Source organism: Plecotus auritus (genome assembly GCF_963455305.1).
Source record: "Plecotus auritus genome assembly, chromosome: 3".
Classification (NCBI taxonomy): Eukaryota; Metazoa; Chordata; class Mammalia; order Chiroptera; family Vespertilionidae; genus Plecotus; species Plecotus auritus.
In genome coordinates, this window is record NC_137772.1 from 42350183 (window position 1) to 42470678 (window position 120496).

Sequence of the window (120496 nt, forward strand, 5' to 3'; positions counted from 1 at the left end):
AGTTTTGGAGGCTATATGTCTAAAATCAAGGGTCCACGGGCCCTGCTTCCTCTGAAACCTGTAGGGGAGGTCCTTCCTTGCCTCTCCCTAGCTTCTCACAGTTTTCTGCCCATCCTTGACATTCCTGGCTTACAGCTGCACCACTCCAATCTCTGCTTTATTCATCACATGCCTGTCTCCATCTTCATATGCTGTTCACTTCTTCTTATAAGACACCAGCCATTGAACTAGGGGCCACTCTACACTCATCTTAACTTATTACATCTGCAACAATCCTATTTTCAAATAAGGTCACATTCTACAGGTGCTGGGGGTAAGGACTTCAATGTACCTTTTGTGGGGAGCACACAATTAACCCATAATATCTACTCAGGACTCTATCCCTCTCTCTTTCCTAATCAAACCCAGATTTGTCCAAAAGCATATTTATTTTTTTCAAGTTTTTAATGAAAGTTGTATATAAGGTCACTTTATTCCTGCTTCTTCTCAATTGTTACTTCCTTGTATTTACCTTTTTCCTTTCCTACTTGGTGAGATTTGGCTTTATATTCAAGGAACTTTTTGCGGTCTTTGTCCCCCTCTAATCTAGTGATAACCACCTTGCTGGGGTGAATGCCCACATAAACAGTTGCACCATTAGCTTTCTCCTGTTATACTTGTTCAATGGAGATGACCTATTTCTTCCTGTAAACCTGGATTACATTGACAGTTTGATGCCCTTTGTAATGTCCTTGCACAACCTGAACTTCATCATCCTTTCGAATGGGCATGGGTCGAACACTGTACTTCTGTCTCAGCTCTTTGGAAAAAGAAGACATACTCTTCCTGCGAATGTGGGAAGGTGCATTGAAATGCTTTTTATGGTTCTTGCTCCAGTCAGAAGTCACAAAGGGATTGAACTTCACTTTGACCACTGGCACTTCTATACTGGCCGAAAAAGGGAAGAGCCAAAAGCATATTAACTAATACATCTATGGGAAAAAATATCCAAGCTGAGATTTGGAAAACCCTGCCTATGTGGCAATGGCTTGTCCCAATAAGTCATCTTTTGTGCACAACAAGAGGTATTTGGGGTAACTTAAAGGATATGCTCTTCAAGAGCTATGGGGAATCCAGGCAAAACATGAAGCCTTTAACAGATGGGGACATCAACCCTGGCAGGGTCGATTGGAGCATCGTCTGGTACGCCAAAAGGCTGTGGATTCAATTCCTGGTTCAGGACACATACCTAGGTTGTGGGTTCAAACCCTAGTTATTGGGACACGTAAGCGAGACAACCGATCGATGTCTGTGTCTCTCCCTCTCCCTCTCCCTCTCTCTCTTTCTCTCTCAGAAATCAATAGCAAAACATATCCTTGAGTAAGGATTAAAAAAGATAAAGATGGGGACATCAGAAGGCCATGTATAGTAATGACACTCCTCAGATCATTAGTTTGGTAATTATCTGCTTTCCTGGCTATTATTCCCATTAGATTGTGAAGACTGGCTTTTAAAAAAAAATCTATCTTAGCTCTTACCATAAAGCATAACATATAATCAGGACTCAAATTGAATAAATGTTTTAAATATTGTTAAAAATGTTTATTTTGCTAAATCCTTTTTTTATGCCTCATTGTGAGCTGTAATCTGCCTATTCCATAGAATGATCACTAAAATAAGGAGGGGTGAGGAAGGACTGTACTAAAGGAGCAGATTTTTGGCTTCCCAACTTGGAATCAAGAAAGTAGATGCAGACCTTAAGGAGTAGCTTTGGGTGGTCAAGCTGGGACTATGCTCAGAATTTTGGCCACAGTAGATTAAATAAGACAAAGTGGCAAAATGCTGGACTATAGGTATAGGGTCTGTTCTCTCTTAAGGCACCAAATAATAAAGGGTCCCAGGGATGTAGATGCAGATCAAGTGGGGCCCACATGGCCTTGGAAGGAGGCTAGCTAATAAGATGACTTCAGCTCAGCCCAGGAAAGACAGACTGGACCAGACCCACAAGGGTTTGAGTTCAGGTAGTTATGGATTAGTGACAGGTTCCTTTCCATTCATTCCTGGCCCGCAAAGTTGTATGTCTAGGAGTACAGGATCTTATAAGGGGGCGTGCACCTTTGATTGTTTGATTGGACTAGTTTAGATAGAAGTAAAGATAGAAGTAAACTTGTAGAAAATGGACAGTCATGCAAACATTTTCTTTCTCTAGCAACATCAATGAGTCCTGTTCATAACAATGCAAAAGGATTTAGTCAAGAATATAAACCTAAGTCTAAATCTCATTTGACCTGGTTTGAACATCTTACTGGTTCTTTCATTAATTTATGAGTTAAATAAAATCTTTCACATGTAAGCACTTTATATTTGTCTGAGGGTCATGATTTTCCCTTTCAGAATATTCTACTATAACAGGCAAAGAGGGAGTCATTGGTGCCTGAAGTCTCAAAGGTTAAACAGACATAGGTGACTATGGGGAAAACCACTGTCAGCTCAGGATGAGAAAGCAGCCTGTTGGGGAAAGAAATTCAGGAGAGGTGAAATCTGTCATTGGACCTTTCCTATTCTCTTATACATCTCCTCTTTTAGAGGCCCCACCAGGATCTGAACTCTCTCCCTTCCCCAACATCCAAAATCCCTTCTTCCTTTCCCCCAGGACTGCTGCGTGCCCACAGACTGAGAGTTCCCTCCTACCACACCCTTGGGCACCCCGCCCACTTGGATATCTCACCCTCAGTGCTTGTGGGGTGCTCACAGACTCCTGCAGCTTTGGCTTCCTGCCCTGCCCAGTGCACACACGGAAATAAAAGGCATGAACCAAGGGCGACACTTTGAGCATCACTTCAGTCAAGAGGCCACTTCACTTTTTCAGAGCAAGTAGCACAGCAGAGTGGCGGCGAGTCAGGCTTCATAGACAGAGACCAAGTCAGTGTCCTCCCTTTACCTCTCCACATTCTGTCTCAATGACAGTTGCCATTCAACTGCCACATCCTCTCCTATATTTGATTCATATTTTCTGTTCATCAGGAAACCAGTAGATCTGGGCTCCTCAACCATTAGGTTCCAGTCAATGAACATTGGTCAACCTCCAATTGATTTCCACAGTCATCCCTTGCGTTGACTGGAAGGAACTTGGCTTGCCTCCTACCACACAACCAGCATCTCAAACCCTCAAAATGAACCACAGGTCAGCTCCTTGCCCGTGAGCAAGATTAAGGTATGGCACTCTCTATGCTCTTAACAATGCTCACATCCTCTCCTTCCCATAGTGGTCACAATATGGTTTTAAGAAAATAAAGACTAATATATTACTCTTTAAAATGCATATATAGAACATCTGGTAAAATCAGGATAAGTAATGCAAATGTCAAACCATAATACAGGGTAGAGAAAAGTATGTTGACAGTTGTGAGTACATGAAACAGTTTTATTCTTATTTTATTATTTATTATTGTACTAGAGGCCCAATGCACGAAGATTCGTGCAAAAATAGGCCTTCCTTCCCCTGGCTGCCAGAGCCACCTTTCTGCCTTCCCATGCTGCCCAGAGGCCCAGAGCGGCTGGGGGGGTGCGGAACGCCTGCATCGTTGCCACGGCTAGGACGCAAGCGTCCCGCCCCCAGCCACTTGGCCTCTGTGTATGCAAATTAACCCACCATCTTTGTTGGGCTAATTTGCATACTCACTCCTGATTGGCTGGTGGGCATCACGAAGGTACGGTCAATTTACATCTTTCTTTTTTATTAGTGTCAATTATCTTCCATATGAACAACTGTAAACCTACTTTTGCCCCACCCTGTTTTTATGTAACTAGAACATTGGTAGGATGAGATAACTGTGGCTTAATATAAAATTACATCTTTACCCAATTCCCATTTAGCCTTTTGTCATGCTAAAAGAATTTTACATATATCTACTCACATGTAACTATAGCAACCTAGAGATCAAATATTTGAATGTAAATGTAAGTCAGAAAGGATAAAGTTACAGCTATTTCAGTTTTGAAAATAGGCCACACCTTCCAATGGTAGAGGGCAACTCATAAGTACTGTGAGGCCTGCTGTTCTTCCTTCCTCAGGGGAACCTTTAACCAGTACCACCTTGGGGTTAAGTTGTTGGGGAGCAACTCAGCCTTCTGGGACTACCCTGGGTGACAGGGCAGAGCAGGATGTGTTTGGGGAATTGCTAGAACCTGGAGCCTGAGTTGGGAGTGTGCTCTGAGGTACTGGATCACCTGGGCTTCTGGCCACAGCCCTGAGGACAGGTGAGAGCAAACAAAGGGGGCATTCCCTTCAAACCAGCCACGTGGTTGCTCCAGAGACATGAAGTTAAGTGACCTCAGTGGAGCAAGGTCAAGGGTGCTGAGAAGGAAGTGTACCCTCCTAATCTGATAACACATTTTAAGCCCCTCTCCCCCCCATACAAAGCTCACTCCATGGTTACTCACATGGCTAAAAAATGCAACCACCCTGACAGAGACGATAAAACAAAATTCACACCCGAGGTAGACATAAACGACAGCGTGACTTCTGGGAAGTCAAGCTTTGATAAGACTGGCGGGTGGTGGTGGGGTATGGAGAGGAAGCTGGGAGACTATGTCTTGGGCTCCTGAGGCAAACTGGGAGGTTCTAGGATCCAAACTGCCAAGTGCACATTTTAGCCAGGCATCAAGTTGTTTTAAGTTGTTTTTCAAAGATGAGTAATCGGGGCCACATTTCTGTACATGTGATGCACCATTAGCTGGGGTCTGGCAATGCTTTGTCATCATGTACTGACTGCGGGTAGTTGAGCTTTGGAGCAATAGTTTCTCCTTCAAATTTCCTTCCCCAAACAGGTCCTAAGAGGTGGCTTATACCATTTTACATGTTAAATACCAATGAGGTGTCACATAAGTATTGCTTTGTGCTAATACGCTGAACACGCTGTACACTAAAACACAACCTCCAAAGTTGCTTTCATAAAACAAAACCTCACGCCCATTTTGAAACCAAATACTATTAACATTGTCAAATAGGTATCCACACACAGGTTTCAATAAGTAGTTAAAAATAAAGGTGGAATTTCTGGAATGATTCACAGGAAACCATTAACAGTGATGTCTGCAGGGGTGAGAACTCAAGTCCTGAAGGATGAGGGAGATTTGCTTTTCTCTATATCCTTTTGTACATTTTGAATTGTTTACCATGTGCATGGATTACCTATTTCAAAGGAAAACATGAATTAAAGTGAAAATTAAAATAGGTATTCTGAATCTAAGTTGAAACTGTAAATACTGAATGTGCCCATTAAAGTGCTTTTTTCTTAAACCTTCACAATAAAGGGAAACAAGCTCTGCTGTTTAAAAAAAGCCCACCTCCTCCACCCGGGCATTTCAATAGCTGGGTGTCATTCCTTTAAGGAGCAGGAAGCATGTGTGGGAGTTAAACATGCATTTAATCATCCCTCCCCCCAGGTCCGACAGAAGTGTGGCGAGGAGGGCCATCTGTTTTGTTTGAATGAGAAATGACCCAGCATTCTGATTTCAATTAGCCTCTTTGTAGCTTTATGTTTGAGCTGCTTCCATGGGTAACAGTTCAAACTAAGTGTAGAGACGAGCTGGCCAAGTTCTGCCAGTGTGGATTTGTTTAACACTGTCAGCGAACATAGAACTAGTGTACAAGACAATGTGGCTGGATGCACACTAAGATGTGCAATTTTATGGACTCAAAATAGCATGTTCCGGAACCTGCGAGATAAAGAAAACATTGAAAAGGTATCTTGAAAAGGTAACTCTAACCCTACCACCCTAGTTTATTGCTGTACACAAGATAGTCCCAGTCAACATGCTACAACATAAATGTCTGACTGTAGCTTTAGCCAGAACAGCCTTGTTTACTCTGACCCACCCACCTATGGTTTTCTTTGCTGATAACCAAAAAGCTTTAGCTTATATTTAGGAAGGAAATTAAACTTGAATTCTATGTAAACAATGTCACTGATTGCAAGGTATCAATAAAAACTAGCTTTTAAAAGTGAATGCAATCTGTCATTCTTGACTTATATCTATCGTATTTGTAATTCTTTTCAGAGAAATGAATGACCAGTTTATTTATCATGGTCAATACCGTTCATGTGGCCCCGACTGCTTTTTTGCTAAAAATATCCAAAGGAAATAATAGAACCTTTTGGAGCTTGTGTTTTCTCCTTTACAAAATACATAATTCTTTATTAATGATAATGTCAAATTTAGCTATAGGTCAACGAATGAAAAGGAAAGATAATTAAATGGGAAAATGAAGAGATGAAGTTCAGATGAGCAGGCTGAAGAAATCCAATAGAACTTCTAAAGCTAGAGGAAATGTGCAGATTTTTAAATATCAATGGTTTTTAGTGTTACAACTTCAAGTCACATTGAAGGAGAAAACAAATCAGTAGAAGGAAACAGGTTTGGTTCTATCAAAGTAAATATACCCGAGAAAGCAAAGTATTATTTTCTACATACAGATCTCATTGTAGGCATGATACGGGCACCATCTATTCTGGCGGTAGGAGAAAAATACAGATATGGAATTATATTTCTTCATGACACAAATTTACATGTTGATGACACACCTGAATGTCCATCCATTGGCAGAAGCTGAGGAATGCATTCTATTAACAGTTATTTATTTTGTTCATTAAAAAACAGGACTTGATAAAGCCTAAAGTTAACAATTTAAAAAATCTTTAAGACCTGTAATGCTTCATAATTTTTAAAGTTTTTTTGTGACTTGTGGCATTACATAATCTTAGCTAGTATATATAAAACTATAAGGAATTGGTAGCACAGATTTCAGGTATTTTCAAGTTAGAATAAAGGTACAAGATGCCCATTTATGACCATAGAACAACTTCTGGGCTGTACTATGCACAAGCCATGTGCCCCTATATGGTATGATAGGCACAGAAAGGTCTACATTCACCTACTTCCCCCAAACTGTCTCATTACCTAAATAGCACTTTCCAGTCGCTCCTTCCAATTAAAGTACTGATTATATGCCACAAAACTTAAAGTGCAAATGTTAAATAGCATTATTAAGATTACTTTGGCCCTGGCTGGGCGGCTCAGTTGGTTGGAATGTTGACCTGATGTGCCAAGGTTGCGGGTTCAATCCCCAGTCAGGGCACATGCAGAAATCAACCAATGAATGCAAAATAGATGGAACAATGAGTCAATATTTCTCACTCTCTCCTTCCATCTCTCTCTGAAATCAATACATACAAAAATTTTTTTTAAAAATTATGTGATGACATTGTTTAAGATTATCAAATTAGTCAAGAGTTGGGACACTCAAAAAAAAAAAAAAAAAAAAGACACAAATTCTGAAGTGACAAGAGGAAAAAAACCCCAGAAGCACATGACTGCCTTTCGTGTTCATGGCACCATGACAACCAAGATAAGCTGGAGACCATATTCCAGTAAGCTTACTTATAATCTTAGTGGACGGTAGACAGACATCTGATAAATAATTACATTATAAACTATGAAGAAAGTCTTTATTAATGAGGGTTTTACAAAAACCTTTCAAAGCAGCTGAGGTTCACTGGTTATCTGAGCAATTCTGGTCCTATCAGAAGCAGGATAAAGGTCCAGGCCAGAAGCCCTTCCTCCTCTCAGGAGGTTAGGGGGCGGTCATTCTCCACAATCGCCTCGAGAAGCCCAGTTGCTGTGCTCAGAGCACAATGCAACCCAACTATTCTCTTCCCGGGGTACACTCAAGCTAAGGACAACGCTCCTGAGATTCTACCAACCACCTCACATGCCTAACCAGTGTGCTTTTATCCCAGAGAACTTCCTAAACAAAACACAGCAGCTGACTTAAGAAGTCAGGATAAAAGTCATGGAGAAGAGGCCTTTTCTTCCACTACCTTCCTCACCACTGGTCTTGCCTTTTCATAGTCTCCTTCCTCATCTAAGTCTTTTCCTTTAATACAGTACTTTTATTTTCCAATTGCCTCTTCATTGCTTAAGTGTGAAATATGGCTACTTCAAAGTGTAAAGAAAAAGAAAAAAGTTACATTAAAACGGTAAGTTGACTATTTTAATCACGAAGCTAATTGTTCACTGAAGGAAAAATAACACTGAAGAAACTTAACTTTGATCAACAAAACTAGCCTAGGGTCTGAATCTGAAGATTTTATAAAACCTTTATTTAGTCAACCAACCTACTGCAATGGTACCTTAACAGTATTATGTATAAAAAAACCTAAATATTCTGCAAGAGATATATAAATTTGAAACTTATTTAAATTTAACCTATTTCAGAGGTTAAAAATAACTAAAGCTCCTTTGCTCTTTAAAACCAATAGGCCAGTTTTTAAAAAGGATATCAATATAAAATTATTGAGCAGGAACCTACCAATATCATATGAACAAAAGAGAGTAATTTTAGTTGTAAGTTTAATGACAGTATCTGGTTTGCTTTCATAAGCAGCAAGCCCTGAGCCCCTAAAATGCAAGATGAATATTCTCTTAGATATACGCAGACTAATGTTTCTGAAATCCCAAACTTCTATATTCCACATAAGTGAACTGCAATTAATCAGATGTATGTGAAAGAGAAATAGTTATTTCTTAACTCTAAGAAATGAAACTGTGAAACCCAAATTAAGACAAAGTAAAGAGGAAGATTTCCCAGTCATTGCTAATCATAAAAATCGACTTTTAAAACATAAAAAATGCAGCCTTGGCTGGTGTGGCTTAGTTGGTTGGAACATCATCCCATATACGGTAAGGTTTTGGGTTCGATTCCCATTCAGGGCACATACCTAGGTTATGGGTTCAATCCGCGGTTGGGGCGCAGATGGAAGGCAATCAATCAATGTTCTCTTTCACTTGATGTCTCTCTCTCTCTCCCTCATTTCCCCTCTCTCTGAAAATCAATGGGCATATCCTTAGGCGAGGATTAAAAAAAACAACATAAAAATGCTGTATTTTGAAAAAATTGGTCAGAAACTTAAAGTCCTTAATGACAATGTAGTAAGGCCCATAGCAACTACTAGACTTACCAGTACATCAATTACCTGGCTAGATATACATGATTAAAATTTCCATTACTGCCTAGTGGTAAAAATTTTAGATTTGTCACAAAGCCCAGGACACTGGAATTTCATTTAAAGCAAAACTCAGAAAGTGTTACATTAACAAAAACAGTAAAATCTGATAAAATCGTATAACTCATTTTAAAACACCAATATTTACAGATTCCCTTTGAATATATAACAGGTAATGATGCAAGGAAGACGTTTTTACAATATTTATTAAGATAACAAGTTTATAAATTGAAGGACTCAGAGGCACATAGTTTAAAAGGCCAATACCATGGGAATAATGAAGTCAACACAGAAAAGAAAGTATGAACAATTACAACCAATACAGAATTTTTTTAAAAAAGCCACATCCCCCCAATAAACACATCATACGAATCATCCTTCAAAATTACCATGATAAAAAGTTATTTCCTTCAAAGAAAAATAATTCTTTCCACCTACCGAGCCTAGAAAATTCTATTTACAATGAACTGTCCGGCATTTCATCGGTATTGTTTAATGCAGCCTCCTCTATTACTGTCATTAGAAGTACTGAAAATTTTATAGCTATTGTATTTACAAATGCACATAATATTTAAATTTGTTCTTCATTGAGAACAACTGAATATATACTTGATCAAATCACAATATAAATGTTTTAGTGTTGAAAACACATTTTGTGGGGAAAAGTGTATGGGAAGAGGTGTATTTAGAATTATACTCTTTCTGAAGGATTACTAGGCCAATAAGTCTGATAAAACTCAAGGTAGTCACAAAACAGATCTTTGTTGATGAAGAATTTAATTTATTTCTGTTTTAACTGGACACACTGGGCTTCTTCAGTCAACTTTCACCACACTGTAAATTTTGGTAACAAACCAAAAACATGCAAAGAAGCCAATTGTTCCTATAAGAGAAAAAAGAAAAATAAATGCTTTTTCAAAGAAAGCCTAATAATTTACACATAAATACTGATTTAAAATGACTGTTTCCTTAAAAAAAAAAAAAAAAAAGCCACAAAACTAGAAACTGTTACCTTCAAGGAATATACCATGGATCCATGAGCTTTTGTGAAAAATATACAACTACCTGAAATCAAATTTCCTACAGAAATTGACAGAAAGAACTTTTTATACTATAAGATTACCTGAGCTTTTTATAATACATTTTTCTTATTACATGCAAAAGACTGAAATTAAGATGAGAAGGATGAAAATTTTCCCTTCCTTTTAAAGAATGTTTTATCATAAAATGGAAAGGTGCTATTAAAATTAATTCAAGGTCTGATATGACTAGCTTAGACAATGCATCAGATTCACAGAATAATTAAATGGGGATATTTTCCAAGTATAGTTATTGGGGATTATCAGTTTTCAAAGAACTATAATAAAATAACGCAGAAAGTTTTTACAAAGTGTTTAAAGCAATATAATTAGGATAATAATAAAGATGCATTCCCATTGAGAATGAGAGGTGGTATGGTACCAGAGGACAGAGCAGCTTTGTCATGAGGTGTGTATAACATCTTTGGAGTAGATCACTGAATTTACAAGCCCATTTCTTTTTTTTTTTTTTTTTAATTGTTTGAAGTATTACAAATAGTAGTACATATGCAAGCCCATTTCTTTAGCTTGTTTTAAACAGAGATAATTTTATATGCCCTTAGCTGCCTCCATAGACTGTCAGGCAGAGTACATGAGATGATTCATAAAAAAACATATGCCTTGATTTATGGGTATCTTCATCAATCTGGATTCCAAAAAACTGAATGCTAGACAGGTGACAAAAAATGAGTCTCCAAGGGATTAATTGTCTAATGGCCCCGTGGCTGATAAATAGGACCAGAACTCAAATCCGCTTTTTCTGACTTCAAGTGTAGTACTTTTAAAAACTATACCATGCTTAGATTTATTAAACATAAATTTTGAGACTCTGTTTTGCAAAAGGATGTATACTAAATTATGAAACGGGCCTAACATATTTTTAAAAACTGAGAGGCATACCATTTTTTCCAGGATTACCCCTGAGAAACAGCCAACAGGTGGGGGTGCAGAAGAATACAGAAAGGGGACATACATACTCCTTGTGTATGTCTGGTTTTCAATATTGTTTTAAATGTAATATGAAGAAAAAAGTATTAAAGGAGATTTTCTAAGTCAAGTGGGACATTACTATGGAAAGCTATAAATGTTATTATACTCATTCTCACAGCATACATGTACCGAGTACCTACTCTGCACAAGTCACTGTTTGGGAGGATATACAGTACCTTTTGATTATTCAAAGGGTCATTAGTAAGCTTAGCTTTCAGAAAAGTAATGATGAAAACATAAATCTATTTAAACAACCTATGTTTAAGAGAAGGTATGTTAAGACGAGAAAAAAATATTTTATCACCATACTGATAACCCTAAGAATGTTTACTTTATTCTTAACAAAATACTTTTAGTATTTTATCTTTTTATTAATATGGAATAGATACAATATACATACTTAAAGCATCTTTCTTTAAATGACCGAATATTATTTTGTTTTGTAAAATAGACTGACTTAGATAAGGGTCTGGAGTCCTGAAGTAACTATGGGTATACCCCACTTTAGAAAAAACCAACCTCATTATGTCTGACCAATGACCTGGAATACAGAATTGATGTAAGTGCCTGAAGCTTGTCATATACCGATATAGCAACAGGAGCACTTAAACCCACTTAGTTCTCTTAAATGTTAACAGATGAGTAAAAAGTAGAACATTTCTAATTTAAATATTTTTTTCTTTTGGGCTCCTATATTTCCTCATAGCATGCAACACAACCTTAGATAAAATTTTAGATATATATTTTTTTGTGACAAAGAAAGGTCCCTGAATTTTATTTTTTTAGTTCAGTTATTCCACACATGCTTACAAGCACCCATAGGGCTCTAAGATATAGGAAACTTACCTTAGAGAAAAAATACATACATAAATACCACTATAATATACACTGTACACCATTAGGTACTTGAATTTTAAACTTGTAGTTTAAAACTTATAGAATAAGGGAAGTACTATGATTATCTTTCTTGATATCATTTATTCTCAATCTCATCTTGACTTCACCTCTCCAATTTCTACATTACTCCTAAACTTAAGTAGCTAGAGACTTTTAATCTATTTTTTTGAAATAGGCAAAATAAACTAATGAACAAAATAGATCCAGAGACATAGAAGCATGAAACAGACTGTTGAATATCAGAGGGAAGGTAGGGATGGGTAGGTAGGTGGGAAGAGATCAACCAGGGAACTTGTGTGCATACAGGCAGTCCTCGGGTTATGTCGGACTCAGCGTACGTTGTTTCGTGGTTACGTCGCCATCTCCCATTTATTTATTAAAAAAAAAAGTTCCATCATTTCGACGTATGTACGTATGTGCTTTATGTTTTTTATTATTTATTTACCACAAATAAAGGTCAGGAAGTGTTATCTTTCTTTTAAATTTTTTTTACTGTTTCACTTCATTACTGCTGTGTATGTGCTCCATGTGAATGAAGTAGGTGATTATGTAGGTGGGTTCTGACTTACGGTGAAAATTGTGTTACGTGCGCTATAGGAACGGATCCCCAACATAACCCAAGGACCTACTGTATATGCATAATCCAAGGACACGAACGGTAGTGTGGTGAGGGACAGGGGCAGGGGTCAGGAGCAGGCTAAGAAGGGGTCAATGGGAAAAGGAAGGGGACATATGCAATAATTTCAACAATAAAGATTACAAAAAAAAGAAGAGCTTAACAGGGGAAAACCTTGAGATGTACTGGTCCAGGTAATCCAGTACTTTTAGCACAACAACGACCCTGTTAAGACTTCTTCCCTTAGCTTCTGCTTCCTCACCTTGGTTTAGTGATATTCACCACACAGGGGCAGACCAGACTATACTGAGTTGCACTGAGGACTAAATATTGGAGTGCTGAGTAGCAGAAACCTTCTGGGTTTTATAGGGAAAATATTCATAAATAATTTGAATAACTGGCCTAAAAATTTATTAGTTAAAAATAATCATTTAAATTCTTACCTGTAAAAAGAAAAAAGATCAAAACCATTATCATGGTATAACCAAAGTACAGAATTGTACTTGCTGTTCCTGTGATCTGAAGTTTTGAAAAGAAGTAGTGTATGGCATATATTAAGAAATAAACTGCAGTAAAGCCACTAGTAAGGAACGAACGCCACTGCCAATGATAATCCTAGGTAGAAAAGAAAAATAATCAAAGAACAAGAATTAATTTCCAATTAATAGATAACATGTAGCAGAATAAAGTTACAAATCAAAGACAGCTAAGTGAAATAGCCCATAGACCTAATTTTTTATATTGGTTCCAGTCTTTTTCTTCTACTGAACTTTGTCAATTTCCCTCCTCACTAACGGGACTAAAAAGCACTCCCTACCTTTGGTGGAGCTACTTAGTCCTGGCTAAAAACATGTGGAAAATCTTAAACAGTTTATGAATAATGAAGCGTTAAACTATATTTTAAAATGTATGCTTTCCAAAGAAAAGCAATATACCTTTTACTTAGATAATTCATTTACTTACAAGGCTTATTTACATTTACATAGTTAAAAATTAACATTACTTATCTTATAGTCTGGTTAACTATATTAGGAAGAAGATTAGTCTATTAAGGGGGGTTGAAATCCATTTTCAGTTATTACTAACACTAGAGGCCCAGTGCATGGATTTGTGCACCGGTGGGGTCCCTCAGCCTGGCCTGCGGGGATCGGGCCAAAACCGGCTCTCTGACATCCCCCAAGGGGTCCTGGTTTTCGGGTGACACACCCCGGAATCTGGCTCCCTCCTCTCTTCTCCCAATATTATGTCACTTTCTCTCTGTATCTGTCTCACTTCTTTCATCTCACTGTACCCTAAGTTTGGCAGTAATTGACAGCTTGTGGGCATTTAGCTGCAAAATGCCAATTATTTTGCAAACAGGATTTACTTAGCCTGGAATCTAGTCGGCCTAGGGCAGGACCCTGCTCAGTGTCAGGCTCTCCCCCAGGCCCTTCTGCCCAGGTGGAGTCCTGTGGCGGCGGAAACCTCCTTCTTCCCACCTGAGCTGCTCCTTCACCTCCTTCCCTCTCTGGAGGTTGCCCGCTGGTGCTAGTCTGCCCAGAAGGAGGGAAGCCTTTGCCGGTTTACCAACCGAGAGCGGTAGCAGGAAAATTCGCTGCCTCCACTGGAAATCAATATTAACACACTGCGGGCTGGTAATTTTATTGCTAGCTTTACCCAGTAGCCAGATAAATTTCTACTGAACGAGTACAAAAAAAAGTCTTACATAAATGTTAAAGGCACGCTTTAAAATTAAATAACCATTGCATTTTGAAGTTATTTATTACATATTCTTACAAGCTAATATCTTTTTTAAAGAATTCTCGTGATTGGCCACAAGCCTTGGAACAGAAAACATGAGAATTCTTGTAATCCGTCTGCAATATGTTAAGCGCAGGTGCCCAACGTCGGGGACGCAGCCAGTAGGTACTACACGTCTCATCACTTAGCTAATCGAGTCAAAAAGTTTCTGTAAGGGCCAGACCCACGACCTCTGCAATGGGTTAGAGGCCTGGTGGGGAGCCAATGGGCTAGAGGCCCGGTGCATGGATTCGTGCACTGGTGGGGTCCCTTGGCCGGCCCTGTGGGGTCAGGCGGAAAACGGCTCTCCGACATCCCCCGAGGGGTCCTGGATTGTAAGAGGGTGGTTCTCAGGTGATGCACTCCAGAATTGGGCTCCCTCCTCTCTGGTTCCAGATGCGTCACCCGAGAACCGCAACTGCCACGTCACCACAGCTCGGCAGTTCCTGCATTGAGTGTCTGCCCCCTGGTGATCAGTGTGCATCATAGCTACCGGTCGGCCAGTCGACGGTGAGCCGGTCGCTTAGGCTTTTATGTATATAGATAATTTAAACAAGGTGAGTTTAAACAGTTCTTTTAAACAGTTAAAAACAGTTCTTTCATTTATTTATTTAGTTTTTTTTTAGATTCTCATGTAAGGATATGTTTATTGATTTTTTTTAGAGAGAGGAAGGGACAGAGAGAGAAACATTGATCAGTTGCCCCACAACATACGTATGTGTGCCCTGAATGGGAATCGAACCTTTTGGTGTACAGGACAATGCTCCAACCAACTGAGCCAACTGAGCCAGGGCTAAAGCAGTTCTTACTTTTACATAAAGTGGCTTATATCTTAGCAGGAGATCTGTGAAAGAAATACTTCACTATCTCTTCTACCCTTTTGAGTATGTGAAAAATAAATATATTTGAAAAGCATACCAAGATTAGAAAATCCAAAAGAATCCACACAAAAACTAACAAAGCTAATAAACAAATTCAGCAATGTTACAGGATACAAAATCAATATGAAAATCATTTGTGTTTCTCACCCCAGCAATGAACAATCCAAAAAACAAATATTTTTCAAAAACCATTTACAACAGCATCCAAAAGAATAAAATACTTAGGAATAAATTTAACTAAGGAGGAGAAAGACTTGTACACTGAAAATTACAAAACATTGATAACAGAAATTAAAGAAGACTTAAATGGAGAGACAGCCCGTGTTTATGGATTAGAGGACTTAATATTGTTAAGATGGCCATTCTCTCCGATGTGATCTACAGATTCAATGCAATCCCTATCAAAATTCTAATGCCCCCCCGCCCCCTTTTTTTCCAGAAATGGAAAAGCCGATCCTCAAATTCATATGAAATTGCAAGGGGCCCTAAATAGCCAAAATAATCTTAAAAAACAAGGACAAAGTTGAAGGACTTACCCTTCCCAATTTCAAACTTACTACAAAGCTATGCTAACCAAAACAGTGTGGTACTGGCACAAGGATAGCATATATACCATTGGAATAAAATTAAGAATCCAGAAATAAACCTATACATCTATGGCCAATGGCCAACAAGGTTGCCAAGATTATTCAATGAGGAAAGAATAGTCTCTTCAACAAATGGTGCTGGGAAAACTGGATATTCAAATACAAAAGAATGAAGTCAGACCCCTAACTAACACCATATACAAAAATTAACTAAAAATGGATCAATGACCTAAATATATGAGCTAAAATTGTACATTAGAAGAAAACATAAAGGTAACCTTAGATTTAGGAATAAATTCTTATATTTGGCAACAAAAGAAAAAATAGATAAAAATCAGACTCATCAAAATTAAAAACTTTCATGTAAAGGATATTATCCAGAAAGTGAAAAGACAACTTACAGAATGGGAAAAATATTTGAAAATCATAGATCTAATAAAGATCTAGTATTCAGAATATAGAAAGAACTCTTACAACTCAACAAAAAGATAACCCAATTTATAAATGAGCAAACAAACGGAATAGACATTTCTGCAAATAAGATATAGGGATGATCAACAAACACAAGAAGAGACACTGAACATCATTAGTCACTGGAGAAATGAAAAACCACAATGAGACACTACTTCACACATACTAGGATGGCTATTATTTAAAAAAAAACAAAATAAAAAAATGACAGTGTTGGTAAGGATGTGGAGACATTGGAACCCTTTGTACAACTGTTGGTAGGAATGTAAAATGGTGCAACCACTGTGGAAACACTTTGGTGGTTCCTCAACAAGTTAAAGAATTACCACATGACTCAGTAATTCCACTTCCACATATATACCTCTCATAATAGAAAACAGATACTCAAATATTTGTACATCAAAGTTCATAGCAGTAATATTCACATAGCCAAAAGGTGGAAACAAACCTAATGTGCACCAATAGGTGAACAAATTGGGGTGTATCTATACAATGGAATATTATTCAGCTATAAAATGAAATGAAGTACTAATACGTTACAATATGCTGAACCTTGAAAACAGTCTGCTAAGTGAAAGAAGCCAGACCCAAAAGGCTACACATATTATATGAAATATCTAGAATAGGTAAATCTGTAGAGACAGAAGCAGATTGGGGAGAGGATGCGAAGTAACTATTAATGGGTATGGGATTTTATCTAGGGGGGATGATGAAAATATTTTGAAATAAGATGGAAATGGTGATTATACAATACTGTAAATGTAGTAAGTGCCAACGAAATGTTCACTTGAAAACGACTGATTTTATGTTATATGAATTTAACCTTGATTTTTTTTCTTCTGGGAAATTACTTTGTAATATTATTGACTATATTCCTTATGCTGTACTTTACATCCCTATGACTGTTCTGTTAACCTTAATTTTTTTTAAAAAGCAACTCAATTTTAACGATGTTAGATTTATCTCCTGTAAAGAAAACAACTATAAAAAAATGATTTAACACAACCTAAATCTTTAGACATCAACTCTAACCTATTATATAGGATACCATCATTTTGCCACGAATATCACTCATTACAATGTAATGTTTTAATAATTTTTTTCACTAAAATCTGTTCGTGTGTTCTAAATTTTCAGTCTAGAAATACCTGTTACAAAAAGAATATTAATTAAGTCAGACATTTAAAAAAATAAAAATTTAGCATGACGTGCTATTCTTAGGAAATTAACATTTTAAAGTTAAGCTCAAAGTAAATACTATTACTGAACTTGGATACAATCTTAATTCAATCCTAAAAAGGACTACATTTAATTTAGGAATACAGGTCAATTTCTACTTTAATGACACATATCTGCAAAAATTACTTCAATTAATAGTTTCAGTCTTATGCCAAAATTACAAATACCGTGTACAAATTAACATTAGTGAATACTGCTAATACATACCTCAGCACATAGGTGGAAATAGCAAAGAAGTATAGTTGCTTCAGAACATGTAATAACCAAAATGATAAACACCAGAAACAGGAAGCCAAACATGTAGTACATCTGGTGCGACCTAAAATCAAACATGTCAAAATGAAACTATATTTTCTCTTTGACATAGTAAATAACACAATCTTTTCATTTTTTTTAAACTGAAAATGTTTGCTGTTTCTCCCAACTAATCAAGATATACCTTTTTTTGGGTAAAATATATTTTTAAAAATATGTTTTTACTGATTTTAGAGAGAGGAAGAGAGAGAAACATTGATGTGAGAGTGTAACATTGATAGGCTGCCTCCCGCATGCACCCTGATCTGGGATCCAACCTGCAATCTGGGCATGTGCCCTGACTGGGAACTGAACCAGGGACCTTTTGGTGCACTGGACAATGCTCAACCAACTGAAGCACACCAACCAGGACTACCTTTCTTTTTGTTTCAAATTTATTGATTTGAGAGAGAGCAGAAGGGAGAGAGAAAGAGAGGGAGAGAGAAACATCAATTTGTTGTTCCACTTACTTATGCATTCATTGGTTGATTCTTGTATGTGCCCTAACCAGGGATCAAACCTGCAACCTTGGCATTTTGGGCTGATGCTCTAAACAACTGAGCTACCCTGCCATGGTCTTCCAACTAATCAAAGAAGACAAATTTTTATAGATTTAGACAATGATAGGGTAGGAGTGGGGCAGGGGAGGAAAGATATGGCAATGTCATGGACTTTGCCTTACTGCTCAGGTAGAATCTAAAATTCTTATTTATTCAAATGTGCCTAGTCTGTCTACTGGTGAGTCTCACAAATTTGATAAAAAATTAATGGAAAGGCATAGCCAAACTAAGGAATGGTCACATTTAGTATCTATCCTATCTAATAAAGAGGAAATATGCTAACTGACCTTCACACTATCACAAAGATGGTGGTGCCCACAGCCAATAAGAAGGGAATATGCTAATTGACTGCCCTGACCTCAAAGATGGCGGCACCCACAGCCAATAAGGAGGGAATATAGCCCTAACCGGTTTGGCTTAGTGGATAGAGCATCGGCCTGCGGACTCAAGGGTCCCAGGTTCGATTCTGGTCGAGGGCATGTACCTTGGTTGCGGGCACATCCCTAATCGGGGGTGTGCACGAGGCAGCTGATTGATGTTTCTCACTCATCAATGTTTCTAACTCTCTCTCCCTCTCCCTTCCTCTCTGTAAAAAATCAATAAAATACATTTTTTTAAAAAAGAGGGAATAAGCTGACTGTCCCGCCCTCAAAGATGGCGGCACCCACAGCCAATAAGAAGGGAATATGTTAATTGCCTGCCCTGCCCTCAAAGATGGCGGCACCCACAGCCAATAAGGAGGGAATATGCTAAATGACTGCCACACCCTCGAAGATGGCGACGCCCACAGCCACAAGATGACAGCACTCAGTCCCCTCAGCCCCGTCAGGGCGGCAGGCACGCGGCAGGCTGGCCCAGCCACTCCACGCGCCTGCTTCCAGAGTCCCCCAGTCCCTCAGCCCCCCAGCCGTGCAGGGCCAGCCCGAGGTGCAGTTAAGCCTTGGATGGCGGCTGCCCAGCTGCCCAGGGCTGCCCAAGTCTCAGGTAACCAGAGCCGGCCGAGGCTTGTGCTGCTGGCAGTGGCAGCAGCAGAGATGTGATGGGGCGTCGCCTTCCCCTGATCGCCAGGTCGCCTCCCACCCCTGAGGGCTCCCGGACTGTGAGAGGGGGACTGGCCGGGATGAGGAACCCCGCCCCGCTCCAGTGCATGAATTCACCCTCAAAGATGGCGATGCCCACAGCCACAAGATGACAGCACCCAGTCCCCTCAGCCCCGTCAGGGCGGCAGGCACACGGCAGGCGGGCCCAGCCACTCCGCGCTCCTGCCTCCAGAGTCCCCCAGTCCCTCAGCCCCCCAGCCGTGCAGGGCCAGCCCGAGGCGCAGTCAAGCCTTGGATGGCGGCTGCCTGAGGCTCAGGTAACCAGGGCCGGCCGAGGCTTGTGCTGCTGTCAGTGGCAGCAGCAGAGGTGTGATGGGGCGCCGCCTTCCCCTGATCGCCAGGTCGCCTCCCACCCCTGAGGGCTCCCGGACTGTGAGAGGGGGACTGGCCGGGCTGAGGTCTCCGGAATACCTTAAGGCATCACAACCGGCTCAGGAGGAGGCTGCATCACAACTGGCTCAGGAGGAGCTATGTGCGCAGATGGGCGGGAGGGGACTGCGTGCTGCCCCCAGCCCAGCGGCCGTGGGTAGGCTGGGGCTGGAGGCGGGCCAGAGCGGCACACACACCAGGGGTGAGGGCATGCTCCGAGCGACCGTGGTGTGGCTCGGAGCACACCCCCACCCCAGAGGACACATACCAGGGGTGGGGGTGTGCTCCGAGCAGCTGCGGCATGGCTCGGAGCATGCCCCCACCGCAGCGGACACACACCAGGGGGGCCTCTGCACGTGAGCTGCAGAGGAAACACCTTTTTTGACCACTCATTGGCTAAGCTCCCTGTATGCCGCCACTTGCAGTGTTCTTGGTAACTTGGGTAATAAGAATCCAAAAAGGTGATCTAGGGTTTTTCCACCTCACTCCTGGAGGAAAAAATGAAAGTCTGCTGCTGGAGGGGCTAAGAAATGTCATATCCTGTCCTAGCTGGTTTGGCTCAGTGGATAGAGCCTCATCTTGTGGACCACAGGGTCCGGGTTCGATTCTGATCAAGGGCATGTACCAAGGTTGCAGGCTCCTCCCTGGCCGGGGCCCAGGTCAGGGCTCATGCAGGAGGCAACCAATCGAAGTGTCCCTCTCACATTGCTATTTCTCTCTGTCTTTCCCTCTCTCTTCCCAGCTCTCTAAAAATCAATGGAAACATATTCTCAGGTGAGGATAAAAAAAAAAAAAAAAAAAGAAAGAAATGTCATAGCCTATGAAAGATACATCTTGAAAAACGCCTAAAAAAAGTTGTCATTTTTTCATGGTGAAGGGACTGAAGTCCGTGTTGAAGAAAACACCTTGGCGGCTGCGGTGGCCGGCAGTGGCAGCAGCAGCGGGGTGATGGGGGTGGTGCCTTCCCCTGATCAGCCCGGTCACCTCCGGCAGAGGGAGGCCAGACTGCAGCTTAGGCCCACTCCCCACCTAAGCTGTCAGTTAACAGTGGTTCTCAACCTTTCTAATGCCGCGACCCTTTAATACAGTTCCTCATGTTGTGGTGACCCCCAACCATAAAATTATTTTCGTTGCTACTTCATAACTAATTTTGCGACTGTTATGAATCGTAATGTAAATATCTGTGTTTTCCGATGGTCTTAGGCTCTACAGCAGCGGTTCTCAACCTGTGGGTCGTGAACCACAGGTTGAGAACCGCTGCTGTAGAGCCTAAGACCAATTTTATGGTTGGAGGTCACCACAACATGAGGAACTGTATTAAAGGGTCACGGCATTAGAAAGGTTGAGAACCACTGTGTCAGTAGGACATCCCCTGAGGGCTCCTGGACTGTGAGAGGGGGCAGGCTGGACTGAAGGACCCCCTCACCCCAATGCATGAATTTCATGCACTGGGCCTCTAGTATATATTATAAAAGCAGTTGAATTTGGAAAATATTATAATAACCTGAAAGAAAGAGGTTCTAATCACTAAAAAGCTCAAATTTAGTTCTCACTTGATGCTACCCCAAACCTCGATACTTTCTGTAACATATGTCAATGTGATGAAATAACTATCATAATATACTGCAATGTATACATCCTAATGGAGTGGCTTAAAATTACCTCTATGAGTTTTTCAATGAAAATAAGAAGTCAGAGAATGAAGGACTCCTGGGAAAATAAAGGACTTTGAAAGGTTAGCTAGCTCAACCCTTCCTCCCAAGCCTGCTCGAAACCTCTTGATCAGGAGCTCAGAGTATCTTCTCTGAAGCAGTACAGATGACTTATTTAAGAACATAGGTTTGAAGACTTGGATTAATTTTTTTGTCACATAGTAACTCTGTGACACAGGCAAATTAAATTAACTTCTAAAGCCTCATTTTCATCTCTGTAAAATGTGGATAATAAATACCTTATAGAGATCTGAGAATTAAGTTAGAGTAAGAATTAATAAGCCTCAATTAATAATAGCTGTTATCACTATTATCTTTTTCCTACATGAAAAAAATAAAATTACTTTTTTACTCTTAAGATTTCTGATTATTAGAGAACAGCTTACATTTGTAAGATATAAACAGTAATCCATATAAGCAAAAAGAAAAAGCTAGTAATACATATAATGGTAATGGCAATAAGAGGACTTTGTCCTTAGCTTACCAAATACTATTCAGAATGAAGAAAAGCTGTATAAAGATGCACCCAAAGGGCAAAATTCCTCCCATGATAATACCAGGCAATGGCTTTGTGTAGAAAGACTGATCAGGAATCTGACGTGGAATCTGATTGGTTCGAACTGGATGTTCAATGGCCTTCAGTAAAGAAAGAATGAAAGGATTCGTAATTATATATATACTTTTAAAATTCTTCTCTGTACTAGATTATTTGCCTTTTTTTTCCCTCAGCTTTCATGCTGACACTGATAAGACAAGTCTACTTAAGTCATCAAACAGAAATCTGTATTTAGAAGCCACAAACCAGACACTATCCGGTGTGACAGTCTGTCTTCTGGAACAAGCCACCACTGTTTCCAGCAGTTACCCACTGACTAATAGCTTTACCCAAAGTATGAAATACACAGGACATAATATGATACTTGGAAAATAATAGTTAATAAAAAGTTTTTTTCCCTTTTAAATATATACCCATGTAAGAAATCACCTGATTCTTAAACTATTGTTAATGTATTTTTATTTGGAGATGAGTGATGTCATCTTTATTACAATAGCTCAATTTTACTAAGACTTAAGAACATGAAGAAGATAATGAATGGCTATATGAAGCTTTATGACTATAAGGTATGAGAGATGTTCTCAATTATTCTCTCTTTCATAACATCTATACTAATAAAAGGGTAATATGCTAATTAGGGAGGATGTCTTCCAGATGTCCATCAGACAAAGCCACAGCGGCTGCGAGGCCCAGGGTTCAGGCAGCTGTGGGCTCAGGTAGCCTTGAGCTCCAGTGGCTGCGAGGCCTGAGGCTCAGGCCTTGCAGCCGCCGCGGCCGACAGTGGCAGCAGCAGCGGGGTGATGGAGGCGGCGCCTTGCCCTGATCAGCCCAGTTGTCTCCCCCAGAGGGAGGCCAGACTGCGGCTTAGGCCCGCTCCTCTGGGGGAGCGGGCCTAAGCTGTCAGTATGACTTCCCCTGAGGGCTCCCAGACTGTGAGAGGGGGCAGGCCAAGCTGAGGGACCTCCCCCCATGCACGTATTTTCGTGCACTGGGCCTCTAGTATTACATGATAGTATAAAAACACTAAAAACTAAAGTACCTAAACATAGTTACATGAGAGGGGAAAAGGGCAGGTATGTAGTTCATTTTCTTTCAAGAAAGTTCAAAGCATACTTCTACAGTTTTTGTGATGATACATAAAAATTTAAAACTTGTCAGTCTCATTGAGATTATACTTTCATGTACCAGATTATTTTACATGTAGATATATGTATATATATGAATAGAATCATTACATATCTGTCTTCAATTTTTATATTTTATAATTTCCAGTAATTATTTAATCTGTAATTTAAAAAATTTCAAATAGTCAGTTTGCTATTTATGCTATTTAGATTTTAAACCATAAATTAAACAAAATGCCAAAAAACTGTAAAATCTTTTAGTAGACTGGCATGGTAGATGCGCTGGAGATTATGAAGCACTGATAGTTTCTTCCAAAGGTTCCAGGTTGCCTCACAAAGTATACTGTGATACATTATTTCTTTAAACCTTGTGGACTGAGTATTTTCAGAGAAGATCAAGGATAGTGAAGTTAGAGAATGACACTGAAGAAAAAATTCTAATTTTCTTCTTAGCCTGAGGGTAAAAAGAGGTAGAGAAAGATAGGGAGGAGGAAGGGAAGGGCTGAACTTGATTATAATCTTCCTTAAAATCAAGTATTAGCAGGTAAGCATATGAAATTTATTCCTAAGCTACATATTTTAAAAACTGCTAGTCTTATTTTATGGTCACTTTTTTACTTCACTTCCTAACCTATACTCTTAGTTTACTTAGTTAAGTAATGCAAACTAGAAACACTTATTGTGAAGGAGAAAATGCACATATTTTTTAGGTTAAAAAAAAAAAAAGTAAAATAATTTATTTTAATGTCAAAAATTCAGAGTTTTAATTAGTTTCAATTAGCTTTTCATTTCCTATCAATTTGTATTAGTTTCCATTTACTTACAAAACTTTGAAATCTAAGTTTATATCTACAATCTCTCTACCACACTCCTAAGTATGTACGACTTTTTTTTAAATGATTGCAATCAAACTTTGAAGTCATCAATTTTCTGTGAAATCCAGATCCCACAGGACAAGTCTATATTTTTTAGACACATATCTTTTAAGGTGGCATAAAGTAGTTCCCACAGTTGAAATTCATTTGAATAAGTTAACACCTATAAACTTACATTTTTCTTAAAGCCAAAGTATGCACCAATAAACGTTAGAGGCACAGATATGCAGAACCAAAGGGCCAATATGGCAACCAGTGTTCCAAAAGGAATAGCTGCTGAAGATCCTTCTCCCCAGAGAATCAGATTCATTATAAAGAAGTCAGCAAATACAATCCTGAAAGACAAAAGAGGCTTTTAGGTAAAATTTGAGTTAGAAACAAAATGAAATAGTAGCTATCATCTTACCTAGTAACAGACAAACATGTAAATTGACTGTACCTCCGCTACGCCCACAGCCAATCAGGAGTGAGTATGCAAATTAACCCGACCAAGATGGAAGTTTAATTTGCATATGCAGGCAAGGGGTGGCTGGGCAGGGTGGGACACCTGCTATGACGGGGAGGGGCGGGGTGGAGAGAGCTACAGGAGCAGTGCTCCGGCCGGGAGCGGGGACTTGGCGGCTCCTGGGTGGCCTGGGAGCGGGGATTTGCAGGCTCCTGGGCGGCCGGGAGTGAAGCCAGGGGAAGGAAGGCCTATTCTTGCATGAATATTGTGCAACAGGCCTCTTGTATGTAATAATATCACAATTTCTGTTATATACAAAGAAAAATTGCTGAGTCATAGACTATGTGAATTTAAAACTTTGTAGAAAATGTCAAATTGCTCTTTAGATTGGTTTTGCCTAATTTAAATTTCCATCAGCAGCTTCTGAAAGTTACCTCTTTACATATTTTCATTATATTTGGGATTGTCTGATTTGTTGTTAATTTGCATTTCCTATTGACAATTGTAGCTGATCATCCTGTGTTTGTTGGCTTCTGAGGCCTTGTTGGGCTTTTTTGACTTGCTGGTTACATCTACTATTCATTTTTCATTAGGGTTGCATGGCTTTTGCAAAGTCACATATGTCGGCTCTTTATATACTCCAGCAACGAACTCCTTGTTAAATATCTTGTTCTCCCCGTTTGGCTTTTGATAAACTCAAACATTTAAATATGTGTACTTAATTTCCTTTCAGTCTTTTTTCTATGTGTACATTTTAGAAAACACGACTATAATCATACTACAATCACTTCTATATAACCCACAGAGTTTTTCATTCATCAAAGTCATCACTTATTTCCTTTATCCTTTGGGTAACTTGTTTAAGAAAAGAAAGCTTTCCCTAAACTTCTATATTTTCATCTAATTGTTATGCCTGTTACATTTCGATTTTAATCCACCTAGAACTGATTTCATGTGTGAGGTAAAAACAGAATTTTTTTCCCTTCATAAAGACAATCAATTGTTCCAGCATCATTTTACGGTTCCTCTGGTTTTTGATGCCACATCTAGCATAATTCCATGTATACTAGTACATGGACTATTTTTGTGTTCTCTGTCTTGCTAGCCATGGGACATCTCCAAACTCTTTCAGAATACTTACGTCTTCTCATCAAGAAACATGGTGAATTTGTATCTTTTACTAGTTAATAAGCATTGCAGACTTGTCATATGGATCGTGCCTATTCTCAGAAGTTACTTTAGGTATTGTAAATGTTTTCTGTTCCTAATAATCCTGTAAATAGATTTCTCTTCCCACAAAAATACCACTAGGATTAAAATGTTTAATTTGTTAATGGTGGTATTCATGATCTTGGAATATTAGCTGATATCTAGACATTTTGCCAAACTCTTATTAATTCTATAAGTTTTATATATCTGAAATTTGTTAATGTTCTTTGTATACAAACTGTCACCAATAAATAATATGATCTTCACTTTTCTGAAATGTATTCCTTGTTTCATGCTGTGAATAGAACTTAAATAACTGAAGGCACAAAAGTGATTTAATAAAAACATGTCTAGTGTTTCATCATTAAATGATGGTGGTTTTGAATTAGAGATGAGATTTTTATTAATATAAGAAAGCATTTCTCTATTAAATTCTTTTTAAATCTGGAAATAATGCTTAATATTATAAAATGACATTTTGTTGTGTCTACTGTAATATTATATGCAGGTGTTTATTTATATAAAATTATATGAATTAATTTAATACTATTAAATGATCCTTCCTTTCCTAGGTGAACACCAATTTCTCTTGCTCCAGGCGGGAACTTGGGTTCTTGGGCTGTGTCTCTATCTCTATCTTTCTCTGTTTACCTCACCATCCTACTGGTGAGCATCTACTTTTAAAAGTGGGATGAAAAAGTTAAGAGAAGCGTTTTTCAGAGACATAAAGAAACAGGGAAAGGATAATTTCTATAAAGCCAAAAAAGGAAGGAGTTTTAAAGAGAAGGTATCTCAATGTTAGACAATGTAGAGAGGTAAAGACAGAGAAAAACATTTCTAGATTTGAAAATGACATCACTGGTAACCTTAGAGAGAAGTTCACTAAAATGACAGGAGAAAAAAACAAAACAGATGGCCTGGCTTTATCTTGTAAATGTATGTTGAGAAAATGAGAGAAAGGAAGTGTAGACTATTTTTTTCAAGGTATTTTGTTGGGAATGGAAATTAAATAAGATAGTAGACAGAAGGTGCATATCGAAGCTCTTTTTAGGATTTGGGACACCTAAGCATATTTGTAGGAGTAAGATATGAAACACACGAACAGAACATAGAGAAAGGGAGAAATGGAAGCTGTTAGAAATCAGGAAGGACGTTTGAAAGGCAAGATTCTGAAGGAAATTATGGCTGAGTCCTGGTAAGGAGGGACACTTCTTAAGTTGACAGCAGAAAAAAAGATGAAAGATACAGCTTGAGAAAAGCATAAAAATTTGAATAGAACATGAATGGCTGAAAGGCATGGGAATCTTCTATAGAGATGAAAACCTGAGAATATTTATCCCAAATGTTTATTAAAATTCTGGCTATTGTTACTCCTTCACTTCTGGCCTGCAAGTGAAACAGTCCTGGCTTCTAGAGTTAACCTTTGGCTTGCTTTATTGCTGCAGACTGTTCAGAGGCTAGTTCTTGTCCACCAGATGGGGAGAGTTTGGGGAGTTGGGAAGAAATGGGTTCTATTTCTAGGATTACATGTACATCAGATACTTGCTATTGGAAGCTATCCCCAAAGGGATATTTTTGTTTTGTTTTTATATGTGGTGGTTTCTAAAATTTTTCAAAAAAATTTTGGTATATGTTACTCTATATAATGGAATTAACTCTACAAAGCAGCAAAGCTTTCGATAAAAACCTGAAAACGTATCCCTGCCTGAATTATCTCAGGCGAGGACTCCTTTCTATGATCATGCCTAAAGCTTTAAAACACAGCATACAAGACATGCCATACTAACTTCCACAGGCTAAGACAAAGACTTAGTCATTCTGCAAATGTTTATTAAATATTCATTTTACCCCTTTTGAAAAATTCAATTCATTATCTTGAGTACATAGTTTAGAGACAGAAAGATTAAAGATTTAATGGATTAAAAATTTGAGAACTACAATATGACTATGTTAAGAAAGTTATTGTGGGAAAAGTCACTTACCCAGGACAAAGAAATGATGTCAATAAAACATTTGTTTTCCACTTCTCACCTCCAAAGGCTGTAGAAGAAAACAAATGTCATAACATAAAGACTTTTCTTGAAAGTTATACTCAAGTCTGGTATTAAACAAACTGTCAGAGAGTCCTGTGTGCCTTTCCATAGACAATGGCACTAAGAAATTATTTGCTATTCCTTACCCAAGTGAGTCAAATCAGAGATGCACATCACAAGACTACCCTATGTAAGTCCTGCTCTAATGATTTTTGCTTCAGGATAAAATAAATCTAGTATCAAAGGAAAGTGATCTGTACCAGTTTTTCTTTTTCATTCTTTTTTTCTACTTCATAATAAAACAAACCTATCTTCTAGGCCAGTTTCAATAATGGGACTGAGTAGAAAAAGGGCATGTTAGAGATTCTTGTTTATATTGAGGTCAGTTTCAGAATCTATATATGTAAAAGCCTAAAAAACTGAACGACGAGTTGACCAATCGCTATGATGTGCACTGACCACCAGGGGACAGATGCTCAATGCACAGGATTGGGCTCCCTACTGTCTAGATCAGGCCTGCAGGGATCGGGCCTGCGGGGATCAGGCCAAAACCAATCCTCCTGTCTGGATTGGGCCTGTGGGGATTAGGGCCAAAACCGGCTACCCAACATCCCCAAAGGGGTCCCGGATTGCGAGAGGGTGCAGGGCAGGCCAAGGGACCCCATGTGCACTGGGCCTCTAGTATGTTATAAAACCAAGAACCCTAAAGCCTGACATGCAACACATTTAAACTTCCATAGTAAGTCTGAATCGTAAAGATTCCTCTAGCATTGCAGTTTCTGTTAGGAGAAGGGTGGAGGTGGGAGATCAGTGTCAGATCAGGTGATTATGAGTAGAAGGATTATGACCACTTGACAGAACAGATTTGCTTATGAACATTTTACTCTCCTTTGCTCCTTCCCTCTTCAATTTTTTTCCTCACTTAAAAAAAAAACAAAAACTCAAGTACATAGAATAAAAAGTGAAAGTACTCCTCTGCTCCCATTTTAAAAGTTGGAGATGAAACTGGCTGAGATCTGAGAACAACTTTGTTTAAAAGCGTTAACACAATTTATAAGCAAGTACTACTTGCCTAAAAGAAAATGACAATTATATATATGATTTGAAGTCAGAGCACTATTCTCAAGAGATATTGTGAAATTATTGATTTTGGGTGTAATACAATTCCAATCAAAATTCAAATTAGTATTTTTTGAAACATAGGAAATGATTCTACATAATGAAGTACTTTGTGACTGAGGCCATGGAACAGCACCTCTCAGAACATTCTGCCTGATTAATATGCTACTTAATCTGTAACTGGGAGATCTTAAGAATGAAGAGGAGTTAAAGAGGGATTTGTCTGGGATGAGGAAGTATGGACTGAAACTTCAAGCAGAGGAAGTTTCTATATGACAGGAGAAGGTCCTGCATGTGGGAAGGTCCTTAGGCAGGTGTAAGGGTCCACTACCTGATTGAAGAACTGAAAGTAAGTCAGCATAGCTGAAACAGTAAGAATGGGGGCCCAGCTGGCGTGGCTCAGTGGTTGAGCATCAACCTATGAACCAGAGTTTCTGATTCAATTCCAGGTCAGGGCACATGCTTGGGTTGCTGGCTCAATCCCCAGTGAAGGGTGTACAGGAGGCAGCCAATCAATGATTCTCTCTCATCATTGATGTTTTTATCTCTCTTCTGCTCCCTTCCTCTCTGAAATTAATAAAAATATATCAGTAAAAAGGGTGTGGGGAGCTTATGTACAAGCAGTGGTCCAACTATTATCTGACATGTATTAAAATATACATGACCACCTTAATTCTGTGTCCTTTTTAAGGATGCAAGAAAAAACTTGAAAAAATAACAGAAGTTAAACACACTTATATAAACATACATACAGACTTCACATACTCCAGAGAAAATTTTATCTGGCAAAGTCTAACTAATACTTTTACTTAGGTTTGAGTCTAGCCAACCACACGTTAAGGCCAGCTATGTAACCCTACTGTTTTAGCTCAAGCCTTAATCATTATTAACCCTAGCTCAGTCCCATCTCCCTGGCACTTTAATTCACAGATTACCTATGAAACCATCTTAGTGGATTTCAGGATTCCTAAATCAGGCAAACTCTGGCAATCTCTGCCCCTGGCGAAGCAGCTTTCTAAGCCATCTAATTCCAACCCATCTTTACTCTGTGGCCCTGATCCTTTTATCCGCTAAACTTTATTTTTGGAAAGCAAGAATATAAGAGATTGCAACCAACTATATTACAAAAGTAACTTACTCCAAGGCTCTTTAAAATAGTGAGATCTTAGTTTACTTTAAATACAGTTTATTTTTATAAATATTACATTAATTATAAGTATGATTTTTCTCATGTAAGAAAAGGCATACCTGTATATATTACTTTAGTGATTAAATTGGTGGTAACTATTTGTAGACTTTCTTCATTAATCCACGTTTCCATAAATGTAGCAAAATAAATTGTTCAGCTGAACTTGTTAAGTCAAAATTAAAAGAAAAGAAAAAGATGGGATGGTGGATAAGCAGCCTAAATTTGCCTATTTCACTGTATAAGCATCTTTGAACAAATAAATCTAGGGATAGTCATCCACTTCACAAGCTTCTTTTAAATAAGAATGCACACTTGTAACACATATTGTTTAAAACAGTGGTCGCCAACCGATAGTCTGCAGATGACTGGTGGTCCATGAAGTCCGAAAGTTGGCGACTGCTGGTTTAAAGCATCAAGAAGCAGACATCAAGGCTCAGACACAATGATATAGCATATTGGATTCCTGATCTGATACCCAGTCAGGATGGCTTTTACTTACACTTATAGAATCTGGCAGCGACATAGCCTGCAGGAGTGCCTAACAGCACCCATAGGACCACAGCACAAGTCATCAGTGCTCCTCTGTTGGCAGGTGACAAAAATCCCAGGCAAGCAAAAACTAAAAAACAAGTAATTTAAAGTTACACAATTTAGTAATGTTTTCTTTGTTGTGAAGTGATATAAGGCCCTACTTTTTTAGCCTGGCCGGGTAGCTCAGTTGGTTAGAGCGTAATCCCAATACACCAAGGTTGGAAGTTTGATCCCCAGTTAAGGCACATATGAGAATCAACCAATGAATACATAAATAAGTGGAACAACAAATCAATGTTTGTCTCTTTTCCTCTCTCTCTTTCAAACCGATTAATAAATTTTAAAAAAAACACACACACACTTTAAAAATAATAAACTAGACACAACTTCATGAAAGTACACTATCTTACCATGCAGCCACACTAAATCTTAGTAATATTTAAGGGACTGCATCAATAGATCATACATAAGGCAAGTTCCACTTTGGTAGAATCTGTAAGACCCCATCTCTCCTGTTATCAGAGGAGGCTGACCGAATGCTCATTAGTACTTTCAGCTCTTCTAAAATTCAAATATAGCTTTAAAAAATAACATCAATACATTACATTAGAAAGATCATACACCATGACCAAGTGGGATTTATTCTGGGGATGCAAGGCTGGTACAATATATGTAAATCAATAAACGTGATACATCACATAAACAAATTGAGAGACAAAAATCACATAACCATATCAATTGATGCAGAAAAAGCATTTGACAAAATCCAACATCCTTTCTTTTTTTATTTATTTTATTTTTCTTTATTGATTAAGGTATTACATATGTGTCCTTATCACCCCACCCCCCACTCATGCCCTCCCAACACCCTTTCTTCATAAAAACACTCAGCAAAGTGGGAATAGCGGGATCATACCTCAACATAATAAAAGCCTTATATGACAAACCTACAGCAAAAACTAAAACCATTTCCCCTAAGAACAGAAATAAAACAGGGATGCCCATTTTCACCACTCCTGTTTGACATAGTACTGGAATGCTAGCCATAGCGATCAGACAAGAAGAAGAAATAAAAGGCATCCAAATTGGAAAAAAAGTAGTAAAACTGTCATTATTCTCAGATGACATGATATTGTACATAGAAAACCCTGAAGACTCCATAAAAAAACTACTGGACTTAATAAATGAATTCAGCAATGTAACAGGATACAGAATTAACACCCAGAAATCTATGGCTTTTTTATATACCAACTAGAGGCCCGGTGCACGAAATTCATGCACTCGGGGTGGGGGGGGCCTTCAGCCTGGCCTGCGGCCTCTCGCAGTCCAGGAGCCCCGTGATTGATCACCCCACAGAGGGACGTCCTGCCCACCGCTGCCAGCCGGGTAGCCTGGACCTGCCTCGTTGGGGCGATCGCGGAGCCCCCTGGCCGGTGGCCTGGGCCTCCCTCTGTGGGGTGATGGCGGGGCCCCCCGATCAATCGCATCGCACCCACCTTGGTGGTGGCAGTCAGTGCTGGGTCGCCGCAGCACTCGCAGTGGCAGCAGTCAGTGCTGGGTCGCTGTGGCACCCGCGGCAGTCAGTGTTGGGTTGTCGCAGCACCCGCGACCCAGGAGGGACAGAGAGATCAGCAGTTCAGCCCACTTGCCAGTCCCTGCCCACTCGAGCCTGCTGTGTGCAGCCTTGCGTTGGGTCATCCGTTCAGTCGTTTTGGATGTTATGGACCCTGGCTCTTTACATATTAGGATAATGAATTCACAGAAAGAGGAACTAAAAAAACAATCCCATTTACCATTGCACCAAAAAAGTTAAGATACCTAGGAATAAACTTAACCAAGGAGGTAAAAGACCTGTACTCGGAAAACTACAGGACATTGAAAAAGAGATAGAGGAAGATATAAACAAATGGAAGAATATACCGTGTTCATAGATTGGTAGAATCAATATCATTAAAATGTCCATATTACCCAAAGCAATTTATAGATTCAACGCAACCCCCACTAAAATACCCAGGGCATATTTCACAAACCTAGAACAAACTCTTCAAAAATTCATATGGAATAAAAAAAGACCCCGAATAGCCACAGCAATCCTGAGAAAGAAGAACAAATTAGGAGGGATCACAATACCAGGTATCAAGCCATATTACAAAGCCACTGTTCTCATAACTGCCTGGTACTGGCACAAGAACAGGCATATAGACCAATGGAACAGAACAGAGAACCCAGAAATCAACCCAAGCCATTAATGCTCAATATTTGACAAAGGAGGCAAGAGCATACAATGGAGTCAAGACAGTCTCTTCAATAAATGGTGCTGGGAAAATTGGTCAGCTACATGCAAAAAAATGAAACTAGACCACCAACTTACACCATACACAGAAATAAACTCAAAATGGATAAAAGACTTAAACATAAGATAGGAAACCATAAAAATCTTAGAAGAATTGACAGGCAGAAAAATATCAGACACATGTTGTAGCAATATCTTTACTGATATAGCTCCTAGGGAAATGGAAAATAAACAAATGGGACTACATGAAAATAAAAAGATTCTGCAAGCTTTTGAAGAAACCATCAACAAAACAACAAGAAAGCCCACTGTATAGGAGAACATATTTGCCAATGTTATCTCCGATAAGGGTTTAATCTCTAAAATTTACAGGGAACTTAACAAAAGAAGATAAACAATCCAATCAAAAAATGGGCAAAGGACCTAAATAGACACTTTTTGAAAGAAGTCATAAGGAAGGCCAAGAGACATATGAAAACATGCTCAAAGTCACTAATCATCTGAGATGCAAATCAAAACAACAATGAGGTACCGGTCATTCTCACACCTGTCAGAATGGCTATTATCAACAAATCAACAAACAAGTGCTGGCGAGTATGTGGAGAAAAAGGAACCCTCATGCACTGCTGGTGGGAATGCAGACTGGTACAGACACTGTGGAAAACAGTACGGAGTTTTCTCAAAAAAAAATTAAAAATGGAACTGCCATTTGACCCAGTAATACCACTTCTAGGAATATATCCTAAGAAAACAGAAACACCAATCAGAAAGAATAGATGCACCCCTATGTTCATAGCAGCACAATTTACAATAGCTAAAATTTGGAAACAGCCTAAATGCTCATCAGTAGATGAGCAGATTAGAAAACTGTGATACATCTACACAATGGCATACTATGCTGCTATAAAAAAGAAGGAATCCTTACCATTTGCAACAGCATGGATGGAACTGGAGAGCATTACGATAAGTGAAATAAGCCAGTCAGTGAAAGAAAAATACCACATGACCTCACTCATCCTATATAATAATACGCAAATAGACTGAATGGCGAAACCATCGAACAACCGGTAGCTATGACATGCGCTGACCACCAGGGGGGCGTGTGCGAAACATGGTGGGCGTTGGCTGCGGTGGGATGGTGGAGCAGGTGAGCGGGGGTGCCAGACCAAGGTGGGATGCCGGTCACTGTCATCAGGGTGAGCCTCTGGTGGTTACTGAAAATTCTTTGCTCCTGTGTGCCACGGTCCCACCTGGCAATTGCATCTGCTGCCGGCGCCGGCCCTGCTCACACCCACTGATGGCACCGGAGCTGCCACTTGCACCCACTGCCAGGGCCGGTCCCGCTCGCACCCATAGCCGGCACCACTGCTCACACCCACTGCTGGTGCCCATTGCCGATCCCCATCACTCAGCGCCATCAGTGGGTGCGAGCAGCAGCTGCCAGCCCCGATCACCCCTGAGGGCTTCTCCACACCCCCCTGCTCCTTAGGGGCGATCGGGGCAGCAACCACCACTTGCACCTGCTGCTGGTGCCAGCCCCAATTGCTTTGTGCCATCAGTGGGTTCGAGTGGGGCTGGTGCCATTAGTGCGTGGGGGCGGTGGCAGCGGGAGCAGGGCTGCCAGCAGACAGGGGACCAGGGGCTGCAGTAGGAGGGGCCAGGCGGGGGTGCAGAGGATGAGCTGAGACCCGCCCCTGTGCCTACCACAGCCTCGCGGCCCCCAGTTCCTTTCAAGGTGCATAAATTTGTGCACCTAGTTTATGATAATAAAGAACATTATAAACTGATGAACAAAAATAGATACAGAGGCGGAGAAGCATCGAAGAAACTGTCAAACTACAGCAGGAAGGCTAGGGAGGGTTGGGGGGGAGTTAAGAGATCAACCAAAGAACTTGTATGTATGCATATAAGCATAACCAATGGACGCAAGACACTAGGTGGGGAGGGGGACGATGTGAGGGCATGTGCCGGGGAGTAGGGGATGCTGGGGAAGGTCAATGGGGAAAAAAGGGAGACATATGTACTACTATTTGTAATACTTTAAACAATAAAATAAAATTAAAACAAACAAACAAACAGTGGCATATCTACACAACGGAATACTACGCTGCTGTAAAAAAGAAGGAACTTTTACCATTTGTAACAGCATGGATAGACCTGGAGAGCATTATGTTAAATGAAATAAGCTAGTTGGAGAAAGATAAGTATCACATGATCTCACTCATTTGTGGAATATAATGAACAACATAAACTGATGAACAAAAGTAGATCTAGAGACAGAGAAACACCAAACAGACCACCAAACCTCAGAGGGAAGGTAGGGGAGGGTTGTGGGGAAGGTGCAAGAGATCAACCAAAGGACTTGTATGCATATTGCATAACCAATAGACACAAACACTGGGGCGGTGGGGGCTTTTCCTGGGAGGTGGGAGTGGCCATGGAGGGATCGATGGGGAAAAAAGGAGACATATGTAATACTTTAAACAGTAACAAAAAAATAATAACATCAATAAAAATATTCCCACTATGAAATATTCTTTTTGTTGGTTTTTAAAGGTCCTCTGGGGTGAAAAAACCTTGTAACATTCAAACATAAGATACAAGACAGAATCTAATCAGAGAATAAAATAGGGAAAAAAAGATTTCATAGTAATATTAACTTTTTGAATACAAGTTGCTGAAAGACCTGATCAGTGACTTCGGGAAATTCTGGCTCCTACCCTCATTCAGTTGGTTAGTTTTATTTGTTCTTCTCTTAAAACCCTCTCTACTAATAAAAAACTTCTAACTTTAAGCTGGAACTCAAAAGTTATGACTTGTACAGAAAGTCAAGTAGTTTTCTAATCCCAGGAACAAGAAAGTTCCTGGTATTTCCCCTGAGATGCACATAACCAAGTACATGTCCATGCACACCTTCTGATCAGCACGGATGGGGCAAGAGGAGAAATTCATAATCAGCAGGAAAATAGTTAGGATAACGTCAGATCTACAAGAATTTCAGCTAATATGCACTCCGCCCCCCGGGGCTGAGAAATGGACTGTTCTGAAGCTGAAAAATTCATATTCAAGCTTTTAAGGGAAATGATCCCTATCATTTCCTATCCTAGGCTCTCTGAAACTTTCCTTCCTCACAAGTTCATTTCCTAGCTAAGTCAAACAAAGACCAGACAGTGGTAGAAGGCAGCTCCAAATAAAATTTTAAAGAAGAATTTTACCCTCAAGCATCTATTCTGCTCTAACTCCACCCTGGTTCTCTGGTAGTCTAGTGCTTTCATACTACCTGGCAGTGTCCAGGTATTTCATGACTTCTCCCATCCTACCCTCTTCAGTGTAATATACTTACTAATTGTAGCCCTACCCATAGCAGCTGCATCTCCTTACTAAATAAATACATATATTCTAGTTAATCTTCAAAGTAGTCTTCAAACTGAACCTGGAGATTTAAGTCAGTAGTTCATGTTCAGGTGCCAGACATTTCAAAGTGATAATCCTCTTTATAAAGCACTTATGTAGTTAAAATTTATTTTTTGTTCCTTTAAAAAGGCCCTCTGGGGTGAAAAAGCCTTGTAACATTCAAACATGAGAGACAAGACAGAATTTAATCAAAGAATAAAATAGGGAATAAGTAAATCATAAAAATTTGGAATTTTACTAACAGAAAATGACTTTAGTATTAAATATTTATATGCACTGAACATAAGAACAAATGTTCACTGAAAAATTAAAAGGTCAGTGGTTTCTGAATTCTTCTAGTAATATTCATGTTACTGTTCATCATTAACAGGCAACATGAAGGAAACATAAAAAAAAAATGCAAAATTTAGGAAATTCTATTCAAAAATTTTTTTTTCTCTTAAAATTAGGAAAACTGGAAGACCTTGGAAATAAAGAGTATCGGAACTACTCCTGTGGCCAATCAATACCTCTAAATTAAATATTTTAAAAAATTGATTGATCTAATCGACAAAAATTAAGTAAAAGTCCTGAAGATTTTCAGGTGGCACAGGAGGAGATCCATTCCTCCCCGACCCTGAGAAGATCTTTCCTGAACACTGCTAGGGAAAGATAGAGGTCTTGCTTCCTAAAATCCTTCCAAGATGAGAAAGGTATACAAAAACCTGCTGCCCTACTCACTCTTCTTCTTTTGGTCTTTCTCACTCAATGTCTTGGGATCTAATCATACTGCTCCCAGTGAGGCAGGACAGTCAGCCTGCGTGACCCTGCTTCCAAGCCACCTAGACTCAGACCCAGATGACGTTTCAGGACCTAGTCATCTCCGGCTGCAGTGCTGCTATGACAGAGGCTGGTCTCTATGCAGCTGAACAGAGATATGAAGGGTCATCTTTTGGGTACAGCTAATCCCACCCCAAGTCACGTACAGCCAAAACACAGATTTAAATACCAAAAGGACTCTTAGAGACAGCTAGCCTAGCTACCTCATTTAGAAAAACTGGTTTTCAAACAATCTATCTATAATAATAAAAGTGTAATATGCTAATTAGACCGGACGTCCTTCCAGACGTCCTTCCTTGCGGACAAAGCTGCAGTGGGCGGGGGGCCGTGGCAGAGGCCCCCGGCTATGGCAGCAGATGGGGGCCGGGGCAAAGGCCCTTGCACGAATTTCGTGCATTGGGCCTCTAGTTATTTAGAAAAAGTATTTTCTATTTAATTTGCACTTAACACTTACACAGAGTCACAAATGTCATAATTAAAATCTGTGTTCCCGATCCTAGAAAGACTGACAGCAGCATCCCTTTTCTTGGAGGACGGAATATATCACCATGAACTAATTTCCAGCCAAATTCTTCCTGGGCATCCTCCTAAAAAGAAAATGAAATTGTTTGTCATGTGATATCACTAAGACAACTAGACAGTTTATTCACAGTTGAATAGACTGATACAGAAAAAATTTTTAAAACTTACAAATGTTAATATTTCAATTTTGAAGTATAAAGCTTGAATTATGGAGCTTTACAGTTTTCCTGAATTGTTTTAAAGAAATGCTGTGTGTTATAGTCTACTAATACTATAGTTACAAAGGAATTAAAAAAAAAATACAAAGATGTGATACCTACCTAGTTCTAGTCTAAGCTTTATGATCCATCTTAATGTCTTAATTTTTAATCACACTCTATCCTTTTCAACCTACATTCATTAATCTCCAAAATAAACTAGATCTCATACCTATTTTGCTGGTACACAACACTTACACACACACTGGGAATTAGACTTTACCTTGTCATTTACGAGGAATGTACAAATTGAAGTTTTATTAAAAGTAAAAGGGCTCTAAGTGGATTAAATAAAATTATATTTGATATTGGCTTCAAAGTAATTGGGGGGCGGGGAGAGTAGGTGGGATTCTACAGATAAAACAAAACTGAACATGAGTTGGTAACTGTTGGCCTAAGGTGATGGGTCTACTAATCTCCCTGCCAGTATGGATGTCTGTGTTAAAAGTATGGGGGGAAATTATATGCATCCTTTCTTTTAGGTGATACAATACATTAGCTAGACAAGGAACCATTTCTGATTACTTTTTTATTGAACAAGTATACTGAAACATTCAAACAATGTAAGTGAAAGCTAAGTTTCCAATAGAGAGTTAGGTCCCCTTTCTTGGAGTAAAGAAATGTGACTAGTTTTTATTATTGTTGTAGAGATATTCTACCTATATATAAACAAAAGCATGAATACTTTATTTTTTCCCCCCACAAATGGTAGCATATTATATACCACTAGTAGCCCTGCACACGAATCCGTGCACCAGTAGCTCGCTGCCGCCCTCCAGTAGCTCTCGGTCGGCTGCCGCACTCTCCTGTAGCTCCCAACCCCCCAGGCCCCCTCATAGTTTGCTGCCTTGCCCCCTCCTGTAGCTCTCCGCTGCCCCACCCTCCTGCTGATCCGTGATCTGGTCGTTACGCGTTGGTCATTACACTTCATGGCATAACAACCATTTGCATATTATATCTTTATTATATAGGATATTTCATACCTTATCTTTTTAGTCTAAGAATATCATGTGGTGCTGTTCTACATTTGTATATACAGCGTTGCCTCTTTCTTTTTAATGCTTACAAAGTACATTCCACTAAATGAATATTCCATAATTGAAATCTACTATTATAAACAACATATATTCATTGTTTTAAGATAAAAAAGTAACAATAGTAAAATCCTTTGCATCCTGATTAGTTTCTAGAAATGGAACTGTTGGGTCAAATTACATTATAATCTAACATTGCCAAACTGCCTTCCATAACTTACACCAATTTATATTCTCATAAACTATGCATCAAAGTGCTCATGTCCTCAATCCCCAACACATTATCATATCAAACATTTAAACTTCTGCTAATGTACCAGGTGAAAAATCTTGCACTGCAGTTTTAATTTGCAGTTCTCTTATAATAAGTGATGTTGTATCTTTTTATATGTTTCAGAACCATTTGTATTTCTTTTTTATGGACTTTTCATGTACCTTGCTCAGTTTCTTAGTGGATGGTTGATTGTTTTTAGGATTTCTTTATTGAGGAATTAAACAATTTGTGTTTTTAATAGGTGTTAAAGTATTTTCCCATTTAATATTTATCTTTCAATTTAGGTATTTTTTGCTATTCAGATTTTTAAATGTAGCATTTATTTTATGGCTTCTGGCTCTCTGTCATACTTATAAAAATAACTTCACATGTGTACTACTATTTTATTGTGTCACATTTTCATTTAAATCATTAATTCTTAAAATGTAAGGAATAAAGTTGGTCTTTATTTATCTTCCCAGATAGCCACTCACTTTATTCAATACTATGTATCCAATCTGTTTTTTAAAATATACTTTTGTTAATCTCCAATTTTAGACTCATATTACTAGATACCGAAAATGTTTTCTTGGAATTTTTTGGTTTACCAATCCTTCTAAATCTCTTTAGCATTGGTTTTTATTCATTTACTAGAGGCCTGATGCACGAAATATATGCAAGAGTAAGCCTTCCTTCCACTGGCTGCTGGCACCGGCTTCCCTCCGGCCGCCAGCACCCAGGCTTCCCTCGCAGCCCCAGCTTCATCCGGAAGGTCATCTGGAAGGACATACGGAAGGATGTCCTGTCTAATTAGCATATTATAGTTTTATTATTATAGATTATTATAGATTATGTGTTTTCTGCTAAAGTAATTCTATAGAAATTCCTGCAGTGAAGGTCTGTTTGTGGGCAAATGTATTTCATCTTTATTTCTGAAAGATAGCTTCTCTGGATATTTAATGCTATGTAAATAATTTCTCTCACCAATTTAAAGATATTCTGTCTTTGAGCTCCTACTGCTAGTCTGTTTATTCTTTGTTGATCCTCTGCCTGATTTTTGTCACAGTTGATCTAGGTGTGGATTTATTTGTATTTAGTCTGCTTGGGATATATTGTTTCCTATATCTATGGATTCTAATCTTTCATCTGTTCTGTAAACCTATTACTTTTCCATATATTTTATACTCTGTATCTAACAGTTCTAGTATCTGAAATCTTGTGGGGGGTGTCTAAATCTGTTGTTTATTATAAATTTTTATGAATTTCTACTAATAGACCATATTTTGTTGATCTTAAATTGTGAGAATCCTGTAGCTAAATTTGGAAAACTTTCCTTCAGAGAATTTCTACTTGAATCTGCCAAGAATCAAAAGGCACTTACAAAGCTAGCATCATTTTGCCCTCCCTACTCCCCTTTAAGAAGCCAGGGTTAATGTAGGAGAAGACTGAGGTTCAGCTCCCTCACTAATGACCTAAGATTTAGTTTCTCAATTGATTAAAGACTTTATATAAGCATTGCCTTAAAGGAGAACTTTGACCTCCCATGCTTGTGTTGCTTCCTGCTCTGGCCTCAGTGCACTTTTCTGGAGGGGGAGTAGCGCAGTGGGGGTAGTCCTTAGATACATTTCTTGCCTACCTTGAGCTCAGCAATGCGCCAACAAATGTACATAAAGGACTGACTAGTTTATTCATTTATTCAACAAATATTTATTCAGCACTGATTATATGCTCAGAACTGTTCAAAACACCAGTGATACTACAGTGAGTGTAACAGAAAAATCCCTGTTTTCATGAGTATGTGTTCTCATTGGGAAGGTAGACAATAAGTAATCAAAATATATAGTACATTAGATGGTGGAAGTGTTATAGAAAAAAATCAGGAAGTATGGATATGTATGTGGGGTGGAGAACATGGGAAGATCATGTTTCAGTAAAGACTTGAAGGAGGTAGGGGAGCCAGACATGTAAATATTTGAGGGATGAACATTTGAGGTAGAGAGAAAAGCAATGATCCTTCCGGATTATTGTAAAGACTCTGGCTTTCACTCTGAGTAAAATGAAAAGCCACTAAAGGGTTGTGATCAGGAGTAAATGATCTGATTTATGTTTGAACAGATTTGCTCTGACTGCTACAGCAAGAAACTGGAGGTAGGAAAAGAATGGTAGCAAGAATGGAAGGAGGGTTGCCCTGACCCTGCATCCCATGACAAACCTGATTAAATTAAGAAAATGCCACTAACTCAGTAATTATTTGGAAATGTCAATTATGAACAAAGTATCTTGAAATTATTTTAATAAAATATGTAATAAAACAATAAAAACACCATGAGAAAGGATCATAGAATAGAGGTGCTAAAAAGCTTATAAACATTAACATGTTCTTTTCTAATTAGAAGATGACAGAAAGGTTAAGAGGGAAGGCTAAGAGGCTGGGGAAGAGAAAACAATAAAAATCTGAGTTTTTTGTATTTATGACAAGTCACTGTGGTTCTTATGGAAATTTTGTTAAACAGCTGTTATAAATGAAAAGCTATAAAATGTATAACATTATGCAACTTAAAATGTTTGAGAATAAATGAGAACGGGACAGTAAGTTACTTTGAATATACCAAAAGGTAGAAATTATAAAGGTTCAGTTAAAATAAATTTTTAAAAATTAAATATACACACAAATAAAAATTTCATGGGAGTTATTCTATTCAACTTTGCTGTTTCACACACTGAGTGTATGCTGGGAATGGAGTATCTGACAGACCTGACAGCACGTAAGTGAAAAAGAGGACAGAACCAGATGTGCACCTACATTCTGCACCAAAATACTGACACAGATGAGGCTGTGAACAGTTCAGTTCTCTATGCTGTGGTGACTGACTTTCTAGACAATGCCAAATTCTTAACGATTATTTTCTTATTTGAAAATGTGAATTCAGGATAACTTTTGAGAAGAATCCTATATAATAAAGAGCTAATATGCTAATGGTTGTGACGCCCTCATGCCGTAACGACTGTTCAGCAGGAGGCTGCATGCAAGGAAAGGTGGAGCCGCCACATTGCCCTGGAGATGGGGCAGAAGCGGGAAGGCGCCCAGAGGAGGTGGGACCATCCTGTTGTGGGGAGGGCAGGGGTGAGAGCCCATAGTGCCCCCCTTACCAGTCCTTCTCCACCCACCGCTCACACTCACCGCACCCACTGCCCACCTGCCAGGGGAAGGAGCACAGTGTGTGCACCGCCAGAAAGCAGTGCTTGAAACTCCGCAGCAGGTGGGAGGCTTCCACGCTCTCCTCTGGCACCATGATGAGGCAGAGCTATCGTGTTGCTCTGGAGACAGGGCGGAAGTGGGGAGGCGCCTGGAGGAGGCGGGACCAGCCTGAGGCAACTTGCGGGACCGAGGGTGGGGCTTGAAGCGGCCTGAGAAGGCTGGAGGGGTCAGGGGCGGGGCCAGGTGCACTGGAGCTCTGGGTGGAGAGGTTAGGGTGTCAAGGCTGGGCACTGGGCAGCGGGCGGGTGGGTGAAGTGCGCACAGATGGGCAGGGCCGCGCTTTCGCACACTGGGCTTCTAGTGTTTTAAAAGCACATTCTACCTAAAGTTATTATTTAAAACCTTTCCATACTGGGGGAACCATTTTGCAAAATACATAATTGTTGAGCCACTATTCTGATCACCTGAAATTAATACAAAATAACACCGAATATAAACTGTAATTGAAAAATTAAAAAAATCAAACCTTTCCAAAGAAAATATAAAGACATTTCTTGGAACAGAAGAACAGTTCAAATGTTTCACTCACCGTAGAATCCATCTGATTATATCTGGCAATATCTTTATGCAGTGTCCGTAGCATAATCATAGCAACCATTCCAGACAAGAAGAGGACAATGACCAGGGAATTCATAATGCTGTAGAAATACACATCAGGATTAATCTGTATCTTAATCTTTGCAACAGTGAAACTCCTTTTTAAGTTGTTTACTAAATAACATTAATACAGTATTTTTCAAAATGAATATTTTACCTAAAATTCAACAAATTTAATCAACTGTATTCTGCTATGTGTCCTTCCAGTGTATACATAACTTTGTACACTTATAACATAGTTTTGTGGTCTGCTGAGAACTAGGATTTTTTTCCCCATGGTCAGCATCCTATATAATGAGAGGAATATGCTAATTATCCGTTATGTCGTGAGGCGTAACAACCGACCGCGTTAATGACCGGATCACGGATCTGCAGGAGAGTGGGGCAGTGAACTACAAGCGGTGGCGGAGAGCTACAGGAGGGGGCAGGGCAGCAAGCAAGTGGGAGGCAGAGAGCTACAGAAGGGAGCAGGGCAGCAAGCTATTGGGGGGGCATTGGGAGCTACAGGAGGGTGGGGCAGCGGGCAGAGAGCTACCGGAGGGCAGCAGAGACCTGCTGGCACACGGATTTGTGTGCAGGGCTACTAGTTATTAAATAACTACGGTGCCCAAATCAGTGCAACACAAGCTGTAAGAATCAACAAAGGACTGATCTGTTCCTCAAGAAATTTAGCGAAGAACAAATTTACTCAGTAAATTAATGAATGTCAAAGGATAGTTGGCAAAGTACGAAAAGGAGAGTAATAGCACCATGAACAGTTTTCTAGATAAAAGTTTTGAGTCACTCTTTTAAGAGAGAATAGTCATAAAAATAGCAGTAGCTTGTTTATTGAGCACTCTTCCTTTCCAAGTAAGGTGCTCAAATGCTCTGTTTCATTATTTCCTTTAATCCTTAGAACAGTCCCATGAGGCGGCTATTTCTAGATAAAGAAATGGACTCTAAAAAATGGCGTGACCTGGTCTGACTCATAACCAGTAACTTAAATCCAGGATTGAACCCACCTCTGATTTAAAAGGTCAGACTTTTGAATAACTGAGGAGAATTAGAGTGAATCAGATGTTTAAAGGGACAAAGAGTAGAATAAGTATAGAGCAGAAAGCAGATTAATTATAGTCTTACCTAAACCACTGAATGTGGGTATGAGGCATAGATTCCAGAATATAGTCCCATCTAGATGCCCACCTGATCTCTTTATCTTCCTACAGGGATTCAAAACAAAACAAAACTCTTTAAATAAGCACTTGCTGACAAAATCTATTAAGAATCCCCAAATTTCCATTCTCAGCTTGACCTTCCATTCAATCAACAAATGCAATTTCTTGTTATCATAATTTGGGTTAGTCATGAGTTTAAGGGAGTCTTAATTTACTCAAGTCTCAGGAAAATCAGGATGAGATTAAATAGTAAATAAAAAATAATAGGAGTTCCTACAGGTACCTACTTACTTGTACTTTTTCAAAATCTTGCTTTAAATTTTAAATAGTAAGGGTGTATTTTACATGTTAAAATTTAGGGCTATATTTAATTTTTTTAAGAAAATTGAGTGGAATAACTTATTTGTTTTGATGTCATCTGTCTACACCTATAAGACGCTTAAGTAGACCAAAATTATAACCTAGGCACACTGAACATCTGGCAGGTGTCACCCACACAGAGCTCTTAATACCTAGAAAGAAATATATACTGTTTATTGTACTAGGCCAGTGGTCAGCAAACCGTGGCTCGCGAGCCACATGCGGCTCGGCTCGCGAGCCGCCGTTTGCCGCTCTGTTGACTAATGAGTTTGCCAACCACTGGACTAAACTAAATGTTACCGTGTAGTTGGAACCTGTGAGGATTAGGCAATTGTGGCATATTGTGTGCAAAGAGGTAAAGGGTAGTATATGACAGTGGTCGGCAAACTCATTAGTCAACAGCGCGGTAAACCGCGGCTTGCGAGCCGCTGCGGTTTGCCGACCACTGTACTAGGCTTACAAAATTACACACTATATGGGGATAGTAAATGTCACAACTAAACTGGATTGCCAAAATAGTTCATTAAAAATAGAGGTGGAATATTGCCTAAGATCCTCATGAAATAAACTTTTACTTTCCTCCTAAAAAAACTTCAAACTTCTCCATTAATTAAAACACTCCCCCTTGAATTCGCTAAGAACCTATATAGATCATCTACCATCAGGAAATTTTTAATTTAAGTTTACCAGAGGCCTGGTGCACGAAATACATGCATGGGTAGGGTCCCTAGGCCTGGCCTGTGATCAGGGACAATCAGGGCCTCCGGCTGCCGGCCAGGGCCTCTCTTCACTGGCTGCCAGCTGCCGGCTGGGGCCTTCCTTCGTTCTGCGCCACCCCCTGGTGGTCAGCACACATCATAGCGAGCGATTGAACTCCCAGTCTTCCAGTCAAACTCCCAAGGGGACACTTTTTGCATATTAGCCTTTTATATAGATACTCACACCCAGATTTAAAAATGGTGTTTTTCCCAAATGCTTGTAGCATATATCTTTGACAATTTCACACCAACTTCTAAGCCTATTTTCTACCTTTTGCCTTATATGTATCTCTTATGGCTTAATTAATCGGACTCAATTCTCCAAGTTGCTATGCTTCTCATTTAAATGAAGACTTAGTTTTGAGTGTGATTATATTGCCTGGTGCACTGATAAACTATTGCAAAAATTAGCTCATTAAAAGCTTATATTTTTGACAAGCTTAATCATTAATATTTTAATTAGTTTAAGTAGTATGAATTTAAAATCAATTTCTGAGTTACATTAAAAATAAAAACAAACTCACCTTGAAGCTAACAGAGTAAGTATAGGCAATTTTGATCTCCCCAGAGGCCTTGTTACTTATATCCATGGGGGTTCTAGAGCAGTCTGGTTTATCTATATTGGTATGTTTGAAACTGTGGGAAGAAACATTTTGGAAAGATGCTGATAAAGTACAGTTTCAAAAAATGGGGTAAAGGTTAGAGATTTTGTAAATATTTCACAATGCTGAAAATCAAACATGAAATTATTCATGTCACATTTAATAGTATAAAACATTTATTTCACTCAGATAATGGGCTTAGTTATAAGAATGGATACAAATTATTACTCAAAATTAGAAACTAACTTTTGAAAACACTATACTTGAAGAGCATTAAATAATCTTAAACAAACAAACAACACTGAGGGAGTTTAAATTAACTACCATCTTATTATGGGGTGCATTTCTTTACCACCAGTGAAAATGGCTAATTCAATTGGTGGTGGTGGGGATGTCCCTGGAAAAAATGGAATATTCAATCAAAAAGACCTCACAAATAACTAATAGGTACTTTAACACTAAAAAATTGACAAGCTAAAGAGATGCCCCTTTAATGACTTGTCATATACTGGCATCTAACACTGCATGGAGACTTTCAAAATGACAGCACTAATCAGCTCATCTAGGCCTCTGATGAGAGGTCAAGCTGCAAATATCTGAAGCAATGCTTTTCCATTGTAAAGGGAACTCTGTTCCAAACACCTCACATTTTCCATTCTAACCTGACATGGAAAAGTCAAAACTTCCTGACTGAAAAACAAAACAAAAAGGCACTTTGGCTTGACCACTTGACCACTGACAAAAAAAACCCAGAACTCAGTAACAAATCATGCCAAAGGGAGTTTTAGTAAAATCAATCCTGAAATGCCAGATTATATGCTAGAATACTGATTAAGGAAAAAGTTAATAAGGCCTGAAATACTTACTCTTTGAGTCTAAATTTCACATATATTTAATTACTTTTTATGTTTGTATAGTTACCTTTTTGGTTCAAGTTTAGCAGCCACTAATCTTGCTCCCATGGACCCAGTTTCAACAACGTGGTAGTGTATTTTTATGTCAACGTGGTTGAAGATGTAAAATGTATCTCTTTCATGGAAATCTGACTGTGGAACAGAATTTAAAGTTAAAAGTAGAAACTGGCTATATAAGATTAAAACATAAAAATTAGTCACAACAACTAGGAACATTTAAGCTTAGGCAGGATATTAATCCTTCCCCATAAAAATATTTCAGTTTTAAGCTTAAATATAAGCCAAACTAATTGGCAAAGGTACAAATTACATTTCTTTAATGTTTTAATTCTTACATAAAACTTAATAAGTGCTTGTTATAAAGAATACATCTAATATTGTCTATGTTTTCACAATATAACTTACAAAATAAATTTTAAAATACTACATTTTAAGTGTGCTAAAACTTAAACATTTTAACACTTTTCCTCCATGGAAGTTTATAACTTCAGTCTAAACTAATAACCTAAATTATTCCAGTGTCTCTGGTCAACTCTCACTAAAGTGTTCACTGATATAACCAGTTTCATGATCAAGCTCATGCTAACTTCTAACAAGTCATATTCATTAAGAGATTAAATCAGGGTGACCTGATTACACAAAATTTAATATACATCCCCAATAATTTTAATTACTTTCTATATTAATGTCTTCACTTTATTATGATCTCAAAAACAGATACCTTTTAAAAAAGGTGTAAAACCAAACTTTTGCAACACAGGGACTTAAATTTGCAATACAAATTTCATGGATTTATACTGAGATCTTTTTGGCACTACATTATCTATACATTTTTATACATAATATTTATGAATCTAACTTTTAACAGAATCAGAACGGATAAAGTCCTAGCCCTTTGCACGTAGCACACACTAAGTAAATGTTGAACTAAATCTGAATTATTTTTGTTCCAGAGTTAAATTTGTACACTGTTAATCTGACTTCGGTTTAAGATCTAAGTGGCTGTAATTCAGAACATCTGAACAGCACTCATTTGATGAGTATAACAATTATGTCTGGGTAAAGAAAGAATCTTTCTACCAAAAACCATATTTTAAAAAGAAGCATAGAGCCTAGGTGATGTGGCTCAGCTGGTTGAGCTTTGTTCCATGCACCAGGAGGTCGCTGGTTCGATTTGTGGTCAGGGCACATGCCTGGGTTTTGGGCTCGATCCCCAATAAGGGGTGTGCAGGAGTCAGTGCATCAATGTTTCTCTCTCACTGGTGTGTGTGTGTGGTGTCTCCCTTCTCTCTGAAATCAACAAAAACATATTTTAATAGAAGCATAGCGTTTATCACAAACTTACATTAATAACACAGGCATCTTTAGCACGGCCTTTATCTGTAATGTAACAGCCAATAGGAAATCCAGGATTACAGTACTTCTGACCATCTTCGACATCATAACACCATGTTACAGGCATATTATCCACAATCCTACACACAGAAATAAAAATCAAGTTAGTAATAACTAAAAATAACTAAGAATTACTGCCCAAGTATGTCATCACTTCATAAAAGTTAATGAATTGTGAGATTTCATAAGCAATAGCATTATGCCAATATTTGATATACTGTAGTGAAGAAAAAAAACTTTATAGTTGAAACTATAAATGTACGTAGGAAAGGAAGTTTAATTAATTGATTTATTGCAATTGCTAATTTAACAATACCCTTATTTAGACACCTAAGTATAATGGTCTTTTAGCAGAACACTTACAAGTGTTACTAAATAGATGCAAAGCAATATATCTAGTTCCTCAGGAAAAATTTATGGAACAGAATAGAAGCAAATGTCTTTTATTACTCAGGCAATTCAATAAAAAGGAAAAGAATATAATTGCAAGATATGGGAAAATATTTAACTTAAGGGCCAGGTGGAAAAGTGAAAAATATAGTATTTCTAAAACTGCGTAAATCCAACTTATGTCTAAAAGAAATGCTGCAATAAAGCTACAGAAACAGATCTTTCAAGTTCTATAGTGAAAAAGAACTTTTTAAAGAAAAAAGGATAAAAATAAAGAATAAAGTTCTATAGCATTGTGTAACTAACTACATTAAAGTCCGAGCATGCGGTCCCCTATGCCCAGAGCACACTGCAGGATACAAATAAAAAAAATTACTGAAAATATACTAGCTGTATTACAGTCATAAGACAACACTCCAGGGCATGTTTTATTTGTTAATTAATGTATGCCTTAGGAAATAAAATTATGATTTTATATTTCCCCCAAGGTGAACATTAATGATCTAATAAAACATGTCTGGTCACATTTAAATGCTATTTAATAGTACCCAATGTACCAAGTTTTAGAATCACCTATACTATTAAGTTGCTTATTATTATAACCAGCAGGCTAGTGGTTTCCATGAAAAAACAAACAAAACAAAAAACAAACAAACAAACAAAAAAAAAACAACACACTATAAAATATTAGAAGCATGAAAGCAATGCTTATAATTCAGATTTTTCTGAAGGCCTAAATAATCAGTTAATTGCCTTAATTTTTTAGAGGATGAAGTTCAATCAACAAACATATACTACCAACATATTAAATACTAGAGGCCCGGTGCACGAATTTGTGCACGGGTGGGGTCCCTCAGCCTGGCCGGTGATTGGAGCCAATCAGGGTGGCAGAAGGTTGGCCAGGGGGAGGGGCCACGGGAGGTTGGCCAGCTGGGGGGAGGGGCCATGGGAAGTTCCAATCCGGGCCATTGGGGCTGGCCAGCCGGGGGGATAGGGGCCACGGGAGGTTGGCTGGCCACGAGGAGGGGCCGAGGGTAGTTAACCAGCTAGAGAGGCCATGGGAGGTTGGCTGCGGGAGCACAATGACCACCAGGGGGCAGCTCCTGTGTTAAGTGCACGTCATAGCGACCGGTTGAGCAGTTGTTCGGTTGCTTAGACTTTTATATATATACTAGAGACCCAGTGCACGAAATTCATGCATGGGAGGGGGGTTCGTCCCTCAGCCAGCCTACACCCTCTCACAATCCAGGACTCCTCAGGGGATATCCGACTGCCGTTTTAGGCCCGATCCCTGCAGAATAGGGCCTAAACCGGCAGACATCCCTCTCACAATCTGGGACCGCTGGCTCCTAACCACTCGCCTGCCTGCCTGCCTGCCTGATCACCCCTAACTACTTTGTCTGCCTGCCTGATAGCCCTAATCCCTTGCCTGCTTGCCTGATCGCCCCTAACTTCCTGATCGCCCCTAACCACTCTGCCTGCCTGCCTGATTGCCCCTAACCACCTCTGCCTTGGCCCACGCTGCCGTGGCTTCATGCAGAAGGTCATCCAGAAGGATGTCCGGAAGGTCATTTGGCTGTCTGGCCTAATTAGCATATCACGCTTTTATTATTATAGACTAGAGGCCCAGTGCACACAAAATCGTGCGTGATTAGGGTCCCTAGGCTTAGCCTGGCCTCCACCGCCCTGCAATGTTACATGAAGCTCCCCGTCCCGGGACGCTCCGGATGCTCGTGGCCCCTCGACTGCTCTGCGATGGTCCCCCCACCCTACTGCTCCGCGAAGCTCGCCGCTGCCCCCGCGAAGCTCGCCGCTGGACGCTCTGTGAAACTTCCCTGCCCTGCGACTGCTTCGCGAAACTCGCTGCTGCCTGGGTGACTGCTCCGCTAAGCTCACGGCCACCCCATGAAGCAGCCCACCACCACCGCTCAACAGTCCCAAGTCCCGCCCCGCCGCCAGCCCCCCATCATGGTGAGTGGCTCGGGGGCTGGGGGAGAGGGGGGACCGAGAGGTGCTCCATGCACTTCATGGTGACCGGTCGCCTGTTGGGTCGTGACGCCACCTAGCTCTTTATATATATTAGGATATAATACCTTTAAGCTATCATATCAGAGAAAGTACCACATAAAAATTATAGTGCTAGTTACATAAAAGGAAATTAAGTGGCATTTTAGGTTTTTAAAAAAGCAAACATCCGATATTAATTATTTATCTAATGACCTGACACAATAAACCTTTCCCTGGTAATAGCAAGCATTAAAAACAAACAAAATACAACTAACTCTTGGAAATAAATGTCAAAAAATTAAAAGAGTATCATTTTCAATTACTGCCTTGCTTGCTAAGTTAGGGAGTAGTAGTTATTTGAATTTATAAAACAAAAAAAATATTAAACCATATTTTCAATCTCATAATGAAAAAGAGAATAAGGAGAGGACTCAAAGGATAAAGGTTGAATAACTGGTCCAATTATTTTACCATTAAGGACTCCTTTTCATTATTTCCCTCTATCCTCCAAGGATTCCATTTGAAATATTTCTATCAATCAAACTTCATTTATCAATAACTCATTTTTCTAAATAAATTCCCAGAATTTCCGAGAATGGAATAACCTATGTTGCTAAAATATATTCAGAAAATTGCAACCAAAAGCAAAGAAAGTTGGCATCTAATTTATTCTATGTGATTCTAACCTGAGTAAATTTACATTACTCACTAGGTTTTTAAATTGTAAAAATAGCACATCATTCTCCTTTGCTAGCTTGGTGGGTTTCAGGATTAAAATTCACTAGACTAAAAATCTTCAAAGACTCTTTTCTGTCAAAGAAGCTATAGTCCAGTGGTTCTATGATACTGAGAAAACTTAAGTACTCTGATAGCTAAAGAATTATACTTTTATAAATAAGTGTCACAAAGTTTTGGAAACTTAGGCAAGAAGTATAATTACAAACCAAGTAGAATATAGCTGAAAGGAGTTCAAGTGTCTTGTGTATCAAAACACTATCTCTCCCCCTCCCTTCCACTCAAAATCAATGGAAAAAATATCCTCGGGTGAGGATTAACAAAAACAAACAAACAAACAAACAAGACAATATGGTTAAAATATTATGGGGGAAAAGAATGGTTCATTCATGTCATGGAATGCTATACAACTATGACAAGAATGATACAGATCCATAGATGTGTTTTACATGGAAAAATGCCCAATTTTCTTAAATGAAATGAGCAAGTTGCAAAATAATGTGTATAATGTTTTGGTTGTGTTATTTTAAAAATGTACACACCCTTTCATATACCTGCATATGTATAGAAAACCTGGAAGCATACATAAGAAATAATAGTGCTACCTCTGGCCCTAGCCGGTTTAGCTCAGTGGATAGAGCGTCGGCCTGTGGACTGAAGGGTCCCAGGTTCGATTCTGGTCAAGGGCATGTACCTTGGTTGCGGGCACATCCCCAGTGGGGAGTGTGCAGGAGGCAGCTGATCGATGTTTCTCTCTTATCAATGTTTCTGACTCTCTATCCCTCTCCCTTCCTCTCTGTAAAAAATCAATAAAAAAAATATATTTAAAAAAAAAATAGTGCTACCTCTGGAGAACATAATTAAAGAAGCTGAGGGTGATAGAAGACTCTTTACTTTTTATTTAATACTAGAGGCCCGGTGCACGAAATTCGTTCACGGGGGGGGGGGGGTGTCCCTCAGCCCAGCCTGCACCCTCTCTAATCTGGGACCCCTCGAGGGATGTCCGACGGCCCGTTTAGGCCCGATCCCAGTAGGATCGGGCCTAAACGGGCCGTCGGACATCCCTCTCACAATCCAGGACTGCTGGCTCCCATTTGCTCGCCTGCCTGCCTTTCTGATTGCCCCTAACTGCTTCTGCCTGCCAGCCTGATCACCCCCTAACTACTCCCCTGCCAGCCCGATTGCCCTTAACTGCCCTCCCCTACCGGCCTGGTCACCCCCAACTGCCCTCCCCTACAGGCCTGGTCACCCCTAACTGCCCTGTCCTACAGGCCTGGTCCCCCCTCCCAATTGCCCTCCCCTGCAGGCCTGGGTCCCCCCCAACTGCCCTTACCTGCAGGCTTGATTGCCCCCAACTGCCTTTTCTTGCACGCCTGGTCCCTCCCAACTGCCCTCCCCTGCTGGCCTGATCACCCACAACTGCCCTCCCTTGCAGGCCTGGTTTCTCCCAACTGCCCTCCCCTGCTGGCCATCTTGTGGCAGCCATTGTGCTCACATGGGGGCAGCCATCTTGTGTGTTGGAGTGATGGTCAATTTGCATATTACTCTTTTATTAGCTAGGACTAGAGGCCTGGTGCACAACATTCATGTACTGGGGAGGGGGCGTTCCTCAGCCCAGCCTGCAACCTCTTGCAATCTGGAACCCCGAGGGGTCCTTAGCGCTGCCACAGAGGAGAGCTTCCCACCACTGCCGCTGCGTTCGCCAGCCGTGAGCCCGGTTTCTGGCTGAGTGGCACTTTCCCTGTAGGAGCACACTGACCACCAGGGGGCAGCTCCTGCGTTGAGTATCTGTCCCCTGATGGTCAGTGTACGTCATAGCGACTAGTCGTTCCACCGTTCGGTAGATTTGCATATTAGCCTTTTATTGTATAGGATTTTTCTGTACTGTTTATGTTTTTTTCACAGACATATATTTATTGCTTTGTAATTTAGAAAATGATTATGCTCTTCCCATAATGTCTCAGTGCAAAGGTTAACAAGAAGCGCTGCATTCACAATAAAATTCCATAATAGAACACTATACTTTTTTAAGTCTTTCAGATTTTTAAAGGCTCATGCTTTATCTCTTTCAATTCTGTAATCTATACTCAAAATCAAATTACATAGTACAAACTTTCTGAAGTCAAGGACAGATATACTCAACCTATACTTCAAATAAATTCATCAAAGTGAATTAACATTTTCCAAGTATGTAATGAACTGATTTAAGGATTAAAGCCCACTGCCTAAATTATCAGACTGTATATTGTGATATGGATTAGATTTTTTTGTTAATGGATTCAGACTTGAAATCATTAACTTTTCAGATACAGCTACAAAATCATTATTCATCAGCACTTTTCCAGTTGTTGTTTTTTAAGGCAGAATAGTTTAAGTTTGCAACTGATACACCTATCACAAATTGTTTAATAAACTGTACTAACAAATGTTTTCTAACTTTGTAAACTATTTTAAGTTATTTATTCTTGTTATTAAGCATCCTGGCATCAAAATAGTACCTATGTTAACTGCATCATAAACTAGTTAAAAATATTTCTAAGTACATTACTAAGGAAGTTACTGAAGAGCTGCTTCTATTACCTTTAGGAGCAAGACTCTTCAGGGGTGGGCAAACTTTTTGACTCGAGGGCCACAAGGGGTTCTTAAACTGGACCAGAGGGCCGGAACAAAAGCATGGATAGAGTGTTTGTGTGAACTAATATAAATTCAAAGTAAAGGAGCGGAGGGGAGAGCAAGAGAACCCTCCGCTCTTTCGGCTCCACGGGCCGGATAGAACAGCCGAATGGGCCAGATCCGGCCTGTGGGCTGTAGTTTGCCCACGGCTGATCTAGATAGTATTCTAAGACAGAGGATAGAAGAGATAGCTAAAAAGCACCTTAAGAGTCATTCTTTCATTTGATCAAGAAATGAGCAGCTTTGGAGAAAATAGAGGTGAATGGGGCTAACACATAAACGTTAAGAACTGAGCCTTAAATAGGATTTTGAATGTTGTAAAGAACAATTTGAAGCAGAGAAACACTAAGGGAAATTTCAATTACTTATGAACGAATAAACAAATGTACTCCAAGTTGCATCAATTCAGCAATTAAGTAATAGTATCACCTTAGCTTAGAGGGAAAAAGCTCTTGGCTTACCAGAGACCAAAGAAATGAGGAGACAGAGGAGACTTTCCAGTTCCTGTTTAGACTAAGGTTCAGATGAGAATGAATCTGACACAAGTACAATGTGCAAATTTCCTTCCTTCTAACAGAAGGAATCCCCCTAATCACAGACTAGTACATGAATAGACATGTGACCCAAGATTGCCCCTCTCTATGACCTTTTGTTCTATGTATATGGAAAGAAAGATGGAAAAGAACTGAGAGGGCAAGAGGGAATGAGTGGCTCCAATGATATTATTTGAGCCACAGGATCTGGTCATGTCCAAACTGAGGTCAATGGTTCCTAACCTCCCTAGGGGTAGACAAATGGGTCAACCTGAGATACCAATAGGACAAACATTCAAGAGGAAGTGCATGAAGATAGTCATTGTGTTCACCACCTCCAGCACATTATACTTTTTAAAAAATATGTTTTTATTGATTTCAGAGAGCGAGCGAGAGATAGAAACATCAGTGATGAGAGAGAATCAGTGATCAGCTGCCTCCAGCAGGCCCCACACTGGGGATTGAGCCCACAACATAGGCATGTGCCCTGACTGGGAATCGAACTGCAACCTACTGGTTCATAGGTTGACGCTCAATCACTGAGCCACACTGGCTGGGCTATCCTTATTAGAAGAGGCAAAACATATAAACCATGAATGCACATATAATAACATAGACATCTGTTGGCAAACTAGAACAGGGCTGGGGAATGTCAGACTCTCTGGCCATATAAGGCCTGCGAAATCATTTGGTCTGGCCCTGCCAAGGCATTAGGGGTGAATTAATTAAATGTTCGACCAAATATAAGCAGGCTAATTTTTAAGTTGATAATTTTGTATGGGCCGAGAATGATGTTATAAATATTCAAATGGCCCTTGGCAGAAAAGAGGTTCCCCAACCCTGATCTAGAAGAATAACAATAGTTACACTTAAAATTGGATTTCGATAGTTTGATAAGTAAATACTACTTTAGAAGCAGAAAAGTTTTTTAAATGCTTTTTTATTACAACACAAACTGGTAAAAACCTTGTTAATGTTACATCATGTTTATAAAATAAAAAATAGGTTACATAAAATAGAAGTATTTTATTTGAAGTAGATGTTATTTATCAAACATCAAACAAAAGTTAAATTTTGTTTTTCAATGGTCTTTTTCATGCTGTACAAGCATAAAATAACAGTATTTTTCTAGAAGACTGACCCGGGTACTTTCCCCAAAGCATAAATATGTTCCTATTAACTATCTATAATAATAAAAGCATAATATGCTAATAGACCGAACAACTGAACGATCTTCTGGAGGTCATTCCAGATGTCCTTCCGGATGAAGCCATGGCAGCAGGGGCCAAGGCAAAGGTGGCTAGGGGCAATAAGGCAGGCAGGCAAGCAGTTGGGGGTGATCAGGCAGGCAGGCAGAGTGATTAGGGGCAATTAGGCAGGCAGGCAGAGTGATTAGGGGCAATTAGGCAGGCAGGCAGAGTGGTTAGGGGTGATCAGGCAGGCAGGCAAGCAGTTAGGGATGATCAGGCAAGCAGGTGAGTGGTTAGGGGCGATCAGGCAGGCAGGAGAGTGGTTAGGGGCAATCAGGCAGGCAGGAGAGTCCAGCGGTCCTGGATTGTGAGAGGGATGTCTGACTGCCAGTTTAGGCCTGATGCAGGATCGGGCCTAAACCTACAGTCGGACATCCCCTGAGGGGTCCTGGATTGCGAGAGGATGCAGGCCGGGCTGAGGGACCCCCACCGCCCCCGGGTATGAATTTCGCACACTGGGCCTCTAATCTATAATAATCTATAATAATAAAAGCGTTAATATGCTAATTAGACCGGATGTCCTTCTGGATGACCTTCCAGATGAAGCAGGGCTGTGAGGGAAGCCCGGATCCCAGGTGCCAGAGGGAAGCCGGTGCCAGCAGCCGGGCGAAGGAAGGCCTACTCTTCCGTGAATTTTGTGCATCGGTATATGAATAAAAGAAATGCTCTATGTACCAAAACAAGTACTAGATATAAAAGTGATCTAAGCACAAAAGGTAATACATTAAGCTGTCAACCTCAGCAATCCTCTTGCAAGAAAAAGTCACTACTTCATGTTAATACTAATTTAAAAAAAAGGAAATCAATTAATTTGCTTTATTTTATAGAGTCAATAAAGTAATTTATACATTCAGTAAAACAAGTTTCATCTTGAAAAGGAAAAAGTTAAAAGTTCAAAATCTCCATGTCTTACCAGTGATGTTGATAATTCAGTAGCATGCTTTTTTTCAAGAATTCTAACTTTTGTTTGTCTTCAGCTTTCTCTGTATGGTATGTTTTTGTACAAACAAGCTTACAGGTCTCCTTCTTATTAAATGTAAACTGTATTAAAATAAAATGGAAATAAAATTAAGTAAAAATATCCAGATCCTTCACATTTATATCATAAAGTACTGGTCTCATTAATTAAGTGCATTAATATATTGATAACAAACATTTTAAAATTTGTCATAGCTCAATCAGATTTAAAGTCACTCTTACTGTTTTTCCAAAACTTATCTAACCAATTTCACTCCAATAAATTCAATTAAAATTTTTTAAAAATTAGAAAAAATAAGCCCAGCCAACGTGGCTCAATGGTTGAGTGTCGACCTATGAACCAGAAGGTCATGGTTTGATTCCCATGCCTACTTGCAGGCTCGATCCCTAGTGTGGGATGTGCAGGAGGCAACCAATCAATGATTCTCTCATCACTGATGTTTCTCTCTCTCTACCCATCTCTTTCCCTCTCTAAAAAATCAATAAAAATATTTTTAAAAATTAGAAAAAATAAAAATGTATTTTTATTTTGATAAGTAACAGTTTTTATTTTTATTTTTGATCACTTTAATCAATCCACCTTCTAAATATAAACAAGTCCTAGAAGGCAAAAAACAAACAAACAAAATAACCCTACATGTAGAAGAAAATGAACATCAGTCTCTCCAGAGTAATGTCTCCTGACAATGTTTTGGAAATTATGGATTTGAAGGCTTTCTAGTAATAAGCAGACAAGTGTTTATGTCCCTATATTCATTTTGGTGGATGTTTGTTACCCCCCTTATAGCTAGGTAATGGAGATTCAGCAGTGAATAACATGGACTGTGATGTTAAAGTTACATTTGGATGTCTACTAATAAAATCAGAGTAAACATGATTTTTTTACTCACATTTGAAATTATCAACTTTCAGGATCTTATTTAATAATAAAACTGAAACAAATACTAAGGTTGAAAAAATCGGTAATTTTTTAAACCAAAGTTTAAAAACCAAAGATTCCTCCAATTTGGGAGTCTAGAATTTATTTCATGTGTGTAAAAATAATGACATTCACAACACATTATATAATGTACGTTTATTTTATCAAGACCCGTTTATGTCTTAATTTAAAAAATATCCTTCCTGGTATCCTAAAGGCTGTAATTTACTAAATTAGATATATACAGCCCCTAATTATGTACCTTTTAATAAATTTGAACTTCAAAAACACCTGCATATGTTTCACTTCTAAGTATTCCATTCTTTTGTACATCATTTATTATAATGCTTAAACCAGTTTCTGTACATCTGCTGACAAATGAATGTTCCAAATGTGGCCCACTGCTGCCACCTATCAGCCAAGAGTTTTGCTCTGGAGGCATTGCCATTTCTGTAAGTACAGCAATATTTATGCAATTATTTAATATTTTTAACATTATATAAACCTTACAGGTTTCTTTTTAAAGGGTGGAGATTTAAAAACAACTAAAGGATTAGAGAAACAGGTATCAACCTTAAATTAAGCAGAAATAGACATATTATATTAAAAGTGGCAAATCTTACACCTCAATCCAATGCTCACTGGGTTTAGGCAAGTCAATTGTGTGTTCAATTGTGAAAGAAAACAGCACACCTGAAAATGACATTTAATCATAATATAAACACTTATTACCTCATGTAATCCAACAATCCTAAGAGGAAGTCTCCTTACTGAATCCTCATCATCCTGATCCATCAACACGGAGTGCCCTAAGGCTCAGTCATTGGGATTCTTCTCTTCACTACCTATACCTACTCCCTTGCGAATTTTATCAAGTCCTGGTTTTAAATACCATCAATACACTGATGATTCTCAAATATATGTACTAGCCTGAACCCCCTCCTCCAAAATTCAGATATATATATTCAACTGTCAACATCCCTACTTACCATGTCCAAAACTAACTCTTCCCCATTCCCCCCCAAACCTGCTCTTTCCACAGACATTCCCATCCATATCCCACATCACATCCCTCAGCAAATTCTGAGGGCCTAACCTTCAAAATATAGCCAGTTTCTGAGATTCTGATCACTATATAACCCTTCTCCCTGTACCTCCATAGTCTGAGCCATTATCAGGTCATATATATCTTAATGACTGCAAGAGTTCTAAGGGATCTCCTGGCTTCTCTCCCCTCCCACAGTCCATTCTCAACACAGCAACCCTAGTGATCTCATTGAATCTAAGCTGACTCAAAACTCTCCAATGCTAACCAGCTCACTCAGATGTAGAGCCAAAGTCTTTATAGTGGCCTATCAAGTCACTATATAATGTGGTCCTGTTACTTCTTTGCTGTCATATCCTATTCTCTATCTTGCTCACCTGCTCGAGTTGCACCAACTTTTTTCTGTACCTGGAATACACCAGGCAAGCACACATCTTGGAACCATTTCATTTGCTCTTCTCTTTACCTAAAACATCTTCCCATCAGATATTCACATGGCTCACTCCCCTACTTGCCTCAAATGTCTTTTGCTCAAATGTCACCTTAGTGAGACTTTTCCTGTCCTGTTTAAAATTACAAATTCTCCAATGATGTTCTCTGATTTGTTTTCAATAGCTTATACATGAGCAATTTATACACTACATATTATTATATATTTTAGTAATCATTTTGTTTCCTCTTTTTCACCATCAGAATATAAGATCCACCAGGACAGAGATTTTCATCTTGTTCATTGCTATATCCCACACCTACCACAGTGCCTGGCACATGAAAGTCATTCAACAGATGTGTTACCTAGTGAATGAGTGAATATGAATGGTGAAAATTTGAGTTTATGACTCTATGAAGTGTGGCTCCAGCTTCACATAACACACACAATGTCTTACACTGCTGTTCTTCTGACCTCCACTAAAAATCACAGGTAAAAAATGGCAAAACAGATTTGGGGTTTTGTTTTGTTGCTGGTTGTTACCATTTCTTTTAAAGTGAAATCCTTTGAAAATAAAGGACAAAGAATCAATACTGAAAAATATAGGTCAATATATTTATGGCTGGCTTGAAAAAAAAACCTGATCTCTTGCCTGGCCAGTGTGGCTCAGTGGTTGAGCACTGACCCATGAACCAAGAGGTTCCCGGTTTGATTCCTGGTCAGGGCACATGCCTGGGTTGAGGTTTCGATCCCCAGTAGGGGTCATGCAGGAGGTAGCTGATCAATGATTCAATCTTATCATTGACTAGAGGCCCAGTGCACAAAATTCACGCACTGGGGGGAGGGTGTCCCTCAGCCCAGCCTGCACCCTCTCCAATCTGGGACATGTACCTGATGCAGCTTTTCAGCTTTTCCCTATTCTATGGAAATACACCTTCTGCTGCTCTGCAGTACTGTGCTTCTTCCATGGTCCCCTTAATTTCTAAAATTTCCTAAACCTGTCTTTTTCATCCCCCAAAATTCCTGTTTCACTATGACTTGCACTGACCACCAGGGGGCAGACGCTCAACGCAGGAGCTGCTGTGACACACACAGGCCATTTACAAAGAAATTGCACCGCAGACCTGGTGCCCACAAAGCAACACTCAACTTCCCCCAAGTGGGACACAGGCCTCGCCACCACCCTGGAGCGACAGCGCACCAAATCGCAGCTGACGCTACTGAGACCCCCATGGCGCAAAATGTGGCCCACAGCCCAGCCCAGCCCAGCCCAGAAAACGGTGGCTGTGGGCGTCGGGTAATGACGTCACATAGCAATGCCCAACTTCTCTCCCTAGCGACTGGCCTCCTTGCAGTTTCTTCAGCCCAGAAATCCGACTTGCTTTATAGCCAGGTGCAAACATATTACACTTTAACCAAATGTCTGTGAAGCGTTTTCCCGTGCCTCATCACATTTGATCCTCACAGAAGTCCTGGAGTAGGTAGATAGGAGACTCGGTAGAATCCTATTTTCTTTTCATTAGCCAGAAAACAGAGATTTAGAAAGTTTAGAAACTTGACCTGACTGAAAAGAAGAAAGAAATGGTGGTACTTAAAAATGACTTCAGGTTTTCTCACTGCACAGAATATAGTCAAACACTGCTACAGTTAAATATTTTACCCTTTGTTCTCCCTGCGAGATCGACAATAATAATCTGCTTCATGTTGATATTTACTGCTGTGTTGCTGACAATTACCTGAAAGAGAAGTTGGGGTGCTTCACTGGGCTGAAAAAAGTTTAGCTAAATCAGAAAGCAGGTCTAATTAAGTAAGTTTGTTCTGTATCTATAAAAGGCTAAGTTGACTCGTGAATGTGCGATACATATAAAGCTCTTGCTGGTGCCAATTGCATGCATGTGTTTCAATCAGTCATTGTCGATTGTGAATTTGGTTGACACTTCTATTATAGAGAAAGGGTGAATAGCAATATTAAAATATTTCTTCTAATTAATTTCTTTTCAATGTGCGCAAATCCGTGCACCAGGTCACTAATTAAATAAATAAAAGGAGTGCTCATGTGAACAAATGACCAAGATAGAGAGTTAAAGGAAAAATGTACTGTGCAGAATATGTTAAAACATATGTAATTTTATTTATATATGCTTCTATGTGTGTATAATGTCAGGAAAGATTAACCAAGAAACTGATGTGAAACTGGAAGGAAGAGATTTAGTTTTCATTTTATATTCTTCTGTACTGTTTTTTTAACTAGTACATGGTGATACATTATTATTATAAACTAGCTTAATTTTTCTAAAAAAGAGAGACCATTATTTTTTGTGCAGCAGGAGAGCAGATGTAAAATGAACACAGGACTGAGCAATATAGAAGGATAATAGACTTAAAAGATACTAGATTTAAAAGGTAGAATAATTTTGGGTGATGATGAGTATGTATCTTGAAGAGAATATCTTATTGTGCATAGATTGCTTTAACTGATGCCCTAAAAATATATAAAAAATGTTCCAAATATACTTTCAATGGTCAAAACAGAAAGGCTAGCTTCCCAAAAACCCAATGAAGGAGTCAAAGCCCTGCTGTATTTGCTAATAGAGAAAGTCTATGGACACCGTGCCCGAAGAGGGGAAGGAGATGTGGAGCAGCTGGGGGCTACTTTTCATGACTGAAGGCTGGGTTCCAGGTCCCTCTGTAAGGTGAGGCAGGGGTCTGAGCACTAAAGAACAGTGCTTGTTAAGACGAACTTATCTGTGACATATCATGAAAAGGGGAGGGATCCTTCTAAACTGTAATTTTAAGAAACTACGTATTTCTGCCTGGCTGGCATGGCTCAGTTGTTGAGTGTCGACCTATGAACCAGGAGGTCATGGTTCAATTTCCTGTCAGGGCACATGCCCGGGTTGCAGGCTCAACCTCTAGTTGGGGGCATGCAGGAGGCAGCCAATCAATGACAACCTCTCATCATTGATGTTTCTATCTCTTTCTCGCTCTCCCTTCCTCTCTGAAATCGGTAAAAAATATATTTTAAAAAAAACCACAAGAAACTATTTCTGTATGCAAAAGAGAAATGAATTCTCTTTAGTTATGAGAGCCAAGTTATCTCAACATTTTCTGTAAGGAAAAAATTGCAATTAAATAACATATAACACTAAATACAACAAACCTTATATGGTGAAGGTTCAATTCTTTCCCCAAATAACACCTGACCAAGATTTTCAGATGGGCGTTTTCCTTCAGATGCTTGACAAAAATCAAACCTGGAGGAAAGAATATTTAAGTTTTTAAACATAAATGGAAACAAGTGAAATAAAGATTAGGCGCTGATCATTACAGCATGTCTAATAGATGAGTAAGAAATATATTCATACTCCAAGTTCCATGTACCACATCACCCCAAAACAAAAGCCTCAAAACATCTGAAAATTATACCTTAGAATGCTTTGATTTTTAAATACACTGAGATGTAAATTATAAAATTTTTATAACTGATACATTGTACTTTATTTTTTTCATTCCAATGATAAAATGATTTATATCCTTACTCTTCAAGTGAATTTTACATAACTTCTCTCTTTTTAACTTTCTAATCCAAATCTTTACTTAATAATGACATTTCAGGAAGATGTGTCAATTTTCCCTGGGTTTCTGCCTCATCCTGATATACTGGCCAACACATCCCAAATCTGAGAAGCATGGCTAGAGAGACTCTCTGGGACTGGAGTCAGCTGTAAGCTTCTCTCTGTGTTGTATTCCTTTGTATAACTAACCAGATTTTAATAAAGTTTTGTTTAAACATTACAGCCTACTTTCAACTTTGCTATTAAAAAACTAAGAGACAGCCCTGACCAATTTGGCTCAGTGGATAGAATGTCAGCCCACAGATTGAAGGGTTCCAGGTTCGATTCCAGTCAAGGGCATATACCTCGATTGCAGGCTCCATCCCAGGCCCCTGTCGGGCTGTGTGGGAGGCAACCAATCGTTGTGTCTCTCTTACATTGATGTTTCTCTCTATCTGTCTCTCCCCTTTCCTTCCACTCTCTCTAAAAAAATCAATGGAAAAATATCCTCAGGTGAGGATTAACAAAAAAAAACCACACCACAACAACTAAGAGACAATTCTGTGTTCACACTGGAATGATATGGAGTACTTAAGACCAGCACAGTGATGGCTACAAATCAGTAAGATCCCTAAGAGGAAGATGAATCTCAGGTGATCAAAAAACTGGGACTGGGAAAGCCCAAAATGAAGACTCTCCATCTACTAGATTAAGAGATCCATTGAGTTTTCCCAAGAATATTCACAAAGATTTAAGGAGAGATGTTTGTTTATATAATAAAAAAAACAAAAACTAGAAAAAGCATTCAAGTTTCCAATAGTTTAATATAAATTATGGTTCATCTATTCATGAATTTGTACTCTCTTCTCATATATATTTAAGAACATGAATTCTTATAGGATACTCTTACTTTTTTGAGTGTATATTTTTTTCCTAGAGTAAACTTTTTTTTTCCCCAAAAACTCTTAGATACCAGAGAAATTTAGAAGCCAACTAAAATTTAAGAACTATGTTCTACACCAAATAGGGTATAAAGTGGTCAAATGCATAAAGGGTATTATGCAGCATTTTAATAATATTAAAAAATGGAAATAACCAAATGTTCAGAAACAGAAAATTAGTGAAACAAATCATACATGGACACAAATCTCCACAAAGGAATAACAAACACCTACTAAAAATACTGAGGTAGTGCCAAAACCGGTTTGGCTCAGTGGATAGAGCGTCGGCCTGCGGACTGAAAGGTCCCAGGTTCGATTCCGGTCAAGGGCACGTAACTTGGTTGCGGGCACATCCCCAGTAGGAGGTGTGCAGGAGGCAGCTGATCGATGTTTCTCTCTCATCGATGTTTCTAACTCTCTATCCCTCTCCTTTCCTCTCTGTAAAAAATCAATAAAATATATTTTAAACAAACAAAAAAAAAAATAAAATAAATAAAAAATAAAAATACTGAGGTAGTTGCGTATTATCATGAAAAGATGCCCACAAAAGATTCAGTGAGAAAACCAAGGTGCAAATCAAGTATAATAGCATGAACCTATTTTGTTTAAAATGTATAAATGTCATAAGTTAGAATATGCAGAGAAAAAAATGTGGAGGAGCAGACATTAAAGTAAGTATTTCTGGGGACTGATTATGTGGCATATAGGATTTTGTTTAAAAATGGGAGGGGAGTATTATTAAAAAACTTAAAGAGAACAAAATGGCTCTTTGTCCAGTCAGATGAAAAAGAAAATCTCTTGTTTTGGTTGGTGCTTCTATTGTATTGCAGTGACATAAAAAACACATTTTACATTTTAATAATCAAGACTACCCATTTAAAAATGTTTTCAGGCCCTGTACATTTTTAAAAGCATGTAAACTTATATATATCTGTTTATTTAACAATGTGTTTTCTATGCATCTGTGGAGAAAATAAAATTCTAGATGCACAAAATTCTGATTGGTCACATAAAATCTATCTAATAAAAGAGTAATATGCAAATTAACCACCACTCAGCTACACACATCAGCCACGCCCACCAGCCAATCAGGAGGGAATATGCAAATAAACCCAACCAAGATGGCTGCTGCCACAGAGAGCAGGAGGGAAGCTTGGGTTTTCCTGGCAATGGAGGAAGCCAAGCTTTCTGCCTGCCCTTGCCAGCCCAGGCCTCCACTCAATGCTACAAAGTTTCAATGATAGAAGATAAATAAAGCCCAACAGAAATGGTGGCAGCCACGGAGCTGGAGAGAGCAGGAGGCTAGGGTTGCCCGCAGTGATGGAGAAAGCCAAGCTTCTGCAGCCCAGGCCTGCTTTGGCCTCCGATTAAGGCTACAAAGTTTCAATTATAGAAGATACATAAATCCCAACAGAAATGGCTGCCACCACGGAGCGAGCAGAAGGCTTGGCTCCACTCCAGGCTACAAAGTTTCAATTGTAGAAGATAAATAAATCCCAGATCCCAGGGCCTCTACTTGGGTCGCCGGGGGGCATGGCCGGCCTGCAAACCACCACAGGCCCCTCACCCAGGCCGTCCCACACCCCAAGGGAACCCCCACCCTGATCCGGGACACCCTTCGGGGCAAACCAGCTGGCCCCCACCCGTGCACCAGGCCTCTATCCTATCTAATAAAAGAGTAATATACAGATTGACCATCACTCCAACACACAAGATGGCTGCCCCCATGTGGTCAAAGATCCTGCCCCCATGTGGACATAAGATGGCCACCACAAGATGGCCAGCAGGGGAGGGCACTTGGGAGGAACCAGGCCTGAAAGGGAGGGCAGTTGTGGGCGATCAGGCCAGCAGGGGAGGGCAGTTGGGAGGGACCAGGCCTGCAAGGGTGGGCAGTTGGGGGTGATCAAGACTGCTGTGGAGGGCAGTTAGGGGTGACCCGGCCGGCAGAGGAGGGAAGTTGGGGGTGACTGGGTCTGCAGGGAAGGGCAGTTGGGGGGGACCCAGGCCTGCAGGGGAGAGCAGTTAGGGGGTATCAGGCCTACAGGGGAGGGCAGTTAGGGGCAAACAGGCTGGCAGGGCAGCAGTTAGGCATCAATCAGGCTGGCAGGGGAGTGGTTAGGGGGTGATCATGCTGGCAGGCAGAAGCAGTTAGGGGCAATCAGGAAGGCAAGCAGGCGAGCAGTTGGGAGCCAGCAGTCCTGGATTGTGAGAGGGATCCCATATTGGAGAGGGTGCAGGCTGGGCTGAGGGACAACCCCCCCGTGCACGAATTTCATGCACCAGGCCTCTAGTTTTATATAAAAACGAAGCTGAAAACTTACGCCGTATATTCATAAGGAAGAACAGATTCCACTGAGTCAAGCCTGTTCACAAATAGCTCTATGTCAGCCTGAAAATAAGGAAACACAGAATTAGAATATAAACAACTGAAAATCAAAACTTAAATCATGCTTAGAATTTAAAATGAATTTTACATGTATAAAATGTGAAATTTCATTATATCCAACCCACTGTAGCAAATCTCTTACAAAACCATTCACTAAGTAGGACTTATATACATTTAAATTACACCAAAATAATTCTTAGAGGTGCAAATGTAGCCAATATTTTCCAAATGCCTTAAGTTCTAAAATTTTTTAAAAAATAAATAAGATATTTTAACTAAACCATTCACCACATCAATATAGTTTTTTAAAAACCTGATTTTCAAACTCAGTATTTCATTCTGCAGCACAAAAATTACTTTTATTTTTTAAATGTTTTAAAACATTCTCAATGCCATTAAGACATGCTTTCAAGTTGGTAAGAAATTTCTAGATCAGCTATGCTAGAAATAGAATCCCACGCACTTGTGTAATCGTAAACAAACAGAAGATGGACAATGACAACATGAGCTAACTTTAGAGGGCTGCTTTGATCAATTTGAGAATGCTGAACTACTTGGTAATAACAACAAAGAAAATTACAAGACAAGATCAAGTTCAACAATGGGGGAGGGAAAGAAAAGCTGTATCAGTTTCCTAGGAAATATGGGCTAATTTAAAGCTACATCTTCTTATCAAAGCTCCCAAAATTTCTCCAAGGTGTATTTCAGGTTCTTTTTTCCACAGAACCTAAAACACATACCTACTCTCTTAGCAGGAATTCATTGCTATACATGACAGAATTCTTTAGTTGAAAAAGCAAGTAAGCAATTGGTGTGCTAACCAAAAACAACTAAAAAGGAGTTATTTACTTGGGACAAGCTATTTTTATAGTTTGCCCGCTATAGCTGCCTCTGGAGTCCGTGATCATGAGGCTCTCTGGAATGGCATAAAGCCACATTTGTCATTTTGATCTCATTCACTAGTGTTGTCAGCCCATTCTCTATACTTAACATCCCAAAGCAAGACAAGATGTTTGATGCACAACAAATAATACACTGCCATGGGAAAAGCAGCAAAACATAAGAGGCAAAAGTACAGACTCTGAGGCCAGTTTTCCTGGGTTCAAATTCTACTTGTGTGACTTCAGTCAAGTTATTTAACAATGTGTTTCCTCATGGGTGCTTCAGTTTCCTTATTTGCAAAATGGGGATAACAGTATTTACCTCATATGGGGTATTGATGAGTTAACGTTTATAAAGTACATCATAAATAAGTAAAATAAAATAATTATGATATTCAGAATCAGGACTATCTAAACTATACTGCTTATCCACTAAAATGTTCACTCAATATTCATGTAAGATGGAAGATATTAGTCTTTACATATAGTACTGAACATAGTGTCATAGCAACTCCTAAATTTCTACTCAAATGAAATTACAACTCAATGGCAACACAATCTCAAACACACAAAGAAAATGTGTCTCTGCATAAAACTGTCAAGACCTTATCATTGGTCCTTTTAGCTAAAAAGATAAGCATTACAACATGCATGAATACACAAATACATTAACTGTTGTGAAGGCCAAATTCCAGCTGATGGCTTACAATGACAAAATAATGTTCACTAATTATAATTTTCACTGCTATGAAGATACATCAGAATTCAAATGCATACACACACAACTAGTGACCTGGTGCACGAAATTTGTGCACATTAAAAGGGGATTAATTAGAGGAAATAATTTAATATTGCTATTTGCCCTTTCTCTATAATAGAAGTGTCAGACATCAAAGAAAATTAGTAAAATGTATATGAAAACCTTCCTCCTGTCAGAGTCTGGGGCTCACCACAGGACCCAGAGTCAAGTTCCCACCCACCCACATGCGCCTCAAAATCGTGTGAGACCCAGACCCAGCCGCATACCCCACCCCCCCATTGGGCTAGATCCAGACCCGGCCAGTCCCACCCTTGTCAAGCCCTGCTGGGCAGGGGGCATAGCCTCAGGTCTCCTGGCCTGGTGCCAGGACGGGAGGCATGGCCTGAGGTCCCCCAGCTCAGACCGGGGCGGGGGCATGCCTTGAGGTCCTCTGTCAAGCCCCGCCAGGTGGGGGACTCGGCCTGAGATCCCATCAAGCCCCGCTGGGTGGGGGGCATGGCCTGAGGTCCCCTGTCAAGCCCTGCCAGGCGGGGGGGGGCGGGGAGGGGGGCACAGCCTCAGATCCCCCGTCAAGCCCTGCTGGGCGGGGGTGCGGCCTGAGTTCCTCTGATCCAGCACTGGGGGTGCCCCTTGAGGTCCCCCGTCAAGCCCCGCTGGGTGGGGGGCATGGCCTGAGGTCCCCTGTCAAGCCCTGCCAGGCGGGGGGGGGGGGCACAGCCTCAGGTCCCCCGTCAAGCCCTGCTGGGCGGGGGTGCGGCCTGAGTTCCTCTGATCCAGCACTGGGGGTGCACCTTGAGGTCCCCCGTCAAGCCCCGCTGGGTGGGGGGCATGGCCTGAGGTCCCCTGTCAAACCCAGCCAGGAAGGGGGGTGCAGCCTCAGGTCCCCTGGCCCAGTGATGAGGCGGGGGACATGGCCTGAGGTCCCCCGGCCTGGTGCTAGGGTGGGGGGCACGGCCTGAAGTCCCCTGTCAAGCCCCACCTGGTGGAGGGCGCGGCCTGAGGTCCTGTGGCCTGGCGCTGGGGCGGGGGGAGCAGCCTGAGGTCCCCTAGCCCAGCACCAGGATGGGAAGCTCACCTTGAGGTCCCCTGTCAAGCCCTGCTGGGTGAGGGGCGTGGCCTGAGGTCCTGTCAAGCCCCACAGGGATGGGGGGTGGGGACGGGGTGGGTGTGTAGCCTCAGTTCCCTGCTGATTGCTTGTTAAGGCTTCTTATGAGAACTTGGCCTCAGCTGTGGGTACAGCCATCTTTGTGATGGAGTGATGGTCAATTAGCATATTCCCTCTTTATTAGATAGGATATATACACACACACATATATATATAAAGTTCTTCCTATCCCCACAGAAAAGTAAAATTTCAATTTTAGACTATACCAAAGAAAGGAATAAATATAAAATCTGACTACTTAAAGATTACACGGGTAAAGAGGTTTTTCCTGGTGACTGTATTAACTGTGGAAGTCCAGGATTGTAAGCACCAGGAATCTCCAGAATAAGGCAGGAGAAGAAGTAGAGTGCTCAGGTGGAAGATACAGTAGTACCCCAACATGGTGAAGAGCACAGACTCCAGATTCAGACACTCCTGGGTTTGTACCTTGGTTTCACTACTTACTAGCTATGTATTCTTTTTTTTAAATTTGTTTCATGTTTATTTTATTGAGTTTATTGGGTTAACATTGGTTAATAAACCTATATAGGTTTCAGGTGTACAATGATATAATACAACATCTATATATTGTACTAGCTATATATTCTTGAGAGGGTTACTCTGTCTTACCCAGCTTTAGTTTCCCCATCTAAAAATCACAGGATTGCCCTGACAGGTCTGCTCAGTGATTGCAAGGGTCCTTAAACTTTTTAAACAGAGGGCCAGTTCACTGTCCCTCAGACTGGACTATAGTTTAAAAAAAAAACTATGAACAAATTCCTATGCTCACTGCGGGCCCGGGACGAGTCGGCTGCTAAGCAGGACACGCAGCAGCACCCGGCAGGCCGGATGAATGTCCTCGGCGGGCTGCATGTGGCCCCCGGGCCGTAGTATGAGGACGCCTGGAGAGTATCAGCCCTTGCACAGAAGGGTCGAGGTTCAATTCCTGGTCAAGGGCATATACCTGGGTTGCAGGTTTGATCCCAGGCCCCAGTCATGGCATGTGTGGGAGGCAACCAATTGATATGTCTCTCTCACATAGATATTTCTCTCACTCCCTCACATTCCCTCTAAAAATCAATGGGAAAAATACCCTTGGGTGAAGATTAACAAAAAAATAAAATAAAAATCACAAGGTTGTTCTCAGTATTAATGATATCATTATTATTAATAATAATAAAGATGACACTTGTGTTACAATTGTGTGTGCCAGGTTAATATGTGTCATCTTAATCATTATCATTATTAGCAAAGGGCAAAAAATAGGTTTGAAAGTTGAGAGTAACAAGAGCAAAGAAAAAAATATTACCACATTTCATTCAAAGCCTTTCATGGATACTTATTTAATTTTAATGGCAACAGAGAATCACCTTGTAGAACACACTTAAAGTGGCTACAATTAACTACAACACTTACTGAGAAGACACTGATATAAAATTGCAAAGAAGAACAGGAACTGGGCTCTAAGGTTGACAGCACAGACCAGTCTCTAGGATTTGTGTCTGTATACGTTGAGGGTATGGGGGGTGGAGCCCATGTCCGTGATTTTGTTTGAGGAGCTTCCCTTTTTGGAGAACCAAGGCAGCAGGACATTGTTATTATTATTATCCTATATAATAAAGAGGCAATATGCAAATTAACCCTCACAAGATGGCTGCCTATGACCAGGCTGGCAGGGGAGTTAGTGAGGGATAACCAAACGACTTAACAAGCAGGCTGTGTGGGGTGACCAGGCCGGTGGGGGGGCCGTGAGGGGAGACCAAGCTGGCATGGGGGGCAGTTGGGAGTGACCAGGCCGGCGGGGGGAGGGGGGAGGAATTAGGGGTGACAAGGCCGGTGGGATGGGGGGGTGCAGTTGGGGGCGATTAGGCTGGCGGGGGGGGGGGCAGTTAAGGGCGATCAGGCCGGCACGCAGAGGCAGTAAGGGGTGATCAGGCCAGCAGGGGTGGGGGGCAGTTTGGGGCAACCAGGCAGGTATGCAGGTGAGCGATTAGGAGCCAGTGGTCCAGGATTGTGAGAAGGATGTCCGACTGCCGGTTTAGGCCCGATCCTGGGGATCGGGCCTAAACCGGCAGTCGGACATTCCCCCGAGGGGTCCCGGATTGGAGAGGGTGCAGGCTGGGCTGAGGGGACCGCCCCCCCCCCCCCGCACGAATTTCATGAACCGGGCCTCTAGTTAATAATAAGTATTATTATTTAATCCTTATCCAAAGATATGTTTTTCATTGATTCAAGGAGAGCAAGGGAGAGGGAGAGAGAAAAAGAGAAACATCAATGTGAAAGAGAAACATCGATCGACTGCCTCCCATACACACCTAGATCGGGATTGAACCAACAACCCAGGATATGTGCCCTGACCAGGAATTCAACCAGAGATCCTTTGGTGCACAGAACAATGCTCCAACCAGCTAAGCCACACTGGCCAGGGTAGCAGGACATTATTTTACCTGTATTGATCTTGCTTGCTTCCTAACCCTAGCTCTCAGATCCATCATAATGAACAATTACAATATTAAAATGTTAATCAAAAATTTTATTTCTGAAAGCAAACTTTCTAACTCAGTTCCATGTCTTTTTTACCAGAAGGAAGAACAATTGTTGGAATGTGAATTTATCATAGTCAGTCATTCTTTCCAATGCCAGATTTTATATTTGAAACAGTATCAATAACCCCTACACACTGATTAGTTTTCAGAAGCTAAGAATCAATGCTATTATTCCAGAGAAAACTACGAGAACATGAAACTAAATATCAATAAATAAATATATGTCAATTATATTAATAACATAAATTACATATTTTCTTTAGGTATTTTAAAATCTTCAAGCTATTTCTATGGTTAAATTAAAAAGGTGGCTACACATTCATACTTGTGTCTGTTCAGAGCAACATTAAGAACTGTTTCCTTAAATTTGACTTATTCCATATTATAGGCAACGGTTCCAAAAAATAACAGACGTACCATTTATTAAAAGCTTCTAAAAATAACTAGAAAGAAAGGAAGTTTGAAAGTATGATTAAGTTTCCTTTTTATCAAAAAGTTACAAATTCATTTAAACATTCATTTTTTTTTTTTAATTCACACCTGAGGATATGTTTTTACTGATTTTAGAGAGAAAGGAAAGAGGAAGAAGAGGAGGGACGTAGGGAAGGAAGGAGGGAGACAGACAGAGAGACAGAGACAGAGGCATGGATGTGAGAGAGAAACATCGATTGGTTGCCTCCCATAGGAGCCCTGACCAGAAATCGAACCTACGACCTTTTGGTGTACGGGAGGATGCTCCAACCAAGTCACCTCGCCAGGGCTAAACAATCCTTTTTAAAAAAGCCACCAGTAAGTATATTTGGTCATTTTCCCTTACTGGACAGAAAAGAAAACCTTAATCTTTCATTTAAGAACATGACCTAGACATCAAATAGTAAAAGAGTGGCAGATGTTTGGAAAGTTTAGTTGTTAGGTTTGGATTCATGTTGACAAGCCAATAATTACTTTAAAAGCGGCAACAATGAACTGCTCACTAATCTTCAGCTATCAGAATGCCACTCACCACACTTAAGACTCACTCTAAAGCTGAACAGCATGTGGCAGCTAACTGAAATAGCCAAACCTTTTACAAAGTAGATTAGAACCGCACATTTTAACCTGTGAAGATCTATTCGCTTCTGATCAGAGATGTATTCTACTTATTGCAGTCAACTTATTGTCCTTGATTTTAATAAAGTAAAATGGAGGAAAAAATACCATGGTTCAATTCTTTATTACTCTGGTCTCAAAAACTAACAAAAAGAAGACAAAAGAATTAAAAAAGAGAGAAACCTCAATAGCAATGAATGCAATGCTAAGTGAAATAAGCCAGAGAAAGGCAAATGCCATGATTTCACTCATATTTGGAATCTAATGAACAAAATAAACTAACGAAATAGACAGAGACTCATAGATACAGAGAATAGACTGACAGCTGTCAGAAAGGGAGGGGGGAAGGGAGCTGGGTGAAAAAAGTGAAGGGATTAAGGAAAACACACACACACACACACATTCATAGACACAGACAACAACATGGTGATTACCAGAGGGTAAAGTCGGTGGGAGGAAGGAGTAGACTGTATAAGGGAGTATAAATAGTGATGAAAGGAGACTTGGCTTGGGGTGGTGAACACACAATACAATAAATAGTTTATGTATTTTTAAAATGTTTTAAGCACCATCACATAGATATTAAGTTGATAAATAAAAATTTTAAAATATTGTGGAGACATGTAATCATTTAGCTAATGGCATTGGTAAAGCAAACCCATCTCCCTTGGAAGAACCCTGGTAATATTAAACAGAGCTATAAAATTGCTTCTTGCCTTTGACCTAGTAATTTTATATTTGAGAATATGCAAGTAATTCCTGCTAAATACTTTCTAGCAAAGCTATTTAAATCTAAATGCCCTGCAAGCAAGAAATGGTTAAGCAAACCATAGTATAGTAATAGAATGAAATACTATCTATAATAATAAAAGCATAATATGCTAATTAGACCGGACGACCTTTGACCTTCAGGACAAAGCTGGGGCTGCAAGGGAAGCCCGGGTCTGGGTGCTAGAGGGAAGTCAGTGCCAGCAGCTGTGGGAAGGAAGGCCTACTCTTGCACAAATTTCGTGCATTGGGCTTCTAGTTATCTATAATATCTATAATAATAAAAGGGTAATATGCTAATTAGACCGGACATCTTCCAGACGTCCTTCCGGACGAAGCCGGGGCCAGGGGCGGGGGGGAAGCCAGCCCAGGTCTCGGGTGCCAGCAGCCAGGGGAAGGAAGGCCTACTCTTGCACGAATTTTCGTGCATCGGGCCTCTAGTAATTAATAAAAACTAATAAGAATGTGCACTATTCAAATGTATGTACATGTAACAACAAAAAAGTAAGCCACAGAACAGTCACAGCATTTATGAATGCTAATAAAGATTATAAATTGAAAGTCAGGGCAATATAAGTAGAATTTCATGTTCACTGAACTTTTGTTCCTCTGACACTAAACTGGACATAAAGTATTTTGCAAGGAGAAAATGACCAAATCCTCAGGGTTCTTTTGACAATCTCTCTTTATACAGTAAGCTAAATACAGGGCATGAACTTTACAGTATATATAAAGACTATGCTACATAGGCCCTGGCCCAGTAGCTCAGTTAGATAGATTTTCATCCTGATAGGCCAAGGTTGCTTGTTTGATCCCATTAGAGCACATACAAAAATCAACCAATGAATACATAAATAAGTGGAAGAACAAATCGATATTTCTCTCTAAATTTAATTTAAAAAAAGACTATACTACATAAGTTATATTTATGCTGAAGATATGCATACATGTTCCATCTCTACACTTATAAATATTTTATAATATCACAATGATGATAAATATTATACTTAACCTCTAAGAAATGCACATCTTTCAAGGGAAGTATATAATAAACAAATATGATTATCCCGTTACACACGGAAAAACTGATGGAAACTATCAATGACCTGCCCTATTTATCCAACTCTTGATTCCCTACTCTAACAGCATCTTCTGGAAATAATTATTCTCATTTCACAACTCCCATTTCTACTATTTAAAATAGCGCCTTCAGCTTTTTTGAATAGTGTACACAAGACTGTCCTTAACAAATACGGAATAGATGAGAGAAAAAAATTAATATCCTTAATGAAGCAATGAAATGTTAAACTGTTTACTGCTTTTCTTTGAGTGGCAGAGAAGAAATATTAAAGTTTATTTCAAGCTCCCTATACCAGTTAGTCAATTTGTAGGAAAAAACAAAAACTGCTAAAAGTACATCTTTCTTCTTGTCAAAGAGTTGTTTCCACTGACCAATATGTGAAAGCAGTTGGCAACAAAGATGAAACCCAAACATTTCGGGAAAATGTGCCTTGCCTGTTTTATTCCTATACCTTTGAAAATTAAAAATCCCAAAGGTCTCTGAAATTAGCCAAAAGTCAACTAAAAAGTAGCTACTTAAAGAAGGACAAGTTGAGAAAACAAAAATCATCTAACTGGCAGACCACCGGTAAATTTCACTCATAATCACTTTCTGAAGTCCATTTCAAATGTCACTTCCTCTCTGTAGCTTTCCCTGAAGACTCCAATATACAAATGTTTCCTCATTTCTGTTTTAAGGCACTTTGGACATACATCTTCAATAACATACCAGATTTTGGTAATCTGTTCATAAACTTATGTCCTTTATTTTGAGGTTCCTACAAGACAGAGATATGCTTTTTGTCTCCGAGGCACTAGGAATACAGTACACAATTGCTGTTAAATTTAAATACCACACACTAACTTTTAAAGGCTGGTTACTAAAATATTTAGTGGAAAAAACAGTGTGCTTGTGAGACTAGCTTTTCCTTCCACTTGGAAGCACTATATTCTTTCAGTCAGAACACTCAGAGTGAAAGCTTCTTGCATTACAAAGTATGAGAGTTACAGTTTCAAGTGCTAATATTGTCTTCAGTAAACCTTAAAAATCCTTAAACATTTTCAGAGATCCAAATTCTTAAACAGGAACTGTAAAATGCTATGAAAAATTTAATAGCTTCTTTAATGCCCTACAATAAGCTCAATATTAACAGCTACTGTAAAGCCTGCAGTTATAAAATAAACACCAGATTTTTAAAATCAAACGTAGTAAATAAACCCATTTATAGATTGTAAAAGTTTGCCAAACGATTATTTGAATTGTTAAAATTAATGGTTTCAAAGAGATCCTGAAACCCAAAACGTTAAGTTTTACCAACTTAAAATAAATGTGTATGTATATCATTATGCCCTATGCCAAATAATCTAAAAGTTTACTTTTACTTGTGTCTCTTTTGCTAGCAGTTAAACTGAAAACCTTGAGTGTGAAGGTCTTAGAAGATCAACGTTTTCAAGACTTGTTCTAGGAAGAAAACACCAGTTTCTCCTGCCGTCTGCTCTTTTTAAGTGTTTAAAACAATCTCAGCGAAACTAAATAGTGTAATTACATATATTAATTTTTTTTTACACTTAAAGGGTAGAAATGAACTGTTTCAACCATTACAGCAACTCTTTATGAATGCAGTTTATGCGGTTCAGGGTATTATATTCCATAACTAAGGAACCAACTGTTAATCGGGAAGTTAAATTATCAAAGTCCTAGAAAGACCAAGCTCTTATGAGCAACCAAGAGTTCCAGTAGAAAGAAATAGGAAGCAACGAAATAAAAAGTTACTGGAAGCCCTGGTGGTCCACTTGATCGGAGTGCGTGGCACAGTGCGGTGAGCGAACACTGACACTCGGGGGACGCTCGCTGCTGAAATGCACGCGTCCAATTCCAGGAAAACTGAATACAGTGGCTGGTGCGACTTGACCTGCCGGACGGCAGGCCAGCCTGAGGCTGAGTCCTCCAGAATCTAACCCCGTACAGGGCCATTCTGGGGCCTCCGACACACAGCGGACCGAGCCCAGCGCTGCAGGAGACGCCTGACCCCACCCACTGCTACGCCCCCTTTCCCTCGGACCCCAGCTTCCCAGGCAGAGGCAGGCTTCCCCTTCTGACACTGCACCTCGAGGTCCCCAAGGCCTCACCCACCTTACACTCGTCGCTCTTTTTATCTTCTTCGCAGAAGTTGACCGGTGCCAGGCCTGGCAAGTAGAAAGCGGCGCCCCGATGCGGGCCAGGGGCCGCCCCCAGGAGGAGCAGCCACAACAGCCACAGCCGCGGCCACCGAGGGGGAGGCGCCGCCGACCGCCTCGCGCTCATGACGGCTGTTTCAGGAAAAGGGCAAACGCGCCGAAGGGGTGAAGAGAGAATGAGGGACGGGGAGACTCGGAGACTGTGCCAAAGCCGCCCAAACAGAGGGAGGCCGGCCCCGCGACGGACAGTTCCGGTTACGCTAGGAGACACCGCGGCTCCCGCAACAGAAACCGAACCGGACCTCGACGGAGCATGCGCAACGCCGCCTGCACATGCTCAGTGAGAGCCGCCGCAAGCCCGCTGAAGAGTTTCCGGGACGAAATCCACTTTCCAGGTTTTCTGCGGGCCCGCTGGGTCGTTGCCGGGCGAGAAGTTCCGGCGCTCAGGTTCCTGTTCCAAATTCCGATCTAGAGCTCCCTGGGGCCCCGAGGAGCAGGCGCCCCCGGGCTTGTTACTTTGTCTCCTTTAAACATCTTGAAATTTTCTCACCGCGCTGCCCGCAGCAGGCTAACCCTTACTACAGAGTTGGTGCTTCTGAGAGTACTTGCTCATGGAGGCGGGAACGTCAGGAAACACCTGGTTAGGAGCAGGATAAGGAAGCAAATGGGGAAGAACTAGCTATAAATCCTCGCTCCAATAAACAGCTATTCAGAGGTGTCAGCACGGACAGGCTCCAAGCCATGGATCCGTTGGCGCATTCCCGTGTAGGACAGTGACTGCACAGAACAAACAAGACCTCTTTAAGAGTGCTAAGAGAGGGGAGAAAAATGGCAGTAGGCGAATAGAAGCAGCTAGTGTTGACACTTTGCAAAGGAAGACATGGATGGGTACACCCTAGACCAGCTGTGGGCGAACTACTCCGCCCGTTGGGCTGTTCTATCCCGCCGGCGGAGCTGAAAGAGCGGAGGGTTCTCTTGCTCTCCCCTCCACTCCTTCACCAGCAGCGGTGTTAACATGGCAACGTGGGGAAACACAGCCGCAGCTCCTTCTTCTGAGTGGGCGGATTTATATCTGCCCATTCAGTAGAAGGAACAACCTCTCAATCTTCCAAAGGCTCCTTGTAATGCCGGAAGACGTGTCCCCCGACATCACCCTGGGAATGCGTAGACACGTTCTCGTGGTGATGTAGGGAGACACGCCCCTGGAGAGCACAGTATCAGAGCATTAGCTGAAAAGGAGACCAACAACACTGTTCCCACTGAAGTTGATGTTTTAAAGACCAAAAACCTTTCAACCCAGTCTACATTGCCATCTACATCTACGTCCCGGGCATAATTTGGAAGTTGCACTAAAGAAAATGTTTAATTTACTGTTTACACATTTTGTTCTTTTCTATTTGTTTTAGTTTTAAGTTATTTTATTATATTTAAGTTTAATTTGAAAGGCTTTTGTACCGTTCCTTTGTTAGGCAATTTTATTTTGCCTTTGCCATCTTCAATATAAGGTATGTTATTGTGCTATGATTCCTCCATTTTTTGAAGTTTCAAATTATAATTAGTGTTTACATTCTTCTTGTTAAAATGTTTGAAATGAATAAAACTATTGAAATAAAAAAAAAGGCCATACCCTTTTATATAATGATGTTTACTTTGAATTTATATTAGTTCACACAAACACTCCATCCATGCTTTTGTTCCGGCCCTCCGGTCCAGTTTAAGAACCCATTGTGGCCCTCGAGTCAAAAAGTTTGCCCACCCTTGCCCTAGACTCTACACTGGGCCTAGAGCTCAGTGTAGAAAGTAGTCCTAGCGAAATAGAAATGCGCTATGATTATCCCTGAGAAAGTTTCTGTCTCTTTTCCTATTAAAATGACGTGATGTCTGTGTTTCTGTGTGTGTGTGTGTGTGGTGCACTTTCTGAGTATTTTTCAAGGATAAATTTGCTTTTGGTGACATGAAGTCAATTCAGTTAAGCCTTAGAGTTCAATCGAATACGTCGGGAGAGTGCATCAACTTAACCACTGTAAAGTAAGGAATCAACCCGAGTACCTCCAGCTCAGAATGCAAGAATGGGATAATTTGCTAAATAGACAATTCTGAAAAGTGTGGAGCCCCATGCAATTCTATCTAAATTGTTATGGGTGTTTGCGCATCCCCTCCCCCTTGGAGAGTTGCTAACATTCATTAAATGTCCAAAGGGATTTATGACCCAGCAAAAAAAGTTAAGAACCAGAACAAAGATAAAATTCTTGCTTGTAAAGGTAGTTTGCGCTGAGAGCTCCAGCTTTGGAACTTTAGTATCTAGTCATGTGACCTTGAGCAAGTTAATTAATCAAGTCCCAAGTGGTAGAACTAATGAGCAGAGAGAAAAAATGTCCATCTTCTTAAAGTCCTTGTGAAAATTAAATGGGAAAAAATATGTGGGTTAATCACTGTACACATTTCTAGGCACAAAGGAATAGCAAACGTTTTTACAAAAACCAATCTAGCAATGGGAGTGTCACTTCCCCTTCTCTCTCTCTCTCATTTGAGCAAATAAATTAACATATTGGTTGAATATCTACTTGAGCTAAGGGAAAGAATTTATAATATTCTGAATTTGATGTCATGAAGATTTCCAGTATAAGAGGGAGAGGGTGTTCTCTTCATTTAGAAAGGGGAAGAAAACGAACATTTTGGTTCACTATCATCAATTTATTCATAACCATTAGTTCACTCTCTAACTGCCCTCTCACCCCAACCTGCTCCTCCCCATTTTTCCCATCTCAGAAAATGGCCCCGCTGCCTCCCTACTTCTCAGGCCCCCAACCTGGAAGATAACCTAAATTTCTGGTTCTCTCACTCTCTACATACAGCCCTTCAGTGAGTGAGTTATATTCCTTGAATCGCTAAACTAAGTCCTTTCAATCCTTTCCAGCTACCCCCCTGTCCAAGTCAAAATCTTGGTTGACCTGGACTACTTACTGCACTAGCTCCTCCGCTTCCACTCTTACCAAGAGCGACCTTAAAAAACAATCTTTAAATCCCTCGACAAAGGGAAAATTCTGAGATGTCCAAAATTAAATTACAGGTGTCTGGAGGGTGGAAGAGACCAGAGAGGTTAACCAGTGAAAAACTACAGGCAGAAAACAACAAAAGACTGATAATATTCCTGAATGTATGTTGAAACGTTGAATTAACTTCCAGTAGTCTATTTCCACAATTAACTGAAGTAGCCTACAGCCAGGTGCCACGGCATCTTCCAGCCCACAAGCAATCCCAAAGAGCAAACACTTCTTTATGACCTATCCCAGAACTAGCCCCACTTCACATTCTCCCACACCCTTCATCTATAACCCATGTAAATCCCTTCAGAACAACTCACATTTTTTTCCCAGTCCCGGAACAGCAGAAGTATTTGTTTTCTCCACCTAGCACTGCTGCTGCCGGTTTAGTCTGCATGCCCCAGGACCTGGTCCTTTATCTGGCTAGCATATTGCTCAATAAACCCTTTCTTTCAGAAAAGCTTTCCGTGGCAAAAGTTTTTAATATCCTCAGTACCACTCTTCTGCTTAATCCCTGGCATCACACACCACTTACCCCTGTTTGGAATTAGTGTGGTTACTCGTTTATTGTCTCACTCCCCCACATATATGTACACTCCATGAAGTGAGGACCTCATCTCTACATCCTGTATCTCACATCCCCAGAACCTAGAGCAGTCTCTGGTACACAAGTAACCGGAAAGCACTACAGAACTGGTACTGGCCAGACCACAGAAATTCCAGGTCAGAATTTAGAATTGCAGGCTTTCGGCGCTGAAAAAAAACCATCAGGTTTTCCAGACAAGGTTAATCTCTCCTTTTACAGAGGAAAGGCAAGTGACTGTTCGCAGCCACACGGCTATTCATGGAGGCCCAGCCCGCAGCGGCCTCGGAGTCCAAAGGGGTCCTCAAACCTTCTTCACTCTAAACCCCATCGCCGCATCAATCTTCCGAGCTCAGCATTAGCAAAAACCCGGAGAAGTGGAGTCTTCCTAAACAGACACGGTTTCCGGATACATCCCGGGCCTATTAGAGCGCCGATCGCGCATGCGCAAGGCTGGCCCGCCGATTCTAGCTACCTCTACCCTGCGACCTCTTCCTGGCTTCCGCCTCCAGAGTTCAGACACGTCACCCGTGCGGCCGGCCTGGTGGGCGGGGCGGGCGACGGGGTGGGACCGCGGGAGCAGAGCGGACCCTTATTTCCGGATCCGGCCTTTCCAGGGAAACGCCTACTTCGGTATTTCGCCGGGTTACCTGGCGCCGGCGTCTGAGCGTAGCCCAAGGCGTGGCGTAGGAAGATGGCTCCGAGCCTCAGCGAGCGCACAGAACAGAATCCCCTTGCCTTGTAGATGCTTCCGCCTGGGCGCGGTCTAGTAGAAGGGCCGGGTAGGGATTCCGGTTCCAAACTAGTATAAATGAAGTTTTCCTTCCATCCTCCCTGAGGCTGATGCTCCCTTTCTGAAAGTACTAATGCTTCTGACTCACTTTTAAAACTCGAGGGATAGGATTTTTTCCCCCCTTCCTCTGCTACAGATAACATTTGCCTATTTAAGACTAAATAATTTGGTGTTTCTTCTACTCCTCTTTGCCAAAGTAATTTGGACAGCCTGTTTTTCTGCGTTACCCGCAGCTTCTTTGTATTTATTCGCAAATAAAAATTCAGGATGCGCAGTTAAATTTTAATTTCAGATTAACATTGAATTCTTTAGTATCTGTATGTCCCAAATACTCCATGGGCCACGCGGGTATTTTACTTGGCAACCCACTTCCGTGTCAAGTTGCAGGAAAGGCAGCAATACTGTTAGTTGTATGCCTGTAAATGAAAGGGTTTTCAAGATTTTCTAGGAAGATAAAAATCACCTCATCTTCAATTTCTGATATAAAATTGTGATAATCCAAAGGACAAATAGTCGTCCACAGTCCCCTTCTCTCCTAGTCTAAACACTGCAACTTGCAAATAAAGCTGGCCCTGAATAACTGGCTCTAAATGCAAGTCATGGTAGTTTAGAGCCAAGGTATGAGAGATCTTCATAAGCTTTAAGATAAAGGAATGTTTCCCAGGACAACAAGATTTAATTTAAAGTAAGACCAGAAGAGGAATTTATTCATGCAGCAGGACCTGGAAAAAAGGAGCCACAGAGGCAAACACCAAAGTGTTACTCAGAGAAGACAATGGCCTGGCCCAAAGACTCCAGCATTGTTGGTGTATCTCTATGAGGTGGATGGACGTATTCTAATCATACTGAAGCATAGTAACCTCCATCTGGTATAAAAACTGCTGTTTGAAATTCTCTGCTATTGTTAGATAGTCCCTTGTTCTGTAAACTCCGTCATTTTTAGATAGTCTCTTATTTGTAGAAAAACTGTTTTAGTTTGAATAATAGAAAAAGATAAAAACTTAACTGACGTTGCAAGCTAGCCATCTAACGTAATGGACTAATACTAATTCCCATATTCTTATGCCAAATGTTTCTTCTTTATGTATCCAAGATTACAAACTGTCTAACAATAACTCACACAGAGCCCTTTGTAAAACCTGAAGACAAGCTCAAAAGGTATAAATACAGGAAACTTCTGGTGTGACTTCACTCAGAGATATGGAAGAAACACCTCCCTCTGGGCTGCGCACAATAAACGACTCCTAATTAATTGGCTCATTAAGGGGTCTTATATCTCACTTGCTGATTTACCATACAACAATAGACAAACATACCTTGGAGATATTGAGGGTTTGGTTCCAGAACACCAGGATAAGGTGAGTATTGCAATACAGCAAGTTGTAATCTTTTTGCTGGTAAAGGGTCTTGCTTTCAATTTGTAAAAAATGCAACATCTGTGAAGCACAATGAAGCTAAGTGCAATAAAACAAATTGTGCCTGTAGCTAATTCGGGTTGTTCTGAATTTATGCCCCTCAACCAGTTTTCTGTTTACAGTGTAGCTTGCCATGTAGTTTGATGGCACAGAGAGAATGTTTGCTGGATTCAAGGAGCTGGTCTACTCTAGGATTATTTTAACGATTTTATTGAGTTATCATTTATATGCCATGCACTTTACTCACTTTAAGTATAAAATGCAGTGGTTTTTATCAAGTTTACTGAGTTACAATGCCATTGTCATAATACAGGTTTAGAATATCACCTCTATATGATGATCTTTAACGTTTAATCCCCTTTCTATACACAACTCCAGGCAACCACTAATCTACTTTGTCTCTCTTAATTTGCCTTTTCTGACAATTTGGGGTTTATTTTTTAAAATAAATTAATAATTTTATTTACCCATCAGTGTCTGTGTCTGTGGCTAATGTAAATTTACCCTAGATAAAGGTCATTTTCTCTGTTCTGACAAGTAAGTTGTCTCAGGCTGCTAGATTGTCCTGGTTTCCCCAATGTCAATGCTCTCTAACCAGAGACCACAAGGAATACATCAGTGGTTGGGTTTATTACTCCTTGCATTTATTACTTGTTGCAGTGAGGGAGAATGCATACCATGGAGAACCATGGGACATCTCAGTAACTGGGTATTAGAAAGGGACTCGTAGGATTCAAGCTTCTGTTGGATGATTTTGGGGAGTGTTTAAAGAAGAGCCCTGGCTGTGTGTGGCTCGGTTGGTTGGAGCATCACCCCATGCACCAAAAGGTTGTGAGTTCCTTTCCTGGTCAGGGTTCATACTTGGGTTGCCAGTTTGATCCCCAGTTTCGGCATGTGTGAGAGGGAGCTGATCAATGTTTCTCTCTCTCTCCCTTCCCCTCCTCTTTCTAAAATCAAACATGTCCTGAGGTAAGGATTTAGAAGGAGGAGGAGGAGAAGAAAAGGGAGTTTTGCTCTGGGTTAGATGCTGCTAGGAAGGAGGGATAATTCTTAAGACTGGATATCGTAATATGTAAGTCTCATCTAGAAGGGGGGTAGGCTAGACTGAGACTAAAGCTGTAATTGGTAAAAACAAAAACAAAAGAGCAGTCACTATTCTTAGCCAGAGTAGGGAGATGTTTGGTCATTTTGGGGTTTGGACAATGGTCAGGTTTTTTCTGTTGTTTAGATATAATTATAGAAGGGTCATGTTTTGGCATAGTCAGAGTGGCCTTGTCTGATATTCATGTTCTGTGAAATTGTTTATATTCAACAAGGCCTAGATATGAGTACCAGGCCAACTCTGCACCAAGATAATGTTACCTAGTGGGTACTTTGGGTAACTAGCCAGCCACTCATTCCTTTGTTATCACTAGATATATTTCCCCTTTTCTTGAAGCTTCAGCAAAAATATTAGGCCACTGGGTAAATTCAAACCCCCAAACTGAGATTGTGATCATTTTTATGGATGATTTGATGATTCACCCTTTTATAAGTGAGGCTTTCTTTCACAACTTTGCAACCTTTAAATGCAGTTTAGCAACATTTGCTGTGCATATAACCACCAAAGTGTTCCTATCCAGGTTGCAAGAACTCTTATGAAAAAAAATTTTTAAGAATCTAACAGCTCTGGTTGGGGTGCTCAGTTGGTTAGAGCAGTGGTCGGCAAACTCATTAGTCAACAGAGCCAAATATCAACAGTACAATGATTGAAATTTCTTTTGAGAGCCCAATTTTTTAAACTTAAACTTCTTCTAACGCCACTTCTTCAAAATAGACTCGCCCAGGCCGTGGTATTTTGTGGAAGAGCCACACTCAAGGGGCCAAAGAGCTGCATGTGGCTCGTGAGCCGCAGTTTGCTGACCACTGGGTTAGAATGTTGTCCTGATACACCAAGGTTATGGAGTTTGATCCCCAGTCAGGGCACATACAAGAATCAACCAATGAATGCATAAATAAGTGGAATAACAAATCTCTCTCTCCTCTCTCTCTCTCTCTCTCTCTCTGTCTGTCTGTCTCTCTCTCATTAATATTTTTAAAAAGACAACTAAGTAGAAAAGTGGACAAGAGATAGAACAGATACATTATAAGAGTAGGTAGCTAATGGTCAAGAAAAATGAAAACATGTTCAACCTCATTAATTATGAGGAAACTGCAAATTAAAACCTCAATAAGATATAGCTAAACACACAGCTGAAGAGCTAAAATTTAAAAGACTGACAATACCAAGTGTTGACAATGATGTGGAACAACTGGAATGCTCATTCATTGCCAGGTGAAAAATTGTTTGGCACACATATTCTATAACCCAGGAAATCGAAATGCCTACTTACTTTCACTGAAAGGTGTGTTCACCAAAATATAACTCTAAGGTCTATAGTAGAATGGATAAATACAGTATAGTCCCACTGTAGAATACTACACAGCAATGAAAAAAATTACTATTAAATATAACAACATTGTTGGGCGTGGCTACAGTGTTTGGACAGGTTCAAGCCTTGGACTGATTAGAGGGCATAGTCCTCTCGTGGACACATGCAAATCCCAGCCTGGAGGGCAGAGCCCTCCCAGCACAATTATAGCCAACAGCTGTAGTTGTAAGCTTGAACCTATGGTCCGAACACGAGGCCCCACGTGCCTAAGTGATATAGGCTGCAAGTAAACAAAGCTTGATCAGGTGCATGTAATTGAGTAGGATCGAAACCCACGAGAATGTTGTAAATATATTGACCATGCCCTTACTTTGCCTCATGGCATCTGCTATAAAATAAAGACACTGTTTGTGGGCGTTGACGCTGCTGGGTCCCCATCAGGGAAGCAGTGTCCCACCGAGTCCCAGCTTTCCTTCTCTTGTCTGTCTTTTCTAATCCTTCATCGCCCCCACTCAGGTTCACCCTTGGCTGTGCTGGCCCGGCACATAAGGCGCCCTAGGGCTGAGTATGCCATGTCCATGCTGGCTCCCCACACAACATGTATTAAACTCACAAACATGATCTTAAGTAAAAGAAAGATAATTAATGGAAGTAACTTGTATACTTCCATTTAAATAAAGTTCAAAAATAGGCAACACTAACCTATCATGTTAGAAATCAGGCTAATGAGTAGCTTTGGGGAGCTATCAAGAGGTGATGATGAGGAGGGCAGGAGTGGGGCCGCGGCAGTGCTGGCCGTAGTTATGTGACTGCTGTCACTTTGTAGTAATTCATAGAGTAATTCAGTACACTTATGATCAGTTCACATTTCTATATGTTATGCTAATTTTTAAAAACTATTAAAAAACATATTATTGTGAAAAAGTCAATTATTGAAGTTGGGTATTGGGTACAGGAGGATTATAACCATTCTCTCTACTTTTCTGCATTTGTAACTTTCTTTTATATATATATATATATATATATATATATATATATATATATATATTTTAGTGATTTTTTACAGAGAGGAAGGGAGAGGGATAGAGAGTTAGAAACATCGATGAGAGAGAAACATCGATCAGCTGCCTCCTGCACACCCCCCACTGGGGATGTGCCTGCAACCAAGGTACATGCCCTTGACCGGAATCGAACCCGGGACACTTCAGTCCGCAGGCCGACGCTCTATCCACTGAGCCAAACCGGTTTCGGCTGCATTTGTAACTTTCATAAAAAGATTAAATATGTATACATGTTTGTGTGTATGTATATGTATATGTGTGTACATGTATTTATGCATGCATATATGTATACATAATTATTTGTAAGTGTTTGAGTTTCTCCTTGATCTGCCAGTGTCTTCAAAAGTGAACAAGATTTTCCAGAGACAGCAATATGACTAGAGCCATGTGCTTCTTTTCTACCATTTTGGATTTGAAAATTAACTTAGCAAAGGTCTGTGTATTTAGATAATATTAACCAATAAAACATATGTAATATTTAAAACAAGAACCCGAGTAAACATTTTTACATATGTATAAATATCAATATATTGACTATGTATTATATGTATACTATTGATATAAATATATTGAGAAAATTCAGACAATATGACATTGTTTTTTACTACAGGCCAAATCTTTTTTTTTTTTTTTTTAACGGTTTAGTTTTTATTTCATAATCATAAACTTAACTCTGCAATCCAGCTAGACTGGGAGGGGGAAGGAAATTATGGAACCCAATGAACTGGCAAGAGCACAGAGGTTATGGAACATTCCAAGCAGCTGGGGGTGAAGGGCGCTCTCCTGAGCGACAGAGGAACCGTCAGGTGGGAAGATAAAGCCCCAGTCAGATTCATCAGAGCTGTCCACAGTCAGCAATGGTGATCTTCTTGCTGGTCTTGCCATTCCTGGACCCATAGCGCTCCATGGCCGTCACAATATCCATGCCCTCTTTCACCTGGCCGAAGACCACGTGCTTGCCATCCAACCCCTCGGTCTTGGCAGTGCAGATGAAAAACTGGGAGCCGTTTGTGTTGGGCCCAGCATTTGCCATGGACAGGATGTCAGGGCCTGTATGTTTCAGGATGAAGTTCTCGTCCTCAAATTTCTCCCCATAGATGAACTTGCCGCCTGTGCCATTATGGCGGGTGAAGTCACCGCCCTGGCACATAAATCCCGGGATGATCCTGTGGAAGCAGGAGCCTTTGTAACCGAATCCTCTCTCCCCAGTGCTCAGCGCACGGAAGTTTTCTGCGGTCTTTGGAACGTGGTCTGCAAACAACTCGAAGGAGTCGCGGCCCAAGGGCTCGCCATCGACGGCGATGTCGAAGAACACGGTAGGGTTCACCATGGCTGACCACGAGCGGCTTCAGAGCGGCGGCGTCTGCAAAGCTACAGGCCAAATCTTATTAAAATGAACTTTAGCAAGATTACAATCTTCTTTCCCTGAGAGTGTTTTGAATGTGCTGGAAATAAATGAGATTTGATGTCATTCACGAATTGTGTTTGAGAGAAATGAGTACATCATTCTATACATTTTGCTTTGGAATTCTGGCTAATGATTGATTTGGAAGTGCTGAGTGTTGCTAGGTATGTTTCACTAAAATAAATGCTGGGCGAAGTTTAGAGAAAAGCATCCATAAAAGGAAACGAAGACAAAGGGTGCACAGACAGGACATGACTGCATGACAAATGCTATGAGGCCCGTCACCATGGTCACTCTTAAGTAGCTACTGGGTGAGCCAAAATACAGAAGTTCCCCCAGAAGAAAAATGCTTGAGTAATTTTGGGGTAGAATGTTTATTGAAAATAAAGTTTGGACTGAGGGAGCTGAGGAGCATGGATTGAAGGTTAACTGTATAAAAATAATTCCGTGGAGTCACAGCATGGTCCTGTTTTTCTTGAGAGCTAACTTTAGAACATAATACCCATGTGAAATGAACTTAGCTACTGTATCTTGTTAAACCACCACAACTACCAATAAATACATGTTTAAACATTTTAGAAAACTGATATAAAATAGAAAATGCCTGTAGACAAACAGAAACACTTTACACAAGAGTGAAATGGTTTGAATGACCAGGCATCTGCCCAGGGACTTCCTTCTACCCCTGAGAGGTTCTTAACTTCACTGAGAATAGGAATTACCAGGTAGAGTCGAAGGCAGAAGTCCATGCATACTCAACTTTTAAAAAATATATATATTTTATTGATTTTTTACAGAGAAGATGGGAGAGGGATAGAGAGTTAGAAACATTGATGAGAGAGAAACATCGATCAGCTGCCTCCTGCACACCCCCTACTGGGGATGTGCCCGCAACCAAGGTACATGACCTTGACTGGAATCGAAGCTGGGACCCTTGAGTCTGCAGGCCGATGCTCTATCCACTGAGCCAAACCGGTTAGGGCCCATGCATACTCAACTTTGAAAGCTACTTTAATGGTACTTTTGACCACATACAATTTTGCCAAATGTGCTGATTTTAGAAACTAACACCCAGTTCAGCCACACTCCACTGAAGGTGTGACTCTTAGCTAGGGTTGTGAGATAAGACACAGGATACCCGTTTACATGTACATTTTAGAGAAATAATATTTTTCTAGTATACATATAGCCCATGTCTATTTGGGGCATAATTATTTGAAAATCATTTGTTACTTGTTTTTATTTGCTAAATCTGGCAACCCTAACACTGGAAGATTTTTGGTTTACAAGGATGTGAACAAAGACTCAAAAGGTGCCTGCCTGCACAATTAAGGTTCATTAAAATAAAACTCTGGGTGGGAGGAAAACATTTGCAATAAAATGAAGTTATTATAGGAAAATAAGAAAAAGATGAGCTACCCCTATATAAAAATGCATAAAGGACATGAAGAGACAATTCACGCATACACAAAAAGACGTATAGATGGCAAATAGCAGTTACATAAATATTCAGCCTTATTTGTAATGAAAGAATGGCATATTTATTTATTTATTTATTTATTAAATATATTTTATTGATATTTTACAGAGAAGAAGGGAGAGGGATAGAGAGCTAAAAACATCGATGAGAGAGAAACATCGATCAGCTGCTTCCTGCACACCTCCCACTGGGGATGTGCCCGCAACCAAGGTACATGCCCTTGACCAGAATCGAACCCGGGACCCTTCAGTCCGCAGGCCGACGCTCTATCCACTAAGCCAAACCGGTTTCAGCAAGAATGGCATATTTAAAAAACAACAACAATGAAATACTTTTTTATAAATCTACCGAGGAAGCAAGGTTGAAAAGCAATAATAGTGTTTGATGTTATACTCTGACTAGAGGCCCAGTGCATGAAATTCCTGCACAGGGGTGGAGGTCACTCAGCCTGGCCTGCACCCTCTTGCAATCCAGGACCGCTGGCACCTAACCGCTCGCCTGCCAGCCTGCCTGCCTGATCGCCCCTAACCACTCTGCCTGCCTGCCTGATCACCCCTAACCCCTCTGCCTGCTTGCCTGATCACCTCTAACCCCTCTGCCTGATCACTCCTAACCACTTGTCTGCCTGCCTGATCACCCCTAACTGCTTGCCTGCCTGATCACCTCTAACTGCTCGCCTGCCTGCCTGATTGCCTCTAACCACTCTGCCTGCCTGATCGCCCCTAACCGCCTCTGCCTCGGCCCTTGCCACCGTAGCTTTGTCCAGACGGACGTCCAGAATGATGTCTGGAAGGTTGTTCAGCTGTCCGGTCTAATTGGCATATTATACTTTTATTATTATAGATGATGAGAGTTAAAAAGTCTGAAGGGCGATTGGCATTATGTACTTTGTTCAAAATCCTTTTAAATGTACATAATCTGAAAGAACAATTATACTTCTCAGGATCTATCTTAAGGCAATACTTGGAATGTATAAAAAAGATTAGCTCTGAGTATGTTTACCAGTGTAATATATATTTTTAAAATATATTTTTATTGATTTCAGAGAGGAAGGGAGAGGGAGAGAGAGATAGAAACATCAATGATGAGAAATAATCATTGATTGGCTGCCTCCTACAGGGGATCAAGCCTACAACCTGGGTATGTGCCCTGACCAGGAATCGCACAGTGACCTCCTGGTTCATGAGTCAATGCTCAACCACTGAAGTACACTAGCTGGGCATTTCCCCCCACTTTCTAAGTTCTTCTAGCAGAGACAGATTAACAGGAGAAATTCAAATTTCATGTGCATAGGGAATTCACATACGCATGAAAATTCCAAAGACAGTGAGGCAACATTGGGTATATATGACATTTTGGACAAAGGAGACAAGGGAAATAGGATATTAGATTTCAGAAGTGAGAATGGGCGATTTACAGGTAGTTGAAGAAGAACTGAACACACATGGCAGGCAAATTCTTGCTAGGCAACTCAGAAACAGTGGGTATCTAGCTAACAGGTCCCTGTCTGAAGCCCTCTTATGTACTGTAGTTAATTCAAATTAGACTAAAGCAAACATCCTTAAATTCCCTTTCTGAAGCAGGTTCTTTTCTCTGAATCTCTTAGGTAGGAAAAGGAAGAGGGTAAAAGGTTCTTCCTGAGTCTTTTGTTTCTTAATAACCAGCTTAAAGTCACTGTCCCAACAAGGCAGCTTCAAGGAGGTGGGGGCTCTGATGAGAGGACCTAGGCTTATCAGCCTGTGATGTCCATTCCTACTTCCTCATCCCATTTGTAGGAGCTCCCTAACTTCTTTCTATCCTGCCTCATAATCATAGCTCTATTCATAACCACCAGAATTACGAAACAATGTCTTTCAACCCATAAATACATAAGCAAATCATGTTACATTCATACAATGAAATACTACTCAGGAATAAAAAGTAATGAACTATTGATATACAACACCTTGGATGAATCTCATACACACTGAGTGAAAAAGCCAACCTCAAAAGGTTACAGATTGTAGAGGGCCCCCTGGGAAGGCACATGGGCATTCCTTAATTATTGCCAGCTGAACCCAGTGGCTTCAGCAAAGCCACGCCCTAGGAACACACCTTTCCAAAACCGCAAGGGTGTTGTCAGCTTGACCTTCATTTCAGCCCGTGGTGTGGGGAAGTGGCTTTGATATCTAAATCTAGCCTAGCATCAGGAATGTTCAGGGCCTACTCAAGAATGCAAATAATCTCCTTTTGTCTTGACCTTTTGGTGAAACTTCCTGGTATTTGGGATATAAAATAAACTCGCTGGATTGGCTCTGGGTCCCTGTCTCTCCATCAGAAGAGGATGGTGGTCCCAGCTTTTTCCTTCTATCTCTGTGTCTTGTCTCTTTCTTTTATTTCTCAATCCCCAGCTGCCCCTACTCAGGAACTGGACCCGCTCTGTAGCCGTGCTGGACGCGGAAAGAGAGAAATACAACAGAGTCTATAATTCTATTTACATGACATGATATGACATTTTCAAAAACCAAAAACTTTAGTGACAGAAGTGTTTGCTAGTATCAGGGATTAGGGGTGATGGAAGGTATGATTACAAAGGAATAGTGAGAGGAATTTTGGGGGATGAAAGAACTGTTTATGTATCTTGATTTTGGTGGAGTTAACAAAAATCTATATGTGTATTAAAATCCATAGAAAGAAGTGTTTAAAAGAGAAATATATATATAACTAGAAATTCGTGCACAAGGGGGGGTCCCCTCAGCCCAGCTTGCACCCTCTCCATTCTGGGATCCCTCAGGGGACATCCCTCTCACAATCCAGGACCACTGGCTCCTAATTGCTCACCTGCCTGCCTGCCTGATCGCCCCTAACTGCCCCCCCCCCCGCCTGCCTGATTACCCCTAACCGCCTCTGCATGCCGGCCTGATCACCCTGACTGCCCCCCTTGCAGGCCTGGTCGCCCCCAACTGCCCCCCCCCACTGGCCTAATTGCCTCTAACTTCCCACCCCCACTGGCCTGGTCGCCACTTACTGCCCCCCCCCCCTTGCAGGCCTGGTCACCCCCAACTGCCCCTCCCTGCCAACCTGGTCACCCCCAAATGCCCCCCCTGCTGGCCTGGTCACCCCATGCAGCCCACTGTTCAGTCGTTTGGTCATCCCTCACTAACCCCCCTGCTGGCCTGCTCACCCCACGCAGCCTGCTGTTCATTCGTTTGGTCGGTCCTCACTAACCACCCCCTGCCGGCCTGGTCACCCCATGCAGCCTACTGTTCAGTCATTTGGTCATCCCTCACTACCCCCTGCTGGCCTGGTTGCCACACGCAGCCTGCTGTTCAGTCATTTGGTCGTCCCTCACTAACCCCCCTACCAGCTTTGTCACCCCACGCAGCCTGCTGTTTGGTCGTTACTGTTACTGTGAGGAATTTGCATATTCCTCTATTATTAGTATAGATTGTCACCAGAGACAGATCTGAAATGGGGCCCCTATGCACTCTATGACCTGCAGGTTCTTGTGTTCTCACAGGAAAGAATTCAAGAGCAAGTCTGAGTGAATTCAAAAGCAAGTTTTATTTAGGTTGAGAGAAAGAAAGAGGCCAGGACTTGGGTTCCTGGAGACAGGATCAGAGGTTAAGCCTGGAACTGGCTGCTGCTGCCTGCTGCTCCCCTGGTTGCTGGTCTCACAGGGTGCCACTGTGAAAGACTTGAAAGCACACGTCCAAATGGACAAGAGGAAACTTGAGAGTGAGTTGTGTGCTAAGATCAGTCAGTTCTTGGGATTTTATGTTTCCAAGGGTGGGTTATTCCTAAACTTTGTGGCACCAAATTCTGTCTGTCTTCTGGTTGGGAGAGGTCTTGTTCCTAACATGGTCTGCTCTGGAAGTGTGATAGTATTTGTTCCCCTGGGTCCCCTAATGATGGTATAATGAGCTTTGTGGTCATCCTATGATCAATTTTTCCTACATCTGTATTGATCTTGTTTTAGCCACATCTTATTGTTGTTGACTTATGTGACCACTGCCATAAATTTCCTGCCATAAACTGTTTCTCTGTGATCATGCACAGAGACGAGGGCTCTGATGAGAGGACCTAGACTTATCAGCCTGTGATGTCCATTCCTACTTCCTCATCCCACTTGTAGGAGCTCCCTAACTTCTTTCTATCCTGCCTCATAATCACAGCATGAAGAATGGAAGGACACACATGAAAACTCTTACAGTGGGCTATTTCTACTAGTATGCAGTAAAAAATAGGCTGACTTTCTCAATCCCCAGTTTTGAAGGGAACCAAAATTTTGCCACCCTGAAGCTGACTTTTTAGGAAATTGATTTTAAGCTTTTTATTGAGACATAAGATTCAGAAATAACCTTTACCCCCCTTCCTGCCTAAGAGATTCAGTTGGAAAGGGCCACTCCAGGAAAGGAATCTTAGGATGTTTGCTTTAGCCTAATTTGAATTAAATTTGATATTCAAGCAGCGGCCTCTAAATATCCCCGTGTCCTATTGTTTGAGTCACCTAGCAAGAATTTGCCGGCCCATGTGGGTTCAGTTCTTCCTCAACTGCCTGTAAATCGCCCAAGCTTACTTCTGAAATCTAATACCCTATTCCCCTTCTTTTCTCCTTTGTCCAAAATGTCAGTTATACCCAATGTTGCCTCACTGTCTTTGGAATTTTCATGCGTATGTGAATTCCTCATGTGCATGTATTAAAATTTGATTTTCTCCTGTTAATCTGTCTCTGTTAATTTGTTGATTAACCCAGCTAGAAGAATTGAGAAAGTGGGAGGAAAAGTAATAATATTTTTAGCCTCCACAATTACGTAGTATTTTCATTTTAAAAATAGTGAACATGTGTTTCATTTGTAATGAAGTTATATATATATATATATATATATATATATATATATATATTCTAGTATATGTGTAAAGATATCATTTTATGGGAAAATTTGAGTGATGCCTGCCATTATTTCACATTGATTCAGCCTTTGGTGGACAAAGAGGCTTCACTACATTATTGAAAAAATACCTTTTGGATAAGATGTTTCTCTAACTTATAAAAGAGCTGGCAGTGCTGTCATCGCTCAGTAAATCTTGTGTTTTGCCATGGGCTCCAGCACGAAGTGCCCTGTCCTTTTGCTGCACCATTAGGCTTCCCATTAGCATCCATTAACCAACAACTTCCACTTTGGAGTATGCAGCCAGAATTCCTTCTGAAATGGAAAAATGTAGAAGCGATGATGCACTCATAGACTAAGTATTTTTTTTTTTTATTTCTCATCCATTTTAGCTTGTCTTATAAATGGATCAGAATTCTCATCAAGTATTAAGCATTAGGAAGCTGCCAGGAGTTTCAATAGCAGTTGGCTTATTTGATTTTGCTTCATGTAAGTAACCAAAGTTATGCTAGATGAAATCTATTAATGGTTTTATCCAAAAATCTAGAGGATAGAACTTACATCAAGTGCATTTGGCCTCTGTGGTCATTATTTTATACGTAAGTGAAACATTTTATCTAAAAGATATTTTTTCAATAATGCAATGAAGCCTCTTTGTCCACCAAAGCCTGAGCTTCTGACAGCAGAATTGGCATTGAGAAGCAGACCCCTCCTGGACCATGGCAATCAATCCTTCTCACCACTCCTTACTAGGGGATCCCAGACTCCCCGCATCTATTCCTGCTATGCTACCAGCAGGAAGTGATGCCACAGGCATCCTATAGGCCAAGTTATTTCTAAAAAATCCGTAACTATTACCAGACATTATGCTTCAGTTTGGCAGTTGGAGAATAAGCCTTTGGCTGTGTTGGGAGCTATACCACCCAGGGCAAGGATATTACAAAAGGCTAGGACTGGCATATTATAATTTTTTAGGGTTTTGGTCTTGGCTCCCATTAATAGTTCTGCAACTCAAAGTAAAACCAAAAATTCTATATCTTTCTATGTCTATTCAAACATATAAGTACATGCATAGGAAGTGTTTTGAAAGGGTACACACCAGCCTGGTGACAATAGTGAAGATTGGAAGTGGGGGGACTTTACATTTATCTATAATTATTGGAGTTTTTATATCTTATATTATCTGTGTAAGTTCAAATTAGCTTAAAAATGATTTAAGTATTAGGATCTTTCTTTGGGGGAAGAAGAAAGATGGATAAATTCACCATTTTGTTATTTTATAAAAGCAGATGCTCTTAAGGAGTTAGGACAGATAAATGAGAGGAATGAGTGTCTTCCATTCTTTCCTAATTATGGAAGTCTGGACGGGTACACAGCACCTAAAGAATGAATTATCATTTGAATAGCACTGGATAGGAAAGGTAGTTTTATAGTTGGGCAAAAGAAACTTGGAGAAATTATTCAATAGGATTTGATGGTCTAGAACAGTGGTCGGCAAACCGCGGCTTGCGAGCCACATGCGGCTCTTTGGCCCCTTGAGTGTGGCTCTTCCACAAAATACCACGGCCTGGGCGAGTCTATTTTGAAGAAGTGGCATTAAAAGAAGTTTAAGTTTAAAAAATTTGGCTCTCAAAAGAAATTTCAATCGTTGTACTGTTGATATTTGGCTCTGTTGACTAATGAGTTTGCTGACCACTGGTCTAGAATACTCAAACAGCTCTCAGATGGAATTATTTCTGTTCTCACTGCTGAGTAAATGTGAAGTGGAAGAATATTCAGAAAGAGTGATCACATATGACAGAAGAAGGGAAATGAGACCTGGAAGCATATGCTGGACAGTTTATGGAGACAGAAAAGCAAGCTGGGAATGAGGGGTAGGAGAGACACATTTAGAACCATCCACAGACAGATGAGTGTCTAGACAACATAGGACCATGGAGGTGAGGTAAGGCTTTTTGAGAAAGAACCTCTTTGAATCTATGTCAGCTCTAGAGGAAGGTGGCAGCATTTTACTGGGTAGAAAGTAAAAATGAGGATATCAACAGGCTTTCACTGGTGGGGGAATTTAAAAGGTTCCTGTTCTTAAAAAGCTCACTCAATGTTTGGTGAGGAAGCCAAACAAAAGAATGGTAATTCAGAATGACAAATTCCGTAAATAAGTGAGAAGGAAGCAGAGAGGAGGCTGTGACAAAATTATCTGGCTATGTTTTCTTAGAGGACTTGGTAATAGGGCGAGTGGGTGAAGGATACATGTGACTGTGGGCACAGAGAATACAGCTTGAGTAAGAGAACCAGGACCAGGAGGAGAACCAAGACCAACAGAACTAGAAATTTAGATCTGGCAACTGATAGATGTTTCTCTCTCCCATCGATGTTTCTCTTTCTCAAATCAATGTCCTCAGGTGGGGATTAAAAAAATAAAAAAGTCAAATACAGAGGAAAATATGCTGGTTAATTGCACATTGCACATGTTAAATTCTCCGACTCAGCGGTCACCAACCGGTGGTCCGCGGACCACTGGTGGTTCGTGAGGTCCGACAGGTTGGCGACTGCTGCTCTGACTCGTTAAAGTTTTACCATTTTATATCTTACTTATTCTGGAAGTGTTCAGGTGACTTGTGTCAGGTAGGAAAAGCAAACTGAGCACTACATTTCTGGAAAACTTATGTCTGCACAAAAACCTGCACACAAATGTTTTTAGCAGCTTTATTTGTAGCTGCCAAAACTTGGAAGCAGCAAAAATATTATAACAATGGGTAAATGAATAAATAAACTGTGGTAAATCAAGACAATAGAATATTACAAAAGAAATGAACTGTCAAACCATGAAAAGACATTGAGGAACCTCACATGTATATCGCTAAGTGAAAGAAGCCAAGCTGAGAAGAATACTGTATGATAACAATAATGTGACATAATACTGTATGATAATAATAATGTGACATTCTGGAAAAGACAAAACTCTGGAGACAGTACAGAGATGAGTGGTGTCAAAGATAACAAAGCTGTTAGTTAATGTGGTAAGGACAGATTTTAACCAGCTGCAATAGGGAAAAGAATCCAGCCTAAATTGACCTCAACTTTGGTCTACACAGAGAAGACTGGATGTTTTATTTATTTATTTTTTTAAAAATATTTTATTGATTTTAGAGAGGAAGGGAGAGGGAGAGAGAGATAGAAATATCAATGATGAGAGAGAATCATTGATCGGCTTCCTCCTGCACGCCCCCTACTGGGGATCAAGCCCGCAACCCAGGCATGTGCCCTTGGCTGGAATCGAACCTGGAACCCTTCAGTCCGCAGGCAGACACTCTATCCACTGAGCCAAACCAGCTAGGGCAAGACTGGATGTTTCAAAAGGAGAAGGAAGGAGTAGGGAGGGGGGAATGGAGGAGGCTTGAGAGAGTTAGGGAAAGAAAAATTACAAAAGAGGGAAGGGGGCATTGGTCCATGTGAACTGGCACTTGCCAAAGTTAGGCTCCTTCCCTCCCACAGAGGCTGGGAGACAGGGGCCCTGTCTTCGGGTGTCAGCTGGAACAAACAGTCAGTTCTTTTGGCAGCCTTGACTTTCCTCAGGCAGGCACTTTACGTGGAGGCAGCTGCTAGGGTCATCCTAGGAATGCTGCCTTGAGACGTTAGAAACTAGGTTAGTGTTTGTTCAAGTTCATAGTCCAAGGTAAAGACCTAGCCAAGAAGAGGACTCAAAGAAGCCTGGCTAGAGTTTGAAGAGAATTCTTGTCAGTGGCTGCCAGGGGGACCAGGGGAGGGAAGGATGAGTAGGGGAGCACTGGAGATTTTTAGGGCATTCGGTATTCTGTATGATACTGTCATGGTGGATACAGGTCTTTATACATTTGTCAAAACCCACAGGATGCATACCACCAAGAGTGAACCTTAATGTGAAGTTTGGGTTTTAGTTAATAATGTACCAACTTTGGCTCATCCGTTATAACAAAAGTACTGCACTAATGCAGCATGATAATAATAGGGAAAGGAAGTATGGAGATGAGGGAGGTATATGAGGACAAGGTGTATTTAATGCTAACTTCTTTTTTCTGTAAACCTAAAACTGCTCTAAAAATAAAGTCTATTGATTAAAAAAGGAAAATTTCAGATAGTATTTTTTTTTATTTTCATTAGGTTTGAGGGGAATAGTTAAATATTAAATGAATAACACTGTTATATTTAATATAATATGTTATAGACTTTAAGACATCTTTAGCATACTGTTGGTAAAGGAAAAGTTGATTGCTTCAAATGTAATGCATAATGTTAAAGATGTAAAAGGTAGCCCCCTACCCCACACAGATAATGGCTCTTAGGCGTTTGCCGTCTTCCCTGCTCCTAACCGCTTCATTAATTTGGTCCTCACAGAAACGTTGTGGTGCAGGCAGGGAAGCTATTACCATGCCTGCTCAGAGAGCCAGGGCCATAGAGCCTCTGGGGACGGTTTTCAGCGTGTGGTTTGGCTGAGTTTCCATGAAAAAATACCTAAGAGGCGCCTATTCAGCCTGGCACAGAGGAGGCCCTGAAGAAATATTTTCTGTCTCTTCCATGTAATGAGTATTTAGAAATGTACCCCTTTATTTGAAGTAAAGCCATTTTTAATGTCCACTCAGACAAAAAGATTGAAGCCCTATAAGTAAGAAGGGTGTTGTTTTTTCCTTCTTTATTTCCAGGGGCTACCTTTAGTAAGTTATTAGCAAGCCCAGTTCCAGGAAAGCATAGCCTTTTGAATGAAAATCCCCAGTATCTGATGCACATAGAGTAGGACGTCCTATTTGGGTAATGACTCAGATGAGAGATCCAGCTGTCAGTAACGTTAGTGTTGGCTTGGTTTTATGAAATCTTTCACTGACTTAGGCATTCTGGTTCATGTTTTGTTTTTTCAGTCTCCACCTGTTTATGGGTAGCTTTTTATGACTTGTGTGGAATTCCTTATTTTACCCATTTACTTATATTTCATGCTCGATATTCAATGAAGAAAATTGAGCTGTTCTTTCTATTGCCTTAGGAGCAGGGATCCTGGGGTAAATATTGCTGTGTGACAAACCAGGACCAATAGAAGTACTAGAGAAACAAGCGTGAAAGAGAGGTGATTACCTAAAATTAGATTAAGCAAAAACTGCTCTGCTAGGTGAAGCCTGTTGCTAAATTGCTTACAGTAAGCTAAGCAGGGGCTAATACTGTGTTCTACAAAGAAAATAATGTTAAAGCTTTCATAACTGAAAAGTGTGCCGAATAGAATATCTAGAGTTATCAAGTCCTCTCTCATTTTTCTTTATTACTTTTTGAACTTGAAAGAAGACATGGGGAAGTATAGAGACAACTGATACAGGGCATAGGAAAGGATAACCCAATTTTTAGAAATGTTCTCATAAATAAACAAATTAGTCACTTTGAGATCAAGTGATGTTTCTGAGAAGTTTATGATCTTTAGAATTTAATGTTCAGGTTATGTTTTAAAACTAATCCTTTGTTCTAGTTGCCCTACTTTAATTGTAGTCTTAATTCCTCTGCAAAAAGCTTTAATAGTATCAAGGGGATTGAGCTCCCCCAGGAAAATGGCCTTAAAACAGGCAATGCAGAACCAAAGAACTAGGTTTCTCGGTGAAGTTGCAATTTCAGCCATTTGTGAAGTTGCACTGGAATTTCTTCTTTAGCCCAGTAGGAGAACTCTGCACTTTCTATTTTGTCTAGCTATGTGACACTGTTGGGGAAATCTGCAGAGATGTGGGAGGTCTCAGTAAATGGGGAGAGAGAACATTGTTTTGTCTTTCTTTTCTCTCTCTCTTCCACACCTACCACACATAAGTTTTAGAGCACAGAAAATTGGCCTAAATCAAAGTGGCACCTATTAAATCATTAGAATAATAATTTTGAAAACGATATAAATTACTTTGGGAAAATGCTTGTGACAATGTTAAGTATAAGAAGCAAGACACAAAAATGAACTTTGCTATTGTTACAACTGTGTAATAATTATGGATGTATACAAACAAGGTCTTCAAGACAGCAGGTAAAAATGAAAACCATCTGATTTCTGGGGAGATTGCTAAAGATCTTTTATTTGGGTTTGCTTTAATCTGTTGTAGTTGGTACCTTCCCTCACTGTTCCCCGCCCCCCCCCCCGCTCCGCCCCCGCTAAAAAAAGAGGCAGGGGTAGCGTTCAAAATCTTGAATAACCTGAATTATACACCATGGAGGCCACTCCAACAATCAGCGACCGTAATTACAGAGAGAGACAGATGTTGCCAGGTAAACACAGCCTGGCAAGCCCGGCCGGCACTGAGATTTTCCCATGGGTGTGGGGATAACAATTGGGGTGGGAGCTGTTGCAGCCCTAGCAGGTTGCCTTACCTGGGCCAGAGTGGTGGGTAGATGGGAGGCACTAGGTGGGCTTGGACATCACCTAGTTATAAACCAATACTGTAGTATTTCCATATTTTATCAGCTGGTAAAGCTGGAACAGTGCCCCAAGCTGACAGGAGTCCTGATGAAGAACAATCCTGAAAGAGAGGGAATGAGATAAGCTTTAAAGGTCTTACTGATAATGCCCAGCTCGTGGTCAATGCTGGCTGCTGTGCAGGGTAGCACCCCTGCTTACACTTTTCTTCTTATTAATAAACACACAGCCTGGACGTCCCTTGAAGAGATGAGGGAAGTAGGGGACGGCCAACAATCCCAGCAGTGGAAAGATTTGGTGCAGGTAGAGGCTTATTATCACTTAGTTTCCCTGATCCTTTTCCCTGCATCTGCCAATCAGGTGTTGCCTTACTCAGCAGCCTCTGGTCTTTGGTGTGCAGATGGAGACAGCAGGGCACTTGAACCTGGGAGATGGTCCCCAACTGCCATTTAATATCAGTATTTTCCTTCCAAACAACATTTCAGAAAAATGTTTCATACACAATTGGGACAGGGCCCAGGAGTTAGGGAACCCCATTGAGAGTGCCAGGTACACCCAGAAAACCAGACACAGAGTTACAGCTCATCTAACCTCATTTTATACATGAGAAAATTTAGGCTCCAAGAAAATAAGAAACTTTCTCACCTAGATAAGTTACTTTCGGGGCCGGGGTGGGGGGGGGGGGGAGTAATATATTTTTGTGTGTGTCTAGTTCATCTTATTTTATAAACACGGGTATTAAAAATGTGTTAAGAAATTCAGTTGAGCCCTAACCGGTTTGGCTCAGTGGATAGAGCGTCGGCCTGCGGACTGAAGGGTCCCGGGTTCGATTCCAGTCAAGGGCATGTACCCTGGTTGCGGGCACATCCCCAGTAGGGGTTGTGCAAGAGGCAGCTGATTGATGTTTCTCTCTCATCGATGTTTCTAACTCTCTATCTCTCTCCCTTCCTCTCTGTAAAAAATCAATAAATATATTTTTTTAAAAAAAGAAATTCAGTTGAAAAGCACAATAAAGGATCAACAAAGGTCCGTCATCCCACATACACAGAAAGAATTCCTGTTCAATCCAGTTGTAGAGGGAAACTATCAACATAGGCTCATCCTCCAGCTATGGCAAACCCGAATTCTTCCTCAGTGGAGAAAGCCAACACTGTCAGCCATGACCATTCATCTACCTCACCCATGGGTGTGTGAGTGTGTATGGGGGGTGTTTTCATCACAGCCCCAATGTGGCTGACCTTCCCTTTCTTCCCAGGAAGAGGAAGACGCCTTGTGAAGACACCCACGGGGCCATCAGCATTGCAGCCTCCCCATCACCTGAATCTGTGAATTTGCTCCCTACGAGCACCATCAATTCCAACCGAGCACAGTGCTCTTTTCTATTGGTTGACATTTAGCATGTGTTTACTATATGCTAGGCATTGTACTGAGTAGTTTACATGGATTAGTTCATCCTACCCTTTAGGAATATATTCTTATTATGTCTATTTTGCAGAAGGGGAAACTGAGGGGATGGATGGATAGATGGTTGCCTGGCTGGAGGAATAGACAGTGGGTAAAGCTGAGATCCAAAGTCAGTCTTAACCATTAAAACCACCTTTATAGCCCTGGCCGGTGGTTCAGTGGTTAGAGCATCCTCCTGCGCACTGGAGTGTTCAATTCCTGGTCAAGGGCACTTACCTGGGTTGCCGATTTGGTCTCCACCACCTGTCAGGGCACCTGTGGAAGGCAACCAAACGATGTGTCTCTCCTCTCTCTCTCTCTCTCTCTCTCTGTCTCTCCTCTTCCCCCTCCCTTCTACTCTCTAAAAATCAATGGAAAAAATCCTCTTTGGGTGAGGATTAAAAACAAAACACCCTCCTTTATAAATGATGATGTAACATAAGATAAAATTAAACTTTACTTCAAATCTAGGGATAAATAGTGATCACTGTAAAATATTAATCCTACCTAACACTTATAACAATCTTATGAGATACATGCTATTATTATCTGTTTTACAGAAATGCCTAAAGCATTACTGGTTCTTTCCATTAAGCCACATCCAGAAGGAGAAACACTTAAATACCTGCACAAAGACATAAGCAAGCTCACAAGCATTTAGAGCTGAATGCAAAAATATACTCGTAAGCAGAAATAAATTGTCTTGTTTTTTTGGGGGGGGCTGCTTTAACAAAATGCTCTACTCTGGGTGACTTAAACAGCAGACATTTAGTTCTCACAGTTCTGGAGGCTGGAAAGTCCATGATCATGGGACTAGAAAAGTCAGATCTGTGTCAGGGCTCTTTTCTGGCATGCAGAGAGCCTTCTATCTATTGACCTGTACTAATTCACCCAAATGCCCGTCCTTCCATCACCCATGCATCTATCCGTGCACCCATCCCTCCATTACTAAACATTCATTGAGCATCTATCTTATACTAGTATTCAAACTCACTGTCTAAGAGGGAAAAGAAATGATACACTACATGTTCTAAATGCTATAACAGAACATTCCAAATGCTTAGACACAGACCTGTGGGGACTCAGGGAGAAAGAAAACTAATATTGATTGAGAGCAACGACAAGTTCTTTACTAGTTTATCTGCATTAGTCTGAGTTAAGGAATAAATGTCTAGTTTCAAAGTGAAAGAGAAGCAGGTTCTTTCCCCCTTTAAATTACCTGTTATCCTTCCAAGACTCAGTGGGAAGGAATGGGGAGAATTCATCTCTAGCCAAAGAAGGCAGTTAAAGATTACAACCTGTAACCATCAGGAGCACAAGTGTCCATGCCTGCTGCTGGTGGAGGAGACCGAGGGGTCCTTAGGGGACCTCCTTCCTCAGGGAACCTCCTCTGGTTAGTGGAGGAACATTGTAGTCAACCATGAACTTCAGCAGGTTCAGTGTAGCCATGCAGATGTCTCAGGCTGTCCTGCTTCCTGCTGAGATGGCCTTTGGGGCCTTCCCTCCTATGGGTCAGCTGAGGAGCCTGGAGTCTTCTGAGGAGTGGTCCACAAGGCAGCAGGCTGGAGTCACAAATCCACAGAGAACAGACAAGCCATTAGGGGCTGCCAGACAAAATTATCCTCCCAGCCCTTCAAAACATTTCCCTAAAAGCCCATCGCATATTTATATTTAAAACAGCATTGCTGCACAATCCAAATGCATTGTAATGAGGCTGAAAACTTCCTACCTAGAGACTTCAAATATTTTGAGGGTTCCTTTACTAATAACCAGAGAAAAAAGTTCTCATTACAAACAGGTATTTGTTTGGCAGACAAAAGGGTATTGTCCTTGAAGCCCTTATTAAGAAACTGTTATCTGAGAGAGGTATTATTAATTCCTTATCACAGATGAAAAAACTGAGGCTCAGAAAGTTAAGTAATTTCCTCAGTTGTTTAAACACTAACTAAAGTCAGGTGACATCCCTCTTCTCCAGAATAGGCCTACTTTGACTATCTCTCTTTTTTTCTGAACCCTTCATTATGGAAAAATTCAAATTATATGTAAATTGGAAGAAAGTTTCATGTGCCCATAACCCAGCTACAGCAGTCACACACTCATGGTATCTCTTGTTTCAACTGTGATTCTTTTTAACACTCAATGAGATATAAGTTTCTGCACAATAATAAGTAACAACCAATTAAGTGACTATGGTATCACGTCTTTTATTCTTTATCTCAATTTGCTCAACAAAATCTACAAGTATCTATAAATTTTACAGCCCCTTGCTCTTAGATGAATTTTCCAAATATCTGAGCATTTTGGAGACTCTGATTACCTGATCTTAGTGGCAGATACAGACATGTAGCTTGTGATCCACAGCCAAACTCTCAGGGAGGGCAAGGTGCTGGCCTCCAGAAGGGGAGGGACTCACTTCCCTTTGATGACCTCTCCTGGGGCGGCAACCATGGGCCATGTGACAACCAGTCCTAATTCTAAATGAGGACATCAAACATATTGAATGGACACTTCCTTATTTATTCTGTAATGGAAACATCACAACAGTAAGGGATCATACTTTTTAGAGAGGTTTCTCACAGGAATTTAGCAAATATCCCCACCTCTTTTATCACTGCAATATGTATAATTTATCTTCTGAAAAAGATGCATTACTGTGACTTAATGCCAATGTGCAATGATCATCCTATTAGTTCTTCACAAGAAGAAATAATCAGCTTAGAGAAGCTCTATGAAGACTCTCCTCCCCCCCCCCTTCATCTGTTGAATCTCAAATGTCTTCAGTTTAAACAAACTGGGATTCCAAGTTGTTTCCATACCTGCAAATCTCAGTAGCTTACAACAACAAAGATTTATTTCTCAGACCCATTACACGTAAGCTGCATATTGGTGACAGCGTTTCTGTGTGTGTGTTCTTCATTCTAGGGTCCATTCTGAAAGAGCAGCCCCTATTTTGTTGTGGCTGAAGGAAAACAGAAGTGGTGGAGCCTGGCAATGTCTCCAAGAACTTCCCTTTGGTTGTGGTATTTGTCACTTCTGAACCTCGGGGTAGGGAAAGTTTATGCCCAGAGGTCACTGCATATCCCAGGACAGCTGGTAAGGGACTCTTACTGGTAAAGGGAGGGACAAACTGGAAAAAATATTCTTCATACAGCTTATCAGAGTCTCCAAAGATATACTCTTAACACTCCATTCTATTTAGGAAAGTTTCAAAGAGAAAGTAAAACTTAACTTGGATTTTCAAGGATGATTCGAGGCAGGGGTGAAACAGATGCTAAGGCAGGGATATGGGGGAAAGATGAGACAGGCCAAAAGGCTGGATCCCAGGTCATGTGGAGTGAAGTGGTGATGGTGAGGCAGGAGATGTGTGATGGGGCCAAATTAGAAATTGTGGACTTTGTGCTTTTCAAACATTTCCACCCACGTCTTCCTAATGGCTGAGGAGAACTAATGTATTTCTCTGAGATTCTGAAAATCATCTTTGAAGAATTGAGCATCATCTTAAGAAATAACGAGAGAGGATCCAAGATGGCGGCATAGGTAAACACCTAAACTGCTGCCTCGCACAACAATTTCAAAACTACAACTAAAAGACAAAACGTCTATCACCCAGAACCACGGGAAAGCTGGCTGAGTGGAAGTTCTACAACTAGAAGGAAAGAGAAAACAGCATTGAGAGGTGCACAAGCACTGAAAAGCTGAGGTACGGAGGCATGCGAATAGGGCTGGCGACAGGTGACAGGAAGTGCTGCTTTTTTCAACCCGAAGGGAGACAAGCTCCCAATTGCTCCAAACTCCAGTTTCTGGGGAGATGCGGGGGACCCAAACTCCTACGGGGAGAAGCTGGACTGTCTGCCATCGGGTCAGAAAGTGAGGGAGGCTTGCTTGCAGGGCTATGCGCAGGAATAATTGTTTACTGTGCTGGGGTGCGGGATGAGGGGACGCGGTCGGAGACATAGAGCCGGCTTACCGGCAGCCATTGCTGTTTGCCACGCCCTAGCCTAGTGACGCCCTGAGATCCCGCCCTGCACAACCTACAAACCCACCCAAGCTCCAAGCAGCAGCTTTAGCATATGAATGGCCTGCCCTATCGCAGCTTAACCTAGCAAACTTGCAGCCCAGGTCAGACAGCTCCAAAACCTCCAAACCCCAAGCAAAGGGGAGAAAACTGTAGTTCTCGCTGTAGCTCCTGCTAGGTGGCCTTAGACAGTAGCTGACCTGCACCCCATTGGAGATACAGAAGCTAGTGTACCTAGTGGTCAGTGTGAGACACCAGATTTCAACTCCTCACATCCATAAGTGACACATTCAAGAGGCAGACTCAGTGAGCACCAAAGCCCCACTGAAACAAGTCCTGAACCATAGCGTGTCTCCAGCACAGCAGTTCTTCCATTATAGACACAGCGGGTCCTCACAGCCAATTGGCCTGGAGGTCAATTCCTCCCAGTGTATCAACAGCAATCAAGGCTTAACTACACCAAGACTTTGCACTCAGCCCACAAAGGGGCGTACCAAGAGCATCCACCTCAGGTGATTGGGGAGGCTGAGCTACTGGCCCCTATAGGTCACCTACCACACAAAGCCACTCCATCAACACAGGGAAGCAGCAAAATGCGGAGACAAAGAAACATGTCACAAATGAAAGAAATGGAGAAAAGCAAACTACTGGATGACATAGAGTTCAGAACCACATTTATAAGGTTACTCAAGAATCTTCTAAAAACCGCCGAGAAACTTGATGAGACCTCCGAGGAGCTTAGTGAGACCTTCAAGGACCTTAATGAGAATGCCAAAAAAATGGAAAAGGACCAGTCAGAAATTAAGCATACACTGTCTGAAATAAAGAATATACAGAAACTCAACTGTAGATCAACGTACCGCAAGAATCAAACCAAAGATCTGAAATATGAGAAAACAAAAAACACCCAACCAGAAAAACAAAAAGAAAAAAGAATCCAAAAATATGAAGATAGTGTAAGGATCCTCTGGGACAACTTTAAGCGTACCAACATCCGAATTTTTGGGGTGCCAGAAGAAGACAGAGAGCAAAATATTGAAAACCTATTAGAAGAAATAATGACAGAAAACTTTCCCTACCTGGTGAAAGAAATAGACTTACAAGTTCAGGAAGCACACAGAACCCCGTACAAGAGGAATCCAAAGAGGACCACACCAAGACACATCATAATTAAAATGCCAAGGGCAAAAGACAAAGAGAGAATCTTGAAAGCAGCAAGAGAAAAATGGTTAGTTACCTACAAGGGAGCACCCATACGACTGTCAGCTGATTTCTTGGCAGAAACTATGCAGGCCAGAAGGGAGTGGCAAGAAATATTCAAAGTGATGAACAGCAAGAACCTACAACCAAGATTACTCTACCCAGCAAAGCTATCATTCAGAATTGAAGGTCAGATAAAGAGCTTCACAGGCAAGAAAAAGCTAAAGGAGTTCATCACTACCAAACCCGGATTACATGAAATGCTGAAGGGTATTCTTTAAGAAGAGGAGGAAGAAGAAAAAGGTAAAGATAAAAATTATGAACAACAAAATGACATCAAATACATACCTACCAACAAGTGAATCTAAAAATCAAGTGAATAAAAAATCTGAAGAACAGAATGGACTGGTGAATATAATAGAATCAGGGACATAGAAAGTGAGTGGACTGACAATTCTCAGGGGGAAAGGGGTGTGAGGGGTGCGGGAACAGATTGGACAAAAATCTTACACCTATGGATGAAGACAGTGGCGGGGGTAAGGGTATGGGGTGGGGTGGGGAATCAGGTGGAGGGGAGCTATGGGGGAAAAAAAAAGAGGAACACCTGTAATAATCTGAACAATAAAGATTTATTTAAAAAAAAAAAGAAATAACGAGATGTTTAAATTTTGCTTCAGGAACATTGAAGTTGGCTCTATTATAAAAATAGTGTTTTTCTTTCCCAAAAATCCTCAAAGAAAATTGGCATCCAAGAAACAGCACGTGTTCAGCCACATCTGTGTCTGATTTTATATCCTTGCTGGCACCAGACTGAGCATTCCAGTGGAGAAATACCACTCCTCTCACTCTTCTCTAAGTTTAAACATTTTCCAAATAAAAGTCTGGGAGAAGAAAAAGACATAACTTCTCCTTGTGACATACAGTTCCTATATGAATGATTAATTTACCTTATTAACTGAATCGCTTAGATCCTTTGCTTCAGTCATTTGTTTTTATTTGATTTGTTGCACATTAATAAAGGGGAGGTAAACTCTACTATTACAATGATATTTCTATATATCCATTTCTCCCTGCGTTCACACATGCTATTACTTCTGTCTGGAATGTGTTGGCATGGTGCCCCCCATTCTACCCCTTGTTCGCCAAAACAATCCCTACTCATCTTTAAAGCCAAGTTACCTCCTTCGTGAAAGCTTCCCTGATCTCAGTGGTTAATGCTCTCATCCAGGGGAGCGACCATGTCCATTGCATACACCTTTCTTTGGAGAAAAGGGAATTTAGGGCTATAGAAAGATGAGTGTAATCTAAAGGAAGGGAAAGATGGAGAGGTGGCAGTGGATGAGAGAGAAAAAAGAGAGAGAATGATCTTAAAGAATGAACTGAAGGTCAAGGACAGGACCGTAGGAAATTCTCTAGCCAAAGAAAGACAAAGACTAATACTAGAGGTCAGGAGCCTGCAAGGTCATGGAGACTTTCTGCTCCCTATTCATGTGAGCAGCTTGACAGTTCATTTCTCAAACAAAGTTCCCAAGTACTGTTGGCACTGTGACTGATTCACACTGCAGCTCAGCCTACATCAGAGGTTAAAATGCAAGTGAATTGAAGATAGAAAGGAGAATGCTTGCCTGCAGTTTCGTAGCTTCCACCACATTAACTAAATCAGTGAGGAAAGTCTTGAAAAGTTTGTATCTTGATTTGACATCCTGTTTTGAATTCCTGGATAAATAAACCTGTAGACTAAGTGTATGAATCAGTTTCCTTTTAGTTATGACTGGCAGAAATCAAGTCTCGCCCTCTAAAGCAGAGAAAGGGCATTCATCATCTCAAGTATCAGAAAAGATCCGGAAGCAGTCAGAGCTGATCCAGAGATGAAATGGACTTGGTGTGGGTCATGTCTCCATTTCTACAATCACTGCACCTGGAGACAGCTTCAACTGGCCATAACTGGGTCCTGTGCCCAACCCTGGAGTTGAGGATGAGGGGTCAACTCCACCCAAAATACATTTTTGGAAAGGCTTTGGGTTTCTCTGGCTATACAAGTCCCATAAACTCAGGTATTCTTTCATTCAATTTGCATTTAATCCAATACTTAGACTAGTAATGCTTGAAATGAATGCTTTGTCATTCATTCAACTTACCACATGCCTGCCATTGTTATAACGGTCGACAATGAAAAAGACAAAGTTCCCATCCTGAGGAGCCCGCATTTTAATGATCTTTGAGTCCTTAACATTCTGTAGTGGTCAGTCATAGTCTTGGTCCTGAAATCTTGACATAGACCTGATGGATTTAGTCTTCGAGCAATAGGTCCCCATTTTTCTAGCCTTCTAGGCTTCTCCTTTACTTCGAAGATTGCTTCTTTTTTGTAGTCTATACTAAGATAAAAGGATAATATGCTAATTAGACCAGACATCTTCTGGGCATCCATCCAGATGTCCTTCTGGACAAAGCCACAGTGGCAGGGGCTGAGGCAGAGGTGGTTAGGTGCAATCAGGCTGGCAGGGGAGGACAGTTAGGGGTGACCAGGCTGGCAGGCAGAATGGTTAGGGGCGATCAGGCAGGCAGACAGGTGAGCGGTTAGGAGCCAGCGGTCCCGGATTGGATTGCGAGAGGGATATCCAACTGCCGGTTTAGGGCCGATCCCGCCCGGCATTCGGACATCCCCCGAGGGGTTCCAGATTGGAGAGGGTGCAGGCTGGCTGAGGGAAATGAATTTTGTGCACCGGGCCTCTAGTATTCTACTAAAGGCCATAACACGGCATCCTCCCTTGAGGTTCCCTAGAGGTCTAGTCTCAGTAGGCACACGGACAGAATTCCATGACACAATGGTGTCATCACAGGATAGAGCTTTCTATCTGCTTTGTAGGAATCTCTAACTTCCCAGTGAAGGATAGGTGCTTCTCTTGCCTTAGCCAACTCTACATGGTGGAGTTTGTCCTTTATAACCACCTAGTGGGAGGAATTTGTCTGGGTTTTGCTGAGTGTAAGCTGTAGTACCTAACCCTGGTTAACTAAAGCAAAAATGAAATTATTTCAAGTACATGATGTAGTTTGCAGAGCCAAAGGAGAAGCCAGATGCCAGGAAGGGAAGAAACTAAGACAGCTCTGCAGAGCTAGATCTAATGGGTAGGGGTTTATTTTTGTTTTGTTTTTGAACAATCTTTGGAATAAGCAAATTTAATCTTTTTTGTTGTTTATGTCAAGTGTTCCAAGGAGACAGATTTTTAAATATGTTTATTGATTTTAGAGAGAGAGGATGGGAGAGGGAAAGAGAGATAGAAACATTGATGAGAGCTGTAGCCGGTTTGGCTCAGTGGATAAAGCGTCGGCCTGTAGACTGAAGGGTCCCAGGTTCAATTCCAGTCAAGGGCATATGCCCAGGTTGCAGGCTCCATCCCCAGTGGGTGGCATGCAGAAGGCAGCCGATCAATGATTCTCTTTCATCATTGATGTTTCTATCTCTCTCTTCCTCTCCCTTCCTCTCTGAAATCAATAAAAAGAAAGAAAGAAAGAAAGAAAGAAAGAAAGAAAGAAAGAAAGAAAGAAAGAAAGGAAGGAAGGAAGGAAGGAAGGAAGGAAGGAAGGAAGGAAGGAAGGAAGAAAGAAAGAGAGAGAGAGAAACATTGATGAGAGAGAAACACCAGTCGGCTGCCTCTTGCATGACTCCTACTGGGGATCAAGCCAGAAACCTGGGCATGTTTCCCTGCCCCCTCCTGTAGCTCTCCGCCGCCCTGAACAGGAATTGAACCAGCAACCTCCTAGTGCATGGGACAATGTTCAAACCACTGAGCCCACACTGGCTGGGCAAGGAGACAGATTTTTATTTGCTGAACTCCTGTCAAATGCTTGCTTCCCTTGGCAAGGGTAGGAAACACACTGCAGTTGACAGTCCTATCTAATCCTTCCCGTGTGTGTGTGTGTGTGTGTGTGTGTGTGTGTGTGTGTGTGTGTGTGTGTGTTGGGGGGAGGAGTACATTGATTGCTGGGAAAGCAACAACAGTGGTATTTAGTACACCAGTACTTTCGGACTTTAATGTGCACACACATGGCCTGAGAAACTTGTTTAAAATGCAGATTCTGATTCAGTAGGTTTGGGGGGTGAGACCTGAGATATTGCAACTTAATAACTTCCCACACCATGCCAATGTTGCTGGTCTGAGGACCACACTCTGAGTAGCAAAACACAACATCATTTTATTTATTTATTTATTTATTTATTTATTTATTTATTTATTTATTTTTATTTATTTATTTTAAGAAAAATGCCTCTTAACCATCTGGTACTCATTCTTTTTCTTGGTACCTTTATATGGTGTGAACTTTGCTGAAAACAATTTCTATCATTCCAAGACCTCACACTGCAGAGAGCTTTCTTTTTTTCACACAGAAAAAAAAAATGAAGTGACCTTTTTGTTCAAATATATTAAAATAAATAAATATTTTTTCTGTATATCAATAATCAGAATATAGAAAATGCAATGAAAAAGGCTGCTAATTTGATAAAAAGTGGTATTTCAATTCAGTGGGGGAAGAATGTATTATCCCATGAGGCAGTTGACTACCTATTTGGAAAAAATAGAGTTAAAGAATGAACTCCTTGCCTCACACTATATCAAAAACAAAATAAAACAAAAATTCTCAAATAGAATAAAGTTTTAATTTTATGAAAGTGTTAAAGATTTTCAAGTACATGCAAGAGAATAATTTATAATCTTGTCATGAAACAGGCCTTTCTAAATGAATCAAAACTTAAAGGCCATAAAGAAAACGTTGACAGATTTGAAAGCTGGAAAATAAAAAAATCTCTGTATGACAAATGATATCCCAGAAATAAAAGTTAGGAGAGAGACTGGAAGAATATATTTGCAACATGTAAAATGGACAAAAGACAGAAGGAGAAACATTTATGATCAATAAATATATGAAAATATGCCTAGCCTCAACATTATTAACACTCAAGAAACGGAATATATTTTGCCAATTAGATTGGCAAATTTAAAAAAATTGATAATCAGGATTTGTAAAAGAACCAGACACTCATTAACTGCTGGTGGGAGTGGATGTGGTTTAGGTTGTGTGAATAGCACTATGGCAGTATCTATTGAAACTACAAATGCAGATACTTTGGTCCACCAATTCCACTTCTAGGAATCTCTCCTATAAAAATATTTGCTCATATGTGCAAACATGTATGTATAATGGATGCTTGATGAACTGGAAAACCAAGTGAATTGAATGTCATCAATGTGGAATTGTAAAACAAGCTACATTATTGGGATACTATGCAGCCATTACAAATAAATTCTATATATGGTATTTGTAATTTTACGTATAAATATACACTGAGTGGCCAGATTATTATGATCTCTGAACGCATAATAATCTGGCCACTCAGTGTATATCCTATATAATAAAAGGCTAATATGCAAATTGTCCCCTCAACCAGCAGGCAGGCTGGCCAACCGCCCATGTCCCCTCCCCCTGGCCAGGCTGGTCGGACCCCACCTATGCATGAATTCATGCACTGGGCCTCTAATATATATATATATATATATATATATATATATATATATATATATATATATACTGAGTGGCCAGATTATTATGCATTCAGAGATCATAATAATCTGGCCACTCAGTGTATATTATGTACATATATTTTTAAAGATCATCCAGACATATCATATAATCAAAACATATAATACCATGGAAACTACAAATGAGTATAGTAAAGCATGACTAGGATGCACATTAAACTGTTACAGTAGTTACAGCTGCAGCAAAAAGAGAGTTGGGGTTGGACTTCACTTTTTATGAGTAGAATCTTTTATGTGTAGAAACTATTCATGCATTATTTGGTATAATTAGATAAATTAAAATGCCTACAATTAAAGTAAAACAACACCAATATGTTTTAAAATATTTGTAAAATTCAGAAAAAACAAAGAAGATAATACAAATCACCAGTAGGATCATTATCCTATATAATAAAAGCCTAATATGCTAAGTGTCTCTTCAACCAATCAAAGCATAATATGCTAAGGCCGCTCAACTGCTCACTATAATGTGCACTGACCACCAGGGGGCAAACAGTTAACTGGTTGACCAGTAGCTATGATGTGCACTGACTACCAGGGGGCAGACGCTCCGACTGGTAGGTTAGCTTGTTGCTGGGGTCTGGCTGATAGGGACTGAACGAGATGGGCTGGACACGCCCTGGAGCCCTCCCGCGGTCCCTTCCTGGCTGGCTAACCTCTCACACCCCTCCCCAGTCCCGATCGTGCACCAGTGGGTTCCCTCAGCCTGACCCGCACCCTCTCGCAATCTGGGACCCCAAGGGGGATGTTGGAGACTGGTTTCGGCCCAATCCTGCAGGCCAGGCCGAGGGACCCCACTGTGCATGAATTCGTGCACTGGGCCTCTAGTTTTCTATAAGCAAAATCATTTGAATGATTGGTCAGATACAGGATTCTCTTGTTTTGATAAACTTTATCCTGAAAATTAGACACCCATAAGGTAATATTTCATGAAACCCACCTCCAAATAACTTTAATCGGTTGACTTGATTTTGTTAGCAGTTAATAAACTTCAATCTCAAACACTTGCTTTGAGGAAAAATCGGGATAGAAAACTGAGCTACTAAGAGGTGTCTAATGCAAGAGAAATTTCTGGACTGGAATTTAGAAATGAGTTGACTAAACCTGAGGACTGTGTGGTCTAATTCAACCAATCATCTGAGGCATGCCCCCCTCCCTCCTCAGTTTATAACCTGCTCAAATCAAATCGGTAATCTTGGTTAAATGAAGCACGCTTCAGCGGTTTCCATTTTCTTTTGTTATCAGAAGGACTGAGTAAGAGCTGGAGTAACTAATGGAAATTCCTTTCATTCCTCCACAAGCTCAGTTAGAAGCCAGATTTTCTACCAACCATATAAATCATTGAAAGCCTCACATCTAGAAAGCTCCTCACTGCCATTGTCATCCCTGATGCACTTTTCCTTATGGCCTATGCTGTGCTCTTATTAGCAGCGTTACATTATTTATTTTTAAAGTCCCTTCATTTTATAAAGTGTCTGGGGCTAGGATGCTTTTCCCAATCCACTTTTGTTTGGCTGACTACCCCCTTATGGAATTTATGCTTCATCCTGCCAAGAAATCATCTCTAATGGCACCTTGTATCAATACAGTATTATCAGAGTCTGAGGTTCTAGGTTCTCCTGGGATCATCAGAAAACACTCAATGTGTCCGCTGTCCAGATGAAGAAAGTGAAACCTAAAGCGATCGGTAACTATCCAGCTCACTACAGGCACTATCTGATGGATTTCCAACAGCAAAGTTGTCGGGGCGGTGTTGTGCGCAGGTATGCAGGTACACAGAGGAGCAAGGCTGGCCCTGAATCCCCATGCCTGCAGGCACCATTTCCTAAAAGCAGCTTTATTGTACAGGAGGCCCGATGCCTTTTGGCTGCTGTACAACCCTCTGCATCGAAATTCAAAAAATTTAAAGTATAAGGAGCATGACTGAGTTTGTTTTGAAGTGACACATAACATCCATCTCCCCCTTTTTTTGTTTTAGTAATTGCATGTTAAGAGTATGATTGGCTCTTTCTTATATAGCTTGTCCTTGAGAGTTGTTAGGGATACCAGTTTTATGACAAATTTGATATTGCTGACAAAAGTGCTGAAAAGCAGAACTAGCATATTCGGGTCCATTGTCTGTTTTTAGCCCTAAGGGAGTTTGTAGTACCGAAAAGGCAGCTAAACAGTGACTAATTACGTGCTTGGCACTCTCTCCCTTTGGGGGAGTCGCAAAGATAAAGCGGGATCAGGTATCTACATTAACATGTACCCATCTATGCTTACCAAACTCCGGGATGTGGGTGACATCCATTTGCCAGATTTGATTAGGTTTAAGACCCCTAGGATTAACCCCTAACGATTGTACAGGGCAATGAATTACACACTGAGAGCACTGCTTAACATTTTGACGAGCTTGCCCCTGAGAAATATGGAATGGTTTGTGCAAGGCAGCAGCATTATTTTTAAACATTTTAAAAATCTTTATTGTTCAGATTATTACAGTTGTTCCTCTTTTTTTTTCCCCATAGCTCCCCTCCACCCAGTTCCCACCCCACCCCACCTCATGCCCTTACCCCCCCCCCCCCGCCCCCGCCGCCACTGTTGTCATCCATAGGTGTATGAGTTTTGTCCAGTCTAGCCCAGTGGAAGGATGCACAAATTGGACAATGGTTTGGGCCAGATCCAATAATGATGTAGGGCAGCAGTTGTGCTAGTATCTTTCCAGAAGGAGCAGCGCAGCCATTTTGGGTGCCAGAGCATTCTGTGCATCACCACAATGGACCCAGAGAAGCTCTGTGTCCCTTTGTTCAAAAGACAGAGTTGCCCTGATGACAGCAATGCAGAAGAAGAAGAAAACAAAGGCTAAGCTAGGGGCCTAGGTGCCAACATGGGGTCAGCTGAAGAAGATAACAACTGAAGCCCAGCAGATGGTAGAAAAGGAAGAAGTGGAAGCTACTCCCTCAACCATGGTTCAGGCTATGCTAGCATTGGTTAGCTACCAGTCTTCTGCAAAGTCTTGCACAGCCAAGTTCGAGGACTCTGAATAAATATACGCCAGCAGCCAAAGAAACTTTCATTTAGTAGCTAATAATGTTAACATGTCTGTAGTTTGATTTCTCTTTTATTGCTGTGTTGCTTTAGCATTGTTTTGTTATTGTTTTAATAGCGAGAGTTATGTTCAAGCTTATTTTAATTGTAGTAGCTTAAAAACAAAAATAAAAAGGGGGGAGGTAGGGAATGAGTCTAGGATGAAGCCTCGGGCTGACCTGTGGCAGGGCCACCAACAAGGCACGACCTAGAGGACAGAGCTCTCCTAGCATAGTTAAGCCTGACCTTGTAGTCCTCCCTAATTCCTTCCTAAGTAGCTAATGGGCTGTGGGAGGTGCAGCAGTGTTGCCAAAACAAGAACATTTGTATGAATGTTAATCTACCCTTGTTTTAATCAAACTATAAAATAAAGCATCTGCTTGCAGGCTGGGCCTTTTGTGTCCTCATCCAGGCACAGAAGATCCACCGAGCCTCAGCAGTAAAATAAATAAATAAATAAAAATAAATAAAAACAGCTTTATTGAGGTATAATTCGCATACCTTACATTCACTCATTTTAAGTGTAGGATTGGATGATTTTTTACCACATTTACAGAGTTGTGCAGACATCACCACAACCCAATTTGATAACATTTTCATCACCTGCACAAGAGCCCTCCAGGCTATTCAGTCAGCCCACCCCCAGCTCCAGGCAACCATGGATCTGCCTGTTGGTCTTTAGACAGAATAGGGGCTCTGTAATAACTCTCACGGAAAGTAAGCTGACAGGGTGATCTGATCACAAATTCCTAACTGGGCATGTCATGGTAGGTGTTCACTCCTATAACTTCCCTGCTGTTAATGTAAAAAAAAAAAACATTGAAACCTGTAAAGAATTTTTGTGAGTTTATTTGAGCCAAACTGTCGACATATGCTGGGAAGCAGAACCTCAATGAATTGAGATAATGCTCCGGAGAATGGCGGGTTACATTTGTATTTATACATTGCCATCAAAGGAGGGACACAGGTTGGTTACATGAAATTCATTGGTGATAGATTAAGGAGGTGGGATAAAGCAAAGCCGGGGAAAACCCCTGGGATTGGGTAAAAAGTAAAATGATGGACACATACTTAGGTGAGTGCAGGGACAATTAACATGATAATGAACGAATTGGTGGTATCTCTCCTGGCGCCCACCACATTTGGTTGTGCCCCAGGGGCTCCAGAAAAAGGGAAGTTACAAGTTACCCAGACATTTCAAAGGGTATGTTATCACAGATGCAAAAAGACAGGCTCAGTTAAGGTAAAGGTTGACCTTGTCAGTGAAAATATCGGCCTAAGACAGTGGTCGGCAAACTCATTTGTCAACAGAGCCAAATATTAACAGTACAACGACTGAAATTTCTTTTGAGAGCCAAATTTTTTAAACTTAAACTTCTTCTAATGCCACTTCTTCAAAATAGACTCGCCCAGGCCGTGGTATTTTGTGGAAGAGCCACACTCAAGGGGCCCAAGAGCTGCATGTGGCTCTCAAGCCACAGTTTGCCGACCCCGGGCCTAGGACGTAACTGCCCACCATAACTGCTTTTAGTTAAAGTTTAATTTCAGACCATCCTTTGTGGTTACTTTAGGTCTCTGAGTTTTCAAAACTGCCATGCAGCCCTCCCCTGAGCTGTCAGGTGAGCATGTGGCCCCATTCGTCCACACTGCTAAAAGGTCATCTTTGCCTTAAGCAAGCCTTGTACATGGTTTTTGTGCATCTAGGTAAACACACCTGTGAAATGCCTCTTTTTTCGATCCCCCAGAAGCTTAACCATCCTCAAAAGAGCACAGAATCCTGTTAACTATCATACAATCCAATCACAGAGCTTTCCTTGCCTTGGTTTGTCTCACATTCATGTAATCTCCCTTACTTTCTGTCCTCACTCCCAAATGCATAAAAGAAGGTGCACAACTGTCATTCTCTGGAGCATTTGACATCTTGCTTCCTTGGAATGTCATCAGTTAGGCTCAAATAAACTCATAAAAATGCTCTCCTGCTTTAGATCTTTTTTTCAAGTTATTTCTCCAACTTTAATTTATATCACTAGGTATCAGATCCTTAAAAAGCTTTAAAAATTGAATAGACTTTACTTTTTAGAGGTTTTAGGTTACAAAAAAATTGTTCAGGAAATAGTTACCACACCCCCGCCCCGCCCCCCCCCCCCCCCCCCGCAACACCTATAATTACCATATTGCATGAATGTGATGTATTTGTTACAATTGACAAACCAATGTATTGATACATGTGGATGTTTCCTACTCCAGCAGTCTACAGATCTGCCTTTTTGGACATCTTATATGAATGGACTCTTACAACCTGTGGTCACCAATTTTGTCTTTCTGACGGCACATAGTTCAGATCGTCTTTGTCATGTCAGTGTATCCCGTTGATTGCTCTCTATTTCTGCCACATGTTCACATCTTGCCTTGATGAGACTTAAGCCCCTTGTGAATAGATGGGCACCATTTCATACCCCCTGTATGCACTCTCTCAGTGTCCTGCCTATATCTCCTTGTTCAAACCACCTCAGTGCACACCATAATAACTCAAAATGGCCAGTTTTTCCTCCTTTTTGGAGGACTTTCTGTGGTTATCTTTATGCTGGGGACAGGGAATTAATGCCCCCCTCCCCCGCAAGGAGCAGCCTCAACCAATGGCTGACGGGAGCTAGTGTATAAATACCCCAGCTTCATCACCTCCCTGAGACTTCCGTGCCCACTTTCATTTTCCCTAGAAAGACCAAGCTTTCTATGTCCACAGTACCTCCTAGCTTGACAGCTTGACTGCTGACCACACATTGACTGCCTCCTCCTCCTTCTCCTCCTCCTCCTCCTCCTCCACCTCCTCATCCTCCTTCTCCTTTTCTTTTTTTAAATTGATTTTTAGAGAGAGAGGGAGAAGGAGAGAGAGAGAAACATTGATCAGCTGCCTCTTGCACACCCCTAACTGGGGGTCAAACTTGAAACCTGAGCGTGTGCCCTGACTGGGAATCAAACCAGCAACCTTTCAGTGCATGCCCAACCAACTGAGCCACACTGGCCAGGGCCCTGGTCTCACTTCTTTACTTCCTTTCTGGTGTTTTCATATTCTCCAAAATAAAGTACTTGCACCGGAATCCTTGTCTCAGTGTCTGATTCTGAGGAAACTCAAATTCAGGCACTCCTGCCATGTGCTAAATAAGCATTGAGCCTAATGTACTAGGTGTATCGGTTAATAATGTGGATTTTTTTAAATAGATGGAGTTACATATATGTTTATATGCGGTTTGATATATATGCTATTTTGTTGTATTGACAACAAGCTTCAAAACTTCATATGTCAAATTTTCTGAAGGTGTTAACGTCATAGATACTTTTACACTTAAAAATGTCGAATTTCGTGCCAAAAAAAGAGCATTTGCGGGAAGTTTTAATTAATTACTTTATTTTGAAGAAAAGTGCTGCTGAAAGTTATAATATACTTCGGGAAGCTTATGGTGAACATGCTCCATCTCAAGATCCTTGAGAATGCTGATTTAAACACTTTAAAAGTGATGATTTTGATGTGAAAGACAAAGAACGTCCGGGTCAACCGAAAAAGTTTGAAGACCAACAATTACAAGCATTATTGGATGAAGATGCGTGTCAAATTCAAAAACAACTTGCAGAAAGATTAAATGTTGCTCAGCAAACAATTTCTGATCATTTACAAGCAATGGGAAAGATTTTAAGGGAAGGAAAATGAGTGCCACATCAACTGAACAAAAGACAAATGGAAAACTGAAAAGTCATCAGTAAAATGTTGCTTCAACGGCACGAAGGAAAGTCTTTTTTGCATTGAATTGTGACTGGCGATGAAAAGTGGATTTATTTTGAAAATTCCAAATGCACAAAATCTGCATTATTAACCGGTTAACAATTAATCCGAATTATTAACCGATTAATGCTTAATCCACATTATTAACCAGTTAATACTTAATCTGAATTATTAATCGGTTAGGGCTTAATCCATATTGTTAACTAGTTAATAATTAATCCACATTGTTAACTAGTTAGGGCTTAATCCACACTATTAACTGGTTAGTGCTTAACCCACATTATTAACCGGTTAACAATTTGCATTAACTGGTTAATGCTAATGCTTACCAGTTAATAATGTGGATTAACTATTAACCGGTTAAAAATGCAGATTTTGTAATCAAAGAAAACACGATCATTTCAAGAGCAACATCAAAAGTGCTTTATTCAAAGTAATGTCGATCGCTAGCTACACTTCCCACATCTTTCAGGTTAGATTCCTGTCAAGGGCACATGCCCGGGTTGTGGGCTTGATCCCCAGTAGGGGACATGCAGGAGGCAGCCAATCAATGACTCGCTCTCATCATTGATGTTTCTAACTCTCTTTCCCTCTCTTTTCCTCTCTGAAATCAATAAAGATATATTTTTTAAAAATGGTATGGAAATTTTAAGAGTTAACAAATTAATAGGATAGCAGGCCTGCAAATATTTTCATATTCTGATTATACTGACTACATTATTAGTACTCTAAAAATAATATATGAACTTAAAGGACATTTCTGTTGCTGCAATGGGAGAAAATACAGTAAAATATGCAGTATTAATTTATACAAAGTTTTGCATTGGTGCTCTAGCGCACTCTCCTGGATATATTTGAATACTGCAGCTAAGGCAGAACTTGCTAGGACCATGGAGTCACCCGGCATCCTGGTTGAAGCCTAGGGACTCCTCAGAATAATGTTTTAAAATGCATAAAATATAATAAAGAAAATAAGAAAGGAAACCATTTTATGAGCATATCAAAATAGTTTAAAATAAATTTGTTATTTATTAGTTAATTAAATAAAAATTTATCTTTGGGTCTTATTATTGTAATGTCAAAGTGGACATGAACTTAAACAATATTTTGAGATATCTGCAGCAACAATAATCTTGCATGAAAATATGATTTCTACTGGTGACAAAGTTATAGATATTGTGTACCAGCTTCCTAGGCTGCCATACAGAAGTACCACAAACTGGGAGGCTTAAAACAATGGACATTTATTGCCTCACAGTTCTGGAGGCCAGAAGCCCAAAATTAAGGTGTGGGAAGGGCCATACTTCCTCCGAGGTCTTTAGGAGG

General features: G+C 40.5%; 2 protein-coding genes and 1 pseudogene across 3 annotated transcripts; all 3 read right to left on the bottom strand.

Annotated features, from left to right (window-relative positions):
* Nucleotides 1-470: 470 nt before the first annotated feature.
* On the bottom strand, nt 471-3054 carry LOC308244028 (large ribosomal subunit protein uL24-like; annotated as a pseudogene). The gene is made up of 2 exons: nt 2921-3054; nt 471-927 (listed from the first exon to the last, which is right to left on the bottom strand). The product of its transcript is annotated as a large ribosomal subunit protein uL24-like (transcript).
* A 6181-nt stretch (nt 3055-9235) lies between these two features.
* On the bottom strand, nt 9236-76912 carry TM9SF2 (transmembrane 9 superfamily member 2). The gene is made up of 17 exons (XM_080662459.1): nt 76556-76912; nt 66110-66177; nt 62454-62547; nt 56835-56962; nt 48284-48413; nt 46946-47070; nt 45947-46058; nt 44270-44349; nt 43083-43191; nt 37683-37815; nt 30671-30790; nt 27813-27870; nt 24352-24511; nt 22106-22257; nt 17794-17905; nt 13073-13244; nt 9236-9930 (listed from the first exon to the last, which is right to left on the bottom strand). Exons 1-17 carry the CDS (start codon nt 76724-76726, stop codon nt 9863-9865), a joined length of 1992 nt encoding a protein of 663 aa, XP_080518585.1. The 5' UTR covers nt 76727-76912; the 3' UTR covers nt 9236-9862.
* Nucleotides 76913-86524: 9612 nt separating this feature from the next.
* On the bottom strand, nt 86525-87272 carry LOC308243804 (peptidyl-prolyl cis-trans isomerase A-like). The gene has a single exon (XM_080659581.1). The coding sequence runs from the start codon at nt 87234-87236 to the stop codon at nt 86742-86744; it is 495 nt and encodes a 164-aa protein (XP_080515707.1). The 5' UTR covers nt 87237-87272; the 3' UTR covers nt 86525-86741.
* Between the last annotated feature and the right edge of the window lie 33224 nt (nt 87273-120496).

Excerpts from the sequence above, each read along its gene's own strand:
- TM9SF2 (XM_080662459.1), bottom strand. The coding sequence starts at position 76,726 with ATGAGCGCGAGGCGGTCGGCGGCGCCTCCCCCTCGGTGGCCGCGGCTG. Across the intron at positions 30,791-37,682 it reads TATGACATTTGTGACTCTGT|TTTTTGCTTGCCTGGGATTT; the intron begins GTAAGTGTTAAG and ends CTTGTTTTTTAG. Across the intron at positions 9,931-13,072 it reads GATCTTTTTTCTTTTTACAG|GAACAATTGGCTTCTTTGCA; the intron begins GTAAGAATTTAA and ends TTTCTCTTATAG.
- LOC308243804 (XM_080659581.1), bottom strand. The coding sequence starts at position 87,236 with ATGGTGAACCCTACCGTGTTCTTCGACATCGCCGTCGATGGCGAGCCC.